The sequence below is a fragment of the Megalobrama amblycephala genome, linkage group LG10 (genome assembly GCF_018812025.1).
Source record: "Megalobrama amblycephala isolate DHTTF-2021 linkage group LG10, ASM1881202v1, whole genome shotgun sequence".
NCBI lineage: Eukaryota > Metazoa > Chordata > Actinopteri > Cypriniformes > Xenocyprididae > Megalobrama > Megalobrama amblycephala.
In genome coordinates this window covers 1,235,908-1,380,000 of record NC_063053.1, presented here as the reverse complement: position 1 = coordinate 1,380,000, position 144,093 = coordinate 1,235,908, and the positions used below count along the sequence as shown (strand labels likewise).

At 34.4% G+C, this 144,093-nt stretch overlaps 3 protein-coding genes across 6 annotated transcripts in view; 1 reads left to right on the top strand and 2 right to left on the bottom strand.

Annotated features, from left to right (window-relative positions):
* Nucleotides 1–23,212: 23,212 nt before the first annotated feature.
* Nucleotides 23,213–107,451, bottom strand: anapc1 (anaphase promoting complex subunit 1). Of its 3 annotated transcripts, none has more exons than XM_048203882.1 (48): nt 107,213–107,451; nt 105,326–105,562; nt 105,084–105,239; nt 102,847–102,889; nt 101,984–102,084; nt 101,274–101,356; nt 101,066–101,139; nt 99,079–99,221; nt 98,655–98,878; nt 98,351–98,560; nt 98,174–98,269; nt 97,974–98,064; nt 95,345–95,410; nt 91,927–92,064; nt 90,868–91,008; nt 87,953–88,013; nt 81,937–82,124; nt 80,160–80,234; nt 79,809–80,074; nt 77,459–77,550; nt 74,568–74,716; nt 68,906–68,984; nt 67,376–67,412; nt 67,179–67,252; nt 66,745–66,923; nt 64,732–64,958; nt 64,535–64,653; nt 61,341–61,612; nt 56,664–56,898; nt 56,437–56,528; nt 53,245–53,379; nt 52,622–52,704; nt 50,410–50,488; nt 46,001–46,075; nt 42,856–42,926; nt 42,598–42,688; nt 42,454–42,507; nt 42,182–42,375; nt 41,147–41,233; nt 39,905–40,022; nt 38,441–38,518; nt 38,290–38,357; nt 34,842–34,980; nt 34,448–34,534; nt 30,676–30,771; nt 25,564–25,768; nt 23,831–23,965; nt 23,213–23,619 (listed from the first exon to the last, which is right to left on the bottom strand). In XM_048203882.1, the coding sequence occupies exons 2-48, from the start codon at nt 105,536–105,538 to the stop codon at nt 23,513–23,515; spliced, it is 5,826 nt and encodes a 1,941-aa protein (XP_048059839.1). In that variant the 5' UTR covers nt 105,539–105,562; nt 107,213–107,451; the 3' UTR covers nt 23,213–23,512. The 3 variants fall into 3 exon arrangements, with proteins under 3 accessions (XP_048059839.1, XP_048059841.1, XP_048059840.1); XM_048203884.1 differs by having other exon boundaries at nt 101,078–101,139; XM_048203883.1 differs by lacking the exon at nt 107,213–107,451 and adding an exon at nt 106,918–107,053.
* Nucleotides 107,452–122,467: 15,016 nt separating this feature from the next.
* On the top strand, nt 122,468–125,475 carry LOC125276430 (vasoactive intestinal peptide). 2 transcript variants are annotated; one of them, XM_048203879.1, is made up of 7 exons: nt 122,468–122,710; nt 123,079–123,183; nt 123,883–123,987; nt 124,545–124,676; nt 124,769–124,877; nt 124,955–124,976; nt 125,218–125,475. In XM_048203879.1, coding segments are annotated over exons 1-6 (462 nt in total). In that variant the 5' UTR covers nt 122,468–122,708; the 3' UTR covers nt 124,964–124,976; nt 125,218–125,475. The 2 variants fall into 2 exon arrangements, with proteins under 2 accessions (XP_048059836.1, XP_048059838.1); XM_048203881.1 differs by having other exon boundaries at nt 122,469–122,710; nt 124,955–124,964.
* Nucleotides 125,476–140,624: 15,149 nt separating this feature from the next.
* fbxo5 (F-box protein 5) overlaps nt 140,625–144,093 on the bottom strand; it is a 5,258-nt gene continuing 1,789 nt past the window's right edge. Inside the window, exons 2-5 of the mRNA XM_048203878.1 lie at nt 143,447–144,093; nt 143,272–143,362; nt 142,681–142,857; nt 140,625–141,205 (exon numbers count right to left, since the gene is read on the bottom strand). The exon at nt 143,447–144,093 is cut by the window's right edge and continues 3 nt beyond it. Of these exons, the coding sequence (XP_048059835.1) occupies nt 140,954–141,205; nt 142,681–142,857; nt 143,272–143,362; nt 143,447–144,072 (1,146 nt within the window). The 5' untranslated portion in view covers nt 144,073–144,093 and the 3' untranslated portion in view covers nt 140,625–140,953. The remainder of the gene's footprint in view (nt 141,206–142,680; nt 142,858–143,271; nt 143,363–143,446) is intronic.

The following is a 144,093-nucleotide window of genomic DNA, read 5'->3' as shown; positions in this document are numbered from 1 at the left end:
CTGTCTGAGAAATAGATTAGTGACTATTATATGAAACAACAAGGTTTTTCATATTCTGAAGAAAGCATGGGCGGTGCATGACTCGCCGGCAAGATGCTTAGGGTGTTGTGGGCGGTAGTTAGGGCGTTGCTATGCATTTGCTAAAATATTCTGAGAAATGTTTTGAATGCAATGTTATGTGGTTGCTAGGGTGTTCCCGGTGGTTGTTTACTGGCTAAAGAGTCCACCCTCAAGTATCTCTGTGGCTCTGTGCATCCCTAAGAAAAACTGATTTCTTGCACCAAAGTTAGAAATAGTGATAGAACATCATCAATCCTCAACGAAAATTAGGTTTTTGAAGCGTCATGTCGATAGCAAAAACATGTCGTCTACTTTATGACAAAAAAAATCATAACAAAGAAGTTAATTCACTATTGTATGTTTGCACCATATATGTACTTCCAAAAGGCAGATTTAGTAACAATACTTAATGCAATAAATCTGTTCCACCGCTAGCTTTTATGACCATGTTGGATTTATTTGGCAAATGTCACATGTCGTATTCTGATAGGAACTATATTATTCCTCAAGTAAAAAGGTATAAGACTGAAAAGATCAACAGACTGTTAGCGTCATACTGATAGATGTGCTATTTGAACACACATGTGTGCAGTAGTAAGTACTGTACTAATGACTCATTATGATGCGGCTTCTTCACCCCCTCAATGATCAGTCCTTCTCTGTTTCGGTTTCACAGAGGTATGACACACCAGAGTCATTTGGGGTGAACTTTTACAGTACATACACATCCCCTTATGCCGAATTGCTGCGTCTGGAATTATTAATTTAGAATTACTAATATTATAATCCATCAAAGTTTTGAATAAAGGACAGTCACATGCACAGACCACCCACTGACCATCAGATTTATGTTAAATGGAAAAAATAAGCACTTTCTTGATCTGGCAAGCTCTAATCTGATTGGCTGGCTTTATGGCATGAGTAAAGGCATGACAGTTTTTTATAAGGTTTCCAAGAAAGTCACTTATAAGGCATTTTTGGGGAAGAACTTTACACTGTGTCCTAACCAGACGCGATGCGACAAACAATAGACCCTTTTCACATTTTTGGGTTTCTCAGAAGCGGAAGTCGTCATAGATGAGGGTAAACTGAATGAGAGACTTCGTTAAATATATTATAAAATAGAAAACGATTGATAATTGCAGTCAGAAAGATGTAATTTTTACCGTCAGCAGCGTTAACTAGTTTTTTTTTTTTTTTTTTTTTTTGTAATTTGATGCAACGGTAATATAATACTAAGTATAGTGTTATAAATCTACATACATTTTTTTAAAAATGAAAATATAAAAAACTTTGCAGGATTTACGATATTGATGACCGTTAAAACGCGTCATCACAGACTGGGAAAAGAGTCCACACCAGACACGACGCGACTATGAGGCGCGATAAAGTCAATCAAAAATCACAGCCAATCAGAAGAGCGCGTGGGCGGGCTCTCTCGGCAAGCAACAAAACGACATGTCACTCGTATTGTTTTGAATGGGAGAAAGTGAGTGTAACGCGCAATATGGCGGAATAAGTCCCGCCTTCTAAATAAGAGCCAATCGCCGACTGGTAAAGTCATCGCGTCACTTCAGCGGCCGTTAGAATCACCGGTTTCTATAGAAACAGTCAGACGCGAGCCTCCGAAGAGACGCGCATTTAGGTCTGCGCATGTGCATTAGCTTGATCCAGCCTGAAAAATACTGTTCTTTGTCATGATTAGAGCGTTTAGAAACTAAATCTATGAGCCGGTTGTTGTTAGATTTCATTGGTGATTTCAAATATGAAATTTAATCGTAAGGTTGGCGAACCGTTTTGGAGAATTTGATGTTTCCCCATTCAAAGAGATTGCATGATGCCCAGGATGCCCGAGAGGCGTTTCAAAGATGGCCGCCGCATTTCCGCCATTCTGGGGTGAAAGCGAGTCGTCAGTCCACTAGTTTCTATGGGAATATCAGCTGCTTTGTTAAACAAAACGTACATTAAAGCTGAAATCCAACAACACAGAATAAAATACTATCACTAGTGATCATCAAATCCTTTGTGTTTAAATCTTCCACTTTTTTCACAAACCTTTGCTCTCTAGAAACCCAGTCAGTTTGGGTTAAAATTCTTTAAAAGGTTTATAAACACTGAATTATTACCAACATATGAAATTAAATTAAGGACATGCATCAGAAAAATTGGGAATGTTGGACAATAAATATATGAATATAACATCTTGATTTTGCAGTGTTGTCTAATGTCCGTTAAAGCAAAAGTGGGAATTATGGGATAACGGACACAGCAATGCATCATGTATTATAAGATCATTATGTTTGTAGTGTGATCCATTAAAACGTATAATATACACTACTGCTCAAAAGTTTGGGATCAGTAAGATTTTTAATGTTTTTAAAATAAGTTTTGTCTGCTCATCAAGGCTTAATTTATTTAATTAAAAATACAGTAAAATCAGTAATATTGTGAAATATTATTACAATTTAAAATGACTGTTTTCTATTTGAATATATTTCACAAAGTAATTTATTCCTGTGATCAAAGCTGAATTTTCAGCATCATTACTCCAGTCTTCAGTGTCACATGATCCTTCAGAAATCATTCTAATATGACGATCTGCTGCTCAGGAAACATTTATTGTTTACAATTGTACAAAATTTTTGTGTACAATATTAATTAATGCTGTTCTTTTGAACTTTCTATTCATCAAGGAATCCTGAAAAAAAAAGTACACAACTGTTTCCAACATTGATAATAAATCATCATATTAGAATGATTTCTGAAGGATCATGTGACACTGAAGACTGGAGTAATGATGCTGAAAATTCAGCTTTGATCACAGGAATAAATTACTTTGTGAAATATATTCAAATAGAAAACAGTCATTTTAAATTGTAATAATATTTCACAATATTACTGTTTTTACCATATTTTTAATTAAGTAAATGCACCCTTGGTGAGCAGACGAAACTTCTTTTAAAAAACGAAACCTAGATATTATTACTATTACTCCACTAGGTCTGAAATATATTGTTCGCTGCAAACATGATGATCTTAAATTTATTAATTATTAATTTACTATTAATAAATGTGTAAAGTTGTATAAAATGGAAATACTCAATAAAGTAGGCTAACTACGTTACCTCAGATTCCACAACTGATAAAATAAAACATATATAACACAATACAACATTTACTGTAGGATCATACAATTTACTGGTGACTTAATTTAAAAAACTGTTCTATTGCGCTTCTGATTTGACAGTGAAATTCAGATTTTGGGAGAGTAAGATGTGAAAGATTCAATGGTCCAGTTAGTATTTTCACCCCATAATGGAGGCCGCGCTACCGGAGCGCCATCTAGTGGCTGTTACCCAAAAAGTATCAGAGTGTCGCCTCTTGGGTTCTAAGCTCTTTAACGAAATGGATAAGTACATAATCAAATTCATGAATATTGCACCATTTTAACATTATTAAAATACATATTGAGTTACTGAAACAATCTTTGTCAGTTGTGTGTTCACAATGAGTTGACAGTTTGAACGTTCTTGTTTTCTTTTATTTACTTCGAAGATCTGAGGTTAATTGTCCGTTGTTGCTTTCAGTACGGCTATAAAAGACACATAAACGATATTCAAACTCACATTAGACGCTTTTAACATTAAATAAAGCACATAAACAGCACCTGAGATTATCATTATTATACTTTGTGTTGTTGTTGTTCCAGCCGCGAAAAAAACAGAAAACGTTTTTGGTATACAATGTTATATATTCATATGATATATGAACAAACCCAAAAGTTTGTGCATGTATGTATATATCATAAATATATACACACACACAAATATTTTCAAACTTTTGCTAGATGCGATTAATCACGATTAAAAACTAAATATTAGTGCTGTCAAATCGATTAATTGCGACACACTATATATTTACAAACTTTTATGTTAGATGCAATTAATCGAATTGTGTTAAAACTAACATTTATACATAACATTTTAGGAAAAGTTGTAAATAAAAACAATTGCTTTCATGTATTGTTATTAATCGACTAGAGAGAAATTAACTAAATTATGCATAACTAACTCTAAACCCTAACCGAAACTCTATAGTAAGTAGTTCATTAATATTACTCAGTACTTATTTGAGTTAGTGCAAATGTAACTACGTCACCTTAAAATAAAGTGTAACCAGAACTAATTGCAGGATTTGCACAATGTTCAGAGATCCTCAGAATTATTTAAACAGTTACACTTTATTTTGAAAGTCCATTTTAGACTTTCTACTAAGGATTAGTAGACTGTTAGTAGACTTAAAATAAGTTGATATGTAGTTGCAACGTTACTTCTAGTTAGTAGAATGTCATGGACTATTGAAATAAAGTGTTACCAAACAATATAAAACATTCATTGTATGACGGCACACAGGAAAAGACTTTGCTAGTCAGGAAGCGAGTCATGTTCACTTAATGCTCGATTCCCATCATGTTTTTAGATCCACAGCTACTGAACTTCCCGTGACGGGCAGCAGAGAGTCTGAAAACAAACAAACCGGGGGAGGCGACGGAAGAATAGAAATGATTAAGATCCATCAGTCCAGATCCGGCAGACAGCTGGGAGGAAATGCAGAATCTGTGAGTCATAAGCTAGTCGTTTTTCTCAGATTTAACATGATCTTTACAGCTTCTGCTCACAGCATGAACTGTTGATCATTCAAAGTCATCTTAAGTCAGATCACTGAAGGGTGAGAATATGAAAATCTGCATCAATGGTGGCAGCAATGGTCACTAATGGCCTGAAGTCAAGGGGTTTTGGTTAAATGCCTGGAATAAGATCTGTGATTAAAGCAAATGATTCGTAAGAGTTGGGTTCATTTGTGAAGATTATCATGATGAACAAAAGAAGAATCATAAACTGTTTTTGGTCACAGAGCTTATTTTCTGCAATAATTCAAAAGCCAACTGGGTTTTTCTTGAGGGAACCCACTGGGTTGAACTACAAAATAAGTCATTCTTGTAGAAAAACAAAGGCTAAAACTCAGACCAACTCAGTCAAAAGACATGTCAGAGTCTTCTGATAGCACCAGAGTCACAGTGCTGCCCCACGAAGGCCGAACATAGTAACTACACATTTGATGCATGATCATCAAGTGCAAAAACTGATATCAAATCAATTAAAAGACTTTGCAACCTGCCAAAGGTTTACTTAGTTTTCTCTACATATTAAGGCAAGATACAGACAAAACCATTGGGTTTTTTCTTCATGCCTTTGTCAATTTTGAGATTTTTTTTCCCCTTCTAGACTATAATAGAAAGAAAACATCCAAAATACACTTTAAAGTGTTTATTCTATTACACTTTATCTATTTGCATCTGTAGATTTCAATTACAATACATCTTTGGAGCCAGAAATCACTTACATACATTAAACTTTCCGACTCTAAAAGTTTTCACAGAAGGGTTTGTGCATATATCCTATGAATATATAACATTGTATATATAAAGTATGTATGTATATACGTGTATATATATATATATATATATACACACACACATATACACAAACTTTTATGTTAGATGTGATTAATCACGATTAAAAAAAATATTAGTGCTGTCAAATTGATTAATAGCGATTAATCGCATCTAACAAAAGTTTGTAAGAGTGTATATATATATATATATATATATATATATATATATATATATATATATATATACACACACACACACACATACATATACACACACTTTCATATATTATATATTTACAAACATTTATGTTAAATGCGATTAATCGTGATAAAAACAAAATATTAGCGGTCAAACCGATTAATCACGATTAATCTCATCTAACAAACGTTTGTTTGTGCGTGCGTGCGTGCGTGCGTGCGTGCGTGCGTGCGTGCGTGCGTGTGTGTGTGTATATACACATATATATATACACACACATTATTTACAAACTTTTATGTTAGATGCGATTAATTGCAATTAAAAACAAAATATTGGTGCTGTCAAATTGAATAATTGCGATTAATCACATCTAAGAAAAGTTTGTGAGTGTGTGTGTGTGTGTGTGTGTGTGTGTGTGTGTGTGTGTGTGTGTGTGTGTGTGTATCCACACATATGTATATATACACACACACACATTATTTACAAACTTTTATGTTAGATGCGATTAATCGTGATAAAAAAAATATTAGCGGTTAAACCGATTAATCGCGATTAATCACATCTAACAAAAGTTTGTGAGTGTGTGTGTGTGTGTGTGTGTGTGTGTGTGTACACAAACTTATTTGTGTGTGTATTTAGCAGGTGTGTATTTACAAACTTTTATGTTAGATGCGATTAATTGCGATTAAAAACAAAATATTGGTGCTGTCAAATTGATTAATTGCGATTAATTGCATCTAACAAAAGTTTGTGTGTATATATATATATATATATATACACACACACACACACACACACACACACATATATTTACAAACTTTTGTTAGATGTGATTAATCACAAAAAAATATTAAAATATAAAAAATAAAATAAAAAAATAAAAAATATTAGTGCTGTCAAATCGATTAATTGCGATTAATCATATCTAACAAAAGTTTGTTTGTGCATGTATGTATATATCATAAATATATACACACAAATATTTTCAAACTTTTGTTAGATGTGATTAATCGTGATTAAAAACAAAATATTAGTGCTGTCAAATCGATTAATTGCGACACACTATATATTTACAAACTTTTATGTCAGATGCGATTAATCGAATTGCGATAAAACTAATATTTATACATAACATTTTAGGAAAAGTTGTAAATAAAAACAATTGCCTTCATGTATTGTGATTAATCGACTCTGGAAACTTCTTTAGGACTTTATTCACCTGTGATGTTTTGCGTTAAACTGGGATACAGCAATTTATACACTGAAATAGCTGCACAGTTCAAAAATGATCGTCAAAACATGCACAGTTTTGGCCCTTCAGTGCCGTTTCACACTTGAGGTAAAAATGCATCCACTCTCAACTCCTACCACTCTCATTTTCACCTGGGAAATGGGTTTAAAAGTTTGAAAAATGAAACTGGAACATTTTGTGGTGACACTTCTACTGACTCAAACAAGCAGCATCAATTACATCAACAGGAACTGCACATCATTTGCATCACAAAACAGGCTGAAGAGGATTTTACTGTTCCTCTAGCCTGCGAGAGCACCGAGAGCTTCCTACACACTAATACCGATGCGTTCTGCATGCAGGAATGTCTATGAACAAACTAACAATAAATGCAGTCAATAAGTGTCAGTAAAGACGGCTGGGTTGTGTTAAAGTGCAGCTGGGTCTCTCGTCCGCTGACCCTGTGAGAACAAACTCTAGATTCATTCTCACTGCGAATGATCAATACTCTCCTATTACACTCTCCTCCAGGGACACGGATACTCCAGGGTATCCCATCAAACCCTGAGAGCGGCGTGTCGAACACAATAGGCCCTCTCCGCTACAGAGCACCTCTAAAGACGATCAATAATCATTTGACTGAGCTCATGTGACCGATGCATTTAATCCTGCAGAGGTTACAGAGCAGCGTTCCTCCGGACACATGATGACTGATGCTCGTTTCACTGGTGATCCTCCTGATGTTCACTGTAGAAATGACCGTGCTGGACTGAACGCATTATCGCTGCTTATCTTGATCTGTCTAACTAATAACTAGGCTTTGTTTAACACTGTGGTGTATCATATTGAATGCTTTTTCTATTTATATACCGTAACATTTACATGGTACTCAAAGACACGCGCACACACACACACACATACATATATATATATATATATATATATATATATATATATATATATATATATATATATATATATATAGATAGATAGATAGATAGTTGCAAGAAAAAGTATGCAAACCACTTGCAGAATCTGTGAAAATGTTAATAATTTTAACAAAATAAGAGATCATACAAAATGCATGTTATTTTTTATTTAGTACTCTCCTGAGTAAGATATTTGACATAAAAGATGTTTACATATAATCCACAAGACAACAAAATAGCTGAATTTATTAAAATAACCCCATTCATAAGTATATGAAGCATTGATTCTCAATACTGTGTGTGGTCACCTGATGATCCACGACTGTTTGTGTGTTTTGTGATGGTTGTTCATGAGTCTCTTGTTTGTCCTGAGCAGTTAAACTGAGCTCTGTTCTTCAGAAAAATCCTCCAGATCCCAAAAAGATCCGTCTTTTCACACTGAGTACAACTGAGGGACTCAAACATTCACTGATGCTCCAGAAGGAAACACGATGCATTAAGAGCCGGGGGGTGAAAACTTTTGGAAGTGAAGATCAAGGTAAATTGTACTTAATTTGTCTTCAGGGAAACATGCAAGTATCTTCTGTTGCTTCCGAAGGGCAGTACTAAATGATAAAAATATTATATTTCAATAAAATAAGAAAAATTGTGACATCTTCATCCTGTTCAAAAGTTTTCACACCCCGACTCTTAATGCATCGTGTTTCCTTCTGGAGCATCAGTGAATGTTTGAGTCCCTCAGTTGTCCTCAGTGTGAAAAGACGGATCTTTTTGGGATCTGGAGGATTTTTCTGAAGAACAGAGCTCAGTTTAACTGCTCAGGACAAACAAGAGACTCATGAACAACCATCACAAAACATAAAAACAGTCGTGGATCATCAGGTGACCACACACAGTATTGAGAATCAATGCTTCACATACTTATGAATGGGGTTATTTTAATAAATTCAGCTATTTTGTTGTCTTATAGATTATATGTAAACATATTTTATGTCAAATATCTTACTCAGGACAGTACTAAATAAAAAATAACATGCATTTTGTATGATCTCTCTTATTTTGTTACAATTTTGCACATTTTCACAGATTTTGTAAGTGGTTCACATACTTTTTCTTGCAACTGTATATATATATATATATATATATATATATATATATATATATATATATATATATATATATATATACATATATATATATACATATATACATATACATATATATATATATATATATATATATATATATATATATATATACATACATATATATACACACACACTACCGTTCAAAAGTTTGGGATCGGTAAGATTTTTAATGTTTTTAAAAGAAGTTTCGTCTGCTCACCAAGGCTGCATTTATTTAATTAAAAATACAGTAAAATCAGTAATATTGTGAAATATTATTACAATTTAAAATAACTGTTTTCTATTTGAAAATATTTTAAAATGTAATTTATTCCTGTGATGCAAAGCTGAAATTTCAGCATCATTACTCCAGTCTTCAGTGTCACATGATCCTTCAGAAATCATTCTAATACGCTGATCTGCTGCTCAAGAAACATTTAATGTGTACAATTGTACAAAATATTTGTGTACAATATTTTTTTTCAGGATTATTTGATGAATATAAAGTTCAAAAGAACAGAATTTATTTAAAATCTAATCTTTTGTAACATTATAAATGTCTTTACTGTCACTTTTGACCGGATTAATGCATCCTTGCTGAAAAAAAAATATTAATTTCTTTAAATTCTTCTCAAAAAAATAAAAATTCTTACTGACCCCAAACTTTTGAACGGTAGTGTATAATGTTACAAAAGCTTTGTATTTCAGATAAATGCTGTTCTTTTGAACTTTCTATTCATCAAGGAATCCTGAAAAATGTATACAACTGTTTTTAACATAAATAATAATAATAAATGTTTCTTGAGCAGCAAATCATCATGTTAGAATGATTTCTGAAGGATCATGTGACACTGAAGACTGGAGTAATGATGCCGAAATTTCAGCTTTTCCAGCACAGAAATAAATAACATTTTATATTATATTCCAATAGAAAACAGTTATTTTAAATTGTAACAATATTTCACAATATTACTGTTTTTACTGTATTTTTAATTAAATAAATGCAATCTTGGTGAGCAGACAAAACTTCTTTTAAAAATATTAAAAATCTTACCGATCCCAAACTTTTGAACGGTAGTGTGTATATACACACACACACACACACACACACACACACACACACACACACACACACACACACAATGCACAGCATAAATAAGTACACCCCCTCTGAACAAATACAAAAGATGTATTTTCTTTATGATCACTAATACAATTCATGGAAATATGGAAAAACTAAAATGTATTAAACATATACATTAAAAAAAGAGAAATATGTCACTAATAGATAAAATAAGTAAATTAGCCAATTTTGTTTAAATGAAGGATTGCAGAAATGAGTACACCCTAGATTTAATTCAACAAATGTATAATATTCTATGCCCTCCATAATTTTGAATACACTGCTCTGACCCTTCTTGGCATGGAGTGACGAATCTGTCCTGTTTAACTCCTGGATGATGAGCTCCTTAAATGCCCTGATCTTTAATGGGGAGTGTTGCTCAACTCGTCTCTACAGAATCCCCCACAGGCGCTCAAGAGTGTTAAGATTGAGTGCAATTCATGTCCACAGAAGGTTTGTCACCTTGGGAGAATGCATGTCCTCATTGTCATGTTGAAAAAATGCCCAACAATGCAGGGAATGAAGAAAGCGTAACATCTTCTGTTTCAGGTTTGAGTATTAAATTACAGTGGTGTGGGAATTCATGACAAAAAATCCCTCATCCCTAAACGAAAGCTTAAAATGAAGGTCTGGTTATTGTCACAAGTCCATTATTTTTGAATTTGTGAGTTACTTTTGCTATATTTTCACACTTAAAACAATGATTTGGTAACCCTCTTGTCCTCTTTTGTGCTAAGAAAAAAGTCTCCTGATGATTCTCTCCCATGTGCTTCCATTGTTGTCAGCATTAAGTCTGAGAATGATTCAGCGGGTTATATAACACTTTTAATTGTCAAGAAATTACTTCTCTTTAAATGTTTTGGTTCAACATACTTACCTGTTGATCAACATTGCCTTAAACTTACACCAGAACATTTTTATTTCATTTTATTTAGTAACTTGTAGGAGGGTGTACTCATTTTTGCTACACAACATTTTATCACCTTGATAAGAAAATCTTATTTTCCTGAATTATTTTGACATGCTTCTTTAGTAACTGATTAAGCTGGAACATTATATCTCTAAATAACCCTAACATGTCTTCTGAGTAATTGAGTAATTGCTGACTTTCTGAAGTTTCGGGGGGGTGTTCTATATGATTACAACATCCACATATCATGTTGTTTACACAGTACTCCAGTGCAGGACGTGCAGAAACCACTTCATCTATATTCGTTTATGATTAACGGAACATTAACGCTGGACTTATTAACTGTATGGCAAGTTTAGGTTATGCAGGGCCGCACGTACAGAGTTAGACGCGTTCCTGAGTCAACATATTTTTCTTTTCAAAAATGTAGTCCTATCCCTAACTAAATGTTGTTCATCTAAATAGGTGAATAACACTGATGTAGAAGCACCTTGTTTGCAAGCCTAAACTTGACATAAACTGTCCCTCAAATCTGATTGGTTGACTGGAATGTTGTTCCAGGACCAACAAAGATGTAGTACTTGGTGAAATCAGGTTCTGCACCAAGGGACATATGTCAAAAATGTTGAAAATACTGCCACCTAGTGGTTTCCCTGCTGATATAAACCATTACCATACAATATATACAAACAGTTATGGATCAACTTAAAAAATACTTATTTTACCTTAATAGTTGCTTTTTATTATAATTTAATTGTTTCTTCACAAGCATAAATCTTTAATGTTAAATATATTTTTATTTTATATATTTATATTACAATGTATGTAATTAGAGTGTTTAAATGATCAAACTTGCATTAAATGTCTTGACAAATGTCATATATAAAGTAATACTTTCACAATTTGGTACAACTTGTTTTACTATTTTATTAGCATGATTGTTTTGATGCATAAATATTGTAAGTAATCACTGTTTTGACAGAAATACAATGTGCTTTCACTTCAGATGATGTTCAAGTTAGCTAAGAGAAGTGTCCACTAGATGGCAGAGAAACCTAGGAGAAACATGAGGCCCCCAAAAGTCATCAGGAACAGTATATGGGCCGCACGGCTGGTTTTCTAATCACTCTTTATCTATCTGATATGAATACCTTTACAAATAAATATATATATGCATTCATCAAAGCCTTTTTGTTTGCTTTTTCTATTCTGACTGATCAAAAATCAGGCCCAGTGATTCAGAGATTTCCCTCTCGCACACTCAACCTCAGAGCCAAAGATGAATTGCATCAAACTTTGAAATACGAGGTGTGATCTATATCCCCTGAAACACCAAACTACTGCTGAACAGTATAAGATCACGTACAGTCATTTCAAACCCATCTGAAACAGAACAATAGACCCAGCGAGGCTTTTTTATGAATTTAAGTTTCATTGCCACGAGTAACAGGTTTTTACTGGAAACTAAAGTTGCCTAACTAAAAGTAGACGTGTGGAGGCAGTGTAAAATGACAAATGTGACCTTAAAAATGCATGCCGACTTCTTAGAGTGCTTGCTTTCAGTTCAATATCTTTCACCTCAGATATGTAAATTATCATGAACAACACCGTAAATTGGTATTGTACAGTCATATCGTTTAAAACAGAAAAGTACTGAGGTATCAGATGGTAATACCATAAAGTATGGTGTAAAAAATAGGATAATCTATCATAGTGCTTTCTGTGAGTGATATATTTTAAACTGGTTTCAGCTGGTCAGGCTGTGGGACCATTTTAAAACAGCTTAAGCTGATTTAACCCTTGTGCGCTCTTCGTTTGGGAAGTACACTCAGGCAACAAAATGTAATTTTGTAACAAAATATATATATATATATTTTTTTTAAAACAAATGTAGTGGTTTATTAATGTTTTTACTCAACATCTGTGCAGTTTTTGAAGGATTTATCATATTTTTTAAATTTATATAAATAAATTTAAAAATATTTTTTTAAAATAGGTTTTTATACAAAAACAGCTTTCTATGTAAAATTCACTTTATAAACAACCCACATTTCTAACTTTCATTCATGGGGATAACATGGATAATTTGACATGGTTTAGTGTGAGATTTTTGCCCATCTTTTGGAAAAAAAATGATCAATTTTACCAGTAGATGGCAGCAGAGCTCCACTATTTGCTATTTGACTGACTGAAAGACATCTTTTCACAAGTATTTTCTGTTGGATTCATATTTAAATATTATGAAATCACAATTATGACAATAAAAGCTACTTTTTGTCAAAGTTTAGTATTTTTTGTAACGAAAAAAAATCAGTTTTTCAATATTGCTACATTATGAAAAGACCCCACTTAAGAAAGTGGACAAAATTCATCCTCAAAATCAACATTTTTGAAAACCTTTTTTTTTTCAGTACAAAAAAAAGCTAAACTTTGACAAAGTAATTTTTATTGTTATAATTGTGATTTCATTAAATTTAGAAATGAATCCAACTGAAAAATACTTGTGAAAAGATGTCTTTCAGTCAGTCAAACAGCAAATAGTGGAGCTCTGCTGCCATCTACTGGTAAAAGTGATTTTTTTTTAACTTTTAAAACTTTATTTTCTAAAAGATGGACAAATATTTTACACTAAACCATGTCAAATTATCCATGTTATCCCCATGAAAGAAAGTTAGAAATGTGGGTCTTTTATAAAGTGAATTTTACATAAAAAGTGTTTTTGTATAAAAAACTATTTTTTAATTTATTTATATAAATTTAAAAAATATGATAAATCCTCCAAAAACTGCACAAATGTGGAGTAAAAACATTAATAAACAGAGTAAAATTACATTTGTTTTTTAAATTATTTTGTTACAAAATTACATTTTGTTGCCTGGGGTCTCTGGAGACCCCAAAGACCCTGTGTGCGACTTTATTTTCTACACTAACATAGAAACAAAATATCACTCCAATATTTTTTTATATTTGTAGATCTAGAAAGTGTAAACAACTGTACAAAGTTTCATGTCATTTGGACAAAGAGAACATTTTTATTTTATCTTAGCAAATGTCGTTTGGTGTCTAAAAAGACCCTATAAGGGTTAAAGAGAAAAAAAAAAATGAAAATTCTGTCTCTATTTATAAGTTGTTCCAAACCTGTATTAATTTCTTGCTCTGCTGTACACAAAAGAAGATATTTGTATTTATAACCAAGCAGATCTCACCCCCCATTGACTACCATAGTATTTTTTCCCTACTATGATAGTCAATGGGGGACAATATCTGACATTCTTCCAAATATTTGTGTTCAGCAGAGCAAAGAAACTCATACAGGTTTGGAACAACTTATACATAGCGACAGAATTTTCATTTTTGGGTGAACTATCACTTTAAGAAACTTGTTGAGAAGGGAAGCAAATTTCATTATCTAGATTTAAAATTGAGCAATTTTCATCACGTTTGTTGAATGATGTTGTGAGGGCACTGGAAATCACCTCAGTGTATATAGTACAGGCGCGGACCGCGGCTACTAAACCACATGAATGGGCGACGAGAGGAAGTTCCAGAAGACGGTTAAACATCACACGAACAGAAGATAAAACAGAATCAAAAGAGCGCGATTATATAACTTTCTCACAGAAAAAGAGTCAAAAATTGATTTCAAACGATTATTATTAAACGCTTCACAGACGCGTTTCGTACGCGTCATATAACGCGTCGTTTTTAAGCGTCATCGGCGCCGTGTAAATATAAATAGCAGGAATGCAAAGCTTTTGTATGTAAAACAGTCAAAAGAAGAAGAAAAAAGTTACTGAACCTTTTGATGAGGTTATGAAAACATCGATATATACAAAAGGGACGCATCTCTTTAGAAGTGAACTTATAAAGTTATCTTCTACGTGGACCCTTGCTTGTTATCTAGGAAGCGAGCACACGTTTTGACACGCAGCCAACACGCGCGCGCGCTTTTCTACCCAGATACAAACGCTTAAACGCGTTGTGACGTAGCTGGACTACTAAGTACGTGACTCGACACAGTAACTAACCACAGACCGGGCCTCGCGTAACGGGTCAAACGCGTTGCAAATGTCTAAGAAATAGTTATTTTCTTAGGGAACACTCAGTTAAAGTGTCATTTAGAGATGTTTGCATCATTCTTGTTGCGTTATTCCACACGAAAACAGCACTTATATGCGCGCTTGCCATATGGAGACATGCATAGCTATTCCAATTAAGAGTCTTTTTCTAAAGAGGAACAGGAAGTCAGAAACACTATCTCATGCTTGCACCGCAGGCTTCCTCTTATCTTCATCGAGCGCCCAATGAGAATAAAATGACCCGAAAACTCAATGCATCTTATGTAAGAAAGTATGCAAGCTTTTGACAGCGCAATATAATGCATACTAAGTATGCATATACATATGTGAGAAGAGAGAGAAAAAAAAAAGATACGGATTTGGTGGTGCTTTTAGAAGGTCTACAGCCTTGTTGATGGGAGGAACACACCAGTGCACGCTCAAATTCTGACTCATTTTTATACTTGACTACTAGAGGAGTGCATCTAATCAGTAAAAAGTTTAGAAAAGCATCATAAAAAGCAAAAAAAATAAGAACTAAAATGTTTTTTCCTAATTAATCAATACTTAAGTCAGTGCATTAGTGAGTTTAATGTGCACTTACCACAAAACTGCTTGAGAATGGAGCTGCGCTTGTGCGCAAAAGTTACCAAGTGACTTTGGAGAGACTTTGCGCCTGATGCGCACTCAAGTTCCACTGCGAATGTTCAAGATGTCCCCTCTTCCTCTTCTTTTTCCTTTGAAATAGTGGTTTCACGCGTGTTCTTCACTTGAGTCATTCATGTAGAGTCACAGGTCCACACACACACAGAGACTTTCTCTTGCGCGCTCTTGGTGACGCCCACTTCACCCGACACAGTTTGCCGCAACGATTCAAAATCTATCTGTAGGTTGTGAATGAATAGAGTCTCAGTTAACGCCTTGACAACAGTGACTTCAGTTTCCTGGGTAAAACAACCTGTTTAATAACTCCATGATGCATTGGGCACAATGAGCTCATTGTGATGAGTGCCAAGAAAAGTGGGGGGTGAGGTTTAGTGAGCTGGCATAAAACTTTAAGACTTTTTTTTTTTTAATAAAAGTTAAGAGGAAATGCACACAGCATTAACTACAGGTGGGTGGTTGCCATGACATGATAATATATTCCATCTGAAATTATTTGGTTTTTATGGGACAATGTCACACAGCAAGACTTTATTTTTTAGATACAATTTGATTTTATTTATAAATCACCTTAAAAAAAAAAAAAAGTGTACTGAACCTCCAAACTTCATGGACAGATACATCTGGGTGTCATCAGCATGAAAGTGATACAAAATGCTACATTTCTTAAAAATAGAACCAAGAGGAAGCAAAGACAATGAAAATGACAGTGGTCCCAATATAGAACCTTGAGGTACCCCACATGATAGAAGCTATTGGTGTTTCCAATTTTAACAGAAAAGACTCGATTTTGAAGAGGCAAACCAGCTTAAAGCAGTTCCTTGGATGCACATGTACTGTCTTAAGGCCTGTACACACCAGGACGAATATCGCACGCGCTTATCGCCAGTGTTTTGAGACATTTTTTGTGTTCATACCCAAGCGATTTACACTGGCGATGCAAATTCACTCCCTGACAGTATGTGGCGCTTGTGCTAAACGGTAGTGCAAACATATTTATGAAATTTTCAACTATATTTCTTGAATGTAAAAGAAAAAAAAATACAGTAAAAATACAGAAATAATACACATCTATTGGTGTGGCCAAGAAGTGGCAGATGTTTGTAGGGGTCTTCCTCGTCTACTTCCTCTTCGTCGTCTTTCTATCAATGTGCGCTGTTTTGCGCTTGAGCGCCACCTAGTCGTGTTTTACTGTAATTTCAGCAGCTCCAGGCACGTGAACAAAAGAGACAATCTCATTGGTCGGCCAGTTTTTAACATGGCACGTCAAATCAAAAAAACGAACCCGAGGTGTTTTTTAAAAAATGACGCTTTTACGGCTGGCATTTTTCGCGTCGGTGTGCACACTCACATTGGCGCTAAACGTCATCGATATTCGTCCCGGTGTGTACGGGCCTTTAAACATTCAACTAAAATTAAATGATCAATTGTATTAAATGCGGAGCTAAACAAAGGCACACAGAATGCGTTTTTTCACTCCAATGCGCTACTTTTCTATTGTTTTTCTACGTAAACGCGCAAGACGGCCGTGCAAAACTGTTGCGCTTGCGTGTTTTGCAGCGTCTCGCGCATGACATGCCGTTCAAATGCGGCGCTCAAGTTAAAAATCCGTTACAACTTTCAAAAAATGCTTGCATTTTTTCTCCATGCCACTGCCCGCATCTCACGTTTTTCAAAGCAAAAACGTGTTTTGTGTGAACGAGAGCTTAGTCTTTACTAAAAGGTCATTAGCTAAAAGGTCATTTCTTCGACGGTAAATGTATGTTTTTTTTTTTCAGATCTTTCGGTCTAATTAACAAAATAAGCTCACGCAATTTACATATGAACGCATCTGGAGATGATGGAAAAACACGGAAAGCATCAGCTTTCATTTTTGCTCTGACAGCCGCAAGACCAGCCGAACGCTGTGAATGTGTGTTAGAAATCAGGAATGGTGAGAGAACATTGTGCTTGGTACATTTATCGTCTTCAAACCAAACGGGTCTGAAGCTGACGAAGTTTAAATCCTGTCTGGCTTACCTTACGCATTAGGTCAGTAGGCGGTCTTTTGTGGCTGTTCGAACACATTAGTGCTTACACTACGAAAACAATGTGGTCGAATGCGTTTTTGACTACCTCTGGAAGTGGTTGAAAGCTCAAAAGATTTACACATGCATTTAGCGTCGCCTACATGTGATTCGATCGATCAAAGCACATCTTAATACCAGGTGGAAACGGCCTGAGAGCAGCTGACTCTGCTATGTCCTGATCTAAAAACAGATTGGAAAAAAGGTGATAAAAACCTACAATAGTGATCTAAAAACATTCACTTTTCCGTAAACATTCGTAAAATCAAAATCCATGTCGGTCAACTCGCCAGTCACAGTTTTTATTGGCAGCATTGTAAAGCGTGGGAAAAAAATGTGAAAGATTTTGGGCGTGTTTGGGAACTTAAACTGCCTGAAAACCTGCTCCTGCATGTTTTAAATGCTTGTGTAATTCAAGGCGCCCGACTTGACGTCATCTGTAATTAATATAAAACAGTCACCTGCATTCAAATGCACTCACTACTACATAAAACAATACTTCCTCACATTGAAACTTCAAACGTATTGTGACGTCACAGCAGAACAAAGGGAAGTCCTTGAAGCTCCCTTCATTCTGACATGACTAATCATGCCAAATATAGACTTGGGGCAGCAAACCAGGGGGATATCCGATCACGTTTAAGCACAGACAGCATGCTTCTTTGTGCCAGCAAAGCTGCATGCATGCAAGGACAAATATTTTGAATGTGAAACTGTTTTCAAAGCATGAAAAATATTAATAACATCCCAAAAAGTCAGACTGCCCTTCTGCCACAAGATTGCACAACATCATTGTTAACATTCCAAACATCCCACGTCTGGTATCACAGTTTGCCTTCCTTCCTGAAAAGCACACGAACAGAATGAGTCAAAAACTGGTGAAATAAAAGTTAAAACGATTCAGGTCCAAATAAACAGATTCTTCCAAACCTCACAAGTAAGCTTGAAATGTTTCCCCAGATCTCATGATTGAAGGTTCAGTAATCTCAGGCGTCACTGTTCGGGAATGTCCAGACACGTGAGCGGCGGTTATTTCAGGGCAGATTCCCTTCATTCAGACTTTATACGTGGCCTCCCAAAGGTTTCACGGCCTTCAGGGCGGAAGTTGAATGATAGCTGTGATAATTTAACCCATTCCAGAGGGAATCGAGCAGAAATGAAGCGTTTAAACACTCACCACACTCACACACACACGAGTTTATCTGATCAAAGAGCATTGGCAGAATCACATAGCATGGGTTTCCTGAACAAGGCACTGGCATACCAATGCCCAGCCACCCTTTACGATACTCCCAACCACACAGGAAGCACTATAGAGAAGTAAAGAGAGTGTACGAAACTCTGAATAAGCTTTACTTCCAAGTGGTGCACTCCACACTTACCAATGGAAATTTATTGCAATTTTAAATCTCCATTTTGGTGCTAAATGGATCTCCAATCTTTGCGTTTGAACCGATGGCGTGGGATTGGCGTGGGATTGGCGTGTCTGAAACGAGTCTGAAAATTTTCACGCACTCTTAAATAACTTCCTCTGTCGTAGCTTTCGAATCTCATTCACACTTCTGTATACTCGAGTATGAGAGTCTCATTCAACATCTCAACAACAGCGACTTCAGTTTTTTTTCTTGGATAAAACATACTTTTTAATAATTCCATGATGTATTAGGCACCATGAGCACATTGGTTTGGTGACCTGACATCACAATTTTAGAAATGCATTGGTTAGTCAACTACAGGAATGACTATTATGAACCGATTCTTTTAGCATTATTGTGCATGCAGATTTAATTAATGAGAGACTATATGAAACATTCATGTCACATGACTACTTAAACTGCAAACAAAAAAATGGCCTGACAAACTATATACAACTTGGTGTCAAATTCAAGTACGAGATGCATGAAAACTTAAGATTTAAGAGCTGCAGCGAAGGGAAGATTTTTAGTGAATAATAAACAGCTCACACAAAGCATCATATGACTTGGAAAATACTGGAAAACAGGACTACTGATGCCGTTTTTTCCGGCCTCTTTGGATTTTGACAGTCGTTGGATCTGCATGCTGCAAGAAAAAGCCTTTAAGACAAAACCAAATCATTGGTCATATTGCCTTTCGAACCTGTGGAGCAAAAAGGGTCTCGTATCCTTCTGAGTTTTTATCACTTCACATTTTTTAGACAGCCAGAGTTTCAGCAGGACTTTCACTTCAGTGTGGTTTAGTTTAGTAAAATAGTTACACAGTAACTGAAAGCAGTATTCAAAGCACAGTACAGCCCGAGCTATTTTAAACGGCAACGTGGCTATTCAAATACTGTGGAATGTGCGAGGGTGTGTGGTGATGTGTTCCTGGCAGTGGGGTGGTTTTCATTTATACTGGAATGCTTGTGCGATACTTGTTTTGCTGAGGCACAGTAAATAAAGGGACAGACAGCAGAGCGATGTGGAAGACGTATATTCAAACTAGATTTTTACATTTCTTGATGGAAATGTGAGAGGTGGACGCCCATGCGTGTCAAATATGATGCTCAGGTGTTTACTGGCCTGATTGAAAAGATATTCTGGTCTCTAGTTATGATTCGATATCCCTCTGAGAGTCTGAACACACACACACACACACACACACACACACACACACACACTGTCAATCAAATAAAAAATGAACCAATTAATTGCACATTTTCTGTATTTACTCATGAGTACTCACACCTAACATTAAAGTTTTAATGTAGTTTTATATTGTAATACATTTACATTGAATCTCCAAAATAATGTAAAAATAAATTATTATTTTTTTCTAAGCACTATGAATGAAGGCCAATTTTAACATTTAACAACTTTTAATGTACTGTAAGTGAACTTAAAACATCTTCACATAAACCCTATTGCAATAAATGTCACATTAACCTGTGCTTTTGATATATTAGGGGTGAACGCTAAGGTATTTTTCTACTGGTCCAAATCATGCCGGTTCAGATTTTTACCTGCGCTGCTAAAATGCACAAAAAAGTTATTGTTTTCAGTGTTTTTGACCCATGTAATCTTGTAAACAGTGATTTAAGGTTTTCAGGTAGATCTAACAGGTAAATACAGGAACTGAATAATCAAACACTGCAGTCTTCACTGCATAAATTGTAAATGTAATCCTTATTAAAGCTACAAAAGTTAATTAGTGAAGAGCAGTGAGTGATTTTCTTGTTATTTGATTAACATTAATTACAGACTGTACCAGGTTTATAAGGCTGCTGTCACTTTAGGACCTGACACATCCTAATTTCTCAATTCTTTACATTCATTTAACACTTTTAAACTCATTTAAGACTGAGCTTATGAGGACAGTTGACAAAATGGGCATTTTGACAATTTTTTGATTTTGTAACACGAGAATGAACTTCGTTGGTTCTTGCGGAAGCTCAAACGTGCCGCGTAACACGAGAATGAACCTCGTTGGTTCTTGCTGAAGGTCAAACGTGCCGCGTAACACGAGAATGAACCTCGTTGGTTCTTGCTGAAGGTCAAACGTGCCGCGTAACACGAGAATGAACCTCGTTGGTTCTTGCTGAAGGTCAAACGTGCTGCGTAACACGAGAATGAACCTCGTTGGTTCTTGCTGAAGCTCAAACGTGCTGCGTAACACGAGAATGAACCTCGTTGGTTCTTGCTGAAGGTCAAACGTGCCGCGTAACACGAGAATGAACCTCGTTGGTTCTTGCTGAAGGTCAAAAGTGATGCGTAACACCAGAATGAACCTCGTTGGTTCTTGCTGAAGCTCAAACGTGCCGCGTAACACGAGAATGAACCTCGTTGGTTCTTGCTGAAGGTCAAAAGTGATGCGTAACACCAGAATGAACCTCGTTGGTTCTTGCTGAAGCTCAAACGTGCTGCGTAACACCAGAATGAACCTCATTGGTTCTTGCTGAAGGTCAAAAGTGATGCGTAACACCAGAATGAACCTCGTTGGTTCTTGCTGAAGGTCAAAAGTGATGCGTAACACCAGAATGAACCTCATTGGTTCTTGCTGAAGGTCAAAAGTGATGCGTAACACCAGAATGAACCTCATTGGTTCTTGCTGAAGGTCAAAAGTGATGCGTAACACCAGAATGAACCTCATTGGTTCTTGCTGAAGGTCAAAAGTGATGCGTAACACCAGAATGAACCTCGTTGGTTCTTGCTGAAGGTCAAAAGTGATGCGTAACACCAGAATGAACCTCATTGGTTCTTGCAGAAGCTCAAACGCGCTGCGTAACACCAGAATGAACCTCATTGGTTCTTGCTGAAGGTCAAACGTGCTGCGTAACACGAGAATGAACCTCATTGGTTCTTGCTGAAGCTCAAACGTGCTGCGTAACACCAGAATGAACCTCATTGGTTCTTGCTGAAGGTCAAACGTGCTGCGTAACACGAGAATGAACCTCATTGGTTCTTGCTGAAGCTCAAACGTGCCGCGTAACACGAGAATGAACCTCGTTGGTTCTTGCTGAAGGTCAAAAGTGATGCGTAACACCAGAATGAACCTCGTTGGTTCTTGCTGAAGGTCAAACGTGCTGCGTAACACCAGAATGAACCTCATTGGTTCTTGCTGAAGGTCAAACGTGCTGCGTAACACGAGAATGAACCTCATTGGTTCTTGCTGAAGCTCAAACGTGCCGCGTAACACGAGAACGAACCTCATTGGTTCTTGCTGAAGCTCAAACGTGATGCGTAACACGAGAATGAACCTCATTGGTTCTTGCTGAAGCTCAAACGTGCTGCGTAACACGAGAATGAACCTCATTGGTTCTTGCTGAAGCTCAAACGTGCTGCGTAACACGAGAATGAACCTCATTGGTTCTTGCTGAAGCTCAAACGTGCTGCGTAACACGAGAATGAACCTCATTGGTTCTTGCTGTCAATGGAGAGTCAGAAAGCGCTTGGATTTCATCAAAAATATCTTAATTTGTGTTCTGATGATGAATGAAAGTCTTACAGGTGTGGAAAGACATGAGGGTGAGTAATTATTGACAGAAATTTCATTTTTGAGTGAACTAACCCTTTAATAAATTTTTTTTTAAAAAACATTTAGTTATTTAATAACACTGAAAATGACAGCACACCTAGAGGACTCAATCACATCCTGGTGCAGTTATTGCGGCAAAGATTACTACTTATGTTTAGTGATTTAAACAAACCTCTAACCTTAAGCATGAGCAATAGTGACAGGGTGCAACAGTGACTGGAAGTCATTCTTTTTTCATGATGAGAATTACCGATTTCCAGGCAGTTGGCAGAGTGAAATTCTATGCAAATGAGCAGTGACATGATACGAAGTCTACCAATGAGAAGTTTGCAGTCCAGTGGCATGAAAACCTCAAGAAAATCCCCCGCAAAACTGACAAAACCAGACCAGAACACGTTTCTTTTATTTCATACAAGGCAGGCCTCAAGTCATATTTATTGACTGATTTATCATAGGTACAAATATAGTTACAAACTATTTACATCGAAATAAGTGTGAGCAAACCGTCTGTGCCTCACTTTGGCTCTTAAACGAGATCATTTCATAAAAATGTCCACGCAATAAACCTTAAAAGTTGATGCAAGATATTGCAGCAAGTTCCTGCAAGTCAGTGGCTTGTGAGCGCACTGCCACTGTACTACCTGGTTAGGAAGAACGTTGGTTGAACTTCAGGAAATGTTCTGAAAGAGTGCCATTAAACTCAAGAATCGTGATTCTGATGAAACAGAGGACTCAAACGCAGAAGAGCACGTACAGGAACACCCAACTGACTGCTCTTGAGCAGCAACTCTGGGAAACAGGAACACCCTGTACAGAGAGACCACAATGATAATGTGATTAGTGGAATATTGTTTTATGGTTTTCTATCCTTTTCGGAGCACCAAACTAAGCATGTCACACTGGTTCAGAATGGCATCAGGGTGAGGAAATCCATTTCTGTGACATCTATAAGACCAAAAAGAGGAACCAGGTTCTCTTGACAGACCAGCGATTAGCTTCTGTTTGAGCGTGACCTTACCTTCCAGGTCAGATGCCACCATGTCCTTGAGACTGGGGATGGAGTGGTAGACCAGGAAGCAGGCCAGCATGTTGACATCAGTGTCGTTGTTCAGTGGCTGTCTTCTCAAGTACGCTTGCAGCACGTGACTGTTATCTGTGTGTAAGTGTTGTTTCCTTAATAGTTACAAATTCAAGCTTCATGAAACAATTATATATGCATTTGTATACATATGACTGGAAGTGAACAGAACAAGATTTATACTCCCCAAATAATTCAGACCCCACCATAACCCACTCCAAAAAAAATATAATATTTATTTTTATAATCAAAATATATTTTAATAATTATTTTGTATTTAAATAATAAGTATGACATTTTATATCAATTAATACATTTGTACACACACACACACACACACATATACATATACATATACATATATACATATACATATACATATACATATATATATATATATAAATGTAAAAAATACATTTACTAATGATAATAATAATAATAATGATAATTAATTATTATTTTTAATTATAATTTAATATTAACATAATATAATATATTTAAATCATTTAATATAATATATTTAAATCATTATTTTGTATTTTTAATTAATATTCATTTTATAATAAATAATATCTTAAAATCATTTTGTATTTAAATAATAAATATTACATTTATATATAAACATACATACATGCATTATATATTATATATAATCCATTTATATTAATTAATAAATGTAAAAATGCATTTATTAATAATAATTAACTTTTTAATTAATATTTATTTAATAATATATTTAAATCATTATTTTGTATTTTTAATTAATATTTATATTATAATAAATAATATCTTAAAATCATTTTATATTTAAATAATAAATATTACATTAAAAAAATTATATATATATATATATATATATATATATATATATAATCCATTTATATTAATTAATACATGTAAAAATAAATTAATAATAATAATTAACTATTTTTAATTCATTTTTATATAATAATATATTTAAATCATTTTGTATTTAAATACATTTTAGAAACAAATAAACAATAAATATTTACATTTTAATTTAATTTTATATATATATATATATATATATATATATATATATATATATATATATATATATATATATATATATACACATTTAAATTAATTACTAATAAATATAATAAATATACAATAAATACATTTATTATTAATAATAATAATGATAATCAACTAATTTGTAAAAAGAATATTACGTGTGGTTTTTGATCATTGTGCATTTTAACATGACAGTGACAATTCTCATTACTGTAATAAAGTAATACCATTGTTCAATTAAAATAATAATAATAATAATAATAAACCAGTACAATAAATATAGTAATGAGAACAGTGTAAATAAAAACAGACTGGTCCTAAAATCAGACAAGTTTCTTTACACAAAATTTAATTAAAATTAAATTCCTTTTAAATCTGGACTGGACTCTGATCTAGTAATGTTCTTGACAGGTTTCATGAGATTCGAATTATTAGACTTCACCAGCCCAGCAGAGCGTAAATGAATACAGCCTTTCACACTTGCTGAAGGTGTTGACCAAAACATGAGACACATGCCAGTCTAAACGCTGACTAAAGGTGCGGACACAGAAGCTCTAAAACAGAAATCTGCGCAAGCATATCTGAGTCACTGACTTAATGAAGCTCGACGCTGATGGCTGTGTCCTGTTACTCACCACAGAGCCACTGGTCCAGGGCTCGGTCCGCCGAGCTCTTCATGACGGGCAGGAACTCAGAGTTGAGCAGAAGGCCGCGGGTCTGACGGCGTGTGTCTCTGAGCCGCTGCTGCAGGACTCTGCTCTCACACAGCTCCAACACCAGCTTCATCTGCCACAGGCTGAACGTCTCGCAGAGATCGCCCCGCTCCAGAGTCCGCACGGCCTACGATGATCGCAAAACACAAGTCTTAGAACGTGTTTTCGCGGTTAAAAACACGAGACAGAAAAAAAACAAGGTCTAGAGAAAAGCTGAACTTCTTTTAACTTGAAAGCCACGTCATGTGTGAGACGCTGCAAAAGATGCAAGACGTGAGCAAAAAAAAACAAAAAACCTGTTTAGTGCACGTTTACATTCAAAAACAATGGAAAAGTAGAGCAGCGAGATGGAAAAACACATTCTTTGTGAACGACTCCTTAGGGTGCAAACTTGTACAACAACTGTCGTAATGCACTCCTATCACCAGAAACATCAGAATTATTGTGAAAAGAGTCGACAGAAAATATACTCTACAGTTCAAAAGAAAAACTATTAAGCAAGAATGCATTAAATTATGCGAGTACAATTCTGACTTTGTATCTCCAAATTCTGACGATAATTCGCAATTCTGACTTTATAACTCGCAATTCTGACTTTATATCACGCAATTCTGACTTTATAACTCACAATTCTGACTTTATATCACACAATTCTGACTATAACTCGCAATTCTGACTTTATATCACACAATTCTGACTATAACTCGCAATTCTGACTTTATATCACAATTCTGACTATAACTCGCAATTCTGACTTTATATCAAGCAATTCTGACTTTATATCACACAATTCTGACTTTATAACTCGCAATTCTGACTTTATATCACACAATTCTGACTATAACTCGCAATTCTGACTTTATATCAAGCAATTCTGACTTTATATCAAGCAATTCTGACTTTATAACTCGCAATTCTGACTTTATATCACGCAATTCTGACTTTATATCACGCAATTCTGACTTTATAACTCGCAATTCTGACTTTATATCACGCAATTCTGACTTTATATCACACAATTCTGACTTTATAACTCGCAATTCTGACTTTATATCACACAATTCTGACAATAACTCGCAATTCTGACTTTATATCAAGCAATTCTGACTTTATATCAAGCAATTCTGACTTTATAACTCGCAATTCTGACTTTATATCTCGCAATTCTGACTTTATAACTCGCAATTCTGACTTTATAACTCGCAATTCTGACTTTATATCTCGCAATTCTGACTTTATATCTCGCAATTCTGACTTTATATCAAGTAATTCTGAATTTATAACTCGCAATTCTGACTTTATATCTCACAATTCTGACTTTATAACTCGCAATTCTGACTTTATATCTTGCAATTCTGACTATAACTCGCAATTCTGACTTTATATCAAGCAATTCTGACTTTATATCAAGCAATTCTGACTTTATAACTCGCAATTCTGACTTTATAACTCGCAATTCTGACTTTATATCTCGCAATTCTGACTTTATATCTCGCAATTCTGACTTTATATCTCGCAATTCTGACTTTATATCTCGCAATTCTGACTTTATATCAAGTAATTCTGAATTTATAACTCGCAATTCTGACTTTCTCTCGCAATTCTGACTTTATATCAAGTAATTCTGACTTTATATCAAGCAATTCTGACTTTATAACTCGCAATTCTGACTTTATATCAAGCAATTCTGACTTTATATCTCGCAATTCTGACTTTATAACTCGCAATTCTGACTTTATATCTCACAATTCTGACTTTATAACTCGCAATTCTGACTTTATATCTTGCAATTCTGACTATAACTCGCAATTCTGACTTTATATCAAGCAATTCTGACTTTATATCAAGCAATTCTGACTTTATAACTCGCAATTCTGACTTTATATCAAGCAATTCTGACTTTATATCTCGCAATTCTGAATTTATAACTCGCAATTCTGACTTTATATCTCACAATTCTGACTTTATAACTCGCAATTCTGACTTTATATCTTGCAATTCTGACTATAACTCGCAATTCTGACTTTATATCAAGCAATTCTGACTTTATATCAAGCAATTCTGACTTTATAACTCGCAATTCTGACTTTATAACTCGCAATTCTGACTTTATATCTCGCAATTCTGACTTTATATCTCGCAATTCTGACTTTATATCAAGTAATTCTGAATTTATAACTCGCAATTCTGACTTTCTCTCGCAATTCTGACTTTATATCAAGTAATTCTGACTTTATATCAAGCAATTCTGACTTTATAACTCGCAATTCTGACTTTATATCAAGCAATTCTGACTTTATATCTCGCAATTCTGACTTTATAACTCGCAATTCTGACTTTATATCTCGCAATTCTGACTTTATATCTCGCAATTCTGACTTTATAACTCGCAATTCTGACTATAACTCGCAATTCTGACTTTATATCTCGCAATTCTGACTATAACTCGCAATTCTGACTTTATATCAAGTAATTCTGACTTTATAACTCGCAATTCTGACTTTATATCACTCAATTCTGACTTTATAACTCGCAATTCTGACTTTATATCACACAATTCTGACTATAACTCGCAATTCTGACTTTATATCACGCAATTCTGACTTTATAACTCGCAATTCTGACTTTATAACTCGCAATTCTGACTTTATAACTCGCAATTCTGACTTTATATCTCGCAATTCTGACTATAACTCGCAATTCTGACTTTATATCTCGCAATTCTGACTATAACTCGCAATTCTGACTTTATATCTCGCAATTCTGACTTTATATCAAGTAATTCTGAATTTATAACTCACAATTCTGACTTTATAACTCGCAATTCTGACTTTATATCTCGCAATTCTGACTTTATATCAAGTAATTCTGACTTTATATCTCGCAATTCTGACTTTATAACTCGCAATTCTGACTTTATATCAAGTAATTCTGACTTTATATCAAGTAATTCTGACTTTATATCAAGTAATTCTGACTTTATAACTCGCAATTCTGACTTTATATCAAGTAATTCTGACTATAACTCGCAATTCTGACTATAACTCGCAATTCTGACTATAACTCGCAATTCTGACTTTATATCAAGTAATTCTGACTTTATATCTCGCAATTCTGACTTTATAACTCGCAATTCTGACTATAACTCGCAATTCTGACTATAACTCGCAATTCTGACTTTATATCAAGTAATTCTGACTTTATATCAAGTAATTCTGACTTTATAACTCGCAATTCTGACTTTATAACTCGCAATTCTGACTTTATATCAAGTAATTCTGACTATAACTCGCAATTCTGACTATAACTCGCAATTCTGACTTTATATCTCGCAATTCTGACTTTATATCAAGTAATTCTGACTTTATATCAAGCAATTCTGACTTTATAACTCGCAATTCTGACTTTATATCTCGCAATTCTGACTTTATATCAAGTAATTCTGACTTTATATCAAGTAATTCTGACTTTATATCAAGTAATTCTGACTTTATAACTCGCAATTCTGACTTTATAACTCGCAATTCTGACTATAACTCGCAATTCTGACTTTATATCTCGCAATTCTGACTTTATATCAAGTAATTCTGACTTTATAACTCGCAATTCTGACTTGATATCCGCAATTCTGACTTTATATCAAGTAATTCTGACTTTATATCAAGTAATTCTGACTTGATATAAAGTCAGAATTACTTGATATAAAGTAATTCTGACTTTATAACTCGCAATTCTGACTTTATATCAAGTAATTCTGACTATAACTCGCAATTCTGACTATAACTCGCAATTCTGACTATAACTCGCAATTCTGACTTTATATCTCGCAATTCTGACTTTATATCAAGTAATTCTGACTTTATATCAAGCAATTCTGACTTTATAACTCGCAATTCTGACTTTATATCTCTCAATTCTGACTTTATATCTCTCAATTCTGACTTTATATCAAGTAATTCTGACTTTATATCAAGTAATTCTGACTTTATATCGCAATTCTGACTTTATAACTCACAATTCTGACTATAACTCGCAATTCTGACTTTATATCTCGCAATTCTGACTTTATATCAAGTAATTCTGACTTTATAACTCGCAATTCTGACTTGATATCTCGCAATTCTGACTTTATATCAAGTAATTCTGACTTTATAACTCACAATTCTGACTATAACTCGCAATTCTGACTTGATATCTCGCAATTCTGACTTTATATCAAGTAATTCTGACTTTATATCAAGTAATTCTGACTTTATAACTCACAATTCTGACTATAACTCGCAATTCTGACTTTATATCTCACAATTCTGACTATAATTCACATTTCTGACTAAAACTCGCAATTCTGACTTTATATCACGCAATTACCTTTTTTATTTTTATTTCATGGCGGAAACAAGCTTCCATATTAAATTGTATAAAAGTGACAGTAAAGACATTTATGATGTCTTAATTCTATTTTAAATAAATGCTGTTCTTTTGAACTTTATTTACATCAAAGAATCATGGTTTCCACAAAAATATGAATCACCACAACTGTCATCTGGATGAATCGCCTTCGATTATGAACGCGATATTGCGATATTGCATATCCACGAACTACGGCTCTGTATATTAAGTGCCGCTCCATTTGAAAGCAGGTGATGGACATTTACCGCTAATCACAGAACTGGCTTTACTGATGAGACACGCATGACAATCTCATGCGATTAATCGTGCAGCCCAAAACAAAAATGTTTCTTGAGCAGCAAAACATCATATCAGAATGATTTCTGAAGGATCATGTGACACTGAAGACTGGAGTAATGATGCTGAAAATTCAGCTTTGATCACAGGATATAAATTACACTTTACTATATATTCACATAGAAAACCGCTATTTTAAATTTTAATAATATTTCACACTATGTTTTTGATTGAATAAATGCAACATTGGTGAGCACTGAAAAGTTTAGATTCAAAAAAGAAATTAAATATGCAGTATTTACCCAATATTTTCATGTATTTTTAATGACATGCTTTACTGTAACTGACCTGGTCAATAGAGATGTGTGTTGGCAGCATCTCTGGGTTTTCCTGTGTCACACATTCATACAGAATTGCTGACAATAAGGCCACAGTCTCCTGCTTCTGTAGAAACAAGACAGCATGTGTAAACTACATCAACACAAATTACAACTTAGTGCAACTGTGGCATGAAGCTGATTACTACAGAAAATATAGTTTTCCCTCAGTTTGAAATGGAAATGTTTATTGCAATCCACATAACGGAAGCGTAGCAGGAAAGTGGGTCAAATGTACTCTTATGGTTACTGTATTTGTTAATATTTATAGCTACTGTGACGCACGAACTGTTCCAAAACATGGTGAGTCGCCTCAGAAGGCAACACTTCAAGGCATCATAAGACACACTCTTGATATGCATTACGCCGCCTCATAATTTATAATTTTCAATAGTAATTCTAAAGTAGCTCTCATGAATCCTTCACAAAGGCAATCCCAGAATGTGCTATAATAAGTATTCAAGAAATGTCAATTATAAACATATATATTATTCATTTAATATTAAAGAACTATCAATAAAATAAATTAAAAATTGATTATTTTACCCCAAATTTGCATGATATGAATATCGTTTTGCTATTTGAATATTATGCCATTAGTTTAACAACAAGTTCATGTCAATCTCTGTTGATAATAACAGCACCGAGGCTCCAGAAGTCATTTCATCTGCTCTTCTACTTCATACAGTAGGAAAGAAATGACAATAAACCTACTTTGATGTATATTCTTTTGAAACTGAAAGCTTTTATTTGTGGTCCCGCCCGCTCACCTGCTGAGCTTCCATTATAAGAGTATTTACTATAAACACATTTCCCGTTTGTTTATACACAATGAGGGGGCGAGTTGCATTATTGTATGTTGTATTTGGCAACATGCTAGATAGTGTCCAGAGATCTTAAAGAAATGTTCATGGGTTTTTACAATTTTTGATTGAATCCTTCTGTACAAAAATGTTTTATTAATAAGCAATGACGTTGTCCTTCAAGTATCATTGCACATGCTGTATCAACTTTACATGGTCATGATATGACATGTCACACTGGTCTCATATTAAGAAGTTTATGTTTTTATATTTTAATGTTTATCCTAGTGCAATTCTTTCTAAGTGCATTGTATGCGGTAAGAAAGTTGGCAGTTTTAAAATGTAGATTTCTAGTTGAATTTATCATAAGGATATAGGGGGAAAATCCCCCCCAGAACTCAAGAGTTTCAGTAAGATTAAATTACTAATATTCAAGGGCCAGTTGTTCAAAAAGTTTAATCTGGATCAGAATGATCTGGATTTGGAAATCCCATGTTTTGCTATCCATCTTACTTTTGTATTGGATTTTCAAAGCAAAATTGGATTGGATCACCCTGATCCAGGTACACACCGTTTCAGATGGATTACTAGTGCTCTACGGAGCCCCTAAAGGGACATGGTGATAAAAAGTATATGAGATGAGAGTAAAAAACCCCAAAACATTTCAATGCTTTGAGAAATGTTGCAAGAACTTTTGACTGGTTCACCTCTTATGATTGTGCCAATGTAGTTTACAAACAGTGATAAAAAACTCTTTGAATTACATATAATATTTTTGTTTGATATTTACAGCTGTTTTGGGATTACTTTATTGCACCTTTTTACACTTTACAGTAGGTTATTGAAAGGCTAAATATGTAGCCTAAAGTCTACTTCCAGTGTCTTTAACAGTTAAACTAATCAAGAGCAAAATTAAAAATAAATGTGTATGTATATTACTTGATAGAAATGTTGTGTGTTTGACCAGTTTTAAAGTTATTACATTTTTGTTCCTGAAATCAACCCTTCTGATGGGATCAGATTTTTTGGATCAAAGGTTTTACTAAAAAGTTTTGAACAACACAAATTGATGATTTTATTCAGATCAAAACCAAGATTGGATTTTTTGATCTAATCTGATTCAGACTCCTTTTTTCCCTTCGAACAACCCATTATCAAGATTTGATCATATCCGACAGCCGAAATCCAATCAGATTACTTTTGAACAACTGGCCCCAAATCACACAAATAACCTATTTTGGATCCAAAACGATTATTTCCCCCCAAAACTGACACGTTTCCATCCCAGATTACTCTACACATGTTTGTGCTTATTTTTGCAAACTGAGGGAGGCCAAAGCGATAGTGTTGTCAAAAATATTGATATTTCGATATTCGGTTCACGAGTGTTTCGTGGCTTATTAATGGTCAAATACACACAAAAATAATGTCACGATGCCCATCTTGGTGAGTAGTAACGTAAATGCAGTCTGTTATGTAACAGTTCAGGAAGAAAACGTAAGCCCCGAATTGAAATCATGAGGATGGTCTCCTTTGATTCCTTGAAGCATGGCGAGTTGAACGATATCCTAATTTCTTTGGTCGGCCATGTTGGATTTTGTCACAAAATGCTGTGTTTTACAAATGCATGAATATCGTTACGAAAATTGGTATGATTCATCGAAGCCATGTTCTGACCAGGTTTAGGACCTCTAAAGTTTTAGATCAGCGCCCCCTAGTGGTCAACAGATATAATGAAAAAAAAAAAAAAAGCTAATAACATGAAAAATTCAACGTATTGTTATTTAACTTACATCATTAGATTTGTTGGCTTATGTCGTACGATACCAAATTTGCCATATTCTACTATACTTACTGTCCGCCATATTGAATTTTATTCAAAACCTACTTTTTTCAAACTCCTCCTAGAAAATTTGTCCGATTCGTACGAAATTTGGTATGTAGCATCTACAGACACTTGTGACAAAAAGTTATTAAAAGATTTTTGATACACCCAACGTTATTTTATACTGCGCCAACAAATTTTACAAAATGGATACGCGGCTGTATCTTTGCAAAAGTTGTGTGTATTGGGACGAAACTTGGTACATGTCATCACAGGCATGACTTGAGGGTGCATGCAGAGTTTCGTCACAGTGCCACCTACTGCTCAGAAGTTATAAACCATGTTAGTGCTTTAACAGAGTAATTTGTTTATATGTTCTTATTTTATTGCCGTTTACTTGTCTTTTTTAAATTTAGTTTACAGTTTGAAATCAAGCTACCCCATTGTAAAAACGCAAATACTTTGAGTGAGCAAATATTTACGTGAGATAATTCTTGTAATGGTAATTGATCAACAATTATATATGAATAAAAGCTTAAAATTAAAATCTGTCATCATATGAAGTGATCTCTTCAGAAGAAATTATTGATTGCCTAGACTTTGCCAAAAAAAGAAATATTAAAAATATTTATTTGACAGTATTTGCAGTATTTTTCCCTTTGGTATCGAATAAGTTAGAAATTACAGTATCATGAGAAGGATGCTGGTGATAAAACTTATAACAGAACCCAGAACATTCCTCTAAGATGAAAATAACCCATAATAATCCTCTAAAAATCCATAAACATAAAAACCAAAGGCTGTTCTGATGAACACTGACGTGGAAACTCTTCATCTGTCAAAGATGTTTAAAAAGAAAATATGAATTACCACACAGTTGCATCCTGCAATGTGTAAATTGAGGCCTTTCACTTTACCTAAACAGTTTTTAAAAGATCAAGTTGTCTCGGTAGAGTGAAATTTTGTCTCTGACAGCTATTTAGAATCCACATCTCTTTCCTTACAAATGCAAAAGGCACATTGACAGACCTTCAGCTCTGTAGGGACATGAACGCTTTCTTTTCCAACTGCACAAACCAAGTGCTTTGCCTTAAAAAATATGTTTACGCTCTCACATGCTTCATGTTTTCCGAGGCTCTGCAGAAGTACTCGGCGAAGGAGACCAAAGCAGCGTCTGAGGTGAAGGTTGAGATGGCCTCGGGCTGTGTAGGAGACGAACAAAAGAGTGGGAGGGGAGGGAAAATTAGCTCATTGACATGAAAAAGAAATATTTGCGGCAGTTTGAAAGAACACATAATGCTGCATTAATCCAATTAGGAACACAAGACCTTGGCAAACATCCGGAAATATCTATATACTTTTATCCTCTGTTTGCATGAGCGGTTTAACGCTTGAATTATATTGCAGCTTTACAAACAGACATTTGACACAGTAAATATTGACAGATGTCGGCCAAACCAGTTTGTGGACAGAAGCTTGTTCAGTAATATTTCGGGCACAGGGACCGACCTTAAACGTGCGAACTTCAGTGCTTCTATTGTTGAGGTTGGGGGCCAGTAAACTCTTCCAGCCTTGAGGGTCGTCCTTGTACGGGAGTTGTCCGGCACGCAGCTTCACGTAGAGAATGCCGTCTCTGGATAGGATGGATCTAGAAAACACAATGTGCTCAAATGGTCACAATTAACTTAAGTTCCGTTCCAAAACCTAGTGAGCTGGCCTGCTGTCTACATAGGGAGCTGCCTTGTTAGGCAGCATACTAACTGAAATGGAACTTAAGCAGAGGTGTAAATAGTATCTGAAAACCATACTTGAGTAAAAGTACTAATACCTTACATCGAAAATGACTCCACTAGAAGTTACAAGTAACCATTTCCAATACGACTTGAGTAAAAGTCTTAAAGTATCTGATTTTAACAGTACTGAAGTATTTTACTCGTGCTGAATGTAGGCTCAGAGATGCACAGTGAAAATGAGAAACAACTGATTTGTAAGATGAGAAATCAAGTTTATTTTCTAAAATCAAAATAAAACTGAACACCTCACTGTTGAAATAAATCAAGGTCGACACCGCAACCTTTTAAACATCTACAGCTCAAGTGCACACACAGAAAGGCCATAAGTAAACCAATATCCGTCAAAACAGTCAGGTCAATATAGCGGATAAATAAAACAATGTTAAGTAAAATTAGTCAAATACTGTATGTGCTGGTTTGAGCCTCACCACCAGCTGCAGTCACTTCCTCATCTAATAAATCAAACATCTGCAATCAGAAACTACCTGCTAAAGCACTCACATTCATGTAAAGTTGCCTTGTAGACAAGTTTTGGGTGAGTAAAGTCAAAATGCATAAGATATAGTACCTTCAGTGCCCTTAAATGGTGATATCGCTTCTTTAAATCAGAAACAAACTGCTGCAGAAAATGTTAGGAGGCGTGCAAAATGTAATTTGTAATTGCATAACTCATCACAAATGTAGTGGAGTAAAAAGTATATATACTTGCTCAAAAATGTAAAGTAGAGAGTAAAAGTTGCCAATATCTTTGATACTCGGAACAGCTACAAAGTAGCCACAAAGATACTTAAGTACAGTAACTAATTACATTTACTCAAGTACTTTACATCTCTGAACTTAAGTGACTTATTGAAACATGTGATGCACAAATAGAGCTGATATTGATTAGTTTGAGAAGTCAGCATGTCATTAAGCATAAAACTAAACTAGCGTTCAAAAGTTTGGGATCTGTGAGATTTTTTTAATGTTTTTAAAGGTCCTGTTCTTCGTGATCCCATGTTTCAAACTTTAGTTAGTGTGTAATGTTGTTGTTAGAGTATAAATAAAATCTGTAAAATTTTAAAGCTCAAAGTTCAATGCCAAGCGAGATATTTTATTTAACAGAAGTCGCCTACATCGAACGGCCAGTTTGGACTACATCCCTCTACTTCCTTCTTTAATGACGTCACTAAAACAGTTTTTTGACTAAGCTCCGCCCACAGGAATACACAAGAGTTGCGTTTGTAGAGTGTGTTTGTCGCCATGTCGTCGAAACGCTGTTATTTTCATCCCGCAGTCCAATCACCGGGTCTGATTCTGGCTCAAATTGATAGGGTAAAATTAAAGACATGTTTACAATAACACTGAGCGTGAGAGGCGTGACCTTTCCAGGCACGGTGCGCTAAACTGCTGTCGAATCACAACACAGGAACCGCTGGCACAATCAGAACTCGTTACGTATTTCTGAAGGAGGGACTTCATAGGACAAGGAAGTCATCAGCCCGTTTTTATGACAGTGGAAACAGCGGTATACAGATAAGTAAATTATGTGAAAAATACTGTGTGTTTTTACACGCGAAACATGAACACATGTTATATTGCACACTATAAACACAATCAAAGCTTCAAAAAAAACACGAAAAACGGGACCTTTAATAGAAGTCTGTTTCATAATAGAAAACATTTGTAACACTATAAATGTCACTTCTGATCAGTTGAATGCATCCTTGCTGAATAAAAGTATTAAATTGGGATACATTTTAAAGCGGTCCTATAATGCCCCTTTCACGAGATGTAATATAAGTCCCAAGAATGTGTGTGTGAAGTTTCAGCTCAAAATACCCCACAGATCATTTATTGTAGCTTGTCAAATTTGCCCCTATTTGGGTGTGAGCAAAAACACGCCGTTTTTGTGTGTGTCCCTTTAAATGCAAATGAGCTCCGCTTTCCAGAAGAGGGCGGAGCTTTAACAGCTCAACAACAACAAAGCTGGAGAATCTCACGCAGCCAAAATGACGAAAGTTTTCAGCCTTACATTGTTCAAACATTCAATATGTTGTTTGTGAGACGCTCTGAGAGGACTCGCCCTTCGCATCATCTCTGAAGCCAATTAAAACTCCAAAAACGTCTGCTCCCTGATCACACGTACGCGGTCTATGCGATGAGTGTTTTCGTCTGAAAATGCCATTTTTTTTTAGAGATAATCTGCAATATGGCACTAAAATGTGAGCATCAGATATTTTTGTGATGCTTATATTTTTAAATGTTGTGAATATGGCAAGACGTTCACACAAATATGATGCTTATAATAGATGATGCTTTCCATGTGATGCAGTCTTTCATTGGTAAATTCTAAAATGCTCATCCAATAGGAATGCATAAAAAGAATTTATTTGAATGCATGAGAGAAGAGTGTTTTTTAGTTACTTTTTAGTGACCTTTTCAGCTTCATAATTTAATTTGGTAACACTTTCGTTTAGGGTGCAATTCGCATTATTATAGTTGTTTATTAGCAGCATATTGGCTGTTTATTAGTACTTATAAAGCAGATATTAATGCCTTATTCTGCATGATCATGTTTTACATCCTATAATCCGACCAATACTTAAACTTAACAACTACCTAACTATTAATAAGCATTAATTAGGAGTTTATTGAGGCAAAAACTGTACTTAATAGTGAGAATTAGAACCTAAACTAAAGTGTGCCCATTCATTTTTACGTTTCTCAATTAATATGGTCATTAAATTGAAAAATAATAATAATAATAATAATAAGGTAAAAACCTATTTAAAGGGGATATAAGATCCCCAGAATGTGTGTGTGAAGTTTCAGCTCAAAATCCCCCACAGATCATTTATTATAGCTTGTCAAATTTGCCCCTATTTGGGTGTGAGCAAAAACACGCCATTTTTGTGTGTGTCCCTTTAAATGCAAATGAGCTCCGCTTTCCAGAAGAGGGCGGAGCTTTAACAGCTCAACAACAACAAAGCTGGAGAATCTCACGCAGCCAAAATGACGAAAGTGTTCAGCCTTACATTGTTCAAACTGGAGTCGACACTGATTAAACTATTGGGAATGTCTTCACATCTGGACCATGGCTACGATGCCTCAAAATACTGCCTAGATAGACAGCTCACTAGGTTTTGAAACGAAGCTCAAAGCTGTTTATAGTTCAGACTTACTGCAAATGATGGGTTCCTTTACTGATGTCGATGTTTAGCTCCCAATATCTTGGACCTTTTACCTTAATCTGGATGTGATGAGAAAAAAACATCAAGGTCAGATTTAGTGAGTTCATATGAGCCATACATGAGTGGAAGTTTAATCTGTTACCCGTTTTAGAAGGTGAAGTTCAGGCAGCATGGTGGGAGCCATCAACTCCACGGTCGTCTCTTCGTACCACTGCGTCTCCTATTAAACATATACCACATGCATGCACAGACAGATTAGACGTGCATCACGACGTATACGTCTGCTATGCGTGACTCTATGCCTGCGTGAGCAAAGACGTCTTTGTAATTGCCATGAACAGCTGGATCCCTTCCTTTGGCTGGCGTCATGTAATTGAAAAGATGAGTCCTCTCAAAGCAGCAGGGGAGACACGGTCAGACGCCACGGTCAACCTTCAACAGTCCTTCGGCGTGTTTATCACCCAAGAATCTCTTTGATGTGGCCTAATGGCCTCACATGCAGTGGGACGTCTAGTGCTAATTACAACAAACGGCATTCAAACCCATTTTAGGAAGTGAAATGCGATTGAACAAAGAACTGAGAAGGAATCGTGAGTCAGATCTGAATGTGAGTTTGTAGTGCACTTTTGACGAGGCTTATAGACCTGGAAATGGAGGTTGAAGGTCAAATTTATCCTTAAAGGATTACTTCAGTTCAGAATTTAAATTTCCTGATAATTTACTAACCCCAATGTCATTTTCTTTCTTCAGTGGAAAAGAAATGAAGGTTTTAGAGGAAATCATTCCAGGATTTTTCTCCATATAGTGGACTTCACTGGGGTTCAACGGGTTGAAGGTCCAAATGTCAGTTTCAGTGCAGCTTCAAAGAGCTCTACATGATCCCAGACGAGGAATAAGAGTCTTATCTAGAGAAACCATCGGACATTTTCTAAAAAAATATATAATTTATATGCTTTTTAACCACAAATGCTCATCTTGCACTGCTCTGTGATGCGCCACGCATGACGTAATCATGTTGGTCACAGAAGTACAGATCCAGTGTTTACAAAGCGAATGTCAAAGACTAAGTCAAACGCCTTTACAAAAAAAGGTAAAACAACGATGTCGGATGATTTTGAAGTTGGAGGAGAGTTTTTCGCCGTACTGCCTACGTCACGCATGACCTTCCAACATGATTACGTCATGCGTGGAGCATCACAGAGCAGTGCAAGACGAGCATTTGTGGTTAAAAAGTATATAAATGTTTATTTTTTTTAGAAAATGTCCGATGGTTTCTCTAGATAAGACTCTTATTCCTCGTCTGGGATCATGTAGAGCTCTTTGAAGCTGCACTGAAACTGACATTTGGACCTTCAACCCGTTGAACCCCAGTGAAGTCCACTATATGGAGAACAATCCTGGAATGTTTTCCTCAAAAACCTTCTGAAGAAAGAAAGACATGAACATCTTGGATGACATGGAGGAGAGTAAATTTTAATTCTCAAGTGAACTAATCCTTCGCTAACATAAAATATAAAAGCTTATTGTAAAAATAAATAACCATAATAATAGTATATAAATAATTAAATGCATGCTTTGAAAGACGTGCGGCACGTGCAGTGCATACCTTGTAGGTGACATCTAGCAAAGCGTAGCAGGGTTTGAGAGTGTCCACGTCTACAGGCACTAGAAGACGAGGTTCTGCTGCGAGCACAGCCAGGTGGCGCAACGCCTGGAGGTGATATCTTCAAAGAAGAACAGGAACATATGTTTAGGAGAAACGAAACAAGCTGATTTATACTTCTAACCTAAAACTTGACATCCGGCAGCCTGACTGTAGTTCACAACTCAGGAGTACATGTTTCAGTTACTGTCAAGTCAAAAGTCATCTGTATTCTTTGTGGTAGTAGCAGAAATGAAATACAGTCTCCTCAGAAAGTATGGTACACAACAAACTGATGCACTGTGTATTCTGGCACCTTTCTATCAGAACCAGCATTAACTTCTGGAGCAGTTTGAGCTACAGGAGCTCGTCTGTTGGATCCGACCACACATGCATCAATGAGCCTTGTCCGCCCATGTCTCCCGTTCACCACTGTTCCTTCCTTGGAGCACTTTTGACAGATACTGACCACTGCAGACCGGGAACACCCCACAAGAGCTGCAGTTTTGGAGATGCTCTGATCCAGTCGTCTAGCTTCACAATTTGGTTCTTGTCAAACTCGCTCAAATCCTTACGCTTGCCCATTTTTCCTGCTTCTAACATCAACTTTGAGGACAAAATGTTCACTTGCTGCCTAATATATCCACCCACTAACAGGTGCCGTGATGAAGAGATGATTAGTGTTATTCACTTCAGCTGTCAGTGCTCATAATGTTATGGACAGGATGTGGAATAATGCATTTTGTCAATAAAATAAAGAAAATTGGGCATTTTATCCAATTAATCAAAGAAATAATCAGTCAACTAGAGCTAAGATTCAATCAGTATGCAATTTCAGACACAGCTTAGACATTGTTTTATTTAAAACTCAATTATTTTTGTAAAATGTTTCATTTGAAACATTTTTTTTTAAATAAATGCCACTTGCTTTGATGTTCTGTCATCTAATGCAAAGACATTCACACATTTTTAAGAGTGACTCATGTGTGTGAATAATTTTTGGTTCTATTTATGTATAAAAGGACACGTCGACACCATGTAGATGCAGGCAATTAACACAAACACATTCACGATTCTGGGTAACAAGTTTCATTTACAGTAAAAGCGAAAGAGGTTTTCCTCAGAAGTGAAGACAATACAGCCATATTTGCTCATTGTGGCATATGTGTGTGTGTGTGTGTGTGTTAGCAGCTGATGTGCGACAACCTGTTGTCTGTGCTGTGAGCAGGAAAATGAGGATAAAGTGCACAAAGGAGGGCAGCAATGGCAGAATTGGAGGTGCTGAGGGTGTACCTGTAGGAAAAAAAGAAAAAAATGTCAGTGTTTTTGATTGACAGCATATTTAGTGAGGTAAACGTAAATCGCTGAACAATGCATGTGAACTGTCATTGGAAAATTAGCGCAAAAAAACAATGGATTCACAAGCAGCACATTCAATTGTGCCAGGAGGCAATATTTCAGAGTGCGTGTGACACACACAATTGTGTTGCGAGGGGGAAATTGGTCATCCATTGTTCACCGGTACTATTTATGCTCTTTTCAAAGGCCTCACTTAAAAATAATGGGCGAGTTGAAGAGTGCACTCGAACAGGTTCTGACAGGACGAGAGGCTCTTACTGTGCCTTTCATTGACCTGGTTAGAGGTCACATTGTTTTGCTTTAAAAACGCTCAAGAGCCCGAGTACCGGCCCTCCACACTGCTCACTGCATCACATACGTGCGTTTCCATACATTTGTTATAAGCCATTTTTCGCAGCGAGCCATTTCATAACAGAGGAAGTATTATGATAAAAAGCTATTATTATAGACGAAAATACAGTAAAGCTTTATCCGCGGTTATAAATAAACTGTAGCTGACACGTTCTCATGCATTGCTTGGCCGTATACCATCAACCTTTGTCCTGAGGAATCATTCATGCCTGTGTGGGATGAGTTTAATATAGTCCTTAAACCCAGAAACACATTGTGCATTTGCATTTTTCGACCAGTTCCATCAAGTCAATGGGTTTTTGGTTTAATATCTGAAATAAGGTCTGGTTTGAACAAGCTCAAGATACTTATTTTCATTTTTTATTATACAACATAAAATATATGATGCTTGCAAACACTACTAAATAAATGCATAATAATGACTATAAAATGGGTAGTATGGGTAAAAAAGCTGATGTGATATGAATTTCATATGTTTCAGTGAATGGTATTATGGTTTTGGTAGATTAAATCATATCAAACTCAACCAACCTCCCTCCGCCCAAGAAGAGCAGGCCCAGGGCCATGTGATGGGCCATGTGAAAGCCATAGTTCATCTCGCCAAAGGTTCGTTTGTGGAGGAAGCGGCACAGCTGCAACACTTTCAAGTTCCCTGAACCGGCCATGACCATAGAAACCGCCAAGAGGACCATACTCAAGCACGTCTGCAGGTTATACTGCCCTGTCTGGAGGATATGGAAAGATTTTTGACTTTTTTTTTGATGACATCAGGATGGAAGCCATTGATGTCAAACAATACTTACCACCGTAGCCGTAGAGGTCGTCAGACCCTGCATGAAGTTTCGGGCAAATTTGTACTAAAGGGGAAAGAAAATGGTGAGAATATTCAGAGAATGTTCAGAAAAGTCACAGTTAATTCTGTAATGGGGAAGTAAATGTCCTCTTACTAAGCAGTCAAAAGCATCTGAATTTGCAGACCCAGCAAACCGGAATCCCACGGCCAGGCAGCCTCCGGCAATTATATAGTCATGAGCTTGACTGTGGAAACAGTGACAACTTTATTTCTCTCATCCAGTCATCAAAGGAACAAAAACCCTCAATGGAAATGCATGAGGAAGATTATAGAAAACACCTCCAGATGAATGAGAAACAGTCTGTGGGCATAAGGATCAATTCATGAATCGGTAAAAAGAAATGCTACTCACACTAAGGTCTCCATGTTAAGATCCTCAGAGACTGATGTCTGCTCCTGGTTTCCAATGTTTTCTTTGATGATCTGAAAACAGGCTTATTTTTAGCTTTAAACGTATTAAAAGGGCCTGACACTGTCTAAACGACATCATCTCTGTTCATTAACAATGACCGATAATGTGTAAACGCAATGTTAGAAGCCAGCGACGGTAAAATGGAAGACTTTTTGCATTTATTTAAAGTTTTACCCATTTGTGGTTTCTGTAAATGTTTGAGAGAACCTTTGGCATACATTGATAGGATGTTCGTATGGAAGCTTGTTTCCGCCACTAATTAATAAACAGAAAAAAAAAATAAATAATAATAATTAAAAAAAAAAAGAAGGTAATTGCGACCTTTTCTCACAATTCTGACTTTTCTTTTCGCAATTGCAAATTATAAAGTCAGAATTGCGAATTATAAAGTCAGAATTGCAAATTATAAAGTCAGAATTGCATGATATAAAGTCAGAATTGCAAATTATAAAGTCAGAATTGCGAATTATAGTCAGAATTGCAAAATATAAATTTAGAATTGCGTGATAAAGTCAGAATTGCAAATTATAAAGTCAGAATTGCGAATTATAAATTTAGAATTGCGAATTATAAAGTCAGAATTGCGAATTATAGTCAGAATTGCAAATTATAAAGTCAGAATTGCAAATTATAAAGTCAGAATTGCGAGATATAAAGTCAGAATTGCGAATTATAGTCAGAATTGCAAATTATAGTCAGAATTGCAAATTATCAAGTCAGAATTGCAAATTATCAAGTCAGAATTGCAAATTATAGTCAGAATTGCAAATTATAGTCAGAATTGCAAAATATACAGTCAGAATTGCGAATTATAAAGTCAGAATTGCGAATTATATTCAGAATTGCAAATTATAGTCAGAATTGCAAATTATCAAGTCAGAATTGCAAAATATACAGTCAGAATTGCGAATTATAAAGTCAGAATTGCGAATTATAAAGTCAGAATTGCAAATTATAGTCAGAATTGCAAATTATCAAGTCAGAATTGCAAAATATACAGTCAGAATTGCGAATTATAAAGTCAGAATTGCAAATTATAGTCAGAATTGCGAAATATAAAGTCAGAATTGCGAATTATAGTCAGAATTGCGAAATATAAATTTAGAATTGTGAGATATAAAGTCAGAATTGCGGGATATAAAGTCAGAATTGCGAATTACAAAGTCAGAATTGCGAATTATAAAGTCAGAATTGCGAATTATAAAGTCAGAATTGCAAATTATAGTCAGAATTGCGAAATATAAATTTAGAATTGCGAGATATAAAGTCAGAATTGAGGGATATAAAGTCAGAATTGCAAATTATAAAGTCAGAATTGCGAAATATAAATTTAGAATTGTGAGATATAAAGTCAGAATTGCGAATTACAAAGTCAGAATTGCGAATTATAAAGTCAGAATTGCGAATTATAGTCAGAATTGCGAATTATAAAGTCAGAATTGCAAAATATAAATTTAGAATTGTGAGATATAAAGTCAGAATTGCGGGATATAAAGTCAGAATTGCGAATTACAAAGTCAGAATTGCGAATTATAAAGTCAGAATTGCGAATTATAAAGTCAGAATTGCGAAATATAAATTTAGAATTGTGAGATATAAAGTCAGAATTGCGGGATATAAAGTCAGAATTGCGAGATATAAAGTCAGAATTGCGAATTATAAAGTCAGAATTGCGGGATATAAAGTCAGAATTGCAAATTATAGTCAGAATTGCGAAATATAAATTTAGAATTGTGAGATATAAAGTCAGAATTGCGTGATATAAAGTCAGAATTGCGAGATATAAAGTCAGAATTGCGAATTACAAAGTCAGAATTGCAAATTATAAAGTCAGAATTGCGAATTATAAAGTCAGAATTGCGAATTATAGTCAGAACTGCGAATTATAAAGTCAGAATTGCAAATTATAGTCAGAATTGCGAAATATAAATTTAGAATTGTGAGATATAAAGTCAGAATTGCGGGATATAAAGTCAGAATTGCAAATTATAAAGTCAGAATTGCGGGATATAAAGTCAGAATTGCAAATTATAAAGTCAGAATTGCGAATTATATTCAGAATTGCAAATTATAAAGTCAGAATTGCGAATTATAGTCAGAATTGCGAAATATACAGTCAGAATTGCGAATTATAAAGTCAGAATTGCAAATTATAAAGTCAGAATTGCAAATTATAGTCAGAATTGCGAAATATAAATTTAGAATTGCGAGATATAAAGTCAGAATTGCAAATTATAAAGTCAGAATTGCGAGATATAAAGTCAGAATTGCGAATTATAGTCAGAATTGCAAATTATAAAGTTAGAATTGCGAATTATAAAGTCAGAATTGCAAATTATAGTCAGAATTGCAAATTATAAAGTTAGAATTGCAAATTATAAAGTCAGAATTGCGAAATATAAAATCAGAATTGCGAATTATCAAGTCAGAATTGCGTGATATACAGTCAGAATTGCGAAATATAAAGTCAGAATTGCGAAATATAAATTCTGAGAAAAAACATCAGTCTTGTTTCCCTCACAATTGGACATTATATCTCACAATTCTGAGAAAAAAAGTCAGAATTGTGAGATAAAATGTCGCAATTACCTTTTTTATTTTTTATTTCATGGCAGAAACAAGCATCCATAAGTTTAGCATTCAAACATTTCAGAAACTAACCATCAATGTCATCGATACTTGTCTGTTCTTTTTTGCATACAAAAATAAGAAAATAAAAGCAACTAGATTAACAGAAACATTCAGTTTTGTACAAAACTCTCGGAGCGCAGGATGCAGGACTTGTGCAGTGACTGTCTAAATAAACTGGATCTGCAAGAACTGCAACATAGTGAATTTACCTCACTATTAAGAGACACACTTTTGAGATCTCTCAATGACCTGCACACCACCTCTACAGTGAAGTGACCGAACAGTTCCGCATTTCACAACAAGTGTGTGTAAATATTTGACCAACCTATGAACTTACAAGGAAGAGGGAAGCAAAAACATGACCGGAGGCAAAAATGTGCTTCCTCTTTTGAGAAACTAGAAACAGAACGCAATGCGGGATCAGTCCCCGCAGTATGCTAGAGCTCCAACAAACCTGAGGCACATTACTGGTCACCCAATCAGCATTGGGAAAGATCTCGTCCCACATGATAAGACATCTGGCCAGCGTCTGTAGAAAGAACAAAGACACAGCTGCTAAACAATTGAGAGCTTGCTATGAATACACATTTTATGCTGAATTGTTTGTACATCCCTTTCTTTAGAAGCATTCATGTTCATTGGTTAAATCCTGTTTCAAAACCTAGTGAGCTTTTGCTTGCCTACTTGGCAGATGCCTGCTAAGGGACTGATCGCACAAAACATTTTTGCATTTATAAATGTGAGAATGGAATACAGGAAAAAATTTTTTTAAACTTTTTAAACTTAAAACAAAAAAATATTTGTGAGTTTGGCAAAAGCATTTGTATCTATCCACCTTTTATTACAACGAGGAAGCAAGCTTTAAAATTTATAAAGTCAGAATTGCATGATATAAAGTCAGAATTGCGTGATATAAAGTCAGAATTGCGATATATAAAGTCGGACTTGCGAGATATAAAGTCAGAAATGCGAGATATAAAGTCAGAAATGCGAGATATAAAGTTGGACTTGCGAGATATAAAGTCGGAATTGCGAGATATAAAGTCAGACTTGCGAGGTATAAAGTTGGAATTGTGAGATATAAAGTCGGAATTGGGAGTTATAAAGTCAGAATTGAGTGATATAAAGTCAGAATTGAGTGATATAAAGTCAGAATTGCGAGATATAAAGTCGGAATTGCGAGATATAAAGTCGGAATTGGGAGTTATAAAGTCAGAATTGAGTGATATAAAGTCAGAATTGCGAGATATAAAGTCGGAATTGCGAGGTATAAAGTCAGACTTGCGAGATATAAAGTCGGAATTGGGAGTTATAAAGTCAGAATTGAGTGATATAAAGTCAGAATTGAGTGATATAAAGTCAGAATTGCGAGATATAAAGTCGGAATTGCGAGATATAAAGTCGGAATTGCGAGGTATAAAGTCAGACTTGCGAGGTATAAAGTCGGAATTGCGAGATATAAAGTCAGAAATGCGAGTTATAAAGTCGGACTTGCGAGATATAAAGTCGGAATTGCGAGATATAAAGTCAGACTTGCGAGGTATAAAGTTGGAATTGTGAGATATAAAGTCGGAATTGGGAGTTATAAAGTCAGAATTGAGTGATATAAAGTCAGAATTGAGTGATATAAAGTCAGAATTGCGAGATATAAAGTCAGACTTGCGAGGTATAAAGTCGGAATTGGGAGTTATAAAGTCAGAATTGAGTGATATAAAGTCAGAATTGAGTGATATAAAGTCAGAATTGAGTGATATAAAGTCAGAATTGCGAGATATAAAGTCGGAATTGCGAGATATAAAGTCGGAATTGCGAGATATAAAGTCGGAATTGGGAGTTATAAAGTCAGAATTGAGTGATATAAAGTCAGAATTGCGAGATATAAAGTCGGAATTGGGAGTTATAAAGTCAGACTTGCATGATATAAAGTCAGAATTGAGTGATTTAAAGTCAGAATTGCGTGATAAAGTCAGAATTGCGAGATATAAAGTCAGAATTGAGTGATATAAAGTCAGAATTGCGAGATATAAAGTCAGACTTGCGAGGTATAAAGTCGGAATTGGGAGTTATAAAGTCAGAATTGAGTGATATAAAGTCAGAATTGAGTGATATAAAGTCAGAATTGAGTGATATAAAGTCAGAATTGCGAGATATAAAGTCGGAATTGCGAGATATAAAGTCGGAATTGCGAGATATAAAGTCGGAATTGGGAGTTATAAAGTCAGAATTGCGAGGTATAAAGTCAGAATTGAGTGATATAAAGTCAGAATTGCGAGATATAAAGTCAGACTTGCGAGGTATAAAGTCGGAATTGGGAGTTATAAAGTCAGAATTGAGTGATATAAAGTCAGAATTGAGTGATATAAAGTCAGAATTGAGTGATATAAAGTCAGAATTGAGTGATATAAAGTCGGAATTGCGAGATATAAAGTCGGAATTGCGAGATATAAAGTCGGAATTGGGAGTTATAAAGTCAGAATTGAGTGATATAAAGTCAGAATTGCGAGATATAAAGTCGGAATTGCGAGGTATAAAGTCAGACTTGCGAGATATAAAGTCGGAATTGGGAGTTATAAAGTCAGAATTGAGTGATATAAAGTCAGAATTGAGTGATATAAAGTCGGAATTGCGAGATATAAAGTCGGAATTGCGAGGTATAAAGTCAGACTTGCGAGGTATAAAGTCGGAATTGCGAGATATAAAGTCGGAATTGGGAGTTATAAAGTCAGAATTGAGTGATATAAAGTCAGAATTGAGTGATATAAAGTCAGAATTGCGAGATATAAAGTCGGAATTGGGAGTTATAAAGTCAGACTTGCATGATATAAAGTCAGAATTGAGTGATTTAAAGTCAGAATTGCGTGATAAAGTCGGAATTGCGAGGTATAAAGTCAGACTTGCGAGGTATAAAGTCGGAATTGCGAGATATAAAGTCGGAATTGGGAGTTATAAAGTCAGAATTGAGTGATATAAAGTCAGAATTGCGAGATATAAAGTCAGACTTGCGAGGTATAAAGTCGGAATTGGGAGTTATAAAGTCAGAATTGAGTGATATAAAGTCAGAATTGAGTGATATAAAGTCAGAATTGAGTGATATAAAGTCAGAATTGCGAGATATAAAGTCGGAATTGCGAGATATAAAGTCGGAATTGCGAGATATAAAGTCGGAATTGGGAGTTATAAAGTCAGAATTGCGAGGTATAAAGTCAGAATTGAGTGATATAAAGTCAGACTTGCGAGATATAAAGTCGGAATTGGGAGTTATAAAGTCAGAATTGCGAGATATAAAGCCAGAATTGAGTGATATAAAGTCAGAATTGCGAGGTATAAAGTCGGAATTGCGAGATATAAAGTCGGAATTGGGAGTTATAAAGTCAGAATTGAGTGATATAAAGTCAGAATTGAGTGATATAAAGTCAGAATTGCGAGATATAAAGTCGGAATTGGGAGTTATAAAGTCAGACTTGCATGATATGAAGTCAGAATTGAGTGATTTAAAGTCAGAATTGCGTGATAAAGTCAGAATTGCGAGATATAAAGTCGGAATTGCGAGATATAAAGTCGGAATTGCGTGATAAAGTCAGAATTGCCAGTTATAAAGTCAGAATTGCCAGATATAAAGTCAGAATTGCGAGGTATAAAGTCAGAATTGAGTGATATAAAGTTGGAATTGCGAGATATAAAGTTGGAATTGCGAGATATAAAGTCAGAATTGAGTGATATAAAGTCAGAATTGAGTGATATAAAGTCAGAATTGAGTGATATAAAGTCAGAATTGCGTGATAAAGTCAGAATTGCCAGTTATAAAGTCAGAACTGCGAGGAAGCAAGCTTTAAAATATATTTCTGTGAATGTGCAAGACTTCCGATTCGTTAGCAGTTATAGGTAAATAACTAAAAGAACAACAAAGTGCAGTAAACAGTAAAACTATTTGCGCTAAATCAGTGTTCATAATTACGACAAAACATTAACAATGTATTAAGAAATGCCAGTTTGCAAAATCAAGCAGCATAACAAGCTGTTCTGTACAGCTAAAAATAACAATGTGGATGACACTTTAAATTTACAAAAGGCCACTTCTGCTGTTATGTTAAAGGTGCTGTAGAACGTCTTTTCACAAGATGTAATATAAGTCTAAGGTGTCCCCTGAATGTGTCTGTGAAGTTTCAGCTCAAAATACCCCATAGACTTTTTTTAATAATTTTTTTTAACTGCCTATTTTGGGGCATCATTAACTATGTGCCGATTCAGGCTGCGGCCCCTTTAAATCTCTCACTCCCTGCCCCCCCGAGCTCTCGACTATAAGTGCAGTTACACAGTGCATAAACAAAGTTCACACAGCTAATATAACCCTCAAATGGATATTTACAAGATGTTCGTCATGCATGAAACATTTAGAAAGACAATTTACAAATATCACTAAAAATATCATATCATCATGGATCATGTCAGTTATTATTGCTCCATCTGCCATTTTTCGCTATTGTCCTTGCTTGCTTACCTAGTCTGATGATTCAGCTGTGCACAGATCCAGACGTTAATACTGGATCTCATTAAAGGATATATGTGATAATACTATTGAATTTGGTCAAAGAAGATTTCTTGGAGGGCAGCATAAATTACTACTTTTTTGGAAGTCAATAAAGGCAGCATTAAGGTTTTGGAAAAGTGCCAGAAGGAAGTGATGTTTCTGTTGGTTAACAAGCACAGCAGGCTACAATGACCCCATATGTGACCTAAAAAGCCATCGTAAAACATGAGAACACTTGGTGTGACTGAACCCACAGTGAGGTGTTAATGTGTCCCTGTGAGCCCAGAGGCCCGAATTAACTTCTGATGGCTGTCGGCCCTTTAACGCTCTCTCACCCTCAGCAGCAAAAACTCAGGTTTGATGAAGTCCAGCAGGAACATGGTGTCCGGGGCTTTCAGCCAATCAGCTATAGACCTGGAGGAGCCCAGAGACACAGGTGTGAATGTGAGAGAGCAGACAGGGCGAAAGAAGCCAGCTTCAATCTAGCACTGCACTTAAGAACTGAGGAAGATGGCTGCCTTTTTCACACAAAGACACAAAGCATTACATATACATAATTAAACGTGAAGTGTGTGATTTTTGGGATTTTAAAATACTCTTTCCTATCCTGGTTTATTGCACAGAGACAAATATAATTTGTAAGTTGACTTTCTGACGAGTGTAACACAGTAACTCTTTAGATTGTTTGAGGGGCCCAACAACTTCTACATCAACCAATGCAGAGAATTTGGTGTGGAACTATCTGTTTGTTCAACAATGGAAGACAAAAAGGGCAGAAGGGACCGTAAGGCAGTAAATGTTTATGCCAAATTTGGTGGCATTACCAGGGATTTTGAGGTTTGGTTGGTGAGTGATTTTGTTTTGGCACCTTCAGAAAACTGTAACTCGATTTTTCAGTCATTTTTTGTAGGATTACAACAAATCAAACTTCATTTTGAAGTTTTTTTAATAGAAAATGTGATAAACAATAACTAATTTTTGAAAATTTGCTCACTGCGACTCATTTTGCCAGCACGGTTCACGTATATTTGCATAATATTTTTGCTGCAGCTAGTGTGTTGTTGTTATCGTTAACTAAAACTACTACAAATTATTTTTGGTAATTGAAATAAAGATGAAATAAAAAAAGTATAGACATTAGATGAAAAACTGAAACTTACTAATATTACAAAAAAAAAAATGATATAAATATAAATTAATAAATAATAAAAAAAAACTAAATATATATATATATATATATATATATATATATATATATATATATATATATATATATATATATATATAAAAAAAATATATATATATATATATATATATATATAAACTAATAAATGTCACAAAAGCACATAAAATTAATAACATTAAAATGAAAATATAAAAATAAAAGCCAATTAAAAATATTATGAAACACTTTAATAGTAAATATACACGTGACCTGTGCTGGCAAAATGAGTTGCAATGAGCCAGTTTTCAAAAATTAGTTATTGTTATTTTCACATTCAAAAAAACCTTCAAAATGATGTATGATTGGTTGAAATCCAACAAAAAAAAAAAAAAAAAATCACTGAGCTACACCCGTTTGGTAGAGTCAATTTTGAGAAAAATAGAGTTCAAATTTTCTGAAGGTGCCAAAACAAAATCACCAACCAATCCTTGAAGGGATAGTTCACCCAAAAATGAAAATTATCCCATGATTTACTCACCCTCAAGACATTCTAGGTGTATATGACTATCTTCTTTCAGACGAACACAATTGGAGATATATTTAAAAAATATTCTGGCTCTTCCAAGTGACTCCAGGAGGTTAATAAAGACCTTCTGAAGAGAAGCGATGGGTTTTTGTAAGAAAAATATCCATATTTAAAACTTAACTATAATAAATAGCTTCCGACAGATGACTGTACACAAGTCGAGTTCCAGTGTAAGACTGACCTCTGACCCCACGCATGACGTAATGACGAACGCAGAAGCTCAGAGGATAGTGCAAAACACCAAATTAGAAGTCTAAAACATGAATTTTTACAGAGAAATGTCAGAGGATTTCGATATAAGAGAAGAGGAGCTTGAGTTTGTTTGAACCGCGAAAGGCGTCTAAACTTACGATACTCCTACATTCTGCATCACACATCAGGTCAGAGGTCACTCTTCTGCTGGAACTCGACTTGCGTACGGCCATCTGCCTGAAGCTATTTATTATAGTTTATAAAGTTTTAAATATGAATATTTTTCTTACAAAAACCCATCGCTTCTCTTCAGAAGGTCTTTATTAACCCTCTGGAGTCGTATGGATTATATTTATGATGGATGGATGCAGTTTTTGGAGCTTCAAAATCTCGCCCCCCCCATTCACTCCCATTATAAAGCTTGGATATTAAATATATCTCTGATTGTGTTCGTCTGAAAGAAGATAGTCATATACACCTAGAATGGCTTGAGAGTGAGTAAATCATGGGATAATTTTCATTTTTGGGTGAACTATCCCTTTGATGTGTTTTTAGAAATATAGAAATATAACTAAAGTGAGTGAATAAACAAAATAAAACTCACCTATTATTTGTTTTCAGGTAAATCATGGCTAGAGCAAGTGTTGCACCAGGACAGGTCACGTCCACATTGATCGTGTCTCCCTCCTAATAAAGAACATCACATTTACTCTGTGTTGACTTTATTAGATAACACAACAACACTATTAATTTATAAATATAATGAAAGATGCAAAATTTAAATAAATAAATAAAACAAAATAAAAAAATAAATACATTTTTGTGCATGAAAACATACTTATGTGTAATTCACACCAATAATATCAAATCAATGTTAAAAACTGTGCTCAGGTCAGTTATATAAATCTGAATCTCATTCTATTTTAAGTCTACTAATTACTATTCTGCATCTTGTTTTTGCTAATTATATATAATACATAATATATATACAGTATAATTAATATATATATATATATATATATATATATATATATATATATATATATATATATATGGAAAGCAGCATACTTCTTTTGTGTATTGTTCACATTGACTTCAGCACTTTAGCAGTGTGTTTTGAACAAACCCTTCCGTTCTCATACAATAATATAAACTCGAGCGTGAGCACAGGAGAGGTGTGGCATCATTCTCAGCACAGATGAATATCTGCCGTCCTCATGACTCCACCTTGATCTGATAGCTGGGAGACTTGTGCTTCTCTCTGTTGATACCGGCATGAGTGCGGCGATGACCTCCCACCATGTACTGATAGAGCTGCTCCGGCACGTTCAGGTCGGTCATCCCGATCAGGTTACTGCCGTGCTGCGGGGAAGCGGAGAGCAAACAGCTGGTGAGCGTGGGAATAACTGCGGCTCCATCTCTCAGACGCTCACAGTGCAGGATTCTCCTGAATGAGCTTTTCTGATAAACACACCTTCATCACTGAAGGCCGTTCACACCAAAGAAGAACTATTTATTCATCAGTCTCTCAGGATCACTGTGAAGCTATCACGCCACGCCCTAGCAACCAAACAGAGTACCCTAGCAACCGTTTAACAAGACCTATATCTCTGCATCAGAACATCGTAGAAACATGGGGGTTGGCTCTTTTGACTCGTGTTAACAAACATGCTAGTCATGCTAGTGAGTGGCTACATGCTAATAATAATTAGCTAACGGTCAAAACATCAAAAATGATGAGTAAAACATACTAACAACATGCTAATCGTGTTAACATCATGCTAACATGCTAAATGTGTTAGCATTATGCTAACAACCCTAATTGTGTTAACATCATGTTAACAACATTCTAATCGTGTTAATGTTAACATGTTAATTGTGCTAAAAAAATGCTAACATGCTAATCGTGTTAACACACCAATAGTCTTAGCATGCTAGCAACATGACAATTCTGTTAGCATCAAGCTAACAAAATGCTAATTGTGTTAACATAATGCTAACAACATGCTAACCGTGTTTGCATTATGTTAACATCATGTTATTTTGTTAGCATCATGCTAGCAACTAACAACATGTTAATCGTGTCAACATAATGCTAACATGTTAAATGTGTTAGCATAATGTTAACAACCCTAATTGTGTTAACATCATGTTAACATTCTAATCGTGTTAATGTTAACATGTTAATTGTGCTAAAAAAATGCTAACAACATGCTAATCGTGTTAACACGCCAATAGTCTTAGCATGCTAGCAAAATGACAATTCTGTTAGCATCAAGCTAACAACATGCTAATTGTGTTAACATAATGCTAACAAAATGCTAACCGTGTTTGCATTATGCTAACATCATGTTATTTTGTTAGCATCATGCTAGCAACTAACAACATGCTAATCGAGTCAACATCATGCTAACATGCTAAATGTGTTAGCATCATGCTAACAACCCTAATTGTGTTAACATCATGTTAACAACATTCTAATCGTGTTAATGTTAACATGTTAATTGTGCTAAAAAAATGCTAACAACATGCTAATCGTGTTAACACGCCAATAGTCTTAGCATGCTAGCAAAATGACAATTCTGTTAGCATCAAGCTAACAACATGCTAATTGTGTTAACATAATGCTACCAACATGCTAACCGTGTTTGCATTATGCTAACATCATGTTATTTTGTTAGCATCATGCTAGCAACTAACAACATGCTAATCGTGTCAACATCATGCTAACATGCTAAATGTGTTAGCATCATGCTAACAACCCTAATTGTGTTAACATCATGTTAACAACATTCTAATCGTGTTAATGTTAACATGTTAATTGTGCTAAAAAAATGCTAACAACATGCTAATCGTGTTAACACACCAATAGTCTTAGCATGCTAGCAACATGACAATTCTGTTAGCATCAAGCTAACAACATACTAATTGTGTTAACATAATGCTAACAACATGCTAACCGTGTTTGCATTATGCTAACATCATGTTATTCTGTTAGCATCATGCTAGCAACTAACATGTTAATCGTGTCAAGATCATGCTAACATGCTAAATGTGTTAGCATCATGCTAACAACCCTAATTGTGTTAACATCATGTTAACAATATTCTAATTGTGTTAATGTTAACATGTTAATTGTGCTAAAAAAATGCTAACAACATGCTAATTGTGTTAACATAATGCTAACAACATGCTAACCGTGTTTGCATAATGCTAACATCATGTTATTTTGTTAGCATCATGCTAGCAACTAACAACATGTTAATCGTGTCAACATCATGGTAACATGTTAAATGTGTTAGCATAATGCTAACAACCCTAATTGTGTTAACATCATGTTAACAACATTCTAATCGTGTTAATGTTAACATGTTAATTGTGCTAAAAAAATGCTAACAACATGCTAATCGTGTTAACACGCCAATAGTCTTAGCATGCTAGCAAAATGACAATTCTGTTAGCATCAAGCTAACAACATGCTAATTGTGTTAACATAATGCTACCAACATGCTAACCGTGTTTACATTATGCTAACATCATGTTATTCTGTTAGCATCATGCTAGCAACTAACAACATGTTAATCGTGTCAACATAATGCTAACATGCTAAATGTGTTAGCATCATGCTAACAACCCTAATTGTGTTAACATCATGTTAACAACATTCTAATCGTGTTAATGTTAACATGTTAATTGTGCTAAAAAAATGCTAACAACATGCTAATCGTGTTAACACGCCAATAGTCTTAGCATGCTAGCAAAATGACAATTCTGTTAGCATCAAGCTAACAACATGCTAATTGTGTTAACATAATGCTAACAAAATGCTAACCGTGTTTGCATTATGTTAACATCATGTTATTCTGTTAGCATCATGCTAGCAACTAACAACATGTTAATCGTGTCAACATCATGCTAACAACATCCTAAATGTGTTAGCATCATGCTAACAACCCTAATTGTGTTAACATCATGTTAACAACATTCTAATCGTGTTAATGTTAACATGTTAATTGTGCTAAAAAAATGCAATCAAAGTCAGGTGTGGGTAATTATGTGTGTTTATACATATAAATGTCTATAACTCCCAAACGAAATGAGATATTTTCACAAAATTTGGCACGCTTATGTATGAGGCAAAACAAAACATGAAATTGGCTCTAACTACAGTACCGCTGGTCTGATTGACTTCAAAATTGACATGCAGTGTCTTTGTCTCAGTTGCTATCATAGTCCATTATGACACTGTTGGTCTGCTGCTAGCTTCCTTGTTTGCTTCTGTTGTGCTTGGCCTGCTTGCAGCTATATTTGTAGTTGGTTTTTTTTTGGACCACTGTGCTCCGTCAAGCTGGTTTCTGTTGTTGCTGAGCATTCAGGGAACATGATAACATTCAGAAAATGCTTTGGAAACACACTCACCCCAAGGCAGACCATGCCAAGCGCTAGTCCCGCTGCTAAAGAGTAGGACTCCCTATCCGTACAGTACTCCATCTCAGGACCAGGTGGACGTCCTTGGGAACGACACAACACACAGCTGTTACAGACTCAGATATAAGACAATTAACTTGGTATTCATTCATGATTGAGCTCAAACGAGAACAGCAGCTCATTTTATTTCATGCCAAACACTGAACACACACACTAACCGATCTCTGCCAGCAACACCTCCGCATTGTGCCGGTGACCGGTGCCCTGGTAAACCAAACCGATGCCGACAACAGCGGCCACTTGCACACTGTGAGGCACGTCCAGCTCGGTGGAGGTGGGCGGCAGCAGTGCGGGGATGTGGATGCTTAGCAGGCGGGTGATGGACATGTCCATGGTGCCCAGTTTAGCAGCAGAAACGCCCAATAACAGCCCGATACTCGTCATTTCGTGACCCTGAGTCAGAAGAGGTCAGAAAGAACCATGTCATAATATGTTCATATGTTATAATATAGCCCACATAAACATCAAGCCAAAATAAATTATAAATAATAATGATAAAATATTTTATTTATTATTAATATAGAATATAGCATATTATTTTTTTATATTTTTATATGATTAATATTTATTATAAAAACAAATACATTCACACACACACACACATTATATTTATATTTATATATATATATATATACACACACACATATTCATACACACACACACACATAAATATATAATAAAATAAATATAGACATATATAATCATGTAATATAATGTTCATGTTATATTACAGCCCAAATAATAAGAATATATAATAGTAATATATAATATAAAAAATATTTAAAAAAATGTATGCTTATATATATATATATATATATATATATATATATATATATATATATATATATATATATATATATATATATATATATAAAATTTATGATTTTTTTAAGATATATTCAGGGTGAAAGAAAATAAATAAAAATTAAAAAAAAAAAATTAAAAAAGTAAAATAATACAATAAATTAAAATAATACAATAAATAAAAATAATAGCAATGATAAAACACAAAGTAATAGTAGAAGTAGTAAAATAAATTTAATAAAATATGTTTTTATAATTATTATACATACACACACACACACACACACACACACACACACACACACACACACACACACAGGCATGTATAACTATGTCATATAATGTCCATATGATATATTATAGCACAAATAATAATAATAAAATATATTAGTAATATATAATACATAGAAATATAATAAAAATATATTCTTATTTTACGATTTACATTTATTATACACAGACACACACACATATATATACAATATACATACATATATACATATATATATATGTATGTGTGCATATATATATATATATATATATATATATATATATATATATATATATATATATATATATATATATATATACACACATTTTTAAATCTATTTTTATTTTATGATTTATTTATTATACACACACACACACATATATAAATAGACGTACTGTATAATAATGTCATATAATGTTATGTTTGTATGTTATAATATAGCCCAAAAAAACCCAATTGAGTCCAAATAATATTATATATCATTAATATACAATAAATATAAAAACATTTTTTTTTATAAAAAATAAATATAAAAAATGTTAAAAAACGAGCAACATTTTAAGCCATCATTAGGACATTTGCATATAATGTTGATTATATAATCATGATATAAATTGAATAGTTTGCCCAATATTTCTGTGCGCTACGCATCAATATGTCACAACATGACATGTTAATCTAATGCCACAGCTCATTTTATTATATCCCAACAGCTTCACATAGTCCTGCCCCAAACTTTGCTATTCATGCATGTTAGATCACAACATGGAAATAAGGTGAGTGCCTTTTGCATGAAGATTATTGTAGTGCACTGCAAATCAGTCACTTATGAGCTTCAACTGCAGTCAGGATGCGAGAACCTCTCTAGGTTTCTCACAATTTGACTAAACGTCCAAATAAAAACCTCTCCAATCAATCAAAGAATGACCGTACAGTGATCTATGCAGCGTTGGGACCGACACAAACACTTTATTCATTCATTAAACGCTCTCATTCATTCATTCTTACATTTGCATGAAGTAAAACAGGATGTTTTTCTGCCGGATTCTTGTAAAATAGGCAAGAGTACTATCAGAGACTAGAAAGCCTGGCCGCAGATGAGAGAGCGGGCAGTGTAAACACCAAACTAGCTAAAGGCTCGATATAGCTTATAGATTACAGATATGCTCAGCGACCACAGAAAGTATCAACAAAGCCTGGCCTGACTGGAAATGAGAGAGCAGCACACGTTACTGCCCTGTGAACTGTCAGAATGAAACTCAGCTCTACGTTTGACTTTCATGTGAGAAAAACAACAGGATGAGAGCAAAAACCCCAGAAAACATGCAAACCTGACAGCTCCAATGCTAAAAATGGCGAGATAAGAGAATTAGGGGAGGAGGAGGAAGAGGAAGAAGATCATCGTTGGTATTCAGGAAGAGCCTCTAGGGTCCATTAGCAGGACAGACGCCATCTTGGACTTAAATAAAATAAGTGCGGCCCACTTCAGAGTGTCCGATTCTAATTAAGCGAAACGCAACTTTTTTAAGAACTTCAATTCCACTAAAAGCCACTGCGCTAAACTGGTCTTGTTTTGTTCTTCTGAATAAACACTAGAATTAACAATCGACCGCAACTCCTGATTCCCACATAGATCTCCATTATAGATAAGCTCAGGTGACTCATGTGATCTAAGGTGAATCATTCTGTTAGCTACACATCTGCTGATGTCTTACAGGTGCTACAGTAGATTGTGTGTTACATCTGCATACAGACACAGTTGTTTATTAGAAAAAACACATGTGAAATGTGTTCAAATGTGAATTCATTCCGATTGATGAATCCGAACGCACTGTTCACATGAACACGTCTGTATACCAGAGTCCAAAGCGAGACACAGGACAGCATTGACTTGCACTACTTTGTCTTTTGTTGCACAAGAGGTTCATAAACGCTTCTCGTGTTTGGAAAGTTTGTATGTTTGACGCGTGTTGCTTTCTTTCAAATGCAGTGTTGATGTGGACGTGTGACTTTTATTACGACTGTGCTACTAGTCCAATTAGGGTCCATGTAAACGCAGCTAATTTGTTAAAAGGCACTGGCCACAGGTCGTGCTCTTGCGATTTAAAGCTGTTGTTTCACGTGTTTGGCTACTTTTTGTTTGTTTGTTTGTTTACTGTGGCCAAGCAAACTCTTAAAACATAACGATTATCTCACAGAAAAGTGGAGGGAAAAAAAAAAAAAAAGAGTGTGGACCCCAGGTTTATTATCATTTACGGAAACTTACTAAAAACATTTTTGTTAATTGAAATAAAGCTGAAATAAATTAAATGATAAATATTAGATGAAAAACTTACACTGACCTAAAATTAGAAACATTGCCTTGGCAACTAAAATTTCGAAAATTACTGAAAGGAAATATGTAAAAACTAAAACTGAAATAAAAATAAATTAAACTTTAATAGTAATATTTAGAAAAAAAGTAACAAAATTACGAAAATTTAACTGAAATAAAAATAAATTAAACTTAAATAGAAATATTAAAAAAAAAAAAAATTACTAAAATGTAAACTGAAATAAAAATAAACTAAATAGAAATATAAAAAAACATGTAACAAAATTACTAAAATTTCAAATGAAATAAAAATAATAAACTAAATAGTAATATAAAAATAATAATGTAACAAAATTACTAAAATTTAAACAAATAAACATAAATTAAACCTACATAGTAATATTTAGAAAAAAACAACAAAATTATGAAAATTTAAACTGAAATAAAAATAAACTAAATAGAAATATTAAAAACAACATGTAACAAAATTACTAAAACTTCAAATGAAATAAAAATAATAAACTAAAAATAGTAATAAAAAAATGTAACAAAATTACTAAAATTTAAACTGAAATAAAAATAAATTAAACCTAAATAGAAATATTTAGAAAAAAACCTAACAAAATTATGAAAATTTCATAACTGAAATAATAAATTAAACAAATAGAAATAAAAAAAAACAAATTACTAAAATTTAAACTGAAATAAAAATAAAATAAATAGAAATATTAAAAAAACATGTAACAAAATTACTAAAACTTCAAATGAAATAAAAATAATAAACTAAATAGTCATATAAAAAATAATGTAACAAAATTACTAAAATTTAAACTGAAATAAAAATAAATTAAACTTAAATAGTAATATTTAGGAAAAAAAAACATAAAATGACTAAAATTTAAACTGAAATAAAAATAAATTAAACCTAAATAGAAATATATTTTTTTAAAAAGTAACAAATTAAAATTTTAACTGAAATAAAAATAAATTAAAGTTAAATAGAAACATTTAAAAAAGAATAATAATCCTAAATTTAAGCAAATAAAAATAAATTAAACCTAAATAGAAATATATTTTTTAAAAAGTAACAAAATTACTAAAATTTAAACCGTAATAAATATAAATTAAACTTAAAATAGTAATTTTTTTTAAAAAAAGTGACAAAATTACTAAATTCAAACTGAAATAAAAATAAACTAAACTAAATAGTAATATAAAAGTAACAAAATTACTAAAATTTCAACTGAAATAAATTAAACCTAAATAGTAAAATTAAAAAAAAAAAAAAAAGCATGTAACAAAATTACTAAAATTAAAAATGAAAATATAAAAGTGAAAACTATAATTTATAAAAACAACAATAGTAGTACATAAGCACTGGACCCCGGAGAGTGACATTATATCCTGTTGCTCACATTCGCTGAGTTTTCGGAGGCGGTCACTGACCTTGGTGAGGTAGTCATGGATGTTCAGCGTGGCTAGTTTGGTCAGGTGGCCATTCAGCCCCAGGGCCATGAGGAAGCCAGCGTACTCGTTGGCCAGGTCAGCACTTTTGGGTTTGTTGTAGGCGATCCAGGCAGATTCCACCTGGGAAGCAGGAGCGATCTTAAGACCAGCCGCCACTCCGTTATGAAAGCTGGGCCAGCTGGTCATGTTGGGCGGCACGTCGATGTTACCGCTGTTCAGATCCACCATGGTGTTCCTGGGAGGAGCACGGCCTGATGGAGGAGGAGTTTATTTAGTTACTAAGAATACACATCAGAAATGTTGTGTTTGTTGTGAGTAGAAAGTATGAACTGATAAATACTTCATTAAGTTTTATAGTTAAAATCTAAATGGATGGAAATTTTATATGCAGTTCACATATATAAATCTTAAATTTAGACCTGTTTTGGATGTTTACCCCTTCTTTAACCCTCAAAAACCGAGACGAATAACTTTTGAACCGCTAATCCAATCTGTATGCTTTAAAATGTAACATAAAGAGGAGATTCTCGGCTTTTCAGTGATATCGTATTTATCTCATTCTGACATTCAGAGGCTCCGTGTTGAGACTGCTTACGTCATCAAATTCTGCAGCATTGATTCGTCAAGGCAATGCATGTGATTTGTTCCTCTAAGCCAAACAGGAATGATTATTGATGCCTAGTCCTGCCTCCTATGCCCCGATTGGTTCAAACCATCATCATCATCATCATCTCAACCAATAAACATGTGTTTTGCTCATTTGAACCACGATACTATCATGTTTCTTTGGTATGAATAAGCGCAAAGTGAAAGTATTTGCACGCGCCAGAGATGTTCACGAGTCTTTTATCTGGAGTCCGAGTCGAATCTCGAGTCATTAAAAAAAAAAAAAAAAAAAATTCTCATAATCAAATCCTATTTTTTTTTATCCTAGTTGTATTATATAGACAAAATAATATCATCTTTCTATCATCTGCTTTATTAGAAATTAAGGTCCTATGATGTAAGGGATAATGTACATCCAGTTTGCTGCTTTATAATCCATTACAATGTACAAAACAGTCGTCCTGGCAACACGAGTAGTTGTTTTCAATACAGTCGCTAACTGGACGCAAGATGGCGCCAGTGAGTCACGGTTTGTTATCCAGCTTCGTTGTTAGTGACAACAGTCATTATCAGAAAATATCAAACTTCGGAATGTTTAACGAAATGTCAATTGAAAACTCTACACATGCTGATTGTGATACATTAAAATATGAGCTTTAAGTAATAAATGGATTAACATCTCTATCTCTCTCTCTTATGGACACATTAAGAAACAGAAAATCTGCATATAATACAAAAAGATTGATTAAACGTAGTGCTAGGTTTAAAGTCTAGATTATTTTTTTTTTGTTCATATTTTAACAACATATTTTATCATTTTTATGCGATGTCTCATAAAATTTGATGATGTTCCGGTGTCTTTAATTGTTTTCCCACATTCTGTGCATCTAGCTGATCTGACGTGAAAAACTCAAAAACATTTTTTTTGTATTAATTTTGCTCCCTAGTCTTTTTTGGACACACATTATCAATAAATAAAGTGCACCTGTTTATTCCTAAAGAGTAATATTGTAGTTTTATCTAGAGCAATATTGTAACAAACGGCTATAACTTGCTTAGAGATTGTTACATTTAGACAAATTTCATCTGAAAGTTTAAAACATCCAAATATAACGCACTGTTTATAGATTTGCTGGCGTTTTTTTGAAATTCTGGGAATTTTATCCATTCTCAGACAAAATAAATGTAAAATTGGCACGTTAAATGAGCTAAACTGAAAGTTCAAGTTGTCCTGTTTAAAATGATATATGGCACTTGATGCTGACTGCTAGAATGGTTAGAAAACCAGAGAAAAGTGCAGTCGAGTCAGGAGTTACGTTATTCATTTTAATTTAAATAAAAAAATATAAAACATTTAAAAATTGAATTAAAAGTAAAATAAATGCTTATTTTTATTTTTATCATTTACTGTTATTATTATTATTATATTAATTTTAATTTTTTTATAATTTAATTTTAATTTTTAATTTTAATAAAATTAAAATAAAATACAATTAAAATAAAATATAACATAAAATTAAAAAAATGAAAACTTAAATAAAATTAAAAGTAAAATAAATGTTTATTTTTTATTTTTATCACTTACTGTTATTATTATTATTATTAATATTATTATTATTTTTAATTTTATTTTTAATTTTTTATGCATCTCAGAAAAAAATAAAAAAAATTTAAACAATTTTAATTTTTAAAATAAAATATAACTTAAAATTAAAAGTAAAATTACAATAAAAAAGTACAAATTAAAATTAAAAGTAAAATAAATGTTTATTTTTATTTTTATCATTTACTGTTATTATTATTATTATTATTTTAAATTTTATTTTATTTAAAATGTAATTTTAATTTTTTTAAATTAAAATAAAGTAAAAATTAAAATTAAATTAAAATTAAAAAGTAAAATACATTTTTATTTTTATCACTTACTGTTGCTATTATTATTATTATTATTATTATTATTATTATTATTTTAAATGTTATTTTATTTAAAATGTAATTTTAATTTTTAAAATAAAATATAACTTAAAAGTAAAATTAAAATAAAGTAAAAAGTAAAATTAAAATTAAAAGTAAAATAAAAAAAAAATGTAAAATACAAAAAAACTTAAAAATAACAACAACAACAACAATAATAATAATAGTAAGTGAATTAAATTAAAATTAAAAAAAAAATTAAATTAAAAATTAAAATATTTAAATATAATATAAATAAATAAAATTTAAAAAAATATTTTTTTATCCATTCTCAGACAAAATAAATGTAAAATTGGCACTTTAAATGAGCTAAACTGAAACTTCAAGTTGTCCTGTTTAAAATGATATATGGCACTTGATGCTGACTGCTAGAATGGGTTAGAAAACCAGAGAAAAGTGCAGGCGAGTCAGGAGCCCCAAAAATGCTCTAGGTCTTTAAGGGTTAACGGACATGAAATCGTTGAAGATGGAGTGAAAGATATAACGCTGGGTTCTGGTCACAGTTGCTGCCAACCAAACTCTTAAAAACAGTTTTGCTAGCCCTGTAAGTGTTCATTAGAAAGCTTCAAAGCATGGGCGCTGGTTATGAGTACCAGTCAGGTTGAGTTTTGGCACAGGGAGTGGTTCGGTCGGCACAGGGTGGTATGAGAAGAGTGTGAAGAGTCCGCGCCCCACCGGAAGAGACATGGTGCGCTGGCACAACTGCAGCAGCCTGCAACAAAAACAAGAGCAATGATGACGTGATCTCCACACCGTCACCGTCAGGCAGACATGAGCGGAGCGCGCTCACTTGTTCTCCTTCTCCTCGATGTACTCGTGGTCACTGACTTCAGGCAGGTGGGGCACATTGACCCGGACAGGTCTGGAGCTCTGGAGCAGACGCCGGACCTCCTGCACCCTCAGATCCTGACTCCAGATCAGCCCCGTCACCTCCGGGCGCAGGTCCGTCATGCCGTCCTCCTCCTCATCCGCATCGCTGGTCACTGGCGGCTCAAGCATCACGTTCAGACCGACCGTCTGGGGCAAACACAAACACACTGAATACACAGCCTTCAGTTCCTTTAATGCAGCATTCACTCCACTTCACAATTACTGTAATTACACTTTCTAAAATGAGAAAATACCGCTCTGAAATGCCATGTTTGAGACAGTAGATGAACAGTTACTTTCAGAACTGCCACTACCCAGGAGACAACATCGTTTTTGACCCGTGTTACGTGTCCTAGGGTTTCTATGTGATACTTTGCATGATAATGAATAAGCAAGTACGAGTACATGAATATGAGTCTAACTTTTAATTTCGAGCACAACCAAAATGAAATTAACTTCAACAGTTAAAGACAGTTACGCAGCTTTGTTGATAGTGTCTTAATTCAGGATAGTTTACATTTGATCTAGTAATAAACTGTTGTTAGTGTTAACTAAAACTATTAAAAAATCATGTACGGTAAGTGAAATAAATAAAAATTTAAATTATAAATAAAAATAATTAAAAAAAAAAATTTTTTTAAATAAAAATAAATTTTAAAATAAAAATTATTTAAAAAAAATATTTCAAAATTAATTAAAATTAAAAATTAAAAATAAAATTAAAAGTAAAATAAATTTGTATTTTTAATCACTTACTGTTATTTTTATTATTTTTATTTAATTTTATTTAAAATATAATTCATATTTATTTTTTTATAATTTTATTTTAATTTTTAAAATAAAATATAACTTAAAATTGTCAGAAAATAAAAAAAAATAAAAAAAATTTAATCTAAAAGTAAAATACATTTTTTCCATTTACCGTTATTTTAATTTTAATTTAATTTAATTTAAAATGTAATTTTAATTTTTAAATTTAACTTTAATTTTTAAAATAAAATATAACTTAAAATTAAAAGTAAAATTAAAATATAATGTAAAAAAAATAATTACATTTTTGTTTTAATTAAAAATTAAAATTAAACATTAAAATAATAACAATAATAATACTAATAATAACGGTAAGTGAAATAATTTAAAATTAAAAGTAAAATTAAAAATTAAAATAAAAAATATAATACAAATAAATAAATAAAATAAAAAATATATGAAAAATTCAACCTTAAAAACCTTAATAAATGAGTTTAAGTTGAAAAAAAGCTGAAATAAAACAGGACTGTACAGAAATATAAAAAAGCACATACATAATTATTAAAAATTAAACTAAAATGAAAAATAAAGACTGAAAATAATTAAGCTAAGTCAAAATATTAATAAATACTTTAATACAACAGTTTACATTTTATCTAGTAATAAACAGTGTTGTTACTGTTAACTAAACTATTAAAAATCATGTACGGTAAGTGGAAAAAAAAATAAATAAAACAAATATGAAAAATTCAAACTTAATAAGTTTGTTGAAATACAAAAGTTCATAAACATGAAATAAAACAGGACTATACAGAAATATAGAAAAGCACATAGCAAGTTCACTAAAACTTCAACTAAAATGAAAATAAAGACTGAAAATAATAAAGTAAGTCAAAACAATAATAAATATTTTAATACAGGATAGTTTTAGACATTTTATCTAGTAATTATGAACTAAAACTATTAAAAAAATCATGCTCATTAAGTAAAATAAAATAAAATAAAATGAAAATAAAAGACTGAAAATAATAAAGCCAAGTCAAAATATTAATAAATAATTTAATACTACATAAATAATACTAAAACAACAAATGCAAAAAAATAAAGGTCATCAGTGGAGTTCAGAACTAAATGTGCTGCAATACATGTAAGCAAGATCTTTACATTTGATTCACTTCCTCACCGATTTGCGATTGGCTAGGGTGACTTTGTGAGCTTGCTTGGTCAGGTCCTGTCGTCCAATCAGAGCGCAGACCTCCTCAGACCAATCAGAGCAGGGGTGTTCTCTGCACTGGTAGATGGCGTCTCTGATGGGCAGAGCCACACCAAACGGGACCGACTCCAGATCCTTCAGAGTAAATCCTGAGGTCAAAACAAGCATGTGTACAGTCACATGGCCCTCGTGACAAAGTTTAAAGATCTTATATAACTAAGCTAACATGAACTAAAGTAAACCAACAAACGCTGCAGGATCTGAGACGGTTGATCCTGGGATTCTGGGATAAACACAATGGAAATTTCTACTGTCATGGCAGAGGAGCATGTTTGCAGTGTGTACGTGTGTTGAGCGTGTTTTTGGATCAGCAGGTTGTGCTGTGTTTCTGGAACCGCTCTGACCTGCGGAGGTCAACCACACCACCAGCTTCTCGGCCAGGCATCCGGACGAAGGTGCGGGCTTCACGCCGCTCTGCCTGTGGAACACACCCCACAATCAAACACCGGAGGACTGCATCAGCTGACTAGAACTAATGAGCCGGCACTTATCTACAAAAACAAACACAAGGCACATGACAACATTCATGAACCATACGTACCTTCTCAGAAAAGGATCGCACGTGTTTTTCTTTTGCCCTGTGAAAACATGGACCAAAAACTTCATGGTCATTCATATACACGAGTCAAAAACACTTTTTATCTGGTTTTGGTGTTATCAAATGAACTTGGATGTTTTCATTTATTATAAGTGAATAAGCTCAAAATTGACCTCAAGTGAAAGTGAATAATATGAAAAAAAATGTATATATATATTTTTCATATAATTCACTTTCTCTTCACTTTTAGAGAAATTAATGCTTTTATTCAGCAAGGATGGATTAAATTGATCAAAAGTGAAAGTTAGGATGTTTATAATGTTAGAAAAGGTTTCCATTTCACATGAATGATGTTTAAAAATAAACTACATAATAAATACAAATTAAAATTAAAAAAAATTTAAATAACAGTAAGTGAAATGAATAAAAACTAAAATTTAAATAATTTATTTTATTTTTTAAATTAAAAATGTAAATTAAAATAAAAAATAAGCAATAAAACTAAAATTAAAATAATAGCAGTAAGTGAAATGAATATAAAATTCAAATAAATTTAATTTAATTTTTATTTAAATGTTTAAAATTGAAATTAAACAATTACAAATTAAAATTAACATATATCTATATGTCAAAAACACTATTTTTAAATAAATAAAATGATAAAATAAAATAATAATAAATAAATAAAAGAAATTATTTTTTTATTTTAAAAAATTAAATAATTAAAATTAAAATTTTTATATACATGTATAGAAGTCAAAAAAACTTTTTATCTTCTTTTTTCCTGGGTTTTGTACTTGGATGTTTTGATTTATTGTATAATGTATATGATATAAATAAAAGTGAAAAAGCTTAAAATTGACCTGTGAATTATATGGGGAAAAAAAAAAAAAATTCTAATAAGGAAAATTAGAATGATTTCTGAAGGATCATGTGACACTGAAGACTGGAGTAATGATGCTGAAAATTCAGCTTTGATCACAGAAATATATTGCATTTTACTATATATTCACGTAGAAAACAGCTGATTTACATTGTAATAATATTTCACAATTTTTACTGTATTTTTGTGTAAATAAATGCATTTCAGGAAAAAAATAAGCAAAATATGCTGGTCATTTTATAAGCTCTTAAGAAAAGTCATACTACCTGGGATACACATATAACTGTATCACCCAATAATTATTTAAATCAGCATTGGTCCGAATAGGTGCCAACATGGAAACATAATCAGCGCTTATTTTGTCCCAGAATTACTGTACTATTTACACAACTACTTTCAAGAAAAAGGTTATGTGGAAAATTATTTCAATATTCTAAAATAACTAATGGATTTACACTGAAAAAGGAGAACATAATTTTCAATTTAGTCCAGCCTCAAGATCAGAGTACAGCTGTAGGTAGTTTTGATGCTTCCAAATTTATGGTATCAATATTGGGCAAAATTTCTATATTTGTGTATAATACATAAATTAATTCATCAGTGCACATGCTGACAGTAAAGACGCCCTCAGCAGCCCTCTCAAAGCCCACCTGCTGACAGCCGGGAGAGGTACTTCAGCACGTTTGTGGAGATGGCGTCCTCATCACCGACCACGTACAGGGCATAGCTCTGAGACAGACGGAGGAAGACAGTATTAGCAGTGGGACAGCACCTGTGTGGTTTTGGTTTGTCATGACAGTCACTCTGTCTGGTCGTGTGGGGGGGGGAGAGCGAACATGTTTCATCATGACGCGATGCAGGAGTGAAGTCATCGACCACACGCATGACTGCATGCTTCACAACCGCAGCACAGGTGATACGCCGCTCACTCACAACTATTTCAGATGCAGCTGGGAAATTAAAAGTGTTTAGGAATATTTTTTAAAAACAAACGAATAAAAAAGAAAAAGGAATGTAACTAAATTCAGCAAAATGCACTTAAGAAATTAGGAAATTTTATCGTGATGATATTGTTAACTAAAACTATTACAACTTTGTTAATTGAAATTGAAATTAAATTAAATTAAATTAAAATAATAAAATAAAAAAAATATATAAAATATGAAATGTTCCCTGCCTTTATATATTTATATATCTTTATATATTTTGCCTGCCATGGGCAACTAGCTGAAACTGATTTTTCGTTAATAAAATCAAATTAAATTAAATTTAAAAAAAAAACATAAAATATGAAAATGTTGCCTGCCTTGGGCAACTACCTGAAACTGATTAACTGAATAAATTAAAAAAATAAAATAAAATAAAATAAAATAAAATAAAATAAAATAAAATAAAATAAATTAGATGAAAAACTACAGCTAAATGAAAATTGAAATGTTGTCTGCCTTGGCAACTAGCTGAAACAGATTTTTTGTAAATAAAATAAAATAAAATAAAATAAAAAAATAAAATAAAATAAAATAAAATAAAAAATAAAATAAATAAAATAAAATAAAATAAAATAAAATAAAATAAAATAAAATAAAATAAAATAAAATACGAAATGTTACCTGATTTGGCAACTAGCTGAAACTGATTTTTCGTTAATAAAATAACATAAAATAAAAAAATAATAAAATAAAAAAATAATAAAATAAAAATTATTTTACAAATAAAATAAAATAAAAATAAAAATAAAATAAATACAAATAAAATTAACTTAAAAATTTCAGCTAAATTAAAATTTTGAAATGTTGCCTGCCTTGGCAACTAGCTGAAACTGATTTTTCATTAATTAAATTAAATTGAAAAATATATAAAATATGAAATGTTGCCTGCTTTGGGCAACTAGCTGAAACTGATTTTTAGTTTATTGAATAAATTAAAATTATAAATAAAATAAAATAAAAATAAAAAAATAGATGAAAAACTTCAGATGAATAAAAATTGAAATGTTGCCTGCCTTGGCAACTAACCAAAACTGATTTTTTGAAAATAAAATAAAATAAATTCTGAAGCGAAGCAATGCATTTTTGTAAGAAAAATATCCATATTTAAAACTAAAACATTTAATAACTATCTTCCAGCAGACGACTGTACGCATCGAGTTACTCGTGGCGCAGTATGCGTACGCTCGTCTGCCGAAAGCTAGATATTTTACTTTATAAAGTTATAAATATGGATATTTTTCTTACAAAAACTCATCGCTTCTCTTCAGAAGGTCTTTATTAACCCCCTGGAGTCGTATGGATTATATTTATGATGGATGGATGTGCTTTTTTGGCCTTCAAAATCTCACCCTCCATTCACTCCCATTATAAAGCTTGGAAGAGCCAGAATATTTTTAAAGATTGTGTTCGTCTGAAAGAAGATAGTCATATACACCTAGGATGGCTTGAGTAAATTTTCATTTTTGTGTGAACTATCCCTTTAATGAAACTATAACAGTACATAACACTAATCAAAACTCTGAAATCTGAATATATATACATCCAGTGACACTTCCTAACAAGTGCTTATATCATCAGACTGGTTCTTTAAACATCTGAACAGACCATCTAAAGCAGCTTCAAAAAAGTCTCTGTGATATTCTGGTGCCTTCTTCAATGTCTAATTGAGTATTTCTCCAGTCTAAACATCCAAACAGGTGAAAATCTCAAGTCTGATAGCTTCAAAAAGTATTATCAGCGCCCCTCTCCTCAAAACCTGCTCAACAAAACCACAACTCCACGCATGAGGCACAGCAATGCTGATGCTTTCCTTATCAATTACCACAAAATGTAATGGAGAGAAAGAAAGTGGTTGGAAAAGAGAGAGAGAGAGAGAGAGAGAGAGAGAGAGAGTGTAGTTTAAGTATAGAGGGATTAAATGGATGCTGTAATGTTCTGGACTCTAATCTAAGGGACGGGAACGGTGGGGTAAACACAGCCCATAATGGAGTAACGATTCGTCAGCACCTCAGTGGGGTTGTGCGTCACTTCACTTTGCCTGATGGAAGGAAGTACAAAACAAACACACACACCATGACGCCCGTGACCCCTCGTATCGCCCTCTCCAGTGATTCAGCCCACCACTTCCACGGACTAATTAAGGAGGGGCATCACTGCTGCTCGCAGGACACGGAGGACGCCCAGGGACGACTCGGTGCTCGCAAAATGTCATTATGATTAGCTTGCAGCACTTTGCCATCTAACTGCTTGACATTTCCACAGAACATGTGTGTGAGGCAAGGGCACGACACCCAGCTCCTCTGCTCAGTGCTAACGCCCCCTGTTGGGCATCAGCAGTGACACGACCCTTCATTTCGTTTGAAAGAATTCAGTGAGGATGCATTAAATTGATCGAAATAAAGACATTTATAATTTAATCAGCGTATGATTCATGAAAGATCATGTGAGAGAAAATTCAGCTTTGCATTTTAACACTACCAGCCTTGGGCAACTAGCTGAAACAGATTTTTTGTTAAAATAAAATAAAATAAAATAAAATAAAATAAAATAAAATAAAATAAAATAAAATAAAATAAAATAAAATAAAATAAAATAAAATAAAATAAAATAAAATAAAATAAAATAAATAAAATTAGATGAAAAACTTCAGCTAAATGAAAATTTTGAAATGTTGCCTGCCTTGGCAACTAGCTGAAAGCTGTAAATAAAATAAAATAAAATAAAATAAAATAAATAAAATAAAATAAAATAAAATAAAATGAAAAACTTCAGCTAAATGAAAATTTTGAAATGTTGCCTGCCTTGGCAACTAGCTGAAAGCTGTAAATAAAATAAAATAAAATAAAATAAAATAAAATAAAATAAAATAATAAAATAAAATAAAATAAGATGAAAAACTTCAGCTAAATGAAAATTTTGAAATGTTGCCTGCCTTGGCAACTAGCTGAAAGCTGTAAATAAAATAAAATAAAATAAAATAATAAAATAAAATAAAATAAAATAAAATAAAATAAAATAAAATAAAATAAAATAATAATAAAATAAAAAAATAATAATAAGGATCATGTGACACTGAAGACTGGAGTAATGATGCTGAAAATTCAGCTTTGATCACAAAAATAAATTATATTTTAAAGTATATTAAAATAGAAAACCATAATTTTAAATTGTAATAATATTTCACAATATTATTGTTTTTTCTGTATTTATTATGAAATAAATGCAGCCTTAATGAGCAGAAGAGACTTTGTTCAAAAACATTAAAAATAGTAATGTTCCCAAACTTTTGACTGGTAGTATATATTAAAATAGAAAACAGTTATTTTAAATTGTAAAAATATTTCACAATATTACTGATTTTACTGTATTTTTGATCACATAAACGAAGCCTCAGTGAGCAAAAGAGACTTTTTTCAGAAACATTAAAAAAAGGGACCCCAAAATGTTTCTGAAGTGACAACCTGATTTAAATGCAAGAGTCTATCCCTTAAATTACCATAATATCAACCACTAAATACATGTTTTCAGTCAGCAGTCAGTAATGATATTAATTTAAGTTTCACAAGCCGTTTGAGGTGGACTTCACTGGAAGTAATGACAGTTTGCAGTTTAATACGTGAGTCAGATAACCACTCTGACTGATTCACTGAGATTATTCAGTCAAAGATTGGTCAGACTGATTCAAACTAGTAACTTTTGAGTTTGGGACTGAATGAATCACTAAAAAAACTGACTCAAGTGTTCAAAGTGAATCGAAGTAAATTGGTCGCACTGTAGAACATCTACAGAATAGGGGTGAGATTAAAATATGATTTCTCCATGAGGTGAAAAGCTGTCTCGTGATATTGCCATGACGGAGTGTGAGGGTGAAATTAGGATAGAATATGCCATCGCTACATTTGGGTCAATTACATTTTTGTCCAAAGGCCTTAATAATAATTATAAAAAACAAAGATATGACATCCAAAGTATGTAAGGTAGTACAACTAGATCTCTTTTATTGAATCCAAAAGATTTTAATTATATTTTGCTTCATATAAAGGGATTTTAAAGATTTTGAAGTGTCAAAAAGTCATTCGATTTAACCGTCCAACCGTTAAAATGTAATAAATGTATATATTTTTTATTCTGGCATGATTTTATAACATCATATATCAACATAGTGCAAAATGATGTCAAAATTATGTGTAGAAGTCGTTGCTTTGTTATGAGAAAGAATGTCCGGAAAAATTAATTTTATTGATGTCATTTGGAGTAACCAATATAAAGGGACCATTTTGCATAAAGTCAGGTGCTCATGTGACAGGATGTGACATCATTCAGACACCTGCAAAGGACCACATGATCATGAAGCAAAGTAACTAACTCTCTCTTAACTATTTGATAAATTCATGTTTTCTCTTGATCATACGCATGTCCCGAAACATCAGATCATTCGGTGCAACCGCTATAAAACATGGAAAATGTTGGAATATTTTAAAAACTTGTACTAAATATAAAATGTTTGATTGTTCTTTTGCTAGCTAGCTAGATATCAGCCTGTTAGCATTGATTGAAAATATCGTCATTCAGTAAAACTGAAATTTTGGTTAAACCGAATGACTTTTTTGGTGACAAATTTTGTCCATCTTGTAAAAATCAGTGTTAATTGATTATAAAAACCACAATCTCATTGTTAACACTTAATAAAACTTCAAAATTAATTATATCTCCATTATTTTTTTAAAAACCTTATTCGTCAATGACCCATTTACATTACGCCTCCACTGTCATTTTGCTTTTTATAGAAATAAAAGCCATTTAATTCAGTTGGATAGCGGTCGCTTCATTTCCATCCAACATGAGGAGCAGAGTCGCACGTTCACTGATCACGTGACGAGAGTAAGTGGCGAGATGACTGACGAGACTATGGCGGAGGATTCGTTGCACAACAGAGAGTCTAAAAAGCGTCTGATAAATGTCTTATCTTGTAGAATACATGCTCAGCACCACCGCTCCGTATTCAGAGTGTGCACAATCGCGAAATAGAAAGCGAAAGTAAAACGCGAACGCGCATTCAAACGCGATCTGTCTGAAGAGACTCGTATGAAATCATACAGGAGAGAAGCCTGTCAGTTGAGTTTGTGGCAAATCCTTTTACAGTGCTTGAGTATTGTTGTCAAATTCATAAAGTAGAACAAAAATGAATGTCTCAAACCCCTACTAGAGAAAGACGTGACTACCTGAATTTGTCAGGAGTGTATTGGGTTTTAGAATATGGCTGGACTGGACCTATAAAACCAGGCATAAAGACTTAACTTTTCAGTGGTATTTTGTTCCTTACCAGCACCAGTAGTTTGGTTCTCTCGCAGATGCCGGGCAGATAAGGAAAAGGCGCCACATCTTGCCCTCGGAGACAGCGACTGAGCCAGCTGAACACACACGGGACCTCTCCGTTCAGGAACACCGGCCAAGTCATCAGCTCCATCTGAGCTGCACACGGATGGACGACATGACATGTAAAGCTGAGCGACAAGCAATACAGAGCTGTTTATATTTCTTTAAAAATGATTATGGAGTCAGAAAAATTTTGTTACGTTTTTGAAAGAAGTCTCTTATCAGGCTGCATTTATTTAAAATACAGTAAAAATTGTGAAATATTATTACAATTTAAAATAGCTGTTTTCTATGTGAATATGTAGTAAAATGTAATTTATTCCTGTGATGAAAGCTGAATTTATTTGATTAAAAATACAGTAAAAATTGTGAAATATTATTACAATTTAAAATAGCAGTTTTCTTTGTGAATATATAGTAAAGTGTAATTTGTTCCTGTGATCAAAGCTGAATTTATTTGATTAAAAATACAGTAAAATTTGTGAAATATTACTACAATTTAAAATAGCTGTTTTCTATGTATGTTGTAAAATGTCATTTATTCCTGTGATCAAACCTGAATTTATTTGATTAAAAATACAGTAAAATTTGTGAAATATTACTACAATTTAAAATAGCTGTTTTCGATGTGAATATATAGTAAAGTGTAATTTATTCCTGTGATCAAAGCTGAATTTATGATTAAAAATACAGTAAAAATTGTGAAATATTATTACAATTTAAAATAGCTGTTTTCTATGTGAGTGTTGTAAAATGTAATTTATTCCTGTGATCAAAGCTGAATTTATTTGATTAAAAATACAGTAAAAATTGTGAAATATTACTACAATTTAAAATAGCTGTTTTCTATGTGAATGTGTTGTAAAATGTAATTTATTCCTGTGATCAAAGCTGAATTTATTTGATTAAAAATACAGTAAAATTTGTGAAATATTACTACAATTTAAAATAAAATTTCTATGTGAATATATAGCAAAGTGTAATTCATTCCTGTGATCAAATCTGAATTTATTTGATTAAAAATACAGTAAAATTTGTGAAATATTACTACAATTTAAAATAGCTGTTTTCTATGTGAATGTGTTGTAAAATGTAATTTATTCCTGTGATCAAACCTGAATTTATTTGATTAAAAATACAGTAAAAATTGTGAAATATTATTACAATTTAAAATAGCAGTTTTCTATGTGAATATATTGTAAATGTAATGTATTCCTGTGATCAAAGCTGAATTTATTTGATTAAAAATACAGTAAAAATTGTGAAACATTATTACAATTTAAAATAGCAGTTTTCTATGTGAATATATTGTAAAATGTAATTTATTCCTGTGATCAAAGCTGAATTTATGATTAAAAATACAGTAAAAATTGTGAAATATTATTACAATTTAAAATAGCTGTTTTCTATGTGAGTATGTTGTAAAATGTAATTTATTCCTGTGATCAAAGCTGAATTTATTTGATTAAAAATACAGTAAAAATTGTGAAATATTATTACAATTTAAAATAGCAGTTTTCTATGTGAATATATTGTAAATGTAATTTATTCCTGTGATCAAAGCTGAATTTATTTGATTAAAAATACAGTAAAAATTGTGAAACATTATTACAATTTAAAATAGCAGTTTTCTATGTGAATATATTGTAAAATGTAATTTATTCCTGTGATCAAAGCTGAATTTATGATTAAAAATACAGTAAAAATTGTGAAATATTATTACAATTTAAAATAGCTGTTTTCTATGTGAATATATAGTAAAGTGTAATTTATTCCTGTGATCAAAGCTGAATTTATGATTAAAAATACAGTAAAAATTGTGAAATATTATTACAATTTAAAATAGCTGTTTTCTATGTGAGTATGTTGTAAAATGTAATTTATTCCTGTGATCAAAGCTGAATTTATTTGATTAAAAATACAGTAAAAATTGTGAAATATTATTACAATTTAAAATAAAATTTCTATGTGAATATATAGTAAAGTGTAATTTATTCCAGTGATCAAAGCTGAATTTTCAGCATCATTACTCCAGTCTTCAGTGTCACATGATCCTTCAGAAATCATTCTAATATGATGATTTGATGCTCAAGAAACATTTATGATTATTATCACTGTTGAAAGCAGTTGTGCTGCTTCATATTTTTGTAGAAACTGTGATACTGTTTTTCAAGACTTTTGATAAATACAAAGTTCAATAGAACAGTGTTTATTTGAAATAAACATCAATTTAATGCAAACTTGCTGAAAAAAGCCTTAATTTCTTTAAAAAATAAAACCTTTGGAATATACACTGCAGGACCATTTAGGTGAACAGCAAAAAGGTGATTAAAATGATGAAAAATTGAAATTATGATCAGTTAATGCATCAAAAAACAAGTATTTATAAAAATCTGACAAAATACAATTTTAAAACATATTTAATAATTAATATAAATATATTAATATATTATAAATTAAACAAATTATTTATATTCTAGGAAAAAAAAAAAAATGTTAAAAACTGGCCTACTCTGAAAAAATATGCATGTACACAAAATACATAAAGACAAGACTTTAAATACTTCCTGCCTTAACTTCCCGTTTCGAATGGAAATGCATCAACACAGGAGAGAACAAACCTTTTTAATGGGACTTTTAACCAAGTCTCAATGTTGAAAAATAAAACTTCATGTCTATTTTATGCGTCGACTACCAACAGAACGCTACAAGGCCTGTCACTCAAACCCTACATGAGGCTAGAAGCATAACGCCTAACAGGTCAGCACTGTCTGGTAAATGAATAGAAATGCCTTTAGCTGCTAATGAGGAGTCCCGACCGCATCGATCGGCTCGTACCTTGATCAATCACGCAGGCCTCCTTGAACGTTTTGATGAATGAGGGGTAATCGCGCCAGTACAGATCAATGAAATCCTCCAGCTGTAGGTCCCTAATGAAATGAGAGAAAACATGATTCGTTGGTAACAGAGTCGTCAGGCGGTCAATATATACACTAATACTGGAATAAAAGCCAGACCAGGGCATGACTCACACGGCACAGTTTAACACGCCGCTGATTAATGAGATCTGTGGTTTGGATGCTGTACGCCTGAAGACTCATTACTAGTGCTAACTAGTGCGGTATTGACCAATATTGTGAATATCACTATGATGTTAACATGCTTTTTATTTTTATGATTTCATCTCAACAGCTTCTAAACAGGATCTTCGAGTGCAGCCTCATGTTTCTTCCTGTTTCTCACAAAAATCGGTTTTATTATATATATATATATATATATATATATATATATATATATATATATATATATATATATATATATATATATATATATATATATATATAGTAAGTGTTTTCGCAAATATAAAATAGCATATAGTGTTGTAGTATGCCGTTATTTTTTGCGTTATTTTGTTTTGTTTTTGTTAAATAAAATAAATACATAGTGTTTTTAATACATACAAGTATTTTGTTTTGATAGATAAATAAAATAAAGTTTGTTTTTTAATAAATGTTTTGATAAAGTATTTTGTTTATAGAATAGAATATATAAAATAATTTATAATACAAATATGATGTGATATATTAAATAAAATATACAAACGTTATGGTCTCAATTTTGTATAAATAAACTGTTTTGTTTTAATAAAGTATTTTGTTTTGAAAAATGAATAAATAATTACTACTTTGTTTTAATAAAGTATTTTGTTTTGAGAAATAAACTGTTTTGTTTAAATAAATAAAATATTTTGTTTTGATAAGTAAAATAAATACAGTTTCATTTTAATAAGTGCATTTTGTATTTTGTTTTGATAGATATAAATAATTACTACTTTGCTTTAATGAAGTATTTTTTTGGTAAATGAATGAATTAAATGCATATTGCTTTTTAATAAAAGTATTTTATTTTGATAGATAAAAATAGTGTTTTGATTTAATAAATATTTTGTTTTGATAAGTAAAATAAATACAGTTTCGTTTTAATAAATAAAGTATTTTGTTTTGATAGATAAATAAATAATTACTATGTATTAATAAAATATTTTTGGTACATAAATTAAATACATATTGCTTGTTAATAAATTTTGTTTTGATAGATAAGTAAAATAAATAGTGTTTGTTTTGATAAAGTGTTTTGGTTTTCATAAATACATAAATTAAATACATAGTGTTTTTAATAAATAAAGTACTTTGTTTTGAGAAATAAAATAAACAATTTTTATAAGTAAAATAAATACAGTTTCGTTTTAATAAATAAAGTATTTTGTTTTGATAGATAAATAAATACTTCTTTGTTTTAATAAAGTATGTTGTTTTGACAGATAAATAATATGTTTTAATAAAGTTTTTTGGTAAATAAATTAAATACATATTGCTTTTTAATAAATTAAGTAATTTTATTTTGATAGATAAATAAAAAGTGTTTTGATTTAATAAATATTTTGTTGTGATAAAGTGTTTTGTTTTAATTAAGTATTTTGTCTTAATAAAATAAATAGTGCTTTGTTTTGATTAATTTTTGTTTTTGTTAAATTTAAAAGATTTTTAAAGATTATTAATTTATTTATTTAAATTAAATTATATAAACTAAATATATATAAAATATTTAGACGGAATAAAGACATGAAATTGTTTCTAGTGGTCATCTCTGAATAATAAAGTGACAATTATTTTCAAAAATAACAGCAGGTTAAATTGTGGGACATATTATGTTTCAAGAATGAATGGGCTGTCTGGTTGAAATGATGGTTCCTGACTGAGAGAAAACCATTTAAATATATCAATAAATATATAAATATATAGAGATGTGTACCCAGATATTGCCCAGCCCTATTGCTGACCTACAAACAACAGGCGCCAAAACAATATGCACAAGTCAACAGAGGATTATCGTTACGGCTGGCCTTATCTGGTCTTATAATGCATTATAATACAATGCTTTTAAATTTCTAGCCCACATGGGTTTATCAAACGGCAACCAATTAAACTCTCACTGCTGTTTTGTTTATGTCCACATGACGGCATGCACTTGACATTTTAATAAACAATGAAAAACATTACAGCTATTTATCCTATTAATAATTAGTGTACACCACAAAGAAACGCAGCACTGGGAGTTGGGTGACATGAGTCATCTGGTCTCACCCACTTTATTCATTATTATTCCTATCAAAAAATAAAATAATTACTTGGCCAGCTGTTGCAGCAGCCCGACCAGCGCTCTCGCCCCGCTGCGCTGCAGCTCATCCAGCTTCAGGTCCTCATAGAGCAGATGCAGAACGTAGAAGAGCACAGGGATGTGTGGGAAGAGGAGGGCAGACGACTCCAAACCCAGAGCAGACTCGTGGTCATCCACTCCACCAGGGGGCGACACCGCCTCCAGGCCTTGAACCGCCACCACAGGTCGCATGGAAACTTGCCAATGGTAGTCAGAGCAACGGAGGTACGCCCAATCCTGTTGAAGTCACAACCATCTTTATAAGCCTTTCTGTCTAAATCAACATTTCTACCTGAAGTTCAGAGAAGAGATGACCTCTGACCTCATCTGAACCCGTGTCAGCAGGACGGGCCTTCTTCGGGGCGATTACTGGAGAGAGAGGCACTTCAAAATGGAGCTGTGGAGATGCAATCATGTTAAAGAGCATTTAAGACGGACAAGAGCTTCATTCTCCAACTGGACATTTGATAGATAAATAAAATAGTGTTTTGTTTTAATAAAGTATAAAGTAAAAAAATACATATATAGTGCTTTTATATAGTAAACATTTTGTTTTGATACTTTTACAAATATGTATTTATTTAAACAAAATTATAGAAACTGCGAGCAACAAAAAATTTCTGAAATATACAGTGTTTTGTTTTAATAAAGTATTTTGTTTGATAAAAATTAAATAAAGTATTTGTTTTTGATAATTAAAATAAAGAGTTTTGTGTCAATAAATATTTTGTTTTGATAGTGTTTTTCATTCATTAAAAACTACATATATAGTGTTTTGTTTTAATAAAGTATTTTTTGATAAATAAATATTAAAAAAAAAAAGATTTTAATTTTAATTAAATTATTAAAAATATTTATTTATTTAAACAAAAATATATAAACCATATGCAAGCAAATACGATCTACAAAACAACATTTCTGAACACTTTACACAAGATTTACACAAAAAAAAAAAAAAATCGAAAAATTTAAAGATCATATTTAAAGATTTAGATTGTACTGGGCAATATATCAATAATTATTTATCATATTAAAATATCAATAATAATAATTTAATTTGACTAATTTTAAACTGTATGCAAGCAAATAAGATCTACAAAACAAACTCTGAAATATACTGTTTTGTTTTAATAAATAAAGTATTTTGTTTTGATAAATAAAATAAACCGTTTTTTAATAAATCAAGTATTTCGTTTTGATAAATTAACAGTGTTCTGTTTTAATAGTATTTCGTTTTGATAAATTAACAGTGTTCTGTTTTAATAGTATTTTGTTTTGATAAAGTATTTTGTTTTTGATAAATAAAAGAGTTTTGTTTCAATAAATATTTGGTTTCGATAAAGTATTTTGTCTTGATAAAAAAAATACATAGTGTTTTTATATAAGAAACATTTTGTTTTGATACATTTTTTAAAAATTAAAAACTTTTTTAAAAATATGTATTTATTTAAACAAAATTATACAAACTGTAAGCAACAAAACAGAATTTCTGAAATATACAGTGTTTTGTTTGATAAAAATTAAAGCATTTTGTTTTAGATAAATAAAATAGTGTTTTGTTTTAATAAAGTATTTTGTTTTGATAAATATTTAAAAAAAAATTAAAAATATTTTTACAAATATTTATTCATGCAAAATTATATAAGCTGTATGCAAGCAAATAAGACAAAAACAAACTCTGAAATATACAGTGTTTCGTTTTAATAAAGTATTTTATTTTGATAGATAAATAAAATAGTGATTTGTTTTGATAATTTTTTTTTTTTAAATAAAAATGTATTTAAACAAAATTATATTAACTATGCAAACAAGTAAGATCTACAAAACAAAAAATATACACAGTGTTTGTCTAAATAAATAATGTATTTTGTTTTGATAGATAAAATAAATAGTGTTTTGTTTTAATAAAGTATTTTGTATTGATAAATAAATATTTTTTAAAAATTAAATTTTTTTTAAAAATATTTATTAAATTTAAACAAAAATATATAAACCATATGCAAGCAAATTAAAGCTACAAAACAAAATTTCTGAACACTTTACACAATATTATATTCCATATTCCTCAAGGTTATCAAACACACAGACGTCACACTCACGTTGCGTGTCCACGTCAGCCGCTCTGTGTTGTAACCCATCATTGTCATTAGGCATGTAACAAACAGATTCCACTCCAGGTGCATGCTGGGACCTCCAGGGGCGTTATAGCTGTTATACCACTTGACCAGCACTTTCATGGCAGTGTCCTTGGGTAAAATAAACCTGATGGCCTGCAGGCAGCGTTTGACTGTGGGAATGAAAGAAAGATCAGCTGTTAATAACAAAAGTCACAACTGTAAGGTGCGGCGCTTTCTGTAATATTTCAGTCTCTAGAGAAGCCTTGTCATTTACTACAGTAAAGCTGACCGAGTGGATGAGTGTGAGTGAGTGGAGGCGGGGCTAATTAGCATATTCATAGATCCACGTATACTAAATGAAGCAAGGGTGTCGGGTTACATTCAAGCTATTTTAAGGCATCTTTTACCAGGAAAAAACATTTAAATATGCCATTTTGGTGAGTTTTAGAGGCACTTTGATGCATCATTCATGTCTGAAGCACAAATATGTGGGAAGAGACGCATGCTGAAGTTTAATACCCAAGTATAACCAATTGTTATGATGATGCACCACTAATACATGTGATTTAGTCAGCTGTCACCACAGATCTCTGATGAATTAATACCATAATATTAGATTAACATTAAAAATAACCTAATTTTTAGGTCGTATCGCCCGCCCCCGTGTGTGTACATCAAATGTAAGTGTAGGTGAAGATAACGGAGACGAATGTTCTCCGCGGAGGTGATCCTATAGAAGGTGCACACGGAGGGGGCCGGCACTTCAAAGGACACAGCCGGAGCTGGAACACACATCTGAGCGAGGGGGTGGAGAACAGAGGGGAACCAAGCGAAGGGCCACTACACTCGAGGAGGTTTATAGATGACTGTTTGCCAAAGAGCTCGACTGCGTGACACGGGGGATACATGACCTGATACAGAGAGGATGTTGAGATATGAGGTTGATTTCTGCAGCAAGATGATTTTAATTCGGGGTTTTTTTTTTTTTTTTGAGTAAAAGCCTTGTTATGTGTATCAATAGATAATTTGAAAAAAAATCTGAACGATTTGAATATTCAACATTTAAGTATGGAAACATTTCCATTTTTCACAAAAAAAAAAAAAAGTAATTGCGACTTTTTAATCTCAGAATTCCGAATTTATTTCTTGCAATTCCAAGTCTCACACAATTCTGAGTTTGTAGCTTGCATTTTTAAGAGTTAAAGGGGACCTATTATGCCATTTTTGTGTGTGTTTCTTTAAATGCAAATGAGCTGCTGCTCCCGCCCCCTTTCCAGAAGAGGGCGGAGCTTTAACAGCTCAACAACAACAAAGCTGGAGAATCTCACGCAGCCAAAATGACGAAAGTGTTCAGCCTTACATTGTTCAAACCGGAGTCGACACTGATGGAGAGACTCAGGAAGAAGTTACAACTTTTAGAAACTATCCCTTTAAGGTTTTTAAAGACATACACATAATAATTTCAATAAATAAATGTGTCAGGTTAAAAATAGTTAATGCACTATGAACTAACATGAACAATCCTTAAATTTTGTCTTCTACATAACATTATTCAAGATTAATAAATGCTTTTAAAAGAGATCACTCACTGTAAGCTAATGCATTAACTAACATTAACAATGAGACCGTGTTATTTTTGTAATGTCATATTCATTAATTTTAGACTACTCTAAAAAATGTTGGGTTAAAAACAACCCAAGTTGGGTTGAAAATGGACAAAACCAGTGATTGGGTTGTTTTAACCCAACTCTTGGGTTAAATGTTTGATCAACCTGTTGGGTAGTTTTATTTAACTCAACTATTGATTAAAAATTACTGTATTGATCACTTAAAATGAACCCAAAATATGATGGAAATGAAAATGTATTAGTATGTTTAATAAACGAAAATGTAATACGTTTAATAAATAATAATTAAACAAATCAACATTAAATTGCTTATTAATAAATGTTCACCTTTTGATTATTATTGTTGCTTCTAGTAATTGTGTGTCTGATTTTTAATTTTGGGTTCATTTTAAATCAGACATATAGTCATTTTTAAACAATAGTTGAGTTAAATAAAACTGACCAGTAGATTGATCAAACATTTAACCCAACCACTGGGTTTGTCCATTTTCAACCCAACTTGGGTTGTTTTTAACCCAAGTGTATGACTGGATATATTTATTTGGATAAACTTTATCAGTACGTTGTTGCAATATTATGTTTTTTTGGTCAACAGTATAATTCAGTATTAAATTAAACGTGTTTAATTACCGTCATGATGCACAAAGCTTGATGTCTTGAGACCTCTCAGTGTTTCTGTAGTCATTTTGTAAAACTCAGATCCCGATTTATTTGGCATAAATGATGTGCCCAAGGATCTGTCACTAATGAACGCACTTATGCTTTACTGCGAAGTACGACTGTGAGTCATTCCTGCCACTTTCTACATTTAGACATTTGACCTTTTCTAATGTGTTTACTATAATTATTTCAGGAAGTATACATGATACATGCTTTGGGTCTGTTCATGTCATTAGAGCGGTTTGCTATTGACTTATTACCATTACAATGTTCACCACAAAGCATCGTGGGCGCAGGTTTCCAATGGCGTTTTTCTTGTCCTTTAGTCTTGGACTGATTGCGTGCGACATCTACCCATCCAGCTTTCTTTACAATTTTCTCAATTAATGCCAGCTTCCTGTTAATAAGTGCTTTAGTCTGAAAGTGCTGGTCTTTGTACCACTAATAAAGTGGCATTTTATTCAGGCCCATCCTGACCTTTTGCTGTTTGTTTGCTAATTAAGCTCCAAGCAAAGTCATTGAGAGTGTGGTGGTGTGACGCTGAGCGATAACGAATAAAAGAAGTGGAAAATGGCATTTTAGATATCACTAATTCATGTTTAGTTGTGAACAAAAAGACTTCATGCCTTAAATGCAGATATTCATCGCTGGACGTGGTCACTGTTCTCTCAAGAATTAGTGACGAGGCTGGATGAACAAATTTTAGTATTTTACAAGACCAAGGGTCTTCACATCTTTACTGACCTTCTGTGTCTTCAACAAGCTGTGTGATTTGAGGAATCATTCATGCCTCGAGCTCAAGCTTGTGGGATTCAGATTACATGCTGAATCCTAATACTTTGGTTTAGATGTTTGTTTAAATTACTATCCAAAAGTATGCGGAATAGCGATAATCAATCTTAAAATATGGACACCCATAACTGCAGATTTTTATTCCAGAAATCGCTTTGTAAGGACTACAACAAACGGCTGGTAGGGACTACAACAAGCTTCTTCCTGGGTTTGTGACATCACAAACCCTAAAATTTACATAAACCCCGCCCCCGAGAACACACAACAAAGAGTGACGAGACGAAACGTAATACTGTCGACGAATAAAAACGAGACTAAATGTGGTTTACAAAATAAAAACTATGCTAAAATGTATTAATTTTCGTTGACCCAAACGAGACGAGACGAAATGTTTTAACGTTATTTCATCTCGTTTAGTCGCGTTATTATTAGTATTTTGCAGTATTTCTGTTTCCTGTGTCTCACTTAGTGTTGCTTTCGTCAACGAAAATTCTGACTAAATATCATCGTCAACGAACCTTTATCACGTGACAAAAACGAGACGAGACGTGACGTAAATGCTGGTCATGTGACGATGACTATAATTAAATGTATAATGCAATATTGTTGACGAATAAAAATGAGATTAAATGTGGTTTACAAAATAAAAACTACACTAAAATGTCTTCATTTTCGTTAACCAAAACGAGACGAAACGAAAAGTTATAACGTTATTTCGTCTCGTTTAGTCGCGTTATTATTATTATTATTTTGCAGTATTTCTGTTTCCTGTGTTTCACTTCAGACTCGCATCAGGTCGCACTGCGCAGACGCAGGCGACGTCACTTCCTCTGACATAGAGAAAGGGACCGATATGTAGGTAAATATGTAGATTGCACGTGCTCATAACTTCATGAAAAATGCACAGATCATAGAAAATGCATTATTTAAAGCAGATTCTCACGATTAAAATGAATCCAAAGTCAATGATCACAAGATATTACTCATTGAATGATTTAACATACTTGGCTAAAAACATGTCTCTCATCTTTCCGGGATGCAGTGTGTATCCAATGTTCCCGGACCCATCCATGTTCGTTTTCCAACGTGGAATAGCACAAAATGCTCCGCTTTTTAATGCATCTAACCATTTTGAAAAACTCCTAACAAGTGCTGAGAAGTGCCTCTAAACCAGAGTTTACCGCCATCTAGCTGCGAAAAAAACTACTACTTTATGCTATCACCACAAAATTTGAACCAGATGCAGCTCAAACCTTTTTGCCTTCCTGAGTTATTCCATACCAAATAAAAAAAAAAGAAAAATTATAAAAACAATTACATATTTTATAAGCAGTTTTTCAGCATGGAAATGTCTAAATGTAATGTAATTTATATTTTCTAAAAATTTAAAAAGTGTTTTATCAAGTGATACCCACCTTTTGACTCTCCTTGCTACAGTTTTGGAGATATGAGTCTTTACTTTTGTGTAGGGCTGAGTATTGTCACAATTTTCACAATTCGATTCGATTACTATTCACATGCTTTCGATATGACTCGATTACGATTCGATTCGATATTGATTATTTTGGATGTAGTATTTCAGTTTCAGCACATGGTAAATTTTCTAGAGGAAAAAATCTCTCAACTAATGCTGTAAACTACACATGAGAGTCAGCTGGTACTACTATAATAATACTGAAGGTTAAATTAACTTATTTATATACAAACACTTCAATTACACTTGATGATGTTATTATTATAAATAAAGTTTAGAATTACATAATCATATTTCTACTCCAATTCGTTTTTGTGAAATATAAACATTTAAATCGCGGCTGTCATAACTGATTTATTCAAACATGCATTAAATATTGAAGAACATTAAAGATTATAATGAATATGTAACGGTGCATAGCTATATATTGCGATTTATTGGATGAGAGGCGCTACATATTCTGCTCATTCATCAACTGAAAACAGACTAGGCTAATGGATTCTTGGGATTTAATAATCAATATCGGTTCATAAAAATGAGAATCGATTAAAATCGAGAAATCGATATTGTTTACCCAGCCCTACTTTTGTGTATGTCGCTCAGAAAAAAACCTCTAAAAAAAGTCTTCAGTTTTTAAAGGGTTAAGAGACATCTCAAGGCATTATAAAGTATTATCTATAAGGTAACAATAACATAATAAGATAACCTTGTTTGAAATGGGTTTTGGTTTCATCTATACTACTATGTACTTATACTATATTGACTGGGATAAATAGAATTGCATTACTAAAAAGAGACTAAAATACAATTTTCGTCGACTAAAACTAGACGAAAATAGTCATGGATAATTTTGATTAAAATGCTCAGTCGACTAAAACTTGACTAAAAAGAGTATAAACGTGACTAAAACTAATAAAAACTATAAAATGACAGCTTGACACAAAGACTAAACTAAAATTAAAACAGGCCACCAAAAACAACACTAGATTCTCCAGCTTTGTTGTTGTTGAGCTGTTAAAGCTCCGCCCTCTTCTGGAAAGGGGGCGGGGAGCAGCAGCTCATTTGCATTTAAAGGGACACACACAAAAATGGCGTGTTTTTGCTCACACCCAAATAGGGGCAAATTTGACAAGCTATAATAAATGATCTGTGGGGGATTTTGAGCTGAAACTTCACACACACATTCTGGTGATCTTATATTACATCGTGTAAAAGTAGCTATTCAAGTGTTTTTGTAAACATTCCTATATTTCTTCACATCACAATATATACTGCAGAAAATAGCAGTTTCAAGCAGCCCTAACGTGGGGTGTTTTAAAACGAGTGTTTTGATGGCTTGTTGCGCCTTTTCAAACACACAAACAGCGTGTGACTCAGCTCTGTGCTGCATTGGAAGCGATGCATCACGCTGTTGGACAGTATTTATCCGAGCGCTTTCTCTTACCCAGATCTGAAGTGGCCACCTCAGGAATGGTGATTCTTAACATGGAGCCGGAGCTCAATTCCTGAACAAAAGAAAAGTGAGAGGCGAATATTAGCAGCACATACTAAATTAGCAATACGAATCTACAGGCATCACGTTTCTATTTATATCTGGTCGAATTTAGTCAAAAGCAACCAGACTATTGTTGTTCCCTTTGCTAAAATAACTCGAAAACAAAAGAACAATTGCAATGCAGCAGGCATTCTACAATGACTTGGACGAAAACAAACCTTAGACGCTGGCTATTTTTAAAACCCTTTCTCTGAAGCATATCATCCCACATAAGTTGGTCGCGGCGAGATTGCTTTGACAGGCCTGCGAGGGGATTTCTTCTGGTAGGACATGACGTTCAGTGGGAAATGACAACGCAGAGGGGCTGACTGCAGGGGAGCAGACTTTATTGAGTCTTGTCAAAACAGTGACGGGCTCCTGGTGCACATGTCTGAGCCGCCACACCATGTCGGTCATGTCCTGTTACTGTGGCAGCCCTCAATTACAGCCGGGCACTGAACGACAAAAGCAATTACCAGATCCTGCCTTTAGCAGCAGTGGTCAGCACAAACACAAACGCAAGCATCTTGACCCTCTCTGACATTTTGAAAATGCATTTAGAAAGCAGCTGCTGCATTTATGTCGGTGGTACAGACGGCGATACGTCGTGCATTTTGAGATTACAGGCATCAGATAAAAACTGTGTCCACTTGGCTGAATAACAAAAGAGTAAAATATACTGACAACTCGGTCAAATTTTTTATTTTATCATGAATCTGGGGTAAATAATGTATAAAATAATGTTAATTTTACCCCTCATTTGTTATCAATGAATAAAATATAGTGTATAGTAAAATATATGCATAAATTGTAATTAATTCAGTAAACGATGCGTCTAAACAAATGCACTGTATATTAGAGATCCAAGATATATTGGTAATTATATCAGTGTTGGCCAACATTTATTAATTATAATTATTTTATATATTATTTTATTAATATATTATATTATTTATTTATATATTATTTTATTTTATACTAATATTCCAATATTTATTAATTAGCTGATATTAGAAACAGATTGTTTCAGAACTGATTTTCTTTTATGCAAATTTTAAAAAGTACCGACTATAATAACACAAGACGTGTCACTCGTATTGTTTTGAATGGGAGAAAGTGCAACGCGCAATATGGTGGAATAAGTCCCGCCTTCTAAATAAGAGCCAATCGCCGATTGGTAAAGTCACGCATCACTGCAGCGGCTGTTAGAAGCTCCGGTTCCTATAGAAACAGTCAGACGCACGCTTAGGACTGCACATGCGCATTTGATACATGCAGATTTTTTGTCATGATTCGAGCGTTTAGAAACAGAATTTATGTTGTCAGATTTCATTGGCAATTTCAAATATAACATTTAATCGAAAGCTTGGCGAACAGCTTTGGAGAATTTGATGTTTCCCCATTCAAAGAGATAGGAGCTGCACTTGAATGCCCGAGAGGCGTTTCAAAGATGGACGCCGAGTGAAATGACTCATCTTAAAGGGACTTTGGTGTCAGTGTGTTAAAAGGTATTAAAGTCGGCATAAAAATTCTAATTCACCCTATATATTTTGTACATGCATGTTATAGATCTCATTCTGAACAATTCAGCCATGCATGTTTCTTTTTTATTATGACCTCTCTTTAATCACAATATCATAACTTGATCTTCTGGTGAAAACTTTAGTCCGCTTAAAACGCAAAATCTCAAAATTCAATCAAAAGCTGATGCAAAGAACCAAGTTTTCACCCTACATTTCTTTCTCATTAATCTATGAAGTACGTCACAATTTGGAGATCTGTCGCTACTTCCATTTTGTTGAGACTTTTAATGTCTGGTTTCAATTAAAAGCGTGCATGATATATAGCTTCATGAACCGAGAGAAACAATTATAGCTTAAAGGATTAGTTCACTTCAGAATTAAAATTTCCTGATAATTTACTCTCCTCCATGTCATCCAAGATGTTTTTATGTCTTCAGTGGAAAAGAAATGAAGGTTTTTGAGGAAAACTTTCCAGGATTTTTCTCCATATAGTGGACTTCACTGGGGTTCAACGGGTTGAAGGTCCAAATGTCAGTTTCAGTGCAGCTTCAAAGAGCTCTACATGATCCCAGACGAGGAATAAGAATCTCATCTAGAGAAACCAAAAAAATATATAAAATTTTAAACACTTTTTAACCACAAATGCTCGTCTTGCACTGCTCTGTGATGCGCCACGCATGACGTAATCATGTTGGAAAGGTCACGGAAGTACCGATCCAATGTTTACAAAGCAAACGTGTAAAGACTAAGTCAAACAGCCTTAAAAAGGTGAAACAGTGATGTCGAACGATTTTGAAGTTGGAGGAGAATGTGATTACATAATGCGTGGAGCATCACAGAGCAGTGAAGACGAGCATTTGTGGTTAAAAAGTGTATAAATGTTTATTTTTTTTAGTAAATGTCCGATGGTTTCTCTAGATAAGACTCTTATTCCTCGTCTGGGATCATGTAGAGCTCTTTGAAGCTGCACTGAAACTGACATTTGGACCTTCAACCCGTTGAACCCCAGTGAAGTCCACTATATGGAGAAAAATCCTGGAATGTTTTCCTCAAAAACCTTCATTTCTTTTCCACTGAAGAAAGAAAGACATGAACATCACATGGAGGTGAGTAAATTATCAGGAAATTTTAATAATAATAATAATAATAATAATAATAACAGCATCATATCAATTATAACCCATTCTAAAAATACTCAGCCCTCTTCCTTGTCTCTAAAAGAGCATTATAATGATTTCAGTAACGCTCAGCTTTGACTCAGGAATATCAATAAATATGCTGAGAGGTGACGGCTGCACTAACCAGCGTGACTCTGTTGCTGACGGGGTCTCGGAGGGTTTGGATGTGAGGTGCAGCGTGCTGGAATGGAGAGTCGTCCAGCCATGATGACTCGTGGTGCTGCGTCGAGCTGCGGAACTCCAACACCGGAGACGGCATGCCAATCTGAGAGCAGGAGATGAGGAATCGGATAATCAAACACAAAAGCATTAAAGAGTGACAAGGTTCATGCCCATTTCCGTTTCCATTTAAAGTGCTCCTGTTATGCTTTTTCAGATATTACCTTCCATACAGTGTGTAATATAGCTGTTTGTGAACGTAAAAAGTCTTACTTCCTTTAAGTTTGTAACAAATTTGCATAATGCCAGCCTATGATCTTGATTGGATGCCTGTGAACAACATCAACCCCGCTTTCAAACACTGTAGAGACTGGAAAATTTAAGTGTTTTTTGGACTGTGGATGCATGTGAACCTGTCGTAGGATAGGTTAGGAACCTTTAAAATAACAAGAGGCACTTTAACATTCACTTTTCCTAATAAAAAATGCATGAAATGCTCAAAAATATTACTAAAAAAGGTATTTGTGGATGCTTTTTTTGACCATTATTGGCAATTATCTTAATAAAAAGGAACAAATTGTGTGTCTATAATTTGTTTGTCTATACAACAACATCATCATCAGGCCTTAATGTAGTTCTGGGGATTTGAAGTGAATAAAAAAGCTGTTTGTGGTTTAGGAGGCATTTGCTTTTATCAATGGTGTAATACTTCACGTTAAACATTAATAATTCATTAAGCACACTATCAATCATTGATCTCTGTTTCACAAAATTAGATTATCAAACCAGCCTCAGAGTTGTTTTTGTTGTTTAAGAACAAAAATAATGGAGCAGGCCATATTACTGTGATTTAATACTGATATTGATCCACTTGTAAGAACAAAGTGGAAGGCCATTAGCATTAGGACATAATATCAAGAGTCCTCTCTAAGAATGTAGTCTTGTCTTACATATATGACTCAATTAGTCTAACTAATTGGCTAGAATATAGCACACACACACACACACACACACACTGCAGTACCTCCTCCAGTCGGCTGATATGCTGAACCGAGGCCCTGGCGGGGGTGCTGATGTTCTCCAGAGGAGTGATTAACGGCGGCTGGTGGTTCTGCACACTGAAGGTAGGAGACAGAAGGCCAGGGACGAACACTTTGCTGACCTGGAAGTAAAAAAAGTCATGATTATTAGCTTAGAAACTGGATGGTTTTGTGTTACCAAAGCCTTAAAACTGAATTACTTCGTAGGTAATGAGAATAATAATTCTGTTTATGTATATAAAGTAGGTGTGTCAAAGCGTATGTGCATCTTAAAAAGAGCCGACTGAAAATTAAGGACCAATTTTATCGCTCATTATATACTTCTTATTTTTATTATTATTATTATTATTATTATTTTTGGAGTAGACTTTATTTATCAATTTTAAAAGTAACGAATCACATTTAGTGCATTACGTGTGCACATGCACGAACAATAAGTTGCTGGCTGCAGTTCACTTAACGGCCACCGGTGTCGCTAGTAACAAGAGTGTCATATCACCCCTTTAAGAACGTTTTTGTAGCTAGTAACTAGTTATATCTAAACATTTAGATATAACTAGTGCTGACAAAATAAGAGCTTTCAGTTAACACATGCAATTAATTTTTTAAGTTTAATGCATTAAAAATATTTTTATTAATTAAACGGTTTAACTAAAAATGAAAATTGTCAATTATTCATGTTGTAAGACCTTCGTTCATCTTCAGAACAAAAATTAAGCTATTTTTGATGAAATCTGATGGCTCAGTGAGGCCAGGCAAGTTAATTAACACTTTCAATGCCCAGAAAGCTACTAAAGATATATTTATATCAGTTCATGTGACTACAGTGGTTCAACTTTCATGTTATGAAGCGACGAGAATATTTTTTGTGCGCCAAAAAAACAAAAACGACTTTATTCAACAATATCTAGTGATGGGGGATTTCAAAACACTGCTTCATGAAGCTTCGAAACTGCCAGTCACGCCCCCCAGTGGTGAACCATTGAAACTTTGAAACACTTATGACGTAATGAAGCCTCGTTTACTGAAATCACGTGATTTTGGCTGTTTGATACACGCTCCGAAACACTGATTCGAAACAAAAGATTCGTAAAGCTTCATGAAGCAGTGATTTGAAACCTAGATATTGTTGAATAAAGTTGCTATTTTGTTATTTTTTTGTGCACAAAAATATTCTCGTCGCTTCATAACATTAAGGTTGAACCACTGTAGTCACATGATCTGTTTTAAACATGTTTTTAGTACATTAATGGATCTTGAGAGAGGAAATGTCACTGAGCCATCGGATTTCATCAAAAATATCTTAATTTGTGTTCTGAAGATTAATGAAGGTCTTACAGGTGTGGAACGACATGAGGGTGAGTAATAAATGACAGAATTTTCATTTTTGGGTGAACTAACCCTTTAACTTAACGCAATTAATCCCTTTTTTCCATCATGTTCGGCAGCAGCAGCTCTTAAAGTGACAGCAGCCTAATAAACTAGTTGCTGTGATGATGTCATTAATGTTAATCAAAGAACAAAGATAACATAGAAAATTATAGCTTTAATACGGATTAATCTATATTTCATTTATAATTTATGCAGTGAAGACTGTAAAGTGTTTGATAACTATTCAATTTCTATATATTATATATAAATATATATATATGGCCACAGGTAAATATGAAAAAAAGGGCCTATAAAATAAGCCTAATTAGTGTTTTTGTGGTTTTTGATACATGTAACCTTAATAAATAAGGTTATGACACCAAAAGCTACTAGATTAACTCACTTAAATTTTAAATATATGTAAACAGTAAGTAATAAAACAAGAACAAATAATCAAATTACAAGTAATAGCACAAATAAATACAACAGAACAAACATAAACGAAATAAATGGTGCTTTTCAGGTTATGTAGGCTTAAACAGGAGATTTTCAGGTACAGAAATTGTAATCTAATGCATAGATTAAACTTTATTAAAGTCAAGAGCAGTTACAAATGCATAAATAATGTTTTTAAATGATGAAAAATAAAAAGTTAAATACTGTTATTTGAAATTATTACGCAAAACAATGCTGTGGACTTTGTTTAGAACCATTTTCGTTGGCAAAAGAGAGCGAAAAAGGCGATTTGGTGTCTAAAATGTTAGTCACTGCTTGTTTATTAAACTGTACATTGTGTAAAATCTATATCACATTTGTAATCATTTTGATATTTGGAGATAAATGGTGCTCATCGTGTAATATTGGTTAACTATATTAAATTATATAAATATAAAAAGACATACAGGTGCATTTTTGGCCCTTATCTTGAATTCTGGAGGCATTATAAATGCATTTTAATAGACTAAATCATGCGGTGAAAGCGTGCACTCTAAATATGCACGTGCACTAGTCTAAACTACATCACATAGTGTATGCATTCACAACAAGAATGATAAATAAAATAACAACGACACTGACATCATTCAGTTTATCTTGAGCGCGCTGCAGTTTTGTCATTTCCCGCTTTAAATGCTCGAGCTCTTTAAAGCAGGATGGATTCTGATTGGCTGTCAATGTTTTAATGGAAAGTATAACGACACGCTACAACAAGATAAGTGTCTCTTGATACCACAGACCCTGAAACCTAGTATTTTCTAGGTCTAGCTCTCTAGTGATTGGCTGAAAATTTGATTGATCAAGGTGACCTACTCAACAGAATACAAAAGTGTTATAGTATGTGATATGATCTGTCCTATATAATATAAATTAATGATTTTTGGCCACTTCAGGCTTCCTTAACCAATTAAATTGTGTGTGTATGTGTGGGACAGATCACCATCACATACAATATAACTAAGACGAATAACATTGGGATGCAGCATTTGTATTCAGCTGGATAGGTCACCTTGATCAATCATATTTTCAACCAATCACTGGAGAACTAGACCTAGAAAATTGGTTAGAGGTGAGTCATCCACATCTGAAACGCACATTATCATCAAGAGGCTTTTTATACATCAATCACGCATACATCTGCAAGTAGCATTTAATGACATTAATACATTATATGAATCTAACAGTATAAACAGACATGCCTGTGTGTCTGCAAAGAATCCCAGCATTCTCTCCAGCACTAATGACAATCTCTCATCCAGAGATGAGTGACTCACCTGGAACCAATTTTCAAATCTCTAGTGATTGGTGGGGAACATGATGGAATGAGATGATGTATTAGACTCAACACTAGGCTTTGAGCGCAAATTGTAATGCACGGATGCCTTCGGCTTTTTTAATAAAGGAGAACTATGCATGGCGGACACACTGCATATTACAGACATCTCAGAACAAAAGAGCCGAAAGTGGAAAAAATGACTCAGGCCACTAATAATGTCATTTCAGAGGTGAAAAACCGCAGATGCAATCAAGCCTCACCCGTGTGACTCCTGTGTACAACACCAGACTTCCATTGGCCTCGAGCACCAGCATAGCATGGATGTCCTGTCAAGAGAGCATGAAATTTAGGTGCGGAGGAAAAGACAACAGACATTCGAGATTTACATGCATTACGTTTTAATTTGTAACGGTGTAAATTATTCATCATGATTAGAAGCAGCGAGATCTGATCACAATGAATTCTGTGAAATGTGACTCTACTCTACACAAGGAAATGGCATTTGCAACCCATTTTACATTGATTTTCCAATTTATTGGATGGGGAAAAGTGGGTGTTTGGCTATTAGTTAACATTAAAGGGGACATATCACGAAAATCTGACTTTTTCCGTGTTTAAGTGCTATAATCGGGTCTCCGGTGCATCCACTAAGCCAGAAAAAGTGAAAAATGACAACCCAGTAACTTAGTTTTGGCAAATCTTTCTCTGCAAGCATGTGAAAAAATGAGCCGCTTGTGATGTAGGAAGGGGATCTTATTATACAGGGTTCCCACTCTAAGCCAAATGTCAAATTCCCTGACTTTTCCCTGACTTTCACTGACTAAAATGCTGAATTTCCATGACCTATAATGAAGGGAAAAACTGTTGCTCTGAGCAGACAAAAATCAGCCTCAGACAGTATTTTAAATCTATACATTTGCAAGCTTTATTTGCTTGTTCACAGATGTTTTTAGTACAAAAAAAAAGTTAAACACTCATACACACTACTTTTTTTTGTTTGCACTTAAATGCACTTTGTTATTTTTCTGTACTATTTCTACAGAAATTAATTTATAGTTTTTATAATTTCAGGGGTTAAACGCTTTAGAAGATTTTCTGACCATCTTGGACTGTTTGACACTAGGCTGTTTTATTGTAAGTCTGAAATAAATAACTAATAATTATTAAAGGTGCCATAGAATGGAAAATTTTAATTTATCTTGGCATAGTTGAATAACAAGAGTTCAGTACATGGAAATGACATACAGTGAGTTTCAAACTCCCTCCTCCTTATGTAAATCTCATTTGTTTAAAAGACCTCCGAAGAACAGGCGAATCTCAACATAACACAGACTGTAACGTAACAGTCGGGATCATTAATATGTACGCCCCCAATATTTGCATATGCCAGCTCATGTTCAAGGCATTACACAAGGGCAGCCAGTATTAACGTCTGGATCTGTGCACAGCTGAATCATCAGACTAGGTAAGCAAGCAAGAACAACAGCGAAAAATGGCAGATGGAGCAATAATAACTGACATGATCCATGATATCATGATATTTTTAGTGATATTTGTAAATTGTCTTTCTAAATGTTTCGTTAGCATGTTGCTAATGTACTGTTAAATGTGGTTAAAGTTACCATTGTTTCTTACTGTATTCACGGAGACAAGAGAGCCGTCGCTATTGACATTTTTTGTTTTTCAATAATCCGTTCCATATACACTGCCCTCCAAAAGTTTGGAAACACCCCTGGCAAAGTGTGGTTTTGGACGATATCAGCATAAACCCTTATAATTTTTTGGTGCAAATACATTAAAGTAACGTTTCCAAACTTTTGGAGGGCAGAGTATATGAACGTTACTACATTGTGACATGAACAACCCTATACTGAAGGATGAAGAAGCAGCAAAATGCTAATATTGTCGATAAAACTAATCAGGACAAACTTTTAAGGACTTATTTTGTAAGATGGACCCAGAAAAACATAGTTTCTATCAAAAGTACATTTAAAGGGATAGTTCACCCAAAAATGAAAATTTGATGTTTATCTGCTTACCCCCAGGGCATCCAAGATGTAGGTGACTTTTTTTCTTCAGTCGAACGCAAATTATGATTTTTAACTGCAACCGCTGCCGTCTGTCAGTCAAATAATAGCAGTGATTGGGAACTTGAACAATAAGAGTCGAAAAAACTTCCATAGACAAGTCCAAATTAAACCCTGCGGCTCGTGACGGCACATTAATGTCCTAAGACACGAAACGATCGGTTTGTGCGAGAAACCGAACAGTATTTATATAATTTTTACCTCTAATACACCACTATGTCCAACTTCGTTCAGCTTCCGGCTAGTGAGGTCTGATCGCGCTCTGACAACGGAAGTGATGTCTCGCGCTCATTGAAGTATATGGGCGAGACATCACTTCCGTCTTCAGAGCGCGTTTTTTGACCTCACTAACAGGAAGCTGAACGAAGTTGGACATAGTGGTGTATTAGAGGTAAAAATTATATAAAAAATGTTTGGTTTCTCGCACAAACCGATCGTTTCGTGTCTTAGGACATTAATGTGTCGTCACGAGCCGCAGGTTTTAATTTTGATTTGTCTAAGCAAGTTTTATTTACTGTTATAGTTGAAGTTCCCATCTACTGCTATTATTTGACTGACAGACGGCAGCGGTTGCAGTTAAAAATCATAATTTGCGTTCGACTGAAGAAAAAAAGTCACCTACATCTTGGATGCACTGGGGGTAAGCAGATAAACATCAAATTTTCATTTTTGGGTGAACTATCCCTTTAAATTTACTGTAGAACATGTAATTACAACATATGAACGTAATTTTCTGAGCGCTAAATGAGGAATATTGTGATATTAAATCAAATATTTGACTCCCTCTAAATCAAGTACTCACCTCAAGAGGGGCGGCATCTTTTGCGGTGATAACGGTCACTGATGCAAATATCAGTTGATTAGTTTCATTGCTCTCAAGAAACTTCACACACCTGCAAAATGCACACAAGACAGATCATTTAATTTAAGATTAGAAGCACTAGAGCGGTTAAATAATATGAAAGCATCCAATTAATGTAGAAGCAAAACATAAACATTCACCTGAGCTGCTGGTGGGACTCGACTAAGAAGCACAGGTACCTGTTCTCGCACAGGTCAGAGGTGATGAAGACTTTAGAGGCCTGGCAGCCTTTCTCCCTGCAACACGGACACAACACTGACTTCAGGACAAACATCAACAGTAACCTCATGCTCTCGGCTCATCAAAACTCAGTGCACCTGGAGATGGCGCTGGTTTCTGTCCACAGCTGCTCAACGCAGAGGTCTGGGAGAATGGGCTCCATCTCCGGCAGCAGGGCCGTCTCGTTCAGGGTGCTGTTGGGAGAGGCCAGGATGCTGTGGCCGCGCGGGGACGGGGTGTGGCATGACATGTTGAAACGCTGAGTTCCAGAGAAAGAGGGCACGGCGATGCCAGGGGAGTGAGCCCGACTGACGTCACACAAGAGAAACCGAAAGAGCATATTTGCATATTTGGTGTACAATACCACAGAAAAAGCATGTTTTTTTTCATATGTGGACATACCTGAGAGCAGCCATGTTTGAAATGCTTGGCGAGTGAACCCGCGAGTGCAGGCCCGGGGAGGCGGGAATCCGGCTCTGGTTGTGCAGGGCGGGGCAGTGCAAGGGCGAGGCGGGCGAGTCCAGCCGGGTCACGTTTCTCAGGTGGGTGCTGAGGAAGCTGGGGGCTGCATTGGGAGTTTGAACCGGACCGGGCTGATCTGGACACTTCAACACTGTGGTCTGCTCCTGCAAACACATTCAAAACAGGTCTAGATGTTAAAGATCTACAAGTATTTTGCACATAACAATGACCAGGACTCTGAGTGGATACTCTATTACCTATTTTTTTAGCCTGTATTCCTGTAATTTGTTTCATAATTCCTGTGACCTTGTTTCTTTCTGTGATATTATACCTTTCATGTATGCATTACATTAAGCAGCCATACCTCAGGTGTGACTTTGCGCAGGTTCCAGACGGTGTGTGTGCACTGCTGCGTGTCGTACGTCATGATAATGGAGGGCTTGAGGCAGGTGAACACCACTCTCTGAGCGCTGTCGGAAACATACTGGAGTCGCGCCTCAAACAGACCTGAACCAACAAGAGCATCAACATATATGACATACTGTATTCTGAGGTCACAAAGGTCAGAGATCAACAGTACATCAGCGTCATTATCATAGAGTTAATTCAATGGTGTCCAAAACGAACACTTTCCAATTGCCAAATGTATGCCGTCTGATCGTGAACAGACCAGGTGTAAATGCCCTCTGAAACGCTTTAAATCCGACCAAATTTCATTTTCAATTGACAGGTAGGTCATTTTAGACCATGGTATCAACATTAATTCAATAAATGTTCATTTAATTAATAGTCATTATAAATATGGCTTAAATGGGTCAGTTCCAGGACAGAAGATCATGGAGAACACGAGTGCAAAACCATGAGAGTTTGTGTGTCATAGTGGAAAATAATTAATAATTGCACCACCATAAATGACCACAAAAAAACAAATGATTGCCAAATAATATTGATAATCTTAAAATAAATTAAAATAAAATAATATCAAATAAAAAATATTGTCTTTGTGTGTCATAGTGGAAAATAATTAATAATTGCACCACCATAAATGACCACAAAAAAGCAAACGATTGCTAAATAATATTGATAATCTTAAAATAAAATAAAATAAAATAAAATAAAATAAATAAAATAAAATAAAATAAAATAAAATAAAATAAAATAAAATAAAATAAAATAAAATAAAATAAAAATATTGTCTTTGTGTGTCATAGTGGGAAATAATTAATAATTGCACCACCATAAATGACCACAAAAAAGCAAATGATTGCCAAATAATATTGATAATCTTAAAATAAAATAATTAAAAAAAATAAATAAATAAAAATAAAAATAAAATAATAATAATAATAATAATAATAATAATAATAATAATTGCACCATCATAAATGACCACAAAAAAAGCAAATGATTGCCAAATAATATTGATAATCTTAAAATAAAATAAAAAATATTGTCTTTGTTTGTCATAGTGGAAAATAATTAATAATTGCACCACCATAAATGACCACAAAAAAGCAAATGATTGCCAAATAATATTGATACTCTTAAAATAAAATAAAATAAAATAAAATAAAATAAAATAAAATAAAATAAAATAAAATAAAAAATATTGTCTTTGTGTGTCATAGTGGAAAATAATTAATAACTGCACCACCATAAATGACCACAAAAATACAAATGATTGCCAAATAATATTGATAATCTTAAACTTTCCTTTCTGAGATACAGCGCTGTTATTGTTAACTATTAATATTGTTTATGGTAATTGAAATAAAGCTGAAAATAAAATAAAATTAAATTAAATTAAATTAAATTTAATTCAACTTAAAAAAATAAAAATAAATACAAAATATACAAAAATAAAATAAATATTAAAAAAATAAACAAAATAAATAAAAATAAAATAAAAATAAATAATAATACTAAATAAAATTAAACTTAAAATAAAACAAATACAAAATATATATAAAAAAATATATAAAATAAAATAAAATATAAAATAAATTAAAATAAAATAATAAAAAAATTAATTTAATTAAATTTTTTAAAAAAATAAAAGAAATATAAAATATAAAAAAAGAAATAAAAATAAAATGTTGTCTTGGCAACTAACTGAAATAAAAGTTTAAGTTGAAGTACTAAAATTACTAAAACCAAAAATTAAAAATAAATATAAATATTTAAGAAAAACAACAATTAAAAGCTAACAAAAATTAAAAACACAACAAAAACTAAAATTAAAGTGAAAAAATTCAAATGTAAAAATAAAAGCTAATTTAACATTAATAAATACTATAATAATGCATAAATCATACTAAAACAACACTGACTGAAAAGTTCTCAGGTCTTACCGCTGGACTTACAAACAACAGGAGCGATTTCATCTAAGGGATGCAGCATGCTGAACAGGGTCGGGAGAGGTTCCCTGACAACAAGATTCAAATCATTCAACACCATGTTCACACTACACACATATTCCTTTACAACACTCAAATTCAAGCACATACCGTATTAACATTCTGCATGTTAAAGAATGAATAAATAAATAATCAAACATACCTGGTGGGGCTCATGTGGCCGTCAACTGTGATATTTTTGCGTTCCAAAAGTAAGCCAAACTTTGTTGACCAGAGAGCGGAGACCTCAAGAGAAAGACGAAACATTGCAATTTTGTAGCTGATGGAAAATAGTATTTATGCTAGAATGTGATTGTAAACAATGAACCATACTATATTCACAGCATTCATTGCTGTATTGCTTGTATTCAATCTAGATATTTTTACAAACAAGCAGACAAACTTTAATTCTATTATTGAAAAAATACATTGTGCAATGCAAAAGTTTCAGGCTCCCAATTTCAGTCTCGTTTATAAACGCACAAGTCAGAAATGTTTAGGAAGAGCCTCTGGGGCAACATGCCAGAACATGCTCATGTAAAATAAAGCCAGCATTAGCCAGAACTGTAAATTGCGCTGTCTAAATACTGTTACTAAAACCAAAACCGCCCCCTTTCCTGTCTGTGTGCCAAATATCCCATTATGCCTCATGAAATGTACAACTACCACACATAATCAGTCACTGAGCTGAAAGAGAGTCAGGCTGACTAAATCCCTGATGGCAGTAACAAACGTTCTGGCTCTGCTGGACTGTTTCCTCCAATCACACAGAGGCCATTTGAACTGGATTTGTGAGTGAAGCATTCATTATATGTTTCAGACACTGATGTACTGAGGAGGAACTCAACAGACACAGACATTAAGCGTTCTGACCTGGAAGGGGAGTGGAGATATGAAGTCTTTCCCACTCATGCTGTGGACGTTCACACAGGTGCTCTGGACGATACACACCGTCTGCTCCACAACATCCTTTACTGGAGATCACGGGGGAAAATAATACATTTTAGGAATTTATTCACTTGAGAATTAATTTACTCTCCTCCATGTCATCCAAGATGTTCATGTCTTTCTTTCTTCAGTGGAAAAGAAATGAAGGTTTTTGAGGAAAACATTCCAGGATTTTTCTCCATATAGTGGACTTCACTGGGGTTCAACGGGTTGAAGGTCCAAATGTCAGTTTCAGTGCAGCTTCAAAGAGCTCTACATGATCCCAGACGAGGAATAAGAGTCTGATCTAGAGAAACCATCAGACATTTTCTAAAAATAGATTAAAATTATACACTTTTTAACCACAAATGCTCGTCTTGCACTGCTCTGTGATGCTCCACGCATGACGTAATCATGTTGGAAAGGAGATGATGGTTTTTCACCCTACCGCGGTACTTCCACCTACGTCACGCGTGAAGCATCACAGAGCAGTGCAAGACGAGCATTTGTGGTTAAAAAGTATATAATTGCTTTTTTTGGACCTTCAACCCGTTGAACCCCAGTGAAGTCCACTATAAGGAGAAAAATCCTGGAATGTTTTCCTTCATTTCTTTTGACTGAAGAAAGAAAGACATGAACATCTTGGATGACATGGAGGTGAGTAAATTATCAGGAAATTTTAATTCTGAACTAATCCTTTAAACATTCAAGATGCAATAAATTAATATATAAATAAATAAAATGCAGTATTTCTTCTAACTTGTGTGGCAACAATAATATAACAACACAAAACTGCATAAAATTCTTACCATCTTTTTTAGACTGAGGAACGGTGAAATTACACCATAGAGCCTATAAAACAATAAGTGAAATTATATTATACACTGATTTATGAAAAGTATGAAAAGCGATTCTTAAAGGGTTAGTTCACCCAAAAATGAAAATAATGTCATTTATTACTCACCATCTTCAGAACACAAATTAAGAAATTTTTGATAAAATCCGATGGCTCAGTGAGGCCTGCATTGACACATTCAGTGCCCAGAAAGCTACTAAAAACATATTTGAATCAGTTCATGTGACTACAGTGGTTCAACTTTAATGTTATAAAGCGACGAGAATATTTTTTGTGGAGCAAAAACACAAAATAGCAACTTTATTCAACAATATCTAGTGATGGACGATTTCAAAACACTGCTTCATGAAGCTTTACGAATCTTTTGTTTCGAATCAGTGATTCAGAGCGTGTCAAACTGCTGAAATCACGTGACTTTGGCAGTCCAAACCACTGAATCGAAACAAAAGATTCGTAAAGCTTCATGAAGCAGTGTTTTGAAATCGTCCATCACTAGATATTGTTGAACAAAGTTGCTATTTTGTGTTTTTTGGATTTCATCAAAAATATCTTAATTTGTGTTCTGAAGATGAACGAAGGTCTTACGGGTGTGGAACGACATGAGGGTGAGTAATTAATGACAGAATTTACATTTTTGTGTGAACTAACCCTTTAATACAGCAGCCCCAAAAAGTATTTGGGCTTTAAAAAGAATTAAAGAAATTAATAAAGGATGCATTCAATTGATCAAAAGTGACAGTAAAGACATTAATAATGTTACAAAAGATTCTATTTCAAATAAATGCTGTTTCTATTCATCAAAAAATCTGTCACCATTTCCACAAAAATATGAAGCAGCACAACTGTTTTCAACATTGATAATAATCATAAATGTTTCTTGAGCAGCAAATCATCATATTAGAATGATTTCTGAAGGATCATGTGACACTGAAGACTGAAGTAATGATGCTGAAAATTCAGCTTTGATCACAGGAATAAATTACACTTTACTATATATTCACATAGAAAACAGCGGTTTTAAATTATAATAATATTTCATAATTTTACTGTATTTTTAATCAAATAAATTCAGCTTTGATCAACAGAATAAATTACATTTTACAATATATTCACATAGAAAACATCTATTTTAAATTGCAATAATATTTCACAATTTTACTGTATTTTTAATCAAATAAATTCAGCTTTGATCACAGGAATAAATTACATTTTACTAAATATTCACATAGAAAACATCTATTTAATTGTAATAATATTTCACAATTTTTACTGTATTTTTAATAAAATAAACTCAGCTTTGATCAATGGAATAAATTACATTTTATAACATATTCACATAGAAAACAGCTATTTAATTGTAATATTTCATAATTTTTACTGTATTTTTAATCAAATAAATTCAGCTTTGATCACAGGAATAAATTACATTTTATAATATATTCACATAGAAAACAGCTATTTAATTGTAATATTTCATAATTTTTACTGTATTTTTAATCAAATAAATTCAGCTTTGATCACAGGAATAAATTACATTTTATAATATATTCACATAGAAAACAGCTATTTAATTGTAATATTTCATAATTTTTACTGTATTTTTAATCAAATAAATTCAGCTTTGATCACAGGAATAAATTACATTTTATAATATATTCACATAGAAAACAGCTATTTAATTGTAATAATATTTCATAATTTTTACTGTATTTTTAATCAAATAAACTCAGCTTTGATCACAGGAATAAATTACATTTTACTAAATATTCACATAGAAAACATCTATTTAATTGTAATAATATTTCACTGTATTTTTAATCAAATAAATTCAGCTTTGATCACAGGAATAAATTACATTTTACTATATATTCACATAGTAAACAGCTATTTTAAATTGTAATAATATTTCACAATTTTTACTGTATTTTTAATCATATTAATTCAGCTTTGATCACATTTTACTATATATTCACATAGATAATATTTCATAATAATATTTCACAATTTTTACAGTATTTTTGGTCACATAAATGCAGTCTTGGTGAGCAGAAGAGACTTCTTTCAAAAACATTAACAAATCTTACCAACCCCAAACTTTAAGTAGTGTATGCAAAACATACAAAAATACCAAACATAATATTTCCTCACTACACCCAAAGACGGTTTGGAAAAGTGAGGTTTATTCAGTACCTGCTGAACTGTGCTGTCCACCGTGAAGGCCTTGTACACATGTGAGGCTTGATTCTTACTGCCACGACTCCAGATGACCATGTTTCCAGCCACATACAGCTCCTCCTCATACTCAACCTCATCAGGAGCGGTTCCCTTCCTCAGCTGCCAGCGCTCCTGCCAATCACACCACGATCATACTCAAAACATTCAGCATTTTAACTAACAGCTGCTGGAACAAACAGTCATACGGGAGAAAGCACCTTCTCTCGCTCCTGCAGAGTGACCTCCTGAAGGGATCCCACGAGTCCAGCCGCCCCATCGGAGGACCAGAGCTCAGAGGCCGGCTGGAGCTGCCGCAGCTGGAGATTCACGGCATTCGGGTGATTTTTGCAGTGCTCACGACCGAACGGGACAAACGACTGCAATTCGCCTGCGGCTATCATTGTGGCTCTCTCTTCATAGATGTGCGACATGAGTTCCCAATATCAGCATTATTTCTGTGAACACACACAGAATGAGTCGACATTTAAGTGCATTTGTCCATGTTTTTGACGTTGCTGCTGCCGTTTTTCACACACACAGAATATGTGAATGTGATTTACTGCATCAGTGTCCGAAACACTAATGAATGCGCTCACAGAAAGTGAGATAGTATATGTTGTATGTTGTAAAATTAGATACAGTTTGAAATATTTACATCATACAAATGTGTATATAATATTATTATATTATCATTTTATTATACTTATGATAGCTGTCCATCTGTTTGTCTGTCTATACTGGATTTTCTTTCACTGTTTATGACAAAACATCTGTGCATATATCCACCTGTCTGTCTATCCATCCATCCATCCATCTATCCATCCCATATGTATCTATCGTTCTATCTCTCTGTTTGTCTGTGCATCCGTATGTTCATCTATCCATCCATCCCATATATATCTATCATTCTGTTTGTCTGTATCCGTACGTTCGTCCATCTATCCATCTCATATCTATCTAGCGTTCTGTTTGTCTATATATCTGTCCATCTGTCTATCCATCCATCCATCTATGTATCTGTCCATCATCTATCCATCCATCCATCTCATATCTATCATTCTATCTATCTTTTTGTTTATCTATCTATCTATCTGTCTGTCTGTCTGTCCGTCCATCCATCCATCCATTCATCCATCCATCTGTCTATCTATCGTTCTATCCATCTATCGTTCTATCTATCTATCTGTGTCCATCTGTTTGTCTGTCTATCTATCATCCATCCATCCATCTATCCATCTATCTATCTATCGTTCTATCCATCCATCTATCTATCTATCTCTGTGTGTCTATCTGTCTATCTATCTATGTGTCCATCCATCCGTCTGTCTATCTATCGTTCTATCTATCTGTGTGTCCATCCATCTATCCATCTGTCGATCGTTCTATCCATCCATCTGTCTATCTATATCTGTGTGTCCATCCATCCATTTGTCTGTCTATCTATCCATCTGTCTGTCTATCTATCGTTCTATCTATCTGTGTGTCCATCTGTTTGTCTGTCTATCTATCATCTATCCATCTATCCATCTGTCTATCTATCGTTCTATCCATCCATCTGTCTATCTATCGTTCTATCTATCTGTGTGTCCATCTGTTTGTCTGTCTATCTATCATCTATCCATCTATCTATCTATCGTTCTATCCATCCATCTGTCTATCTATATCTGTGTGTCCGTCCATCCGTCTGTCTATCTGCCTATCTATCCATCCATCCATCCATCCATCTATCTGTCTATCTATCTATCTGTCTATCCATCCATCCATCCATCCATCTGTCTATCATCACACATATAAATCTTTCTTTCCATACCTCTATCTGTCAATCTATCAATCAGCAGCAGAAGTTCATCATCTGCAGACTAAAACACGACATTCATCAGTATCGTGTGTCAGTGACGTTACATCTGTATGACATGCGATTAATTCATCACTTAATTAATTAATTCAGGGGGAATCCTTCAGCAGATTCCTCAATCACAACCTCTTATCTGTTCGTTTTCGCTTGTAATGTGACAGTGTTTAATCAAGAGAAACACGAAACTATTATATTTCAGTCAGTCAGGATTAGCAGCTACGCTACTGCTAACATCCGCTCAAACATTCACCTGCTAATAACAAATAGTCGAGCTTCCGGTCCTGCAGTGCCGTCCTTCCCTGTGACAGATGCCTCTCCCTCTGCGATCGCCTGCTCGAGCCCAACATACAAACACATCAAAGTGTGCAGTGAAAACGATCGAGCACACTACACTGTTCAAATGAACGCGGACATGTTGTTATCCCGTGACGCACTTCCGACCTTCTGACCAATCAGAGAGCTGCGTTCAGGAAGTGCACGACGCACGCACGCAGAACTGGCGGGCCTACAAGATAAACAAGTAATGGTTGTGTCATGGCAGTACCATGTTTATTTTGATACATGCCATGGGTACTAAATAATTACCATGGTACTTTACACAAACCCATAGTATTATCACGTATATGTCCAAAAAAACATGATTTTCCATGGTGCATGTCCAAAAAAACCCTTGTAAAACCCTTTTTGGCAGTATTTTTCTTAAATAAAGGTGTCAACATTGAAAATCATATTTTATATTATTTATCCTCTGTAGGGTATGTGGACTAAAAGCAGGGAAACAATCAGAGAATAATCATAAAATTCTGATTATTCATCGGTCCACTATATGGGACATCAAGCATCAATAGCAATATTTCAGTTACAATTCATACTGTTGTTTTAAAAATACTTCATCTGCAGTAACTTTTTTGACTGTAAATAAATGCATTTGTGTTATTAGAATATAATTTTCATTAACATCAAAAAAGTAATGTGATTACATAATGCACATTGCTTTTTATGCATTACTTGTAACATCAAAAAGTAATCTCATTACGTTATGCATGTTACTTGTAATGCACTGCTTTACTTGTTAGATCAAAAATTAATTTGATTACGTAATGATGGTTACTTGTAATGCATTACTCGTAACATCAAAAAAGTCATCTGATTACATAATGCGTTACTTTTAATGCATTACTTTTCTCGTAACATCAAAAAAGTAATGCACCTTACTTGTAATGCATTACTTTACTCCTTACATCAAAAACTAATATCATTTCATTATGCATGTTTGCTTTACTTGTTAGATCAAAAATTATTTTGATTACATAATGCAGTTTACTTGTAATGCATTACTTGTAACATCAAAAAAGTAATCTGATTACATAATGCACATTATTTGTAATACGTTGCTTTAATTGTAACATCAAAAAGTAATTTGATTGCGTAATGCATGTTGCTTGTAATGCATTACTTGTAACATCAAAAAAGTAATCTTATTACGTAATGCACGTTACTTGTAATATGTTGCTTTGCTTGTAACATCAAAAAGTAATTTGATTGTGTAATGCATGTTGCTTGTAATGCATTACTCGTAACATTAAAAAAGTCATCTAATTACATAAGGCATGTCACTTGTAATGCGTTACTTTACTCGTAACATCAAAAAGTAATCTCATTACGTTATGCATGTTACTTGTAATGCGCTGCTTTACTTGTTAGATCAAAAATTAATTTGATTACGTAATGATGGTTACTTGTAATGCATTACTCGTAACATCAAAAAAGTCATCTGATTACATAATGCGTTACTTTTAATGCATTACTTTTCTCGTAACATCAAAAAAGTAATGCACCTTACTTGTAATGCATTACTTTACTCCTTACATCAAAAACTAATATCATTTCATTATGCATGTTTGCTTTACTTGTTAGATCAAAAATTAATTTGATTACATAATGCAGTTTACTTGTAATGCATTACTTGTAACATCAAAAAAGTAATCTGATTACATAATGTACATTATTTGTAATACGTTGCTTTAATTGTAACATCAAAAAGTAATTTGATTGTGTAATGCATGTTGCTTGTAATGCATTACTCGTAACATTAAAAAAGTCATCTAATTACATAAGGCATGTCACTTGTAATGCGTTACTTTACTCGTAACATCAAAAAGTAATCTCATTACGTTATGCATGTTACTTGTAATGCGCTGCTTTACTTGTTAGATCAAAAAGTAATTTGATTACGTAATGATGGTTACTTGTAATGCATTACTTGTAACATCAAAAAGTAATTTGATTATGTAAAGCGTGTTATTTGTAATGCATTACTTGTAACATCAAAAAGTAATTTGATTACGTAATGCGTGTTATTTGTAACGCATTACTCGTAACATCAAAAAATAATGTGATTACGTATTGCACGTTACTTGTAATGCGTTACCCCCAACATTGCTCATTTCAGATGAGATTAAAAACACCTGATCGCCAGGTTTTCTCAGAGGAAAGCTATGCTAGAAATGTGTCCATCTTGAACATAATCAGAATTATCAGCTAATAAGGGTAAATCAACATACTCTGTTACACTGAAGGGAACATCTGAATTGGGTTTCCACAGTTTTCCCTTACAGGTTGTAGAGATTTCTGATATCAGAACACGAGGATGTGATTCCATCAAAGATACCTGAAGTTCAACTTGTATGAAGTTCACTTGTGTTTGCAATAATTTGCATTTATATTTTTTGTATATATTTTATAGTTTCCACATGATTTTATATAATTTTATTTATTGGTTTGTTAAATACACACAATATTGCTGTGTTATTATTGCATTATGTTTAATACAGAATGTTTACAGTTTAAACCATAAACACTTGCTGTCCACTCAAGTGGACATCTGAAAATCTCTTTGAAAAATATGTGTAAAAAAATTATAATTCATGCATGAAAGGGTTAACTGATACTTGGCTGCCAGTACATCAAATTAATTCATTTTGTGGTTAATCTCAAGATATTTTTGTATTTAATGCATTAATGCATATAAATACAGTAAAAGTTAAATATCTTAATTTAACTTAAAGTAAAAATCCCTGAAGATGTATTTTGTTGCATTTAAAATGACTGATTTTACATGATAAATGTTGCACTAATAGATTTGTGCAGATTTAATAGTTTAAATCTTTTAAATATTTATTTATTTAATTTTTAAGACATTTTGAAGTTTACAATGTCTGTGTGAGTGCCTGTATAAAGACATTAAAGTGTAAACAGAGGACAGCACAGATATTGATTTCATTTGATTGCACTCACTCTGATTACACTTCTCATGTTACGATTAATCACTAATGTTGTTGTATTCTTCATTTGTAAGCTTATTTGGACAAAAGCTCATTTGCTAAATGAATTACAGTTTTTCTCCATTGGTTTGGCTCATTTCTTGAAACAGAAATTACATCCTCAAAACAACATGGACAAACCTCCAAACCACTTGGCAACTGTTCACAACAGAATTGATTTTCTCATTCATTTCATCAAAATTGCAAATGTCTAAGTATATGTCTCAATGTCTCAGTACATCTTTGCAAATGATTACAGTTTTTCTCAGTCGCTTTGGTGCATTTCTCACATCACTATTTACATTTGCACAACAGTTAGTTCAACCTCCACAACATTTAGTCATTTGTGCACATCATAGTAGCAGTTTCTCATTCCTTCGAACAAATTGCAAATGCTTTTGGACATGCATCAATTGCTTTCATACAACTCTCTGCTGTTTTATAACATTATCATTTGCTTATGTCATGTCAGTCAAAATTAACTATACTTGTGAATGTTGAATAGTCATTCCATATAAAACTAATAGTCCTCATTTCATTGCTTGAGTCATTACATACAAAAATGTTGAACTAGTTGTCAAAATCTGTCAAGCAAATTTTACACATTTTTTAAAAATCTTTTTTTCCTGAAAATGTCTCCTAAATTGAACAATTTCTCTCAAGTGAATCTCAACTTTCACTGATGAGAAGGGGTGTGTGAAGCATTAGTTGCAACCAATGATAAGCCACTTCTCTACAATCACTGTCAGAGCTGAATCCCATAAACCCCCATTTTACAAGCATATACGAACCAAGCAAGACATAGTGTGTACCATTTCTACAATACTGTGACACAGAAATGGAAGGTCAGCCTCGTGGAAGAGGGGTAAGGGTGCGGGGAAGAAGGGGAAGAGGAAGAAGAGGCCAATAGGCAGATCCCTGATGAAATCAGGGCTACAATTGTGGATCATGTTGTCAATCACGGCCTCAAAATGGCTGAGGCTGGTCGAAGGGTGCAGCCAAATGTTGGGAGAACCACTGTAAATTCAATTATTCAAACATTTCGTTGGGAGAACAGGTGTGTATAAATGGACAGTAATTCAGCACTAAACAATCTGCACTGCACTACTGTCATCATGTCATACATGAAGCTTGCAGTGGGACAAGAACTTGTCACTGTACAATTTACATTTAGACGTATAGCTTTACTGCATCACACATTTAGTGTATTGTAGTGTACAGTAGTGTTACAGTAAAGATTTGCCATATGTACTGCAATATTGTTTACAGTTGTGCACAGCTCTACCCAAAGGGAGTTTATGTTTGTTGCAAAAAAGGGTGTATTTTTTCTTTTGCACAATGCTGTGAACAAATTAGAATTGCAAAGAGCATATGCAGTAAAAATGTGAAACATACATATTCAGTGTCTTGTACTCAGTTACCTCACTAAATACAGTAATGTGTAACTTTACTGTATTTTTCAAATGGCTGTGCAAATATTATATAGTGCTGTCTTGAGCATTTTCAGGTAGTGTCACCAAGATCTGACTTTTTTGCATTGGAAAACATTGACAGAGTAAACTGTCATAATGAAAACATGACAAAGCCATTTGACTATCTTGTTCATAAACAATGGTGTCAGGACTTTTCATCTTGATGACACTGACACTTTCATTGACACGAATACTTGCTTTTGAGGAATGACCTATCCATTTTGAGCAAGTGACACGCTTTTGCAGGTTATCAACTAGGTTTTGCAGTTTGTACTAATTGTTTTGAGAACTGCATTAACTGTTGTGCAAATGTAAATAGTGATGTGAGAAATGCACCAAAGCGACTGAGAAAAACTGTAAATTTACAGTGGTTCTCCCAACATTTGGCTGCACCCTTCGACCAGCCTCAGCCATTGTGAGGCCGTGATTGACAACATGATCCACAATTGTAGCCCTGATTTCATCAGGGATCTGCCTATTGGCCTCTTCTTCCTCTTCCCCTGTTTTGTCCCCTTCCCCTTCTTCCCCGCACCCTTACCCCTCTTCCATGAGGCTGACCTTCCACTTCTGTGTCACAGTATTGTAGAAATGGTACACACTATGTCCTGCTTGGTTCGTATATGCTTGTAAAGTGGGGGTTTATGGGATTCAGCTCTGACAGTGATTGTAGAGAAGTGGCTTATCATTGGTTGCAACTAATGCTTCACACACCCCTTCTCATCAGTGAAAGTTGAGATTCACTTGAGAGAAATTGTTCAATTTAGGAGACATTTTCAGGAAAAAAAGATTTAAAAAAAAAAGTGTAAAATTTGCTTGACAGATTTTGACAACTAGTTCAACATTTTTGTATATAATGACTCAAGCAATGAAATGAGGACTATTAGTTTTATATGGAATGACTATTCAGCATTCACAAGTATAGTTAATTTTGACTGACATGACATAAGCAAATGATAATGTTATAAAACAGCAGAGAGTTGTATGAAAGCAATTGATGCATGTCCAAAAGCATTTGCAATTTGTTCGAAGGAATGAGAAACTGCTACTATGATGTGCACAAATGACTAAATGTTGTGGAGGTTGAACTAACTGTTGTGCAAATGTAAATAGTGATGTGAGAAATGCACCAAAGCGACTGAGAAAAGCTGTAATTTCACATTCAAAATGCACTAAATTTACCAAAACACTTCATTCATGTCTCAAATCAACTCATTCTTCCAGAACACTAGCAAAGGTTTTCACGCAGCAAACACACTTTATAAAACACTGACCTAAAAACACTAACATCAGGTATCATTATACAATGTTTTCTTTTATAAAATTTCTTAACAAAACAAGAATAACACTCTCTATTGTTTATAATTCACTGCATGAACCTTGTTTACATAACAGTACAAAATTATTCCGAAGTTTTCCTCTTTGAATGGATGATAATGAAATTGAAAAACGAATGCTTGTGTAGGTGTTCAGTTTCATCTAATTGCTTTGATAGTATTTGATTTTTTAGATTCAGCATATATTTCATTACAATATTACTGTAGAAATGCAGCATATTTCTGTTTTGAATTATGTTATTGTTTTGAACATAAGTTTTGAAAACAGTATGTGCAAATTGGCCTGTACGTACAAAGAGTTTTGGCAGTTGTTGTGTCTGAGTGAGAAAAGAATTCATGAAATTTGAGAGATGTAGTCATTGAATGCATTTTGTGCCAAAGCAATGATAATTGATCTTCAGTGTAGCCCACATAGACTTCTGTTGTGCTCACTGTGTGAAGAGTTTTGCAAAAGTGACCTAAATGTGTCCTAGCGTCTGTAAAAAACTGTATTACAGCAATTGACAGTAAGCTGAAACTAGAACTTGACTAACATGTAACATGTAAGTCAGTTACTGGTTGTCCATCATTATAACCTTTTTACAATTAAGCAGTGTTTCCTAAACTTTTTGGCTTCAGTACCCATGTTACTTGATTTGTGTATCCAGGTAATCCAGGTATGAAAGTATTTGATTTATCTGACTTTTTGGGAGAGATATGAGCTTTGGCAAGTAAGCTATAGTGTTGTGCTGAACTGTAAGACTGTTTTGCCAAATGATCTTAGAGTTTTGAGAATGTAATTTCTGTTTCAAAAAATTAGCCAAACCAATGGAGAAAAACTGTAAAGTAAATGTACATGTTAAACTCCACAAATCTGCTTTACAGCTTCATTCAAATACAAATGATAATAACAAAAGATTTTGTATGTAATAATGTTTGTAAAAGAGTAAATACATATTTTTATTGTAGCTGTGATTTTGAAAACCACCCATATATATTCTCTGAATATTGGTGATTTCTTAGGAGTGAACAAAATAATTGCATATCAGTTGTATAATCTTTAATTAATAACACTTTAAGAATTTGATTATAAATTTGAGTTCTCATGGTACAGAAGAGCATGCTCAATGAGATATGAGAAATGCATGCTTGCAAATCAATTTTAGAAAACTTTCTTGGCATTTGATGCAAGCATCTGACTGTATTTTATGCATGCTGTATAAAAGGTATTCATATTTTGATATGTATATTTGTTATGCAATCAATAGAGAAATAGATTCTGGAGTGAAACCGCTATGTGGAAGTTCGGAGGTGGTAGTGAATTTCATGCATTTTATTTCCCATAAACTCCGACACAACAGAGATGGATGTGTTGAAATCAATATGAACTCAATAGAGACAGAATAAAGGTTGCATGTTTCCTCTATAGACTCGCAGAGATTCTTAATGTGCATTAGATAGTGTGCGACTGGATGAATGTGTCTCCAGTGTTGTCATCTCACTCGATTATTTTTCAATAAAACTCCTCCCTGTCACACATATGGCAAGCGTCACCTCAGGACTGATTCTCAGTCTTACAAATTGTTTCTGTGTATTACTAAACCCAAGTCTTTCCACTGCATGCACAGCAAAACTTTAGTTACTTTAGGTAAATTGGCAATATCGAATGAAGAACTGCACAATACGACAGAGTTGTGTGAAGAAAATATTGCACCAATGAGTGAGAGCTGTCACATCCATGTCCGAGTCAAGAGCGTATGCAATAAACGGGTAAGAAACTGCATGATGCTCGTGTGTGAGATGACGTACGGAAAACAGTCTGTGTCAGTGTGTGCAAAGATGAAACTATTAGTCATAGAACAACACACAGACTGAAATATTCTATGGCAATAAACATTTAGTATTGAGTGTGTTTGTGTACAATCTGTTTTTAGTTCTAGATAGACAAACATACGGATGGATGGATAGACAGACAGACAGATAGATAGATAGATAGATAGATAGATAGATAAACAAATGGATGGATGGATGGATGGATGATGGACGAATAGATATATAGACAGACAAACAGATAGATAGATAGATAGACGGATGGATGGATAGATAGATAGATAGATAGATAGATAGATAGATAGATAGATAGATGGATGGACAAATGGATATATAGACAGACAAACAGATAGATAGACAAATAGATAGATAGATAGATAGATAGATAGATAGATAGATAGATGATAGATAGATAGATAGATAGACGGATGGATGGATGGATGGACAAATGGATAGATAGATAGACGGATAGATGGACAAACAGATAGATAGATAGATATAGATAGACAAATGGATGGATGGATGATGGACGAATAGATATATAGACAGACAGACAAACAGATAGACAAATCGATGGATAGATAGATAGATAGATAGATAGATAGATAGATAGATAGATAGATAGATAGATAGATAGATAGATAAACAAATGGATGGATGGATGGATGATGGACGAATAGATATATAGACAAACAGACAGACAAACAGATAGATAGACAAATGGATGGATAGATAGATAGATGGATAGATGGACAAACAGATAGATAGATAGATAGATATAGATAGACAAATGGATGGATGGATGATGGACGAATAGATATATAGACAGACAAACAGATAGATAGATAGATAGATAGATAGATAGATAGATAGATAGATAGATAGATAGATAGATAGATAGATAGATAGACAAATGGATGGATGGATGATGGACGAATAGATATATAGACAGACAAACAGATAGATAGATAGATAGACGGATGGATGGATAGATAGATAGATAGATAGATAGATAGATGGATGGACAAATGGATATATAGACAGACAAACAGATAGATAGACAAATAGATAGATAGATAGATAGATAGATAGATAGATAGATAGATAGATAGATAGACGGATGGATGGATGGATGGATGGACAAATGGATAGATAGATAGACGGATAGACGGATAGATGGACAAACAGATAGATAGATAGATATAGATAGACAAATGGATGGATGGATGATGGACGAATAGATATATAGACAGACAGACAAACAGATAGACAAATCGATGGATAGATAGATAGATAGATAGATAGATAGATAGATAGATAGACGGATGGATGGATGGACAAATGGATAGATAGATAGATAGATAGATAGATAGATAGATAGATAGACAGATAGATAGATAGAACTACAGAATAATAGATAGATAGATAGATAGATAGAACTACAGAATGATAGATAGATAGATAGATAGATAGATAGATAGACGGATGGATGGATGGACAAATGGATAGATAGATAGATAGATAGATAGATAGATAGATAGATAGATAGATAGATAGATAGATAGATAGATAGAACTACAGAATAATAGATAGATAGATAGATAGATAGATAGATAGATAGAACTACAGAATGATAGATAGATAGATAGATAGATAGATAGATAGATAGATAGATAGATAGATAGATAGATAGATAGATAGATAGATAGATAGATAGATAGATAGATAGACGGATGGATGGATGGACAAATGGATAGATAGATAGATAGATAGATAGATAGATAGATAGATAGATAGATAGATAGATAGATAGATAGATAGATAGATAGAACTACAGAATGATAGATAGATAGATAGAACTACAGATAGATAGATAGATAGATAGATAGATAGATAGATAGATAGATAGAACTACAGAATGATAGATAGATAGATAGATAGATAGATAGATAGATAGATAGATAGATAGATAGATAGATAGAACTACAGAATGATAGATAGATAGATAGAACTACAGATAGATAGATAGATAGATAGATAGATAGATAGATAGATAGATAGATAGATAGATAGATAGATAGAACTACAGAATGATAGATAGATAGATAGATAGATAGATAGATAGATAGAACTACAGAATGATAGATAGATAGATAGATAGATAGATAGATAGATAGATAGATAGATAGAACTACAGAATGATAGATAGATAGATAGATAGATAGATAGATAGATGGATAGATAGATAGATAGATAGATAGACGGATGGATGGATGGACAAATGGATAGATAGATAGATAGATAGATAGATAGATAGATAGATAGATAGATAGATAGATAGATAGATAGATAGATAGATAGACAGATAGATAGACAGATAGATAGATAGAACTACAGAATAATAGATAGATAGATAGAACTACAGAATGATAGATAGATAGATAGATAGATAGATAGATAGATAGATAGATAGATAGATAGATAGATAGACGGATGGATGGATGGACAAATGGATAGATAGATAGATAGATAGATAGATAGATAGATAGATAGATAGATAGATAGATAGATAGATAGATAGATAGATAGAACTACAGAATGATAGATAGATAGATAGAACTACAGATAGATAGATAGATAGATAGATAGATAGATAGATAGATAGATAGAACTACAGAATGATAGATAGATAGATAGATAGATAGATAGATAGATAGATAGATAGATAGATAGATAGAACTACAGAATGATAGATAGATAGATAGAACTACAGATAGATAGATAGATAGATAGATAGATAGATAGATAGATAGATAGATAGATAGATAGATAGATAGAACTACAGAATGATAGATAGATAGATAGATAGATAGATAGATAGATAGAACTACAGAATGATAGATAGATAGATAGATAGATAGATAGATAGATAGATAGATAGAACTACAGAATGATAGATAGATAGATAGATAGATAGATAGATAGATGGATAGATAGATAGATAGATAGATAGACGGATGGATGGATGGACAAATGGATAGATAGATAGATAGATAGATAGATAGATAGATAGATAGATAGATAGATAGATAGATAGATAGATAGATAGATAGATAGATAGACAGATAGATAGACAGATAGATAGATAGAACTACAGAATAATAGATAGATAGATAGATAGATAGAACTACAGAATGATAGATAGATAGATAGACAGATAGATAGACAGATAGATAGATAGAACTACAGAATAATAGATAGATAGATAGAACTACAGAATGATAGATAGATAGATAGATAGATAGATAGATAGATAGATAGATAGATAGATAGATAGATAGACGGATGGATGGATGGACAAATGGATAGATAGATAGATAGATAGATAGATAGATAGATAGATAGATAGATAGAACTACAGAATAATAGATAGATAGATAGATAGATAGATAGATAGATAGATAGATAGATAGACGGATGGATGGATGGACAAATGGATAGATAGATAGATAGATAGATAGATAGATAGATAGATAGATAGATAGATAGATAGATAGATAGAACTACAGAATGATAGATAGATAGATAGAACTACAGATAGATAGATAGATAGATAGATAGATAGATAGATAGACGGATGGATGGATGGACAAATGGATAGATAGATAGATAGATAGATAGATAGATAGATAGATAGATAGATAGATAGATAGATAGAACTACAGAATAATAGATAGATAGATAGATAGATAGATAGATAGATAGATAGAACTACAGAATGATAGATAGATAGATAGATAGATAGATAGATAGAACTACAGAATGATAGATAGATAGATAGATAGATAGATAGATAGATAGATAGATAGATAGATAGATAGATAGATAGATAGATAGATAGATAGATAGATAGATAGATAGATAGATAGATGATTTTTATCATTAAAGGAAATATAATTGAGTAGATGGGCTGTAATGTGATTGGCCGTGTCTCAGGAGCATGTGATGTTGTCTTTAGCAGATCTAATGATCTCTGATGGCATTACTGAAGCTGATGTCTGTCAGATGCACTCGTGTGTTTACTGGATTCATTCGGAGGCTCTTCAGGGTTCGTCTGATCCGCAGAACAAAGATAAGAATAGAGCAGATATGGATGTGTTGATCAGAACCCACTCTAAATGAATAAGTCCAACATCAACATATTTCAATTCATCTAAAGACATTATTCTTGTTTTGTCTGTGTCATTTTTAAGTTTATCAAGAAGCAGGCAGGAAACAATAAGATCAGGAAGTCACATTAGAATTGAACTTAATTCAACTAACTCTATTTCTATTGCTCATATTTAGTGTGACGGATTTGAACAACTCTCCAACTCCATATATTAAACTTCTAATCTAATTCATCCAGAGAAAGGAAGTCTCACGCTCAGATTCGGTGGAGATGCTAATAGAACAAAGACTGAAACTGTATTTGTAAACTTGATTTATTGGCATCTGCTTCCCTCATGAATCACTTTAAGGATCCGGATCAACTCATCAGAGTGCGGTTGGGGTCACAGGGCGAGCGGTCACTGTCACTGCAGAAAAAATCGCAATGCGAGGCCAAAGACATGATCTTACTGAGAAGAAATGACGAGTTTTCAAACTAACGAGAGTTCAGGACGAGCAACTTCTGCTGTAAACATTTCCTGTTGATGCTTCGAGGAGTCTGGCTTCTGTCAGCAGCGGCTCGACGACTGACCGCGACGGTCATTATTCCAGCTGATGAACTTAATGCAGAGAATCATCCTGTTAGCAGAGGATTGAGTCAGGGTGAAGAGGAGGAGAGATCCTGCATTACATCCCTTCACTATCGCTCTATCGCTCTATCTATCGTTCTATCTATCTATCATTCTATCTAACATTCTATTGTTCTATCTATCCATCGCTCTATCATTCTATCTATACATTGTTCTATCCATCCATCCATCCATCTATCATTCTGTCTTTCTAACATTCTATCCATCGCTCGTTCTTTCTATCCATTGTTCTGTCCATCCATCTATCTAACATTCTGTTGTTCTATCTATCTATCTATCTATGCAACTTTCTGTCTATTGTTCTGTCATTCTATCTATCTATCTATCTATCTATCTATCTATCTATCTATCTATCTATCTATCTATCTATCTATCTATCTATCTATCGTTCTGTCTATCCAACTTTCTATCTATCTATCTATCTATCTATCTATCTATCTATCTATCTAACATTCTATTGTTCTATCTATCCAACTTTCTATCTATCTATCTATCTATCTATCTATCTATCTATCTATCTATCTAACATTCTATTGTTCTATCTATCCATCGCTCTATCATTCTATCTATCCATTGTTCTGTCCATCCATCTATCTAACATTCTGTTGTTCTATCTATCTATGCAACTTTCTGTCTATTGTTCTGTCATTCTATCTATCTATCTATCTATCTATCTATCTATCTATCTATCTATCTATCTATCATTCTATCGTTCTGTCTATCCAACTTTCTATCTATCTATCTATCTATCTATCTATCTATCTATCTATCATTCTGTAGTTCTATCTATCTATCTATCTATCTATCTATCATTCTGTAGTTCTATCTATCTATCTATCTATCTATCATTCTGTAGTTCTATCTATCTATCTATCTATCTATCATTCTGTAGTTCTATCTATCTATCTATCTATCTATCTATCTATCTATCTATCTATCTATCTATCTATCTATCCATTTGTCCATCCATCCGTCTATCTATCTATCTATCTATCTATCTATCTATCTATCTATCTATCTATCTATCTATCTATCATTCTGTAGTTCTATCTATCTATCTATCTATCTATCTATTAATCTGTAGTTCTATCTATCTATCTATCTATCTATCTATCTATCTATCTATCTATCTATCTATCTATCTATCTATCTATCTATCTATCCATTTGTCCATCCATCCATCCGTCTATCTATCTATCTATCTATCTATCTATCTATCTATCTATCTATCTATCTATCTATCTATCTATCCATCGATTTGTCTATCTGTTTGTCTGTCTGTCTATATATCTATTCGTCCATCATCCATCCATCCATTTGTCTATCTATATCTATCTATCTATCTGTTTGTCCATCTATCCGTCTATCCGTCTATCTATCTATCATTTGTCCATCCATCCATCCATCCGTCTATCTATCTATCTATCTATCTATCTATCTATCTATCTATCTATCTATCTATCTATCTATCATCTATCTATCTATCTATTTGTCTATCTATCTGTTTGTCTGTCTATATATCCATTTGTCCATCCATCCATCTATCTATCTATCTATCTATCTATCTATCTATCCATTTGTCCATCCATCCATCCGTCTATCTATCTATCTATCTATCTATCTATCTATCCATCCATCCGTCTATCTATCTAACATTCTATTGTTCTATCTATCCATCGCTCTATCATTCTATCTATCCATTGTTCTATCCATCTATCCATCATTCTGTCTTTCTAACATTCTATCCATCACTCGTTCTTTCTATCCATTGTTCTGTCCATCCATCTATCTAACATTCTGTTGTTCTATCTATCTATCTATCTATGCAACTTTCTGTCTATTGTTCTGTCATTCTATGTATCTATCTATCATTCTATCGTTCTGTCTGTCCAACTTTCTAACATTCTATTGTTCTATCTATCCATCGCTCTATCATTCTATCTATCCATTGTTCTATCTATCATCCATCTATCCATCCATCCATCCATCTATATATCATTCTGTCATTCTAACATTCTATCCATCACTTATTCTATCTATCCATTGTTCTGTCCATCCATCTATCTATCTAACATTCTATTGTTCTATCTATCCATCGCTCTATCATTCTATCTATCCATTGTTCTATCCATCCATCCATCCATCTATCATTCTGTCTTTCTAACATTCTATCCATCGCTCGTTCTTTCTATCCATTGTTCTGTCCATCCATCCATCCATCTAACATTCTATTGTTCTATCCATCCATCCATCTATCCATCTATCTATCCAACTTTCTATCTATCTATCTATCTATCTATCTATCTATCTATCTATCATTCTATCCATTGCTTTCTATCATTATATCGTTCTATCCATTGTTCTATCTATCTATCTATCTATCTATCTATCTAATACTCTTTATCCAGACAATATTAAACCTACTAAAATGTGTTCTGAAATATTCTGTAGAGTTTTGTACAATATTCCCTTTAATATTTTTTAAGATCAGTTCTTGAAAGTTTTTAGGGGAAAAAAGACAAAAGGAATTCTGTGCATGAATTATCTTGTAAGTTGAGAGGTCATTTGCTTGGTTTATTGTTCCATGTTTCATGATTATTGGTTCATGTCGCTTGAATCTCTTCTTTGACCAAAAATGCATCCATGCAAACAAATATCCAAAGAATGAATCATCAGAAAATGACACAAAACATTCTGAGCAATCACAAACTTGATTTCACCAGTGTGTGTGTGTGTGTGTGTGTGTGTGTGAAGTGTGCCTCCCGACCAATGACGAACACATCCGTCCCAATGGGACTTTCTTCGTGACGTATTAACACAAATCAAATCTGATTGTCTTCCTGTCTGATGGAAAGTATTCAGACATATAAAACGAGGCGAGGGATGAGACTATTCAAAGAGACACGAGACCGCGAAAAGGAACTTTAAAAAGCACCTGGTCACTTTGGGAGATTTGACTGGAGGTATTTCAGGAACCCGATCAGCGCGCGGATCACATCACCATAGCACATGTAAGATCCTTTGATTTTAATATTAGTCACTTTTTACTCATGTGCATGTTACATTCATTTGATTTTACATACTCATATATAGCCTACAGAAATTGCACGACATTTACATTAATTAATATCCATTGAAACATATTTTCTGAAGTAGTATGTTCTGTAGGAACTAATTTTAAATTGTTTTAGGCAAAGCAAAAACTAACAATTAATAAAATAGAAATGTCATAAAGATTTTTTTAATTATAATGTGAACGGTGACAAAGAGAATGCACATTTTAAGTTAGTAGTTTTTGCAAATGCCTTTACTATTTCGCATTCTAGTTTTAAAATGCATTTACATTTAATTGTTTATTCATGCATTCATGTATGCACAGGTGTAAAGCAATGCTCGTGAGGAACGGCTCTCAGCTTTTGCTCTTCATAACTCTCTCCAGTGTTTTTTATGCCCGGACCTTAAGTTTACCCTACGCCTCCATGAGGTAAGACCTTTATTCTATTAAAGCACACGAATTAAACTAAATGCCTAACTCTTTTTGTAATGTTTTTAAAACATTAAAGCATATCGGAACATGAGCGCGCGCTGTTCGCGCCATCAGACCTGTGCGCGCGCATGTGACTGAATCGCCTCAGAAAAGAAAACAGAAAAAAGACGATAAAAACACGGAGAAACAAAGAAAAAACAATGTTATTTTTGTTGTTTTTTTGGGGTATTTAAGTAAAATACAATTGTATGAACCATACAAGTAGGAAAAATCGCCATTTAGCCTTTACACCGTTTCTGTTCAACGCGTGTAGTTTAAATACGCAACTAAATTTAAAATTTCTAGTCGTAAGTTATTTTAACCACCTCCAAATGTTTAAAAACGTTACACAAATACGCAAAATTTACCACGGTAATAATAGTTTCCTTATTCTACTCATTCCTGTGTAGAATCTTAATAAATTAGCCTAATATGAGTTCTTAAAGAAGCTTTTAGAACATTTACATTAACATATATTTACAAATTTTGATTGAAACTATTTTGTAAGGGAGTCATGGACATTGCTAAAGAGCTTTCATAATTAAAACAAGCAGGGTTTATTACAACTCAGATGAGCTATAAATACTAGATTGTGTTATTCTCTGGTTTCTAGAGTAAAGTTGGTTATTGTAGTTATTAAATTCTGTGTCTGTGCAGAGATACAAGACACGCAGACGGGCTCTTCACAAGCGGATATAGTAAACTTCTCGGACAGTTGTCTGCCAGACGGTACCTGGAGTCATTGATCGGAAAGCGGGTCAGGTACATGAACTCTTTTTTTATGCCAATGCCATTTCACAATCTGGCAGTGGTGATCATTAACATTATCCAAAGCCCTGCTGAAACCAGCCTAAGGTGATTTGAAGCTAGTCACCCAAGAGCCCAAAACCTTCTCAGACCAGATCTAAACATTGGAAACCAACGAAAACAATTCGTCAATTATCTGGTTTTAGAAGGAATGGTTTTAATAGGGAGAGGAAATCAATTGAACTTGGTGTAACAGTAATTATGTTTTAGTAATTGTTCAGTATAATCAGATTTTAGATGCAAAGAAAGTTTCTTCTGCTTTAAGAGGGATAATATTGCATCTATAATTACTGTAAATCTGTAGGTCTAATCGATATTTGCATAATGGTTTGTTTATCCATATGCAGATTCTGATCAATCTCAAAATGGCCATTGGATTATATACCATATAATCCTATAAAAACGGTCTGCCAAATGAATGAAAGTAAATGTTAAATGTTTAGCTGGTGATCTCAAGTATTAGTCAAATGAACTGCATATTAGGAATGACGTATTTCTTTGTGCGTTTTTAGCGATGATTTGATGGAAGACCAGGCGCCGATGAAGCGTCATTCGGACGCAATATTCACAGACAATTACAGCCGCTTTCGCAAGCAGATGGCGGTGAAGAAATATCTTAACTCTGTTCTAACAGGAAAGAGAAGGTATAAAGCACTTCATGAGTATCACTAAACCACTTAAAGATACTGAAATACTCTGAACTGAACATGTTTTGTGCTGTTTTTCCCCTCTTTAGTCAAGAAGACCCACCCAGCATGCAGGAGGAATCGGCCGGTGGCGAGACCACGTATCGGGAGAGCTACGATGACGTCACTGTAGACCAGCTTCTGAATCATATACCATTGGTAAGTTAGATGAAAAGATGCTTAATAACAGTGCTTGCAAATATAGTTCATTTAATCACTGATCTTTTCTCTTCTAGCCGCTCTGAGGTCAGTTTGAAGGCAAGAAAACAACTCTCCTTGACCATCATAGGTTTTCCATTTACACAGTCTAGTATAGGACATCAGCATACTACTAAAACAACGTGTTGAAGAAAAAAAAATGTGGTTACCTATGACGTAAATGTTTGCACTGTACATAGAAAATAAAGTTTGATGAGAGATGTTAGCTTGAAGATGTACATAGTGTGCTTTGGCCTTGGAACCGACACGTTTGCTTTGACATGTTTCCTGTAAATTGTAGATCAATAAATGCATTGAAACAAGCCCCGGACTGGTACAGTAAGAGAACCACATATTTGGACCTGAAGACTGCTGATTGGACCCGTGACATGATGTAACTCCGTGCATTTTGTAAATTGAATTATTTTGTAAAGATATTTATGTTGCTTCTGTGTGAATTCTAACTCTAGAGGGATCATTTGGGTTTTGGGAGGGTCAGGCACTGGAAATCTTTATTTTTGCCATTCAAAGTATAATAAAAGGTTGAAGAGCCATAAAATTCTTGACTGCACTCGATTTCAATGTTGCTCTTGGTCCAGCCATAACTTTAACCATGAACTGCAATCAATTCATGCTCATGTTTTCCATTGTCTTTGGTTCCATTCAGAATAATGGGCCATTACTTTGAACAATGTTCAGACTGTCTCAATTATATTTCTGTGAGTTATGACTGCCGTTTGTTTTCGTCCCTGAAAATACAGATAAATTGGGCTTAAGGAGCACAGGTGCAGAGCAAGACAAAAGTAAAATGTTCAAGATTGCATAGCACTCACTTTTTAGACAAATATGGTAAATAATCAGACAGCTAGAGTATTGATGTATGATAATTGTATTAAATAATGTATTGATAATGCGGTTATGATGCAGTACATTCTTGAAATGACTCCACCAAATCAAACAACAAAAAGGTGTGAGATCATTCATTCTTGTAATTCCAGTCTTAGATCCTTATTTTGAGAACTTCTGAAGAAAGCGGTCATTAGTATTAGCCGGCCTGTGACTAAGAGTCTACATCAGGCGATAAAAGCAGCTCTGGAAATTTGAATCATAAATGTCAGAGGATAAGGAACGTTATATAAGACGACATGCAATGTAAGATGGGACTCTGGTTGCCAAAATTAGGCTTGTCTGTCAAATTAGATTTATTTTGAGTTGTCATTCCCATTGGCCTGGAAAAATGGTTTTGTTTGTACTAATTAAACTATAACTGATATAAATATCTGAAAGAGACGGCTGAGTGGTCAGAGCTCAAAAATAAGGATGGTCCGGTGCCAGTTTGAGAGTTTTTGAGCCAGCAGATCAGTCAACAGTGCTGTGTTGTCATGTGCATGTGTTTTTATGCATTATAAGCTATTTATAGCTATGATGAAGGTTATATATAAATATATAGACACACACACATATATATATATATATACATTACATATACACTACAGCAAAGTTGTAACAATGTCTTGAACATTGGGGGACCAATTTTTTACAAAGCATAAAGAAACAGAACAGTGAAGGAAATTGTAGGTCTAATTCTAGTTCGGAAATAATCATTTTTAACTATTTGCAAATAATATTTGCATTAATTTGCATTACACTCTAAAAATGCTGGGTTAATTATGGACAAACCCAAGGATTGGGTTGTATTCACCCAGCCATTTTTTTCAACCAATTTTGGATTTATATTTTTAGCCAGCAATATAGTAAAAGGCATGTTTTTGCTCACCCCTAAATAGGGGCAAATTTGTGGTGTATTTTAAGCTGAAACTTGACCAGACCAGAGACTTATATTACATCTTGTGAAAGAGGGCATAATAGGTACCCTTTAACCCAACCTGCTGGGTTTATCCATATTTAACCCAACTTGGGTTGTTTTTAACCCAGCATTTTTTTAGAGTGTATGCACACATGTACTTTTATTTATAGCCTATGCCTAATATGTCGAAAACATGAAATGTTTCTTGGCTCCTGACACTCAAAAACTACATGAATCACGTAAATGCACATATTAAATTCAAAATGTATGGACCCCGCACGTGACATGCAAGAAAAAATTTACTATAATTTACTAATTCGTTCCCTCGATTTGCTAAATCGTGCGCATGATTACTATTTCGTATGATTTATATGCGGATGATTTATAAATCGAGGGAACAAAATAGTAGCCTAAATCGTGCGAACGATTTACACCGTGTCGACACCAGACGCGATTTTTGTCGCATCGCGCCGCAATAGTTAAAAGCTGAATGCAAACCGACTGTTGCAAACAGAACGGGGAATCCGTTTATTGTCGGGATTTTATCAATATCACTGATTATAATGTATTTTGACACGTCGCGTTGCGCTGCTCGCATGCGGGGCTCTGTAAGGGAAAAAAAGTCGTGTAGTTTGCATCACTGGATGTTACTGTCGGTCGTTTAACATTTCTATCGCAAAACCTTTGACATGTATTTTCATTTACAACGTTAAACCGACGCTTCATAAGCTGAACGCACATAACGCCACCACAATGTCGTAAATACGAGTGGGAAGTTCAGGATTTTCTTTAAGTCCCGATATTTACGAGTTATGGGTGTGTCAGTGAGAAGCAGACTTTTCAATTTACAATGAAGTAAGCTAATTCCCTTCATAAAATATGGTAGCATTATAATAACAATAAGTATTGGGGGGGGGGGGGGGGATTTAGCCTTTTCTAATTGTCCCCCTCAATGTCTATAGCTCTGCACTACAGTATATGTATATTATTGTAGAGACGTACATTATTTGTCCTAAAACAGTATTTTTTTTTCACAGGAATGTATAAAAACCATTTTTAAAAAATATAATTTGTAATTTTTTATGGTACGTACAGTGACAAGTGTTTAAAAGGCAAAAATCTGAACTACAGCCATAAAACTCCTTATTGTTCTGCTTGCTACTTTTAGGTTTGTGTTTTTCTGTTGGAGATATGAATGGAGTTAGGGTTAAAGTTAAGGTTAGTGCAAACGTTTGATTCTTAATAGGGTGGTTAAATAGGTTATTGTCAGTGAGTGCCCTATTCTTTTGATTGGTCGGGCAGGTTGTTAGTGTTGAAGTGCTCTACTTGGCTTAGGTAACTGAAGAGGCTGTTATGTGTTCTTCTGTGGCTGTGCTTCTCTTAATGCATGTGTCATTTTAGCTTGTCATTTGTAATCCTTGTGGCAGTTGCACATCCCATCCATCTTCCTGGAAATGCCAGAAATCAAGCTGAATGGAACAATAACAATCAGAGAAAACATGCACTAAATATTTTGTGTTTGGTCTTAATTTGTCACATTGGATTTATATCATTACAGCACTAAGTAGGAGGAAATGCAAAAACAGAGATGACTAATTAATTTAAAATCACTCATGCACCAAAACTTGTATTTGCATATACATACACACACAGAATATACACCCATTTCTAACAATGAATGTTCATTTATCCATGTTTATAACTCCATTATTCTAAGAAACATGACTTTTCTACTTCTACTTACCCTGTAAAGCTTGACATATGAAATAATAGTAAAAAAAAATAAAAAAAATAAAATTGTTGAAAGTTTATGCAATCTTAAGAAGAAGAAAAAAGTTTGTATATGTGTTTTATGTTTTGGATCATATTTGATACATCAGGCTTTTATGGCCCATAGTATTATATGAGAATATGCAGGGGAAAAAACAGTTTTCATGTACTCTTATTGTGTGCCTTGTTGTGCCTGTGTTCTGTTCCTGTGTATTTAGTTGCTGTTTTCCTTGTCTTGTTGTTCTTTTCCTAATTTCCCAATAGGCCTTGATGTGATTCCACAGATCAGCAGGTATAATGAGAAGACTCAGGGTATGTTTACACAACAACGATGTTCTAAAAACGGAAACATTTTTGTTTTGCGTTTTTCGCATACAGACGACAACGTCGTAAAAACGATCTCCGTTCACACGGATCCACGAAAACGACTAAAAACGCTGTATTCTGCTGCCAGGCCAGTAGATGGCGATGTCACATTGTAAAGAAACACTATAAACTGAACACATAACACGCATGCACATGATGTCATCGTTTCCACAAATTTGCATGGAGACGATAACAGTATCGTTTTCAAAAACGTGCACTTTGAAACCCGTTTTCAAAAGCTTGTGTTTTCAGGTTGCCAAAACACAGTTGTCGTGTAAAAAGTTTTCAGTTTTTTGTTGAAAATGGTGTTGTGTAAATATTTGGGTACATTTACACGACAACAATGTACTACAAATGCAAAGTTTTTCCTTTGCTTTTTTCATGTATAGATGACAACATTGTCAAAAAGATCCCCGTTCTCAAGGATCCTGGAAAGCGACTAAAAACTTTGTAGTATAACACCAGGCCAGTAGATGGCGATAGTAGACAGACCATCTGGTTCCGCCCCTTTTCAGCGCTGTAATTGTTGTGCAACAATTTTTGTTGTTTACATGGAGATGATAATGATATCGTTTTCAAAAACTTGCTCTTTGAAACCCGTTTTCAAAAGTTTGCATTTTCAGGCCCCAAAAACGCTGTTGTCGTGTAACTGAATGGGCAAAACGCACAAAAAGTTTCCTGTTTTTAGTTAAAAACGGCCCCTTAGACTCTGGTGACCAGGCTTAATCTTTGGCTATTGAATTGTTGTGGTGCAAATCAGATGCTATGTGATTTGTCCAGGGCTGTGTGGAGAGGGCCAGCTCATTAGCTCTCATTACCGGATGGCTAAATGGGCCTGCTGACCACAGCAGGTAAAAATAGATGGATAGACTCTACACTGACCAGCTCCACTCTGATAATGGGTGCATTACCACTTAAAGTGATTCAACATAGAAATGGCTGGCCAGGAACCACTTGTTTTGAGCATTAGTGAGCGTGTGTGTTTGTGCATTGCACTCTTTCCACATGCCACCTTAGTTCTGTACACATTTATAGTCAGTTTGGTTTGCTCAGAATTCAGATAATACCATAAACAGTGTTACTGAATCTTTACAATATTTAGATATTATGGTAAACTCCTAGACATGTCCAAAAACACAAGGTATTACCATGGTATCATGTCTAAAACATGGTGTTTGCTCACACTTGTTTGGAGGTAAAGATGCTAAAAATGCTGGGTAAAAAACAATTGGGTAAAAAAAGGCGATTGGGTTGTTTTAACCCAGTGGTTGGGTTAAATGTTTGACCAAACCTGCTGGGTAGTTTTATTGAACCCAACTATTGTTTCAAAATTACTGTATTATTGCTTAAAATGAATCCAAAATATGTTGGAAATTAACATTTATTAATAAGTTTAACAAATAAAAAATAATAAATAAACAATAAACATTTTTTAAATTGCTTATTAATAAATGTTCACATTTAATTATTATTATTGCCTCTAGTAATGGGTTGTTTTAACTCAGCAGATGGGTTGTTTTAACCCAGCGAATGGGTTGTTTTAACCCAGCAACTGGTTTGTTTTAACCCAGCAAATGGATTGTTTTAACCCAGCGGATGGATTGTTTTAACCCAGCAGATGGGTTGTTTTAACCCAGCAATTGGGTTGTTTTAACCCAGCAATTGGGTTGTTTTAACCCAGCAACTGGTTTGTTTTAACCCAGCAATTGGGTTGTTTTAACCCAGCGGATGGATTGTTTTAACCCAGCAGATGGGTTGTTTTAACCCAGCAATTGGGTTGTTTTAACCCAGCAATTGGGTTGTTTTAACCCAGCGGATGGGATGTTTTAACCCAGCAAATGGGATGTTTTAACCCAGCGATTGAGTTGTTTTAACCAAGCGAATGGGATGTATTAACCCAGCGGATGGGTTGTTTTAACCCAGCAAATGGGATGTTTTAACCCAGCAATTGAGTTGTTTTAACCAAGCAAATGGGATGTTTTAACCCAGCCATTGGGTTGTTTTAACCCAGCAAATGGGATGTTTTAACCCAGCCATTGGGTTGTTTTAACCCAGCAAATGGGATGATTTAACCCAGCGTATGGGTTGTTTTAACCCAGCGAATGGGTTGTTTTAACCCAGCAGATGGGTTGTTTTAACCCAGCAAATGGGTTGTTTTAACCCAGCGAATGGGTTGTTTTAACCCAGCGACTGGTTTGTTTTAACCCAGCGAATGGATTGTTTTAACCCAGCGGATGGATTGTTTTAACCCAGCGAATGGGTTGTTTTAACCCAGCAGATGGGTTGTTTTAACCCAGCAATTGGGTTGTTTTAACCCAGCAATTGGGTTGTTTTAACCCAGCGAATGGGTTGTTTTAACCCAGCGAATGGGTTGTTTTAACCCAGCAAATGGGTTGTTTTAACCCAGCAAATGGGATGTTTTAACCCAGCGACTGGGTTGTTTTAACCCAGCAAATGGGATGATTTAACCCAGCGATTGGGTTGTTTTAACCCATCTAATTGGTTGTTTTAACCCAGCGAATGGGATGATTTAACCCAGCGATTGGGTTGTTTTAACCCAGCAAATGGGATGTTTTAACCCAGCCATTGGGTTGTTTTAACCCAGCAAATGGGATGATTTAACCCAGCGTATGGGTTGTTTTAACCCAGCGAATGGGTTGTTTTAACCCAGCAGATGGGTTGTTTTAACCCAGCGAATGGGTTGTTTTAACCCAGCGAATGGGTTGTTTTAACCCAGCGGATAGATTGTTTTAACCCAGCGATTGAGTTGTTTTAGTTTTAATTTCTTTCGCACAAATAAAAAAATTCAAAAACAATACTAACCAAATTTTGGAAAGAGCATGTTTTGTGTTTCTCCTCCATTCTGATGAGAACAGAGCGCTGCATCCTTAGAAAAATGAAAGGGTTAATTATTTTAGTTATCATGCACAAAAACAAATCTTAACAGAATTATCCAGCCATGCAAAACCGCCAATCTATTAATCCCTACATGTTCTGCAAATCATTTTATGCTAATATACACATGCTATGGTCGAGGAGACGGACTGTAGCGATGAAATTTACTCTAGTGGATCACAACAATGAAGGACAATCAGCATTTCATATGGAAATGAGTAATAACCCACTTAAACATCTGTCCTGCACGCTTCTAACATCTTCTGCAGCATGATTCTCTCTCCGCACGCTGCTGAACGTGACTGAGTGTGAGCAGCGCAGCGGATTGGCTGTCCTTGGGGCCGGTGGCAGTTCCAGTTGAAGACCATCACAGTGACAGGAGTCAGCCTTTAGACCCCTGGTGTAGTCATGTGACAGATGCCAGTCATTCATAATAAACGTCACACGTGCCCCTCACTTCACAGGGAATAGCTGGAATGGGACACATGACACATTTAAGAAAAATGAAGGGCAGAAAATCTTAAAAAGTGGCAACCTGCCATTGTGACCTTAAAGAGCTATTTTTACCTGATTTAACCTATAAAAATAAGATAACTTTTTTTTTTTTGAGTAAATTAGCCTAACAGTAAGACATTTACGGTTAAAAAGTGTGCATTAATCAGCATTTGAAAGTCAGAACTATCCGTTTTATAAGACAGATTTCATAATAATGCATTCCTTTAGTGCCAATAACCTACAGTCCACTTATTTCCAACGAACCCACATGCCCTTAATTCAAATTTAAACCCAGATGTGACTAAAATAATGTTAAAATATCACGCACCCACACACAGAGCGGTTTGCATCTAGTCTGAAAGGTTAATCACAGCAGAAAGCTTCCAACAGAAAAATTAGATTTGTATTCCCAAACAGAATGACTCATAATAAGCGATATGTTTTGTGTGTGTGTGTGTGTGTGTGTGTGTGTGTGTGTGTGTGTGTGTGTGTGTTTTCAGTGTAAACACCTGTTTTGCTCTCTGTATCCTCCCCTGATTTGGAGCTTCATTTGTACAGGCCGTGGTTTAATAAATCAAATGGAAATACAATAATATACGCGCGCAGAGGTTTTCTTGTCTAGAAAGGTCAGCTCTGAGATTAATTATACCGCGAGGAAGACCTTAAAGGGACAGTTCACCCAAAAATGAAAATTCTGTCATTTACTCACAATCAAGTTCTAAACCTGTACGAGTTTCTTTGTTCTGCTGAACACAAAAGAAGATATTTTGAAAAATTTTGGCAATCAAAAAATACTATGGAAGTCAATGTTGACCAGAAACTGTTCGATTGCTAAAATTCTTTGAAAACTTGAGAGAGAGTAAATGATGACAGAATTTTAATTTTTCACTCTAAAAAACTGCTGGGTTAAAATTAACCCAAGTTGGGTTAAAATGGACAAATAGTTGAGTTAAATAAAACTGCCCAGTGCGTTGATCAAACATTCAACCCAACCACTGGGTCAAAACAACCCAAATGCTGGGTTTGTCCACATTTAATCAGCGTTTTATTAGAGTGACGGGGGAAATGATGGAATATTTCTCTACAACACAACCTTGCTTTTATGAGCCCAATAATTCATTCCAAATCTGTCCTTTTCACTCTAATAAAATGCTGGGTTGTTTCAAGCCTAATGTGGGTCAAAAATGGACAAACGCAACCGTTGGGTTAAGTTTCTAAATTAAATTTTTAACCCAATGGTTCCACTCTAAAAACACTGGGTTAAAAACAACCCAAGGGCTGGGTAAATAATAAAGGACAGAACACAGGTAATAATCAGTGTACAATTCTGAGAACATATTTTAACATCCTGAGTATTTATAATGTCTCTTTTTGAATAAAATCATACATTTTTATGCATTTCCATCATACGAAAAGACAGACGCGACACTCGTTTAGGTGACTCACATCGTGCCCCTGTAATAAAACAAACACAAACCCGTATTTTACTGAAGACATGCACCAGTTTGACAGAGCTGCACTGCTGTCTCCTGAAGATGGCGCTAAAAGCCTGCGATAAATAACTCAACCCCAGAGTTATTAATCCTGACCCAGGATCAGGGTAACACAAAAACTACCCAAATGCTGGGTTGTTACGTCTGACCCAGGATCTGAGTAACACAAAAACTACCCAAACGCTGGGTTGTTACATCTGACCCAGGATCTGAGTAACACAAAATCTACCTAAACGCTGGGTTGTTACGTCTGACCCAGGATCAGGGTAACACAAAAACTACCCAAACGCTGGGTTGTTATGTCTGACCCAGGATCTGATTAACACAAAAACTACCCAAACACTGGGTTGTTACGCCTGACCCAGGATCTGAGTAACACAAAAACTACCCAAACGCTGGGTTGTTACGCCTGACCCAGGATCAGGGTAACACAAAAACTACCCAAACGCTGGGTTGTTACGTCTGACCCAGGATCAGGGTAACACAAAAACTACCCAAACACTGGGTTGTTACGTCTGACCCAGGATCAGGGTAACACAAAAACGACCCAAACGCTGGGTTGTTACGTCTGACCCAGGAGCTGGGTAACACAAAAACGACCCAAACACTGGGTTGTTACGTCTGACCCAGGAGCTAGGTAACACAAAAACTACCCAAACACTGGGTTGTTACGCCTGACCCAGGATCTGAGTAACACAAAAACTACCGAAACACTGGGTTGTTACATATGACCCAGGATCAGGGTAACACAAAAACTACCCAAACGCTGGGTTGTTACGTCTGACCCAGAATCTGAGTAACACAAAAACTACCGAAAAACACTGGGTTGTTACATCTGACCCAGGATCTGAGTAACACAAAAACTACCCAAACACTGGGTTGTTACATCTGACCCAGGATCTGATTAACACAAAAACTATCCAAACACTGGGTTGTTACGCCTGACCCAGGATCTGGGTAACACAAAAACTACCGAAACACTGGGTTGTTACATCTGACCCAGGATCTGAGTAACACAAAAACTACCCAAACACTGGGTTGTTACATCTGACCCAGGATCTGATTAACACAAAAACTATCCAAACACTGGGTTGTTACGTCTGACCCAGGATCAGGGTAACACAAATCTACCCAAACACTGGGTTGTTACGTCTGAGCCAGGGTCTGGGTAACACAAAAACTACCCAAACACCGGGTTGTTACGTCTGACCCAGGATCTGAGTAACACAAAAACTACCTAAACGCTGGGTTGTTACATCTGACCCAGGATCTGAGTAACACAAAAACTACCTAAACGCTGGGTTGTTACGTCTGACCCAGGATCAGAGTAACACAAAAACTACCCAAACGCTGGGTTGTTACGTCTGACCCAGGATCAGGGTAACACAAAAACTACCCAAATGCTGGGTTATTACGCCTGACCCAGGATCAGGGTAACACAAAAACTACCCAAACGCTGGGTTGTTACGTCTGACCCAGGATCAGAGTAACACAAAAACTACCCAAACGCTGGGTTGTTACGTCTGACCCAGGATCAGGGTAACACAAAAACTACCCAAACGCTGGGTTATTACGCCTGACCCAGGATCAGGGTAACACAAAAACTACCCAAACGCTGGGTTGTTACGTCTGACCCAGGATCAGGGTAACACAAAAACTACCCAAACGCCAGGTTGTTACGTCTGACCCAGGATCAGAGTAACACAAAAACTACCCAAACACTGGGTTATTACGCCTGACCCAGGATCTGAGTAACACAAAAACTACCCAAACGCTGGGTTGTTACGCCTGACCCAGGATCAGGGTAACACAAAAACTACCCAAACGCTGGGTTATTACGTCTGACCCAGGATCAGGGTAACACAAAAACTACCCAAACGCTGGGTTATTACGCCTGACCCAGGATCAGGGTAACACAAAAACTACCCAAACGCTGGGTTGTTACGTCTGACCCAGGATCAGGGTAACACAAAAACTACCCAAACGCCAGGTTGTTACGTCTGACCCAGGATCAGAGTAACACAAAAACTACCCAAACGCTGGGTTGTTACGTCTGACCCAGGATCAGGGTAACACAAAAACTACCCAAACGCTGGGTTATTACGCCTGACCCAGGATCAGGGTAACACAAAAACTACCCAAACGCTGGGTTGTTACGTCTGACCCAGGATCAGGGTAACACAAAAACTACCCAAACGCCAGGTTGTTACGTCTGACCCAGGATCAGAGTAACACAAAAACTACCCAAACACTGGGTTGTTACGCCTGACCCAGGATCTGAGTAACACAAAAACTACCCAAACGCTGGGTTGTTACGCCTGACCCAGGATCAGGGTAACACAAAAACTACCCAAACGCTGGGTTATTACGTCTGACCCAGGATCAGGGTAACACAAAAACTACCCAAACGCTGGGTTATTACGCCTGACCCAGGATCAGGGTAACACAAAAACTACCCAAACGCTGGGTTGTTACGTCTGACCCAGGATCAGGGTAACACAAAAACTACCCAAACGCCAGGTTGTTACGTCTGACCCAGGAGCTGGGTAACACAAAAACGACCCAAACACTGGGTTGTTACGTCTGACCCAGGAGCTAGGTAACACAAAAACTACCCAAACACTGGGTTGTTACGCCTGACCCAGGATCTGAGTAACACAAAAACTACCGAAACACTGGGTTGTTACATCTGACCCAAGATCAGGGTAACACAAAAACTACCCAAACGCTGGGTTGTTACGCCTGACCCAGGATCTGAGTAACACAAAAACTACCCAAACACTGGGTTGTTACGTCTGACCCAGGATCAGGGTAACACAAAAACTACCCAAACGCCAGGTTGTTACGTCTGACCCAGGAGCTGGGTAACACAAAAACTACCCAAACACTGGGTTGTTACGCCTGACCCAGGATCTGAGTAACACAAAAACTACCGAAACACTGGGTTGTTACATCTGACCCAGGATCAGAGTAACACAAAAACTACCCAAACACTGGGTTGTTACGCCTGACCCAGGATCTGAGTAACACAAAAACTACCCAAACGCTGGGTTGTTACGCCTGACCCAGGATCAGGGTAACACAAAAACTACCCAAACACTGGGTTGTTACGTCTGACCCAGGATCAGAGTAACACAAAAACTACCCAAACACTGGGTTGTTACGCCTGACCCAGGATCTGAGTAACACAAAAACTACCCAAACGCCAGGTTGTTACGTCTGACCCAGGATCAGAGTAACACAAAAACTACCCAAACACTGGGTTGTTACGCCTGACCCAGGATCTGAGTAACACAAAAACTACCCAAACGCTGGGTTGTTACGCCTGACCCAGGATCAGGGTAACACAAAAACTACCCAAACGCTGGGTTATTACGTCTGACCCAGGATCAGGGTAACACAAAAACTACCCAAACGCTGGGTTATTACGCCTGACCCAGGATCAGGGTAACACAAAAACTACCCAAACGCTGGGTTGTTACGTCTGACCCAGGATCAGGGTAACACAAAAACTACCCAAACGCCAGGTTGTTACGTCTGACCCAGGAGCTGGGTAACACAAAAACGACCCAAACACTGGGTTGTTACGTCTGACCCAGGAGCTAGGTAACACAAAAACTACCCAAACACTGGGTTGTTACGCCTGACCCAGGATCTGAGTAACACAAAAACTACCGAAACACTGGGTTGTTACATCTGACCCAAGATCAGGGTAACACAAAAACTACCCAAACGCTGGGTTGTTACGCCTGACCCAGGATCTGAGTAACACAAAAACTACCGAAACACTGGGTTGTTACGTCTGACCCAGGATCAGGGTAACACAAAAACTACCCAAACGCCAGGTTGTTACGTCTGACCCAGGAGCTGGGTAACACAAAAACTACCCAAACACTGGGTTGTTACGCCTGACCCAGGATCTGAGTAACACAAAAACTACCGAAACACTGGGTTGTTACATCTGACCCAGGATCAGGGTAACACAAAAACTACCCAAACGCTGGGTTGTTACGTCTGACCCAGGATCAGGGTAACACAAAAACTACCCAAACGCCAGGTTGTTACGTCTGACCCAGGAGCTGGGTAACACAAAAACTACCCAAACACTGGGTTGTTACATCTGACCCAGGATCTGATTAACACAAAAACTATCCAAACACTGGGTTGTTACGTCTGACCCAGGATCTGGGTAACACAAAAACTACCCAAACGCTGAGTTGTTACGTCTGACCCAGGATCAGGGTAACACAAATCTACCCAAACACTGGGTTGTTACGTCTGACCCAGGAGCTAGGTAAATCAAAAACTACCCAAACACTGGAAAAATAACCCCCTAAAATGACCCAAAAGGCTCAACCCATGACTTGGGTAGAAAAAAATAACCCAAGTTTTTTTTATAGTGTGGGTTTGTCCATATTTGACCCAAATTTGGGTTAAAACAACCAAGCATTTTTTTTAGAGTGAATTGCTCATATTTTTGTCTGTGCATGCAGCGCCTGCAACTGTGCATGTTCACAGATGAAGGAATAAGTGTAACAAGGAAAGCGGGGTGTTGTTTAAAAGCACATCCAGCCTTTGCTGAGGGGAATCATGGGAAATGGTCGCTTGTCACAAGAGTCTCTGGGACAGTGACAGCATCATCAACTCCACTCATATTTCAGCATATAGAATGAAAAGACAACCGGTCCCGTCTTGTCTGGTGGTTCTATGTCAAGATTTACTTTTGCATTCATTCATTTAGCAGATGCTTTTATCCACATCGACGTACAAATGAGGAAAAACAGCAATTTATCAGAAAGGAGCCAAAAATATTAGCAATGGAGCCATAATGGATTCCAAAATCAGGAAAACATCAAAACGAAAGTGCAAATGAGAAGAAATGATATTTTAATGGAAAAAAGTGAATTTATTTACGGTTATGAATTATTTGAATGCAGAGAAAGGATCAATAAAACATTAAAGCATTTATAACATTTAAAGGCTCAAAAACTTTTGCAGTTTGTGAGATTTTAAAAAGACAATTCCTGTGTGAATGTCAAATCTGTCGCATTAATAAGTATAACCATGTTTTTTTGACATGGTATCATGGTATACCGTATCAAAGTACCATAGTATTACCATCTGACACCATCCATGGTGTTATTTAGTATAACAGAGACTATTATATTTTTATTAATATTTTGAATTTGCTTTTATTTTCATTTTTTCTCTATTCATTTTAATTTTCGTTAAAATTTTCGTAATATTTTTGTCATTATTTTTTAGTTTTTTTAAATAATATTAATAATATATATATACATATAATTTTTTATTTAAAAATTCAAGTTAAACTACATGAAAACGGGAAATGTTTTCTTGGTCACAAGCTAAAATAAAATAAGTTACATTTTTTATATTTAATTTTATTTTGGATAATGTTTATTTTGTTTCATATATATAAAGGTATGCTTATGATTTTCATGGGAGCAAACAAATGTGTATTATTCAATATTTTATGTCAGTGCTGTGGAAGGAAATCCAAAAATCAATTATACTTTTAATTCTATAATTATATGGTATATTTGCTTCAAGCATGCAGTGTAATCTTATCTTTCAATCACACATTGACGTGGTCTTTATTTGTCTGTGATTCGGTTTATATCCTCTCATTTAAACAATATTCAGACTTCACAGGTTTTATATGGATGTTATATGGTTTAAATTTGTTAAATATACATATCTTATTCCTCATGTGAGGAAACAGCATTATTGCATTACAAATAATAATCATCTAGTATCAAGAAATACACACCTTTATGAGTCCAGACATGGTTGAAATGTAATGGAAATGAGAAAAGTGGGCACATTATTTATTTGTTCTGCTGTAAATGAGATATTTTCTCTGGGGAGACACTAATTGAGATTCCAGCAAGTAGTGAGGTAATTGTGTTTTGTGTTTAGTCTGTTTTCTATCTGTGAATCACATTAGACAGCGAGTGATTGGTAAACCCTGTGGAAACCTCTGAGATCTTCATCTGGACCTGATTTAAGAGCCTTGATGCTGCAAAGGACTACGAAAAAAACATAACAGTATAAAGTACATTGATTTTAGGTGGTGAAACTGTAGATTAAACCGCAGGAGCAACAGGGTCTCCATAGAAAAGCTCTCTGGTGCCATCTAGCCCAAAACAACAACAACAACAACAAGTGCCTCTGGTCTCCATTTTGTGTCTTCATCAGAGCAAACATAAAACTACTGATTGACCTGTTGGACACAAATTAAAACATCGGATATTTGCCGTCTTTATGAGTTCAATATAGATGTTATTAAGAAATTCACATGTGTTTATTGGAGCTTCTGGACCACAATAATGTCAAAAATGGTTAATATGCTGCCGGTGCAGACTGTATGCATGTACACTATCATTCTAAAATTGAGTAAGATTAAATGATTTCTTTCAGCAAGGAAGCACATCAGAATGATTTCTGAAGGATCATGTGACACTGAAGACTGGAGTAATGATGCTGAAAATTCAGCTTTGATCACAGGAATAAATTACACTTTACTATATATATTCACGTAGAAAATACTTTACACTGTTTTCACTGCATTTCTGAATTCACACACTCGACCGTCGCAGTTTTAATTACATAACGCAATGTTGAATTAAATAATCTTATAAAGTTTACACTACATGGTTGAGTTAGTGTATAAGTGCATCATTTGCAACTATGGACACTAAATTTAGCATGCACATGAAGTCATGTGACATGTAGCACACTGCAAAGTATGCAATACTTGGTTCTCAATATAGTCACTATACAAATAAGCAAACAAGTCAAGCCTGAATTATGAAGAAAAACAGGAGCTCAGTTACACTGACAGTCAATAAAGCACTAAAGTTTAAAAATATACAAGGCTTTATTCAACCATTTAAATATGTACATTTTCTGTGATAAGACAGACAGGAATGGCTCATTTCATCATAAAACATTTACAATTTTTATAAAATCTTATAAAACATCATTTACAATACTGAATAGGCTGTTCAACCTCCTTAAGTCTCTGTTTTTGGCATAAAGTATGATTGTAGTTTTTTTCCACTTGTGCAGCGACCACAAACGTGGTCAAATTCACTTCACATTCAGTAAGATGATAAAACATTCATATTTTAAAAAGTCTTTTCAAAACATTTAAAGGCAGTTCTTTAAAAGTTCTTGTAACATGATGCTCAGAGGCGACGGACGTTTCTTTTGCTGCGAGCCGAGCCGGCGATGAGCGTTTTCTGGGAAGCGGAGAACGCTCGGACGGTATTTCGGCAGGGGGAGGAGCTGTGGAACGCCGACTGACACAACGTACAGGATTCAAAAGCGCAGCTGTCACGTGTGCACACCGCCCGCTGCATGTCAGCGTCGAACCGCGCCGGAGAGCCGCAGCAAACGCACGCTCGCAGAGACTCGTGCTGCTTCAGCGATCTGGCAGCCTAGGAGAAGAAAATGACATTAAAATCAGCTGCCAAACACACAACTGAAGTCATGCATCAGTAGAGAGACAACTGGATCCTTTTCACTACGGGTGTGACGAGACCGGTAGCTTAGAGACGAGACCAGATTTTTCTTCTTGTCATGAATGCAATTTCAGTTCTACATTGAGTAAGAAATGGTTTTTATTTCTATAAAAAGCAAAACGACAGTGGAGGTGTAATGCCAATGTAGTGCTGGCATATTCTATCCTAATTCCACACAGCTTTTCACCTCGACGAGACGTCACATTTTAATCTCGCGAGATCTCGTCACACCCCTACTTTTCACATATCCCAGGTTCTTAGAAGTGGAAGTCATCATAGCTGGGTAAACTGAAACTACAAATATTTGTGTTCCAATTTACTCCAGTAGCAAACGAAAAAGAAAAATCCACGTTCTATGACTTTCAAAAGGGGCGTTTACATGACGTGGAAAAACAAAACTTTATGCATTTTGGCCCTTCATTTGCACAATAATGGCATTTTGGGGGCCTGAAAACACATTTATAAAAAAGGTTTTGGAAACAACATTGTTATAATCTTTGTAAACTACAAGAGAAAAAAAAAAAAAAAAAATTTCATTTTTGAGTGAACTATCCCTTTAAAAGGATTAATCCACTTTGAAAATTCTGATAATTTACTCTCCTCCATGTCATCCAAGATGTTCATGTCTTTCTTTCTTCAGAAGGTTGAGAAAAACATTCCAGGATTTTTCTCCATATAGAGGACTTCACTGGGGTTCAACAGGTTGAAGGTCCAAATGTCAGTTTCAGTGCAGCTTCAAAGAGCTCTACATGATCCCAGACGAGGAATAAAAGTCTAATCTAGAGAAACCATCGTAAAGTAAATGTATATGCTTTGTATAAACAAATGATCGCCTTCCAAGTGCTTCCACCAAAACCGCATTTCCATATTCTTCAAAACGCTTGCGCTGCATGTCCTACGCCTTCCCTATTCTACTTACGGAACGAACGCAGCGGCAGTTACATTTTTTCCATAAGAAGAATAGGGAAGGCGTAGGACATACAGCATAAGCTTTTTGAAGAATACGTAAAGCAGAAGCACCTACAAAAGGCAATCATGTGTGTTTATAGAGCATAAACATATGTATTTTAGAAAATGTCTGATGGTTTCTCTAGATAAGACTCTTATTCCTCGTCTGGGATCATGTAGAGCTCTTTGAAGCTGCACTGAAACTGACATTTGGACCTTCAACCCGTTGAACCCCAGTGAAGTCCACTATATGGAGAAAAATCCTGGAATGTTTTCCTCAAAAACCTTCATTTCATTTCGAGGGGGTGAGTAAATTATCAGGAAATTTTAATTTGAAGATGAACTAATCCTTTAAGCTAAATCTACGATGTTTACCATGAAAATGCATCACAGAGTCTGTGAAAAGGATCCATATTTAGTGTTATTAGGGGACTTTTTTTTACCTCTTGAAACTGTTGGAAGCGACTTGATTTGGAGGAGTTTTGCGCTCCACCCGTCTGGCACTGCGGCTTCTTGACAGCTTTGTGAACGGGCGTAGAGGCTACGGCCTGCATGCAAGAGAACACCACCCTGCTCAAGGTGAAGTCTCGTGATAATGATCCCACGGGCCGGCCAGAGTCCTGGATGCAGAAAACACACAATTAGAACTGAAAGATAAACAACAATTATGAAGCACACAATCATGTTTAAACTACAAATATTCATGTTTTTTTGTAGATCAATTTCATTTCAGTTTTCCATGATTATTTTTGACCACTTTTGGTAGTGAAACTGCAGTTTGTGGGAAAACAGCTTTCAAACTTAACATTCCCACTTTTTTGGCAAATTGTTTGGACTTTTGGAGCAAAGTCTCTTGTTGTGATTCTTTAATAAAAGAAAATGAAAAACTATCTTGAGGTAATTCATTATTTTTTGCAAACTTAAGTTTGTTTGGCACCTGAATCAATCTAATTTAGCTTAAACTATACCATGAACTTTGCATCCTGTCAGAGTTTTAATAAAACGGCACATGGGTAAATCCTAAAGTCTCTTACCCGTCGCGATCTTTCCGCTTCTTTGCAGCGCCGAAGGGCCTCGTGATCCTGGCAAATGATTTTCCGCCACGTCCGGCTCACTTTCTTACAGCTGCAACAGATCAAACAAATAAACAATCAGTCAATCTGATCCACAGCAGGAAATCACAGGAAAAATAACCAAACAGGACGTTACCTCACTAAGTCACAATCTCCCAGCAGGCCCAAGATCCTAGCAAGAATGTGCCTCATGTCTTTCTTCAACAGGTCACAAAGGATGTCCACAAATGGCAGTCCCATCTTCCCTCCGATCACATTATGCAGCCCGAAATTCTCAGCAACCTTATCGACGACAGTCCAGTCGTAACTTTTGCTCTTTTTGAAGCTCTTGGCCAGTTCTCGGCACGCCTCCTCCTGGAACTTCAGCACGGGCAGACAGGGCGCAGAATGACACTCAGTGTCCAAGGATTGAGAGGACACACATTTCTCTTCACTCCTCTCCAATGAGTCCAAGCCATCCACGTCCCCGTGATCCACCCGGCTGTTTTGGAGGGAAAGGTATCCGCTGTCATTACCGCTGAGAATCACCTCGTCGTCCGACGCCACCTCCAGAGAGTGACGCTTGTTCTGGTAGTTCTCTTTATTGTGGGGGCCTTTGCTCCGGGTCTCCAGAGGGGTGGAGACGTTGACTGCCGCCGGCGAGCGTGGGGCGGCCGTTTTCCGTGGCGAAACCGTGCGGCCCTTCATCTCACCGAGGTCCGTTTCAGCTTTCTCCATGTGGCATAAAACAGTACAATCGTCACTGTAGCTTGGACACTTCATATTGAGGCTGATCCAGACAGC

Bases quoted from the DNA above. Each gene is read 5' to 3' on its own strand.
- anapc1 (XM_048203882.1), bottom strand. From the start codon at position 105,538: ATGTCGCACATCTATGAAGAGAGAGCCACAATGATAGCCGCAGGCGAA. The intron at 98,270-98,350 runs GTGCACTGAGTT...TCCGTGTTGCAG, and splicing joins GAAACCAGCGCCATCTCCAG to GGAGAAAGGCTGCCAGGCCT. The intron at 80,235-81,936 runs GTGAGTGTGACG...GCATCTCCACAG, and splicing joins GGCTGACGTGGACACGCAAC to CTCCATTTTGAAGTGCCTCT.
- LOC125276430 (XM_048203879.1), top strand. The intron at 123,184-123,882 runs GTAAGACCTTTA...GTGTCTGTGCAG, and splicing joins TTACCCTACGCCTCCATGAG to AGATACAAGACACGCAGACG. The intron at 123,988-124,544 runs GTACATGAACTC...GTGCGTTTTTAG, and splicing joins TTGATCGGAAAGCGGGTCAG to CGATGATTTGATGGAAGACC.